Raw genomic sequence first — 108,974 nt, forward strand, 5'->3', positions numbered from 1 at the left:
AGGTCTCCGGAGATTGCAGCAAACCATTGGCACAATGGAAGGCAGTTTGAAGCAAGCAAGCGCATAAATGAGCTCCATCCCTCCACAGCCAGTTCTTTCCGCGCGGCGTCAGAAACGACTGAGGAAGCTCGACGTGCATGTTGGCTGCACTGCGACCTTTCATCGCTCGGGCGACTGTGCGTCAGCTGAACCAACTACGCGATTGAATTGTCGAAAGAGGAAATATGTCTTATGGGGAGAGAGCAGAGGATGTTAAATAACGAGTGTCGGGAACGGAAGGGTGACGACAGCACGTCGCTGACTACCGTATTATCTGGTGTATATGACCATGGTCTTATAGCCCGTTCCACATCTGAATAATTCGTCAGGGAATGGTCTTAAGCCTGAGAGGGTCTAGTAATACGTCGATCCCACTAAAAACCGCTTAGTGTATGGTGTTGTGCTTACCCCCCTAATTCCTCATCCCTTTATTCTTCTCTCATTCTCCCTCCTAAACTCCCACCCGCACCACCAATTGCTCTTGATATTACGTGCCACAAATTATATACATTGAGAATTAGCTGAGAAATCTGCTAGGAGATTACTTGAATTACCTCAAACTAGCCAATTAAGCAATAGTTTAGTAATATAAGACCATGGTCTTCTATTACTAAGCTATTGCTTGAGGAATTGCTCTGGAAATGGTCTTCTATTAGGGGTTGGTCCTGAACGAAGGGGGGGGCATATACGCCAGATAATACGGTATCCGTTTCATCCGGATCACCGCTCTGCCTTTCTGCAGCAGCTCGGGAAGCAAGGGACTGCACTAGGAAGGCGGCTAGGGAAGACGGTTCACCGAGCCTTGGTGGGAAGAGGAAACGGCGCGAGCACCGCGCCGCTCTCTTCTATGACAGTGCGCTTGTTCCTATTCGTAGTTCCTGCTGAGACCATGCTGATCGAGAGGCTTCATTGATATTGCCGAAGACTCGAGGTTGAGGGCAGTGGAAGGATGGAGGGGAGGGAGGCACTTGCCTCAGTGTGGCTGTTCCAGATGATGCGGGATTCCGATGTTGATGTGTTCTTGGAGAAGGTACGAATGGGCACATGCTAAGTCCATCGAAGCGCACAAACAAAGCTGAATTGAGGAAGGGAAAGCGGTGGAGAAGAGGCTTGGTATCATTGATCTATCTCCTCCCCACCCCCTCCATCTCTCCACTCACAGCTTCACATCTACATACAACACAACAAATGGAATGGAATGGGAAAAAAGGAGGTATGATTTATTACAAGGTAATCCTTCCACACACACAATATGCTGTCTCCCACTCTCACCCCCCTCCTCCATTCATCTCCCCTCAATCTTCAGCCCCCTTCACTAGCACTACAATGAATAAACACGTACAACGCGGATACTCCCTCCAGTCAGTAAAACTCCGCCAACTCCATTCTCTCTCAATTCTTCAATGAAAATTCTACGCCTCTTCTCTCTCACTCCATCCTCTCGGCAAATCCAACATACTGCAACCTCGGGTCCAGCATCAAAGCAACAGCTCAATGCTCAATGCAAGCTCAATCAAGGAAATCCAACACCCGTACTGCGGTCTGCTCTTTCTCTTCGGATAATATTTCGGCTCCACAATATGCTGCTTCTTTGACCCACTCAAATCGGAAAGTCGTTTTCTCGCCCCCGCTCGATTTACTGTCCGCGATCTCTCCCTCTTCTGCGGAAGAAGTCCATCACCTTCCTCGCAGCGCCACTACTCCCCGCATGATCTGAGTGTGTAGGTCCATATCCGTTATTAGCCTCCTGCTCGTACGCCTCCGTGAACTTGCGGTTGTTCTTGACAAGCACGCCTCGTCCGCCTGGTTGTTCGCGTCGCGAGGACTGCCCGTGAGTTTGTCTGCGTGAATCGTCGTACTCGCTAAACCCTGAAGAATATGGTTGTCTTCTGTTCTGGAGATCAACGAGAGAGGATTCGGACTCGGTGGTTAACGCAGACTGGTCTTGGCGGAAGTTCATGGGTGGGAGAAATTGCGGTGGTGCGCCGGAGCGAGGATCAGAGACTGGCTGGGAGGCGTAGCGTTGGTGAATTGGGGTGGAGATATTTGGCCCTCTAGAGCGGCTCTGTTTCGGGCTGTCGCGGTTGCGGTCGTAAGAGCCGTCGGCTGTGTAAGGCATAGTTGCCGTGACGCCGCTGATGTTCCTGCTTTGGTTTTGCGGTGCACTTTGTGGGGGATCGAGATAATTGCCTCGCTCGTCTGCATAGTGCTCATCCGCGGAAGGTTCGCCTGGGGCACCATATTCTTTGCCAATGCCGATTGCTTTCAGTGAGAAGGACGCAGGGAGGAGGGAAAATCTTCGGGGCTTTTCTTGGAGAGTTGTGGTTTGGGAGCCTGTGATGCTGCCGCTTCTCTTCTTGCCAAAGCCGAAGGATATCGAGCGTCGAGAATCCATGGACTGCCTTGGCGTGTCCTGTTGTCCGACACCGCTGGTCATGCTAACCGGAGGATACTTCCTCGGTTTCTCTTCGGACTTTTCAGCATTTCGCTTTCCTCCGAATATCGAGTTTGTCCTGCTGAAGATTCCACCGATTGTGTTCGATCTCTTGTGGCCTTGTCCCTTCGACTCGTATGCATTTGCACCTTCCAACCCAGTAACTCTTGCAAACTTCGGTGGGACTTGATTCGCACTCGGTCTTCCGAAGTCAGATTGCTCATCTTGCGAGATCGGCCCGGAGATATTGTAGGTCTTCGCATTTTTTGGTTGTGACATTCTTCCTTGGGCATTCGTCCCAGCAACAGTTGGCGCGGCAGGTTGGCTGTATGATCCACGGTTTGCAAGAGCCAAAGATCCTGATCTGCTCCCAGTCGAAGTCATCGAGCCACCAGTATTCGGTCGAGCAATGGAGACGGGAGGAGGTGCGTGTGCTGGGATGTAGTTAGCGTCGGAAGCAGACCGAGGTGGTTCTCGTCCGGGTCGGGATGGAGGGGCCATGCCTTGTTGTTGGCGTGAGCTCGATGGCCGTCTGGCTTGATATTGAGCATCTCTGGGAGGATCTTGAGGCAATGGCTTCTCTGTTGAGAGGACTCTCCGCGCTGGCTGGGTTGTAGGAACCTCCACCGGGCCTTGACTTCCTGCACGTGCTCTTGTCCTCGAAGTACCCGAAGGTGCTGCGGTAGCAGGCGCTGATGCTTCTCCACGTTGTGTCTGTGATCGAGGAGCCACATATTCCACCTGCACAGTTCTCCGCTTGTTGTCTTTGTTTGGCTTCGGGTATGACTCTGCCGCATCTTGATCGACATTGCCATGCTTCCTGCTGAGATCCCCCACTGCTGCTGTTGGCTTCTGCGGCTTTGAAGGTTCTCGGACAGATGCAGATCTGGCAAGCAATGGTCCGTCTTGTGAGTCGTCTGCAGTGACGGTTGCAGCAGCGACGTCCGTAGCCGTGGTTGTGCTGCTCGTGATAAAACCGACAACATGCGAGTATTCGCTTAACCAGCTATGTCGGGCCACCTCGAACAGGTCGGCACGTTTTCGGGGGTCGGGAACAAGGATTCGGCGAAGCAGATCCCGGGCATGAGGCGTGACATATTCGGGGAAAGTTAAGGGGGTCGAGACTATGTACTTGTAGAGTAAATTAATGTTATCACCTTCAGGATTTGCTGGATCATCATCAAAGGGTAGGTAGCCTGCGAGCATAGCATACTAAATGTTGTTAGTTAAGTTCCGCACAAACCAAAGGATGTACTCACCAAGATCACACCACAGCTCCAGACATCGACCTTGCGGCCAGTGTACAAAGAGTCACTGACCACAAGCTCTGGAGCTGCGTAACAGGGGCTTCCACAGCTTGTCTGCATCAAGTCACCTCTTCGATGTCCACCTGGTAATGTTTTGTCAAGTTCCATCCTCTTCACGAAATCCCTACTCGACAAGTTGTACTCGATCTCATCTCCCAATTCATCGTCGGGATTGAAGGTGTTGGCAAAGCCAAAGTCGGTGATGATGATGTTCCGGTTTTTATCCAGCAGCAGATTTTCCAGCTTCAGATCTCGGTGAACAATGCCTTTCTTGTGCAAATACCCAACACCAGAAACCAGTTGTGCAAATAGCCGTCGAGCAGCGGGGTCCTTCAAGTATCGGTGGTTGAGAATATAGTCGAACAGCTCCCCTCCTGAGGCGTATTCCAGGATGATACCAATCTGCTTCTCCGTTTCCACCATCTCGTGCAAACGAACAATATTCGGATGAGAAATCTCTCGGAGGATGGCAATCTCGCGGTAGATCTTTGCCAGTCTGGTGGGGTTCGTGCCAACGCTGTCGCGGCGGATGAGCTTGATAGCAACCTGGATATGTTAGCCAGAATTTTCTCGCCATTCCTCGGATATCATACCTGTACACCACCTTCTTGCTTCCATCCCATCTTAACTTTGCCAAACTCACCCTCTCCCAGCGTGTTGCCCAGATAATAGTCACCGAACTTGAGGTTTTTTGAGGCCTTCGAGCTAGTATGATCCTGTCGACTTCGGCCGCCTCGTCCACCATCTTCAACACCTTCACTGCCGGCAACACTCAACCCCCCAGGCGTGGATTGTGCATTCGGCGATGAAGGAATCGCCTCCCTCATTCTCTCTTGCTCCCTCTCTATATCGACTTCCGGCTTGCTGATAATCACCCTATTTAAAACCTCGCTGGCTTCTCGTGATAATTCCGCTGGAGATTGTGCACCTGCCGCAGCAGCCATCGCCTGTCTCTGAACCGCAGAAGCTGATGCCGTTGCTCTCGACTCTCTGGGCTCTCTGCTACCGCTCGGTCTGTGTGGTAGAGTTTCAGGCTGTTGTTGTTGTTGTTGTTGAGCTCTCCGTCTGGCTCGTGCAGCCGTTGCTGCTGGGTCTTCTCTATCTCTATCAGCCCCGTTTGTTTGTGTGTTACCATTGCTGCGCTGTCTCTCCGCCCTATCCTGCTGCCCATCGCCCGTGTTCGCTAGCCGTGGAGAACTCGATTGTTCAGCAGTGTATGCACTTCTCCTCGAGGATCGATCAGCTGCAGATGCTGCCGCGTGGGAGGCATTTCGGTTCGAGGACGTTCGGGGTGAGACAACAGGCGGGACACCACGCTGGTGATCACCTGGAGCCATGACTGGGTACCCGGAGGGCGCGGCGGTCGTAACAGCGGGAGAGTTGGTGCTGCGGGCATTCATCGGCGTCGGGGACGAGGTGCTGCCAGACGGTGAATAATACTGTGGTTGTTGGGGATTATTACTCGGGGTTGCGCCATTGCCGCTGGGTCTCCTGGATGGCCGACGTGTTGATGGAGGCGACGCGTTTGTCGGAGCTTGATTGTAGTAGGCGTCGGCTCGCGATTGTGAAGAGCTGCCGGTGTAGGGTCTGGATGAGGACGTTGCCGCGACAGGAGAATGCGATCCCACCGAGGTTGACTGATGCAGCGCTGTTTGCAGTGCAGCCGAAGACATCTCTCGGTCGATGCCGTACACGGGGGGAGGTGCAGTAAAATCTTTGATGGCTTGCACCGTTTTTCGCTCACCCGAGATCCTGATTCTGCAACGGAGAGTCTGGCACGCCCAATGCAAGCCAGGCCCACTGCTTGTGATAGCGATTTGGTCGCCTCGGTCACCAATGGGGCCCTCCAGCTAGCATGGTGCGATGCTGCTGGCGATGCGATCTGGATGGCGGGCGCAGGTTTGGCGTGTTCGTGGGCAGATGCGATTCTGGAGAATTTCCAAGTCGCGGTGTTGGAAGACGCTCTGCGCAGGAGGTTGAGGCCGGGCACGATACACGGATCCACGGGAGGCCTTGATCCCTCCTCTGGATAATCTCAATTGAAGGTTTCGCAGCTGCAGCGGCGATGGCGAGCAGCGGCGGTCGCGCGTCGAAGGAGAGCTGGGAGCTGGAAGCTGGGAGTGGTGTTGATATGTGGTGTTGATATGTGCCGTGGCCGTCGAAATCTTGCAGGTCGACTCGAGTGTGCGGGAAGGATGGAGGTTCTGGAAGCAGGACTGGACTGGACTGCTGGACTGGGCTGGAACTGGAGCAGGACTGGGAGGGCCGGCCAGTCAGAAGGGACCTCGACAATTCACCCAGGGCAGCGAGGAGGCTGATGCAGAGCAAAGGAGAAGCAGAGTTGAGAAGCGTGCTGGCGGAGGGCTGTCTCTGGGCTGGTTGTTTGGTGCTGGTGCTGGTGGTCGTGCTGGTAATTTCCTTTGGGTTAGCGAGGTTTGAGAATAGGGGAACGCGGTGCCAGCCCGTGGAGGCCGAGGACCAGCGAATACCGCGTCGCTGTTCAGTTGGCAGACAGACACTGGTGAGAACTGACTGGAACGCCAATTGTCGTGATATCACGATGCTGGAGTCTTAATTGAGGAGCGTGCCGTAGAGCTGGATGAGCATGCTGAAGGCGAAGGTGAAGGTGAAGGTGAATGCTTCCCGTTCCTGATTCAGGGGCAAGACGGTCAAGCCCAGTATTGATTTTGGTGCTATCAGGTCAGATCACTTCTCACTTTCTCCGGAAATCGATTTTTCAATCGATTGACCAGACAATCAAGAATCGAGTCCTTCCGCAACAGGGCTGTCTCGCACAGAAAGGATTGGAGGAACTTTCTCATTCAAAAGTCCGGAAAGGTCCCCCTTCTGGGGCGCCGAAATCTAATATACTCCCTCACCTCCGCTCTCACGCTCCGCACTCCCTCCCAACGTCCCATCGGTGACCTTGCCGTCTGGCATCTGCTCATCCCATCAGCCCATCATCCCATCGAACGCGACGTCGCCTCGAACCAGCAGCGTGCGCCGAATCAACAAAGGCATAAACATTGTTTACTCGCATTGACGTGGCACTGGCCCCAGATCCCAGGCCCGGCCCAACGTCTGTGGGCGATTGGCTCAGGTGCCAGGAAGGACCTTGAAACATCCATCAGCAGTCAGCACCGGCAAACTCACCTCCCACAACGACGTCGACCGAGGACGGATGAGTCGCCACACCATCTTCCCTTTCGAATTCGAAGATCCAAGCATCCCCGGCAAATTCCTGTCTTTGTCCAATTTTTTGTAGACTGGTGTGCACGGTGAAGACCGAAGTGGAAAAAGAAAAAGCTGCCATCAGGAGGTTCAATCCGGCATTGACACCGGAAATGAGGCGTTCGCCTCCATATGCAAGTCACTGCGCCGTTCAACTGGCCAATGAGCGCGCCTACCGATGACCCAAATCGGCAAAAAAGTAATGATCAACCTGATCTCCCGAGAGGATCTGAATGTCACGTCTGGGAGAGCTGCTATTTTGGGAGAACATCGCATGGCAGCGCATGGTTTGATGTTGGGATGTGGATGTGGATGTGCATGTGGATGTGCATGTGAGGATGGATTTTGATTTCCTTTCTTTCCTCGAGCTCTCTCCACACCTCACAATTGGGCCACTTCTCTGGAAGATAGAGTACATCTCTTCTCTCTTCACACACACGAGCATCACATTCTCAATGCTCACGAGCTCCCGAGGTCGTTTTCCTCCGCAGACCAGAGCGCATCCAGAGCGCATCCAGAGCGCATCCCCTTCAACCGCTCTCGACGGTCCGATACCGATGTTTCGACATCGCGAATCCCTCAGCCTTCTCTCTCACTCTCTCTCGCGAGTCGCCATGAGCACGATTTCACATGTTTTCGCCTCGTTTGCAGCCCGCCTCCTCTGATTCGCCCATCAGCCATCGCCCATCTGCACCCTCCCGCCCCTAACCCCGATCCGGCTCCCGCCCTTCGCCTCACGCCGTCCGTCCGTACCTGAACCATTCCCTCTTCGTCCTAATAAACGCGTGCCCGGTTTCCTTCCTCGCCGCCCCCCCCCCTCCCCCCTCCTTCCTGCTTCGCCTGCACTCGACATGCGTGACAAGGAATCCACCTGCGGGCAAAGCTGCGAACGCCTGCCGTGTCACCTCCCACAACCCCGGACGCGCATGGAGGTGCAGTGCCTTCCGCCGCAAGGACGCCAGCCTTTGAATAAATCAAGAAAAACCTCGTACGTAAGTAAGTAAGTGACGGCTATGTAGAACGAACCCAAGTTAAATTTCTCATCAAGTCGAAACAAAAACTTCTTTTCTTCCCATTTCTTCCTTCCACGCTGTTTTTTTATATTTTTTAGTTCCTTTCACACCACCTCCTCCTTTCTGCCTGCCTGCCCGCTTCTTCCGAGATGAGGGCCAAGCTTCTGCCCTTTCTTGCCGTTGCTGACTGGCGATATCTGCGCGCATATCAAATTTCCGCGCGTGTAAAAAAAACATATTTGCTGTCTTCAGGAGAGCGCGAGTGGAAGCACTCCTCGGGTCAATCATCAATTCCGTCGGCTCGGAAAAAGGGGGGAAGGAAGGCAATGGAGAAGTTCTCGTCGCGAGGGTAATGCTTCTAGATGGAAAACGGGGGTGGAGGAGGCCGAGAGAAAAAGCTGCTGGTAGAGAGAGGTGATGGGATGGGCATAGAGCCAGAAAAGGTAAACGCGTCAAGTGAAGCAAGATTACCCCGTCTTGTTCCTCTCCTCGAAGCCGGGATACCGATGCCTGCCAAACGCTCTCGCAGCGCGGCTGCCTGAATGACCTGTCGTCACTTTTGTTCCACGCTGAGCCCTTCCTTTTCGAACTGCTTGTGATTCTTGGGTATCTATCATCTAGCTATTTTTACATGAAATACAGATGTGCTCAGAGTTTGATGGAGATGTCGTAGATATCCAACCCCACCGCCAGCCCTGTAACCACAACCGCATGCCCAATCAGGATCCCCATGGCCACCAGATCACTGACATGCAGCGTCGGGACAGTCAAGTTCACCGCTCCAGTCAACAGATTTGCAGCCAAGAAAACGAAAAGCCCGTTCCTGTTAAATGCTTCGAGAACCCGACTGGTTGACGCTTTATAGACCTCTTCTTCCTCTTTCGGCGATGATGGCGTACTCTTGTTATGCAAGGCGGGAAAGAAAAGCGTTTCGACGAGGCAAAATGCGAGGATTTGTGTTGAGTTGAAAGCTGCGATCCAGAGGAAGTAGGGGAGATTTGCTAGTCGTCTTGAGACGCTCAAGGACAGCCCGTATTTATAGCTTGTTGAGAACGCGAACAGCAGGATCCAGACTCCTGACCAGGCGGCGAGGGTGAGGAGGAGGTTTTTACGTTGTGTGCGTGGAATGACGACCATGCCTGTTGATTGCCCGGCCAGAAAGACGGCTAGATAACCGAAGAAGCTGAAGATTCCTTCGCGGTTTTGGGAGAGGAGGTTTGTTCGAGGAGCGGTAAGGATGAATGCTTTTAGAGAGGTGAACTCGAGTGCTGCTTGGTATGCTATGCCTAGTAGGATGGCGAGTCCGGCGTATGAGGGGACGTACTCGAACGCCGATTGAAAGAGTGCCAGAAACGGGGGCAAGAATCCGAGAGTAAAGAAGAAGTTCCAGTGGACGCCATATTCTGTGACGTGTTCTGCGTAATCCAATCCCTTCACGCTGTATAGTCTGATCAACCCGAGTACCAGTAATGGTAAGGAGTGCCGTATGGAGCGGTATAGCCGTGTGCTAAGAGATGTCGATTTGCCTGCCAGCTTCTCCTTCAATATTGGTCTTGCTGCGACCACTCCCGCTGAGAATACAAATGATCCAACCCCAACGTCCATTAACGATGTACCCCAGTTTTCGACCTTTGCGAACCTGCGAGGGAATATTTTGAAATCGACGGCGAGGATTGCTATGGATGTAATGACCATCATTGACCCTCTGTACGTCGTCAAGAACTGCTTCTTGGGCAGCGGGTTTGGCTCCGCATCTTTCGTCTGTTTCGAGGGGGGCAATTTGGCTTTCTTCGGCGGGGTCTGCTTGGGGAGGACGTATACAAGTGCCCCGAGTGCGAGGAGGGAGGTATTCAGGAGGATCGGAGACTTCGCGTAGAGAGTCGTGGCGAGGAGAATGGCTGCGACGTTAAGGAGGAAGTCCACAGCAAATGCAAGAGGTGTATATGGTTTAAAAAAGGACTGTCGCGACTGCAGTACCGACCAAAGAACAACTGCTGCCTTTCCAGAAGTTAGCACGTTCTGCAATGGAAAGGGGAGAGCTTACAGGAGCCACGGCCGTCACATAGTTGATCTCCCCGATTTCTCCTCCAGTCAAGTTCGAGACGAAGTCTTCCTTGAGGGCTTTGTAGCTTGCGGCCATCGCTGCTTCAGCTGCCCTTGACATGATGCAAATTGATGTTGGGGGACGCCGTCCCTGCACCCCTCGAAGTTCGAGCTCGTGTTGCTTGAAGATGCCAGAAATCGCGAAGTTCGAAGCGGACTGGATGCCGCCTCACCCTGGTCGACTCGTGACTTCTCCAACTTCCTAGTTTTTGTCTTCTCTTCGCTCACAACTCACATCGCAAAGCTGCTTCATTAGGCCAGATCTCGGAATGTCCGAATTCCTTCACGGCTTGTTTCGGGAGGATATCCTTGCTCCCGTCATTCGCCTCGGGGCATCCTGCACAGTGTGCTGCTCTCGATCTGCTCAAAATCAAGAAAATGCAAGAACTTTGTCCAGGCGCCAGTCCACCTGCGAGCTGAGGAATGTCATTTTCAAAGAGCAGCGTGGTTTCCACGTTTCAACGTTCTCCCACGCTGCGGGAGGCCTTGGATCTACTGCCACAGTTGCCAGCAATTGCTGTCGATCGAGAATCTGAGGTCGACCACTCCCGCTCGTTGACACTCGAATTTCGTCTCAAGAGCATTTTGATCGTCGTATTCCCATTAAATCAGCTGCAGTTGCTCTGCGAAGAAGCCAGCTGTTCATCTATTATACGTTGTTGACCCCAAGATGCAATTCTGCCCCCTCAATTCCATCTCATGACTCAGATGATATGACCGTTGTAGTCTCAGTGGCCAAGAAGCAATAAGTGCGACCTTCTCATGTTGCCGCAAGCAGTCTTTGTCCTCTGCGGATTTCTAAGTCGTATGTAAGGGATGTCTCAAACCTTCCGACACATCTTTTCTTTGTTTGCTTTCTGAAAATACGCCAAGTCAGTTGCTGCCAACCACCGCGAAGAATGTGTGTCTCAACCCTTTCAAGTATATCAAAGCCTCTCGCCTCGGCCGATGTCCATCACCAAAGCACTCGTCTTTCTGATCAGAGTTGCTCGAATTTTCTTTCGTGTCTTTAAGCTGCCTCGGGGTCAAGGACAGGAAGTCCTCATCGAGAGCAGAAGCAGAGACCGAGTTGCCTGAAAATTCTCAATTGGTCTATAACGAATGTACTCTGAGGGCGGAGTTGACAACATATCTCAGATCTCCCTATACATGAGATTCTCGAAGTCACAGGCGTACCCAGAATCCACTTTCCACATCACGCGACCTCCGATCAAGCTTTCCTCGTATCTGCAACCATGATTGCGGCCTCACCTCCTCCCCGACGACATCATACAGATATTCCGCCACTAGAAACTCGTCCCGATACTCCGGTGGACCGGACACGAAGAAAGTCGACCCCGGGTCAAGGGTCACTACCCACAAAACCGACTGCTCCATTGCCTAGCCCGAGTATTATAACAGCACGTGCCTATTACCTCGAATTGGCGTCACCAATCGGGCCGGGGGAAAGTGCAACCAGGAGCCGCAGAAGCTTAATTCAAGGGCACCCATTGCCAAGGAGACATTCAATTCTGCCTACGACTGGAAATCTAGTGTCTCAGTTAGAGAATTTCAAATTTACGCCTGCTGGAAACGATCTTCAAGCAGTGTCAGAGGGAGAGGAAGCCCAAAGGAAGATCAAGACCGAAGATGATAATGTGTGTATGAACGAGATCACAGAAAGCAAGCCTGTTCGACAAATACGAAAATCAAGTCTCATATGCGGAACACACCAAGAAGTGCTCCGTCAAGTCCCGTTTCAGTATACTCACGATCACTTGCGAGATTGGGGACATGCATATCTAGGGAATTCGGAGACGGCAGATGCATTCGTCCACGCAGTGAGCTTACGGCGACCCAGTCTGGAGATCAAGGATGAATTTCAAGTCAGGTCAACAGATGTAGTCACCATCCGAGCCAGAATTGTGCCAAAAGCAAAAGAGCGAAAGCCCTTCTTAATTCAAAGACAATTCAATATCGATGAACTACGGTCAAGAATAGCCAAACCACAAGCCATTCGAGATTTGGAGGTAGACAACATGCCTTCTCAACCAAGGCGGTCAAGCCGAATACGGAGATCCTCAGCCTGGCAAGCTGTAGCGCATCAAAAGAAAGCATCAGGGAACTGCAGGACCCTTATAACAGAGCGGCATGCTCCACTAGGAATCGGGACTCTTCCTATTCGTAAGTTGCTATGACTTCCCGGCCAATGTACTCGACTAACAAATACAGACATCGAATACGCACTGCACTACGTCCCCGTCCTCGCGGCGCTGATGCTCTCGGGCCACGTCCGAAAGGGGGACACCATTGACCTCCCCATCCCGCACCCTGAATCCTGGAAGGAAACTGTGACCTACATCTACACAGGTTGCGAAACTCCTTCCGCCGCAGTCAGGAAAAACATTTCGTACCTTGCTGGGCACGGTGACTAAACGCCACGCAAGTTGGGAAAACAGAAATTTGGTTGCGGCTGCATGAGCACATTACGGGAAAACGGGGGACGACGGATTTGATTTCGTGCATCTGCATGCGGCTTTGAGGTCATGGTTCAAGGGTCGAGAAGGCCCCTCTGGTTCATGGTTTGTGGCTCGGGGAGCGAGATTCGGAAAGTCCGCTTCGGTATTTGTGCATGCATGCGTCACAGACCAGCACGGTATTGGGGTTCAAGAAGTGGCGGCGGGGAACGCGGGATGAGTTTTCTATTTGGAGCGCTTTGCAGACTTAAGAGCCTTTGACTATGTACCGGCACTGCTTGAAAAAGAGTTTTATGCAGGAAGCTGGACTGATCTTCACCCAATCTAGAGCCTGAGACCTAAACACACTTGATTTTGAATGTCACTCTGCCATTCCATTTGCTAGAGAAGTCTGAAACCCTGATTTCAACTGGAAAACGAATATCGAGGGTCGGTGACGAGCATCTTCCCTGCGCGAGTCGCATCCAATCGGCCCCCAAAAGTGGTACAGAGGGGAAAGAAGCTTGACTTAACTTAACTTGCAGCATGCACACTGTCGCTCCGCCATACAAAACTCGGCACCGTGGCTTTTTTTCCTTCTTCTAAAAACAAATATTTCCAGAAGGCACAAAAGGTTGACCGCCAATGTGTGCGCAACCCGCCGTTTTTCCCTGCATGGCGAACGGACGGATGACGGTCTCCAGATCCTCGAGGAAACGGGGGGGACGGGGCGGCATGTCATGCATACGCTTTGCACGGCCCTTCCCAACGGTCAATGGGTGCGTTTCTACAGCGCCTGCTGTGTAACGGGCACGGCGGCTGTGTGAAACCGGGTCTCGTTTGTGGCCTCGAAAGCACCGCGCAAGCTAGTGAGCACCTTAATAAGGATGGGAGAGGGACGAGGGGGAGAAGTGAACAGAGAGTGTGGCCGAGCTGTGCCGGAGGCGTGGCTGTTCTGGAGAACGATGTGACTGCCGATTCGACACCAGAAGACGGAGGGCTTCCCGTGCGATGTTGCTGGCCACACGAACGGACCGATGGAGTCGAAAAAAAACTCCCCCATTGGGGGCTGATTCGAGGAGAGGGTTTTTGCACAGAGGTGGGAATGGATATCGCAGGGTGAGTGCATGCAGGTCTTGTGCGTTTCAACCGCATGTAAAAGTGAAACCCTGTTATGATCATGATTTTCTCATTATTCATAGAAATGAGGAACATTTGTGACTGACCAAGTGGATGGTTTTAGCGCCTGGTGAGCGTGATGAGACATTGAGTGTCGACGGGTTTTAATGGTGGGATGTGTTTCAGCTGTGGTTGGGGGCTTAAGCCGCTGATGAAGTCCGAGGAGATTACCCCGCAATGGCCAAAGCACTGGAGCGGATATCTCGCTATCTTGAAAATACAAGCGGATGTACCCCTCTTTGTCTCTTAGTACAGAGTACGTTGTTACCTCCATTCAAGTTGGATTGTCAAGAGAAGTGAAGGGAATTTGATGAAGTTTAGATGGAGAATAAATTAAGGTGCCAGCCTTCAATTGACGAACTATGACGTGCGGAGCCCGGCTCCGACGCCCTCTTGGATTAACTCTGCAGCTGTTGAGAGAAGTAGCAGCTTCATCACCGTGCTCCTTAAGTTTCGAAATCTCGATCTTAGTCCGGCACCTAGTAACTTCAGCAAGCCTTGGCTGGAAGCTAGGGCGCAAGTAAATTAAAATAAACGAACCCAAATGCACGGCCAGCCGTCCCCAGCGTCTGCAGCTGGCCAAGTTTATACTTTCTTCAGTGCAGTCACAAGAATCCAAGAATCCAAGAATCTCGCTGCTCGCAGATTTCTCTGAATGGGGGGAGGGGCAGTGTGGACCCCACCTTTTCAAACCTCACGTCTTGATCCTCGTTCCTCACACACACCTCTAAAATAGAGGAACATGCGATGCATGCACGACCGACTCATGTACAGCGCTCGATCGGAGGGACCTGCATAGGTGGGATCAAGTTTCGACTCCTTTCACGATTCGATTCGTCTCCCGCCATCATCATCCCACCTTCCCCCCCCCAAAACGCCAGGATCAGATGCATCAGCGGTGTCTAGCACGTGTTGAGGACACCCTCTTCGCTCCCAAACCCCTCACACAGCAAGCGAAAGCACACCCTCACCTCACTCTAAGCGCGAGTGAGAAGGGGGCGAGTAGACCAAGAAAAGATCTATCGCCTCTATTCTCCCGGTCAGACTCCAACTCACATGCACCTAATCCGAGCCGGGTCTAGACTTGCAACCCATCTTGAGCATTTCTATCACTTGTCAACTTCCTATCTCGTGTCAGGAAAGAAAAAAGATCCGACACACACAACACACACACACACACACACACACACGCCAGGTAGGTCATTGAGACTTAGTTATTTGGAAAAACATGTGAAAACTTTCAGTAGAATGAGCGAATCCTGCAATCAACTGCCCACCGATCTTCAACACGAGATTAAACGCTTTGCTCTAGATTTATCCAGAGCACACACGTAACTTACACAATTATCATTTTGATTTGAATTTGAAATTTAGAGTTTCGGCAGTCCGAAGACGACAGCATGTATCCGATAGGGAGCCGAGAGCGTGTGATGTTCCCCCCAGATACCGACTGTTCATCATGAAGAGACACGTATTCATCCGTGCCGATACGGCTCGCTCCTCCCCTTCCTCTGCTCTCCTTGCCGGAGCAGACATGAGTACATTATCCAAAATTTAACTTTTTCTTATGCTTGCTGCAAGGGAGAAGGCAGGACGTCCGTCCGTACCGGGTACCTCTCCTCGACACCCTCCCGCCTGAATGCTTAACCGAAGACACTTGTCGGGCCAACCAACCCGGCCATTCTCGCCTTTCGAAACCACACCAGACTCAAACTGCATCGGGAAAACGGTCTTCTCTTTCTCTCCGAACGAACCTCACCTCATCCCTCCCCATCTCATCTCATCTCATCCCTCATCCCCTCCTTAAACTTCGAGAATCTGACACTTTTGCCCATGCCTGAAACGGGAAAGGCCGGGAAATGACAAGAGCAGAACGTAACTCCCCTCCTCCGATCGGAACCCCCCCGGCCGCCCCTAACTGGCCCCGTATTCCCGGCCCGCTGATGAAGAGGGTGGCTTGGGCCAATGCTCGCAGACAGAAGCCCTGACGTGCATGCTGTACGTGCAGCCAGCGCAGATGCAGCGTACATGCAGCATGCACACGCACCAGCGGCCTGCATTACGTTTGCGTTAGCGGGTGTGGAGGCGCAGGGATGGATGCCTGGGCTTCTGAGAGAGCAGTGACGTTGCTTGAGCTTACAATTTTAAATATTTTTGCTCTGGATTCCGAATCGCCAATTGCCTGTTGGGGAAGAATGAGGCTGGTGTAATTCTAGAGTTGTCGAGGTGAGTAAAGAAGAGGGTTTGGATGTCACGGTAGCAGAAGGAGGGGAGAGGTGCTTGAGACCGAAAATTTAAATTTCTCTCTCCAAAGGGATCTCATTTATCGGTGATTTCTCTATCCGGATGCAATCTCTCATCTATCAACGATTTCGCATGACCTCAGCCCTGTCAAACCTCGATCCACCAATTTTGTGTAGAGAATTTGAAAATTTAGAAAAATAGGAAAAAAGAACTTTTGCTCCATCTCAACCTCAACTTTTGCTCGGCGCCCAGTGACCAGTCCAGGGCTCATAGAAAGAGAAACAAGGAAATTTTCGCCCCAACACAGAACGCAGAATTTTGTGCCGGTGCTGTGGCCCCCTACTTATGTTTCCCTTCTTTCAAGGGAAACGTGTTCGATTTGCCGCAATACTCAGGCTCCGGCCAGGTCGCAAAGCGCGAGAGAAAAAATCAAAGACGCCAGAAAATGTAGCTGCCAGACACAATTTCAAAACCCGTTTCAGTTCGCCGTTAGCCGTTCTCAAAGGAACAGGCACAAGCGCTTGCCAAATCTGGCAAAATCTGGCAAGCAAAAGCCTAAAAGCTCAATAAAAACAGAAAAGGTTTCGTCTCGTCCGTGAATCATAAAAGTCGTCACCAGAAAGCAAGGCGTAATATGCTGAGGAAAGGTCCCTTGGAGTTATGCTGCACTAGCGTCCAAAGGGTCCTTTTATTAATCCGAAGCCGAACTAGAATCTGAATCGTCGTTGGAATCGTTAAGGTCGTAAGACAAGCTGATGGATACTGCGTCTAGGTCGCTCTCAGACCGGTAGTCTGGGGCGGCTGAGGGAGCCGTGGTTGGCTTCTCTGTGGAAGGGATGTAGCTCTTGTCGTCCTTGTAGCGGACGAGGACGGGGTGATTGCCCGGTGGGAGGGTAATGCTTTCGCTGCGACGTGCTCGGGGTGTCATACGCTGGCTGTCGTTAGTGTCACCGTCTGCGCGGCTGCCCCAGGATGTCTGTGATACGTTAGAGAGGGGCATTCAGGGATGAGCACGTGACATACCATGCGAAGGGTCGCTAATGCCCATAGTTTGATAAAACCGTGGAAATATCCGAAAAGGATGGAAAGCGGCAGAAACACGATATCAGTGGGTTCGCGGATGAAGAGGCCCACTAGCTTGATGACTTTGGTCCAGAACATGAAGGCGAGTTGAGCGTAGAGGCAGTAGAGTTGGCCGTTGCCGGGTAGGTCTCTGAAAGCTCGGAAGGTCAAGATAAGGATGACAGGATCAAAGAGAACCGAGAGGGAGGTGAAGGTGGCGATGTGGAGGGCGTATGTGCACCAAGGTTGTTGTCTAAGAAACTTATTAGCAAAATCCAACATCGTGGCTGGATCACTGACCGAATAACATATCCTTCTGTGACAAGACTTGTGTAATTGCTCCGCCAGTTGCTGCGCGCCCAACGAGAGCATTGATACAAGAATTTCATGTTGTTCTCAAGGGTTGTCTCTATTTCGCATTCCCGGTTGTACTGGATCCATGTCTTCCACTGCTTCGAGACCAACCAGCGTGTAACAAAATTGTCATCATCGGCATTGAGCGTATACGGACCCCAGCGCTCAGTCTTGAAGCCCTCCAAGAACAATGAGCTTTGCAGAATCTCCGAGCGGAAGGCGCAGGTGCGGCCAGACATGCAGGACGTTCCACCGTCGATGCCGTGCGTAGCCGAGATCTCAAAGTTGCGTCGCTCAATGTACGCTGCGCCCAACCAGTTGTAGTTTCTGGCCATAAGTGGTCCTGACCGGACTCTCTTGACTCGTTGGTTTGGTCCTACACCACCAATTCTCTCATTTTCGAAGGGAGCCAGAAGCCAAGGTAGAATTGTGTTGGGCCACGTGACATCGTCATCCGCCATAATGATGATGGACGTCTTGACCTCGGGAATAGCCTCGCAGACCTGTATCCGCTTATTCGCAATCCGTGTTTGGAAAACTCGAATGTTCGAAGCCTCGAGAGTTTTTGTGAACTTGACAAGTTTATCATATTTGTCGGACGTGGTTACCAGGAGCAGCTCACAGGGGTGGCACGCGAGGATGCTTTGTAATGAATCCCTCAACTCCTCGAAGTTGTTATGAATCGTAGGGATGATTACCGTCACATCTTTGGCTGTGTAGTTGGGATTCGCAGGAATTGGGACAGATTTGTAGACCCAATGGCTCCAGAAGTGAACGATTGTACGGACGTATCGATGGAGCCTGCATATTCTGTCAGTGTGGTATTTTGATATCATGGATGCCTCGTGGAAATTTAGGAGCACAGATTCCTCGAATCTAGACTCCAGGATCGTAAAGAATTTGCACTTACCAAAAGAATACCCAAATGGCCTGGTAGATCCACGTACTTTCAGGGAGAAACCACCAGAACGACATGGTGGTGTGGGAAACCGGGCAAGACGACCAGGCGGCGCGGAGATGATCAGGGGTCCAACTGCAGGATTCCGTACCGCAATGTCTGATTCCTTGAGGTGATTGCGGTGTGCAGGATGAATTGCCACTATGGGATGATTTCGAGAGGCGAGAAGTAGGTGGTCATGTGTCAGCTTCTCCACCAGTGAATTTGATGGGTCCAAAAGTGACTTTTATATCCTGGCCGGCAAAACCATGTGGTAGGTCGGAAATAGAAATGGAGTCGAAGGAGGCTGAATGGCAACGATTTCAAGAAGATCTGTCGGGAGGCGTAGATCCCCGTCTGTAAGACACGGCGCGGAGAGCGTGTGGCCAGCTGTGTGGAAGGAAGAGGAGGGTGGCGGTAGTTGTTCGGGGTGAGATGATGCTTCCTTTTGGGGATTTTTGTAGTCTTGGGATTTTCCTGCACCAGTCGATTTTTGGTTTTTCGGGTTGGAAGGAAAGAGCAAATTAGAATATTCACTGGAGCCAGCCGTGAAAACCCAAGCCCGATTCTCTAATGCAATGCAACGCCGTACCAGGCCAAAAAAGTCGAAGTTGGTGTGCTGATTTGAGTATGCTGGTTTCGAGGTGCAGACCAACGTGCAAGTGAGTAAGTAAGTGATGATACTGACTGACGATGCCCGAGGGAAGTCGTATTATCAAGAACAACGAAGGACTGAGATAAAAGATCAATCACAAAAGGACCGTCATTCGCAAGTGCTGAGGTCAGTTGATAAATACACAGTACCAGGTGCCCTTCATATACACCATGCACGAGTGTCGCCGATATGTCATGTTGCTACGCTCTCTGCCGGGTCTATGGAGGGACTATATAGCTTAGCCATGAGATGGGGCGGCAAGGCCATGAGCCAGCAGCAGCGTCTAAGTAGCTGCGGACGCGAACCCGATCAGTCAGTTTTTTTTTTTTTTTAGGAACCGCGTCGTCAGACGTTAGCAGCGTACGGGAGAATGTGGACTGGGAGGTGCGAGGTGTTGTCAGGGATCGAGATGAGCGAGTGGATCACCTTGGAGACAACAGGCGCTGTCTGGGCTGGGGAAGCCGTGGAGCGCGCGAGAGGACTAGGTACGACCGTCGAGGGAGATGAAGTCGAAGAAATACGCTTGCCGGCGCGCCACATTCCCTCAAATTGTGGCCTCTTCCATGCTGCTCCCGGGTTTTGAGGGCGGGCGGGCATTGCAGCCAGTTGACGCAGGAGAAGTACTGCAACCGCGCAGCAGGCCAGGTAGCTTCTCTCGACGAGGACCCTGACAGCACGAGTCGAGCCCGTTCTCACCACTCAGTGAGGCCACTGATGACAGCGATCCGGCGCTGGCTGCTGAGACAGCCTGAATAGCCTCGATGACAAGCCCTCATGAACCATGCAAACGCCCATGTCACTGGCCTTGGGGAGGTGCTGGACAGTGGACGGTGCTTGGGAAGGGGGCAGGCCGCTTCGACGCGTTCGAATAGAGGCCGCTGCACTGCGCCGGATTTGTACATGTGAAAGAAACGCCCGGTACGCCTTTTTCAACATCGGCCGGAGCTCCACGCCTCCTCCATCGACCACTGAGCAGCTAGCACACTCTGGGTTCGAGGCGCCTCGCTTGTCGATGCAGGCTCGATGCCATGCAGCTGCCAGAGAACGGAGTCTGCTGGTGATGGTGCTGACCAGGGTTCAGCGGGCCAGGGCCTCGATGGGGGGAGGGGGGGAGCGAAGTGAGGGGCACGATGGAGCTTGATGGTGGTGGTGGTGGTGGTGGTCGTGGTGGACATCCGTTCAAGTTGTCCGGATTCAGCGCGAGCAGCCAGCGCGCTTAATTTCACGGCTCACTCTCCAGCATGGCCATCACGGATCACAGCATCACACGAGCACGCGGCCGTCATCCACGGCTCCAGACGGCAGCATCTGGCAGTGCCGCACCGTACCCGTTACCGGGGAGGGGTGCTGGGCTGTAGCCCCCTCCTCGTGGGTTTGAAACAATACTGGTTCGTTCTTTTTACGGCACCAGACTCGCTCGTCCAGCCGGCGTATGTATGGCGTTTCTCGCCGTTCGTCAGCCGGCAGCAGGGTGATGCGAGCAGCATGTAACTGCAAATCTGCGAGTTGCAAGGTACTGGAGAATGGCAGACATGGTTCAGTTGTCAGTTGTCATTACGGATCAGAATTGTTCCTGGAATGCTAATCCCGTCACGGCCATTACCTCCAGAAAGGCTATCCTGTCCTGAGCTTCGCGCTGACAATTCGAGAAGCGATGTTCACGCTGCAGCCGCCTGGAAATGAAATCTCATTCCCGTTGAGAGTCAGATTGGTCTAAGATCTGGTCCAGGGTTGGGTGGAGGAGGAACCGCAATGAGACACAGACAATCGACTGGGCGGGGTTCACAGCGGACTAGAGACCTCTGAGTAAGAGGGCGGGCGAAGCCCGGTCACTAACCTTCTTGCTGTGGAGAACATCGAAACTTTGTTCGATATGGAACTTTCTGTGGCTCGAAGCACGCGCCGAAGATCAACAGGCAAATCTTTATTCCTTGCGAGAGTCAAGGTCCAGCATCTTTGTCTGGCTGGATGCAGCTGCAGCGGCAACGGCCGCCGGCCGTTTCGCCCTGGGTGCCAGTACCCCCGATCTTGGTACGGAAGCACGACGTTGCTCCCCATATTGCCTTCGACGGGGAGGGAACGTGGATCATGTATTGGGTACATGAGCTGCCCTCGAAATGAAGATGAGGTACATGCAATCTCGAGCTCGACCCCTGGGAGGCGAGGCGTTTGGCCTTCAAGCCTGGAATCGCCATGGCTCGGCGGGACGGTGGCAGTGGACACCCCGTGGCGTGTGCTTATCTAGAACGGGGCCAAGATGCCTCTGTAGCTCCTTGTGGATTTGTGGGCCCTGTCCTGCCCTCATCCTGCTGAAGCTCCACGGATTCGCCATTATCAGCACAGGAACAGCGAGGACAAGCACGCATGTTGTACGTCTAGTCGACGTCGGTTCAAAGGAATCGAAAGGTATACGCAATGCTGGTCGCAATAGCTACAGCTGTTCGAGTCTTTTCCCAATCTAACAGCCTTTCAAAGCGGGGACCCCTCACGGGAAACGCATTACAAGAATTTGGCACGACGAGTAATGTACACTTTGGATATCTGAAGTGGAGCAGCAAAGCTTCAATCACATGTCTGCATTCCCAACCCTTTCAACTGACCTCGCATGTCTCTTTTATCCTCGAATAGATAAATTATAAGGGACTTTCCTCGGCGGCAGTGGCTCCTGTGCCCTCTCACTAATTCTATTTCGTCAACCTGTCCCTAACATTCGTCAAATTATGGGCTCATTTCGTCTCGAAATTTCGACAATAGCCTCAAAGTGGAGTGCAGATCTGCACTATTCAGCGAGTGGGGGGGACGCCTCTTCGGCAGCATCGATAATGGAACGGATGCACGGCTGTATGCAAGTGATCGATTCAGGTGGGCGAGCGATCTAAATTCTGACTGCACTCAAAAAAAAAAGTACCTCCACCACCAAACCAAGCCAGACGAGACATGACCCTTTGAGGGGATGCAATTGAGTGCAAGTGCAAGTATTTCTAGTTCACTGAGTGGGTATTTAGACAGCGGGTCTCGACTGATTTTTTAGTTGGTTATTATAAGGTACAGCAAATACTCGTCGAATGGTGACGAACTCTTATCTGGCGCTGCTGGCAGTGCCATATGAGGAAGGTAAGAAGACTTCAACACTTGAACATCAATGAAACGATCCCGTCCACCGTGGTCTGGTGCAAAGTAGAAGCTAAATGGTCCCGAGAACTCGAGACGTGGCGGAGCTCGACGTATAGGAAAGACGTGCCCTGGTTCCCCGAGCAAGACCCTGAAGAATAACGTTCCAGATGCAGTCGTACTTCATCTGCAGCAAAAAGATTTCTAAGTTTCTCCATTCGCTGCACGGAACGACACACCGTAATTTTGCTGCTGTACCAAGACAAAATGGGACGACGAGGGTTTGGACGATTGGGCTGCAACAGGCTGAAGAAAGGCTGAAGAGATATGCGGCTCTACAGATTCATCTTTATGTGTGCTGCGTTGGCAGTTGACGTTGTGCTGTTCAGGCAAAGCGGAAGGGAGGATCCATGACGATGTAGGATCGAGGTGATGTTCCAACAACAACGTTCATCGCTTAAGCCAGTATTTGAAGTAAGGTACTTGGGTACATATTATCTGGCATCGCAGATTCAAGTGATGTATTCTATTTCTTGCACTTGCTACCAAAATAACGCAACTGCATCCGTCATGTATGATGAAAATCTCGCTGCTTCATACATATAAGGATGCGCTCACGCGAGCGGGGATAGTTTTTACGCCACAGAGGGGCCGTCAATTGCGTGCATGTGATGTGTTGCTCCTCGCCCGCGAAGAGTACAGTACCCGAAAGATGGGAGACATTTCCCCGTGGTTGCTAAGACAAAGAAAGGCATGGCCGACGTTCCTCGGAGTGACATTGGCACCCAACCCAAGCAAAGACAGGCAGATCCAGATCTCTGTTGTGCCCCCACGATAGATGCCCCGCCGGGTTGCTGATCATGAACCCTTTCTGCTCAGTGCACAAGGCCAGCCAGGACAGCCAGGACAGCCTCCCAGCAACACCATGCCGGCCGTTACAATGGAGCAGGCCAACCACAGGGAGCGGTTCTGAGGGACGCCCTCCTCGCGACCTATAATAATAAGGGAGGGCTGTAACGAATCGTTGCGACCTCTGGCCACCTATTCTTCCTGTGCTTTTGCCCCTCCGCCGTTCTCTTCTGCTCCTCTCCCTCCCTCCCTCACTCCATCCTTCCCTCCGTCCCTCACATCTGCGCATCTTCTCTCTTGCAAACAGCGCACACTCTGCGGTCCACGCATTTGAAACGATTTGGTGATGATGCCCATGAATACACTCCCGGACTTCCCGATTCCTCCAATGAGAGGGCAGGATGGGGATGAGGGGTCGGCTCGCTCGGCCAATCTTCCCTCCAGACCTGTGGACAGGTGGGGCCGTGGACGATTGGAGCCCCAGGCGTTCTGAGGCTGATGCTTGTTGATTGAGTCGGCTGTCCCGACCTCACAACGACCAACTTCACCACGACCACGCCTCACTCACCCTTTCCTCCCTCTCCAACCACCTCGCCGTCGAGGCAACGACGACGTGCTTCTGAACACCATCAATTCCATCGCGACCTCTGCATAGCACGCACCGGCTGCACGAAGGCATGCGAAGTATATGAGTCGCAGCGACTGGACCTGTGACGGGGCTGCGTGGAGGCTCCAGCTATTGTTGTTGTTGCTGCTGCCGCGTTGCTCGTGCAATCATGGCCAGCTACCAAGGTCCGACGACAAGCAAGTCGCGGACGAAGGTCAAGCCCATCCTGAGGAAGTTGACGCAGAGCGAGAAGAACTCCCTCGACCTGGACCGGCCAGCGGCGGAGCAGGATGGCCTGGGCATCTACGACTATGGGACCGGCTCCCGGTCTTCGCACGACATCAATTTCATCACCGGCATGGGAATAGGGCGGAGAGGATACCACAATCGCAGCACCAGCGGGACGTCGCAATTCTCGACCGCAACGACTGGCAGCGGGCATCGAACTGGGAGTTTCGTACACCCGTTCCAGCAAACACCGCGGCCGTACACGCCTCCGCTCGCAGCCTCGTCATACCAGAATTCACTGCGCGAAAGCGAGCACTCGCACTCGAACTCGCCTGTCCTGACTGAGGACGACGACCCCACCAACGCCCTCCAAAACTTCCGCTCTACCTCGAACCTCTCGAACCACCGCAACCCTTCATTGACCGGCGGATCATCTACACCTGTGGTCGCGCAGCCGCTGCGTATCCCAACCAAGCAACCCTCATCCTCCCGCCTTGCTCTCGCGACGTCACACACAAGTCTTCACAACCAGGACCTCACCTCTCCTACCGACACGCCCGCCATGTCCCCCTCGTCCGCAATCCGCACCAGCATGGACAAGGGCTTCCGGATCCGTTCGCGCAGCGAAGTCGACTCGCGCTCGCGCTCAGAGACCATCCAAGAGGCGCGCCGCAAGTTCCAGGAGAAGGAGCTTGCGAAGGAGGAGAAGGCCGCGCGGGAGGAGATCAAGGCGTTGGAGAAGCGGAACCAGAAGGAAGCAAGACAGATCGAGAGAGGACATAGGCGCAGCAGCGCAAGTGATGCTACCCGGAGCAAGAGAAGCAAGAGTGATCTCACTATGACAGAGAAGGGGGAGAGTTTGGTGGGCAGGGAGTATGATAGTGTGACGGTGCAGACGCCACCAGTGTTCACCAATGGGTTTGCGGGTGAGGAGGGCGTGCAGAGACGCGAGGGTGCCCTGAAGGAGACAAAAAAGAAGACGCATAGTGCTTGGACTAAGTTGATGATGTGGTTGAGGACGAGATTCATTCGTATGGGCAGGAAGAGAGATCGGTCTTGAGCTGGGAGCTGCACGCATACGAACTTGCGAGCACCTGAGCATCAAGCATGAACATATGCGTTTCTGAGCTTTCGATCTGTCACCCGTAAGCATGGAGCACAGTACAGCATCTAGACCTGGCGGTGGCGGACTTCTCAGCATTTCGTCACTTTTTTTCGAATAACGACAGATTTCCTTTCTTTGTCAATACCCCTCTTTTACGAACGCGCACACGACATTCACGAACTCTATACGCCCCGGTACATTCACGAACAACATTGAAGCATGCTACCCCGCGGAATGAATCTCACATTGGCGTTCTCGGGCTTGCTTTCTTTCTATGCAGAATGGAGATCTTTAGGCTGGTGGCTTTGATTCACTGCATTACGGCACAATGGGTTATACATCAGCGTGGCGTTATGGATCTTTGCTTTAACTTTGACATTCCACTTTCTGTGTGGCTTTGGCTGGTATACAGCACACATCACACACATGGGTGGCTGAAGCCCCACGACGAATGCACGTGGAGGAAGGGGATTTGATATGGGGCGGTGCCACAGTGGAGAGAGGAGTGCTTTTTATGCAGAGACAGATAGGGGCCGTATATCGTGTTTCTTTCCTCTTTCAGGGGGCTCAGGATCCTGACATCGGGCGTTAACTGGAACTGGACTTATACAGGCTGGATGGTAGAAAAATGGAGAGAATCACTCGGATGCATAATTTCTGGGCTTCTTGTGATATTCGGTGCTTTCCCGATTCTATCTGGTACATACTCAAGCCAGAATTGCACTCTTTTCAAGAAGCTGATTCCCGTCTAAATATCTGTGAATGACGTGTCCGGCCATTCATTGCTTTCTGGATCTCATTCGTCTTTCTCAACATCTCAGCTGTCTATGTGATTCGAATTTTGGATGTGGTATTCACGTATCCATCCAAGTGTTCACATATCAAACCCCCTCTCTTTGATTATGAAGCTCTTACTCCTTTTCTCCCTCTATCTGCAGATCATTAGCAGTATCAAACAAACAAAGCAGAGTTTCTACCAAGGCAGTACCATAGCAGCAGCAACCTTTCTTTCCAGCAGGAAAAGATTACAACAAGCACATCAAAGCATGTTCCCCGGAACCAACCTCCCCTCTCTTCCTTGCTTCACTCCACTGCCCTCTTTCTCTACAAACTTCCTCGCAAAACCCCCAGGTTCCAACAAGAGAGAAGTGTGTCACCTTGATAACTCGAATACGGTGCTCGTCTACAACATCGCTGCAGATCGGTTGTTTTTCTATACACAAACAGAACTAGTAAGTCTTTCTTTCTTCTTCCCGAACACTATTCCCTGCCCCTTCTCCCAGGCCGAAAACGTCTTTGCAAGACTAACGCGAGTACAGGACCTAATCCGCCTCTCCAAAAGCGTCTATCCTATCCTCGTCCCCAAATTCAGCAAGAAGGTTGACATTTGGCTTCCTGCAGAGCTTGAGGATTTGCGGGATGCAGGTGGAGATGGTGGTAGAGAATCGATGGAGAGCGGGGACTGGGTGTACGTCCATGGGCATCCTGGCGACGAATGGATTGGAAGGGATGCCGGGGAGGCGCGGTGCAGGACAAGCCAAGGCGGCATCAGGGAATGGTGGCGAGGACGTATCTTGCTGCCGAGTCAGATTAGATTCGAGCGGTTGATGGGGAGGTGGGCGGAGGTGCTTGTTGTTGAGGAATGAGTCTTTCCGATGGGTAGTTTTGCATTCGTTCTTTCTTGTTGAACGCATTCAACGATATCAGCTTTGCGGGAGTCAGAGTCGATGATCTGGATGGGAATAACCTATGCGTTTTTTATTTAAAAGTTGCTTCGAACGGGGTATCATCTATCCTATCCTTCTCTCCTTCCTCAGTCACAATTTCTCCATTACTCCAAAGCCAAGCTCTCCCCATTCCCCACCTCTACGAACCTAACCTCCTCCCTCCCCTCCCCACCCTCAGCTTCCCCCTTTAAAGTATCTTCAACACTAGCCCCCACCCTCCGCAAAAACCACCCCACGACCCCGCCTCCCCTCTTAACCTCATTATGCGTGCCCACCCAATACTTCAATCCCAGCATTCTCTCAACCCTGAGTCCATTATGCGCACCCATATTCAGCTGCGGCTTTTTCCAGAACCCTTCGAGACTGGTACCGTGTAATCCATGCAGTAACGTCAATATTTCAACTCCCGGTTTCGCGGTAGTAAGAGGCTCGAGGTTGGAAGGTGAGATGCTGTGCGGTGTGTAGAGTATTGCTTCTGCTTCTGCGTCATCTTTTTCATCCCGGGAAAAGTAGATCAAGATAGCTGAGTGGAAATAAAGTAAATCGTTCCCCGTATACGCAATCCTATGCACGCCCATCCAATCTGGCACTCTCCTCTCCCCTGTCCCGCCATCCTTCCAATCCCCTGAGAGCCCACCGATTTGTCGCACGGTGCGAAAGTGTTTCCAGGAGGAGGTGGCTGAGAAGGCTTTCGAGGTTGCGAAGATGGGGGTAGAGGGCGAGAGAGTGAGGAGTGTGGGTTGATGCATGTGGTCTGTGAATTCGTGGAAGATGAGGACTGCGTCGATCCACCACTCCTCTTCAAGTCAGGGCGAGAAGCAGCAGGAGTACGAGCAGGGGAGAAGGAGAGCGAGCAGCAATCTCTTCAATCCCCCGTACAGCATCTTCTACCTCCGCTATACTCTGACAGCAGGAGTTGATTGCGTGCTATTGGGTGCTGAAGAAGGCTGCTACGTCGCTTTGGGGACCCGCCAGCCATGGATCTATCAATATGTAGAAGTATAATCGTTTCTTTCCCGGGGGATGGGATAGAGGTATCGGGAGCAAGAGGAGCCAGGTCGTGTCTGCGTTCAAATGTGTGAGAGTTGGGCGGCGGGAGGAGAAGGCGTGGGTCATTGAGATGCGGAGGTCGGTGAGGAGTTGTGTTGAGGGGGGAGTCGAGGTCTTCGAGGTCTTCGAGTGCAGAGGACATCGTGGAGATTGGAGCTTGGCTTCTGGGATATTATTCGAATGGAGCCCGCGGAGCTCAAGTGATGAGGGATTATAGGATGAGGGATGTTATGGTATTAAGCGGTGGAACCGGAGGCAGAGCATCGTGGTTGTAGTGAAAAGGTGTTGGTGTTTGAAGGAGAGAAGATGTGGCGGGCTTGATTCAGGGGGTAGCAGCTCAGATCTTGATTGTTACTACATCCAGTCCACAATCTGGGTATCGGCTGAAAAGCTTCCATTTCACCGCTATTGTCACCTGGGGATTATGTGAAGAGCATTGAAAGTTCAATAACCAACTCCAATCCAATATTTACCTGCAAGCTCAAATGAAATTCCACAATAATTCTACCTTGCTTGTTAATCATCCCTGCTACCCATGATACGATTCGAGAAGTCTCCTAACTGCATGGTGCCCATTCTCTGATGCTCTTCTCACAGCATTTTCGTACTGTTCCTGTCCATCTTCAAATATATTCGCTCTGGAATTGAGGAGCAATTGCACCATGTCAATCCTTCCATGCTCAGCCGCTCCTTCCAAAGCTGTCCTTCCACCAATTTCAGCAGCGGGAGCATTCACATCGGCGCCGTACTGCAGCAGCAGATAGGCAATCCCGAGGAGACCTTTAATGGCAGCGAACTGTAGTGCGGTTGCGCCGAATTCTTTGGTTGGCGGCGCGTTCACGTCGGCTCCGTGCTCAAGGAGAAGTTCCACAATCTCTTTGCCTCCATCTCTGCTAGCCATCTGCAGAGGTGTGTGAAGCATGTTGCCATGGATGGCATTTGCGGTTGCCTTGTATTCTAGAAGAAGCCTGATTGCTGCCGTATCTTGATTACTCACTGCAATCTGAAGTGGTGTTCCGTTCTCGCGTTGCGGTTCATCGTTGCAGCTTCTTTCATTGCTCTGAGGGAGGGCAACTGTATTTGCATTCGATCCATTCTCGAGAAGTATGCGCACTGTATTAAGGCTTTTCCTAGACACAGCAAACTGCATCGGGGAATCATACATACCACTCGTCAGATTTTTATCTGCATCGGCACCTGCTGCCAACAGTACTCTAACTTTGTCCGGATTCTTGTATATTGCCACACACAGGGCGGCCCTGAGGTAACGGAAGTATCCCGGATATTTTTCCAAATCTTTATCCATTTCGAAGACCGTGTTCGGGTCAGCACCATGGCCAAGAACCATGCTGACAATCGGGTAGTTGGCGGCAGTATCGTGTTTGAGAGCTCCTAGTAACGCCGTTGACAATATCCGATCGGTCCGTTTATTGTACTTTAGAAGGGCATCAAGGAGAGACACGATAGTTATCTGGTCTTGCCTTCGCATCGCTATATCCAGCGCCTCGTGTCCCACATCCTTGCTGTCATCAGTCATGTCCCAGCTATCCAGCGCTGTAAGAAGGATTTGAAGCAGTCCGAACTCGGCCGTGGCCTCTCCTAAGGCTTTGGAATCATAAGGGTTTGCTCCGCTCTGAATAAGACGGCCTACCAAATCAATGTGCCCCTCCTTGACAGCAGCTGCAAGGGGCGTCACAGAACTGGATGCAGAATCAGAAGGGTTGTTGACAGCAGCGCCCATAAAAATGAGCTTGTCAACCAAAGGCAAGTTTCCTTTCATGATGGCAGCAGTGAGGGCCGTTGTGCAAATGCATACAGACTCCCCCCCTTTGCCATCGGCTCTGCCTAGAGCGTCAAGGCTTGCTCCTGCGTTAAGAAGTTTCTCAACCACCAAGTCGTCGCCCCATTTAATAGCCATAATCAGTGCATGGCCACAGACCTCGTGGTGCGACACGCAATTTTCAGTGGACTCTTTACTATACCCCGTGAGTATCGTTTTCCTGCTGAGGACAGTGAGGATTGAGTTGTGATTGATGAGCTTCAAAACCGTGTTCCGGTCTTTCCTTTGAATTCCAGCCATCAGTGCGGTTTGTCCAGAATCGGAAACGGCATTGATATCCGCACCAGCAGATAGAAGGGTGTCTAGCATACGACCATAGCCACTGTCGACTGCCCGTAATACAGCGCCTCCGAGGTACGGAGAAATTGACACATCACACATTGAAAATTTGTCAATGATGAGGCGCAAGGTGTCAATGGGTCCAAATTGGAGAGCCGACTCCAGTCCGTGGAGCTCTTGAAGAAGTTTTCGGCCTTTGGTAACTCCACATTCAAAGACTTGGTTTATAATAGCATTTTCCCCCAGGACTATAGCTTCAACCAAAACCATCCTTTGTGTCCTAATATCCGGTCGCGCCTTGAGTAGAGCCCCAAAGATCTTCTCCTGGCCTCTGCCCATGGCCAACTGGATAGCGTATGGCGATAAAGGAGCACCAATATCTAAGAGCAATGCCACAAGTTCGAAGTCGCCTATCTTGATGGCATAGTCCAATGAATACCTGGCCGTCCTGTTACCCCCGGCGCGCAGCATCATCTTAACAAGCACAACACTTTCTGTCAGCACACTCAGCTCGAAAGTTGTCGTACAAAATCCTGTGTGACCGTGACGGTTATCTGACCTGTCACGCCAATAAACCTCTCCGTGTACATCGTCTCCTGCATCTAGGAGACTTTGAGCCACGCCGATGACCCTCGATAGACTTTTTGCACCGGGAAATAGTGGTTTCCGTTTGGATAGTGGTTTTGGTGTGATGACTGGAGAGTTGAAACAATCTATCGCTCGTTCCTCCGTGCTATAGAGACATTCCTGAAGAGCGGAAGTGCCTTTTTTTGTCCGAAAGTTTACGTCTGCCCCTTTCTGAAGAAAAAAGTCAACGAGCTCCAGATTCCGATATTTAGAGGCGACTGTCAGTGGCGAGTGCGATTCCACCATGACTGAACACAGTGCTATGCCAAAGGAGTTCTGGTAAAGAGGCTGATATGCTCCCTTCTTCCCATTCAAGCTCTCCAAGTTCGACTTATCAACCTTTGGGTTAATAGCCGCTCCAGCGTCCATTAAGGATCTAATGAGGATGAGAAAGAGAGCTGCCCTTTCCTGAGTGTCCAAGTGGTCGTCAGGAACCTCCCAATATTTCTCTAGATGAGGAAAATTTCGTAATCCCCAGAAATCTTTTCTTCCTCGGAAGTTCTCCCCAATGATAGCAAGGACCAATCCACTGCTTTTCCAGCCACTGCCAGGCTGGTCAATGACCGATCCGGCGTCGATCAATACATGGACCAGTTCCGTATTCCCTCTAATGCAGGCAAACTGAAATGGATTCATATTGTCCGGAATTCGTAAATGTCTGCAAACGTGCCCGTTAGGATCCACCCCTGATTTGATCATGAGCTTGACAGTTGGGACGTCTTCAGCCTCTATTGCAAACCGAAACAGCTTTTCACGGAGTGCCTCCGCAGTTGTTCCCTCCATAGAGGTCAGGGTTTTGACAACGGCGGTGCCACCCTGAGTAAACCATTTGTATAATTTCTCGTCGCTGGTTTCTCCAGGAAAGTTGTTTGAGATCAAGAAAGTTGCAAGGTTCAAGAACTGGAGAGAACTAGGTTTCTCGACTTCTCTTAGTGCAATTTCTGTCGCACAAGGCTCTTGATTGAATGCTGAGTTAGGGATAAGAGAGTCTATCATAGACAAGCTAGCCTTGCTCAGATTCCCTTGATTGAATCGTTCCCCAAAGAGTGGCACAAGTGCTGATAAGCTAGAGTCGAAAGACTTGACGGCTTCTGCATCGTCGCAATGGTTAACAATAGCGTACAATTTGATTTCGTTCATGACTCACCAGCTAAGGGATGTACTACTTCTTGAAATTGAAGTATAGGCAGATCTTCAAAGACGAGTCTAAAAACTGATCTTGCCGTCGGGGTGCGTATGTCAAATCCGGGAGGTGTTCGGGGAGGTGTCACTAAACACTGTTAAACTGGCGTCCTCCCTTTGGCGCATAAAATACTCACGATGGGCTTGGTTGAACTGCTCCGTGAATGACATATACCCCTGGCGAGATATCTCCTTCTGAAGTTTTTTCCGCGGCATCAATTCATGGTCGAGATAGACGTTGCTTTCTTTTGCTGCCCGTTTCCTTTGTTCAACCTTGGAACCAACAATTCTCCAGTCTTCCTTTGTGTGGTTCTTCTTAAAGCCCCATTCCTTGAATTTCTTCTCATATTGTGCTTTCCTAGAAATCATGCGTCAAGCTACAAGGAATTTTCGAAGGGAGTCCTCAACCCAATTGTACTTACGTAGCCTTGAATCCATGTCTCTCTTCCATTTTCTTAATGACACCATCGGGTCCTTCAAGTTTATGCCCATTTGCGATGTAGAGACCGCGAATGGCGTTCCTGAATCGGTCCCAGCCTTGCGGATCAACTCGCTCAGACATTTTGCAGACGTTGCCTGCGCCGAACTCCGTACCAGGCTGTTTGATCAAGTAGATGGAAAGAATACAGAGCTGGATGGCAGATCGACAAATGCTGAAGGAGAGGTTTGCCAATGTCTTCGAGCGACAAGGCATCAACGTGGTGAAATTCAAGGATGGCGCAGCCACGACAGCCGGGCTACGTGCAACGCCGGGGCTGAGACACTGCTTTTTCATTCGCAGATCCCAAAATCTGAGCTGCAGCCACTTCAACGCCTGACCACAGATTGAACAGGGCTTCGAATGTCTTGCATAGATCTTTCTTTTGCGTGGTTGCGATTTGTCGATTCCAAAGTCTGCCTGCGTCGAACTTACCATGTGGAGTGGTCGGGTCCACGACCAAGTCTTCCCTTATTGGTGTATTCCAAAATCTTTTGCGAACTATGTGGGCCCATGGCCCTTGAAACGGACAGTATCGGTACCGTGGGTGCTACCGGTGAGTTGCCGAGTGATTCTTGACTGCACCGAGAAGACAGAATACATAATCACTGGTTGCTCCCAAAATCTGTTTCCGGTCGGTATTCCTTGAGCCCCTGTCTGGGATCCCATAAGGTGGAGAGACACGGGCATGGCTTGGTTCTAACAATACGGGCGCCCGGGTCGTGGGTGGCCTATCCAAGTGCTATTCATTGGTAATTTCCAAACTCTTCTCCCGTCCCTGGCAAAAGACAGTACCGCCAATGCGAACCCATTGAAGATTTCCAAAGTATGCCCCACGTCCTTTTTGCCTTAAGCAATCTGTCAAACGAGACGGAGGAAAAGGCGTGATGTCCATTCAGGTACTGGTATGTGCTGGAAGGTTTGACTTCGCCACAGTTCTCTAACAGAATATTTAGATCTCAGACTTCGTAGAACCTCGGTTCCCAGGCCTGGCACTGCAATATACATTCAGCGCAATGCATATCCTGAGACGAGACCTCGATTTAGTACTCCCCTTATCTTGAACCACGGTTTGTGATAATTTTTGCCCGATCTTGCTAGAATTTGACAAGAATATTACTGATACATTTCGATTTCTCTAGAAACGGTTTCATTCTCCTTTCAATCGCGGTCATATGTTCAATCATTGTGCTAAGGGACTGCCTTCGAAAAGGTCAAGGAACCAGAGGGGTGTCTCATTAGATACAAATCTTGTTATTATCAAATCACTGGAAAGGTTCAACTCTAACTGCATGTAAGAACGCTAACACGAAGGCACTTAATTGAATGTCTCTCGTTCTCCATACTTCCATATGTTGACTGCATTAATTGTCGTGTGAATATCATATGTCAAACGAATCGCCATATTTAAAATTCTAAGGATAAAGTCTACGCGATAGCGTCTCTTCTATAAAGCGTTAGATCTTATGCCATTTTAATTCTGACAACAGTACGAAATTTAACGATGTGTTCTGGGAGTAGTGGTGGTGTGAAGTGCTTGATTCAGGGCTGGCGGGGGGAGACTAAGCCGAAAGCGCCGAAATCCGTGCTGACTTCCCAGCAACACACCTCTACAACATTTCCTTATTAGCAATCATGATCTTCTGAGTGTAAATGCGTCAGACTACCTTGGATACTTAACTTGAAGATATACTATATACAATTGAGGGTACACTGGCCTGCTGCGGTTTGAGAGCCTGGCTCGCAGCTCGGTGTCCTTTCTAAGGGTACAATTATTCTGGCAGTCATCACTCCCCCAAAAACCCGCTCCTTCAATTCTTCAAACAAGAAATATCATCAAAACCATACTTTTTAGGCCCCTACCTAAGTTATTCTATTCCGAGGTATCTAATTTCCCCAGCAACTCTTGTAATTTCACATATAGGGTCTGATCCCAAATCCGGTATCCTTCTTCATTGAGGTGAACGTGATCGACTAAATGCTCTTTCGTGATACCCAAGGGCGCTTCCATCCAGTGGATTCTCTGTCCAATTCCCAAATTCTTGTCGAAGTCGTTGAGCATGCCTCGGAGCAACTCGTTTGACTCTTCCACATACTGATCCCCAACATCTTTCCGCTTGAAGAGTTCGCACGCAATGATCTGACTCCTCGGTGAGATAGAAAGAAGTGATTGAAGCAGTAACCGGTAGCTTTGGACTTCAACTGGAAGCAGATGGTGTGTCTTTTTGAGATTGTTGGTGCCAACCATCACTACCCAGACCTTGACGTTCCATTCCTCCAACAGGTCCATCATGCCGAGATCAAGTCTATACAGGACGTTCTCGATTTTGTCTCCGCCGACGCCGGCGTTGAATGATGAGGGGAGGTGAGCGATTTGTGTGTGCGCACTCGTGGTCTTTAGACGCTCCAGCATGGAGTCACCGATCAAGACTGTATCTATCGCGGCTGGGACGTTGGTGGGGCTAGGTGTTTGAATCTTCTCGACGGAAGAGGAACCAATCGAGGCTATATTCGGCGCACTGTCTTTTAGTAACTGTGCTTGTCGATTTTTGAGCTCGGGAGCATGGGTGTTGTGATAGGTGTTGTGAGATCGTGTTTTGAATTTCATCTCGGCCTGGAGCAGCTTCTTGAATTCCGTCTTCGATAACCCCTGATTCTCAGGGATCCGCCCTTCACTTAATTTCATTTGGTACGTCATGTGGATGTGGTGAAGAGCTTCAAGGTTATCTTCTGTGATGGGCTTTGTGTTCGGAGGTTGATGGTCGACGTCTTCAAAACCTACAGTTCATATATTTGGGAAGACAAGCCATTTAGATGGCTCGCTTCATATTGTTGAACTAGCTAAAGCAATATAGCTAGGGTCACGTGCTTGCAATGTAAACCAAGTAAACGATACTGAATTGACTGCTGTTCTACAGTGGTAAGTAGCCCGTATATATAGCCCTGAACCCCCTAAGTCACATGTACTAAATCCCTATGCCAGCTGAACCGATTACAGCTATACAGGGTATTCCAGCCGTACATGGTATTCCAGCTATACAGGGTATTCCAGCCGTACAGGGTATTCCAGCTATACAGGGTATTCCAGCCGTACAGGGTATTCCAGCTATACAGGGTATTCCAGCTGGACAGGGTATTAAGCTAGTGCACAGCCCCATGGCGTTCGGTTCCAGGGCTTACTAAGCCTATTAGGGGCCTCAGGCCCCTAATTTCAACACATATCCGTGGTGACTCACTCGGTGTGACTTGACTTACTCGGTGTGACTTCGACACTTAAACAATAAAATTTCTTGCAAAACCAGCTTCACCTTTATGTATGCAGCTGCTGGAAGTCCTAGCTAGCTTTTGCGATGTATGAACAGCTTATACATTCTCCGATTCGTGTCGTTGCTTAGTAAGGTTAATGCTTAAGAATCATTGATGATTGGAGAGACTACAGTCGTGTGCGAAACTATCAATCCTGCACCAACCGTCTTGTCGAAAGGCTGATATATATCGGTCTTCAAAGATAATATATCTATGTCCATTTCCCCTCTTGGCAAATCTTGTGTGCCTAAAAGCTCTCGTTCTTGAGCTTCTTGGCGATGTGTTTGCTGATCGGCTAGTATCGTTTCAGATTGGAAAGATTTTAGAGCCGGCTTAGCGAGGAGAGGGAGGCTCTTGGTAACAGGGAATTTATAACTATCACGCAAGAACCTTTGACTTAATTTTTCAATTTTAGACGGCGGCAGGATTAGCAGAGAAGCCCAAACGGGTCGCCTTCGGCTTAGGCTGTGCTCGCCCACAGCTCTGGTCCAAAGACGGAGATGAAAAATGTTCATATCAAGATTCCGACTCCGAATTCGCACAAGGCTTGCAAATAGGCATAAATGCATGCGATCTCATAATATTTCAGACAGATTCTACACAGGCTATAATCCTAATACAGAGAGAAGTAATCAATAGGCTTGAGATTAATTGACATGATAGAGACGTATGGAATAGCTTCATTTTGAACCGGTGAAAATGAAATGCGCGCACTTTGAAGTACGAAGGCGACGGGCGAAAAAAACCGTCCAAATCCCTTAAGCGAGAATTTGCGCAATCTTAGCCTTGCGATAAAAAATTTGTCGTAATTGTAACTTGAATTTAATTCCAGCAAAATTGTTATAAAAGATAGATCTGCTTCTTCTCTATTATACAAATTAAAAAGTAAAGAGTTTAGACGTTGTGTTGAACCTTAGTGTGATTTTCCACAGGTAGCGATTTTGGTGTTCCTCGCGATTTGGCAGATGGCCGGTTTTTTTTCGCCCGTCGCCTTCGTAAGGATACTTAGATCATGATAAAGAATAGGAAAGGCGACACGAAGGCGGAAGATACAGTGATATCCATTATGTCACTGCGAGCCCAGCCTTTTTTTTCTAGCGAAACATATACTTTCTTTCTTCAAATACATCGCGATTTCCAACCGATTTAAATCCCTTCTCAACTTACTATACTATATCTAAAATACCTTAAATATATATGCAATTAATCCTCTAACTTATAGCTATAAAATATCTATTTTTCTTCTTATTTAGTGGCTTTTAAGTCGTGATATTTAAGATTAGAGTGTATTGCAAAATGCGTTGAATTTTGGGCGAAAAAGGCTCAAGAACACGAAAATTACGAGTTAATTTCTATAAATCAAATTACTCCCCAAGTAAGGGTATAAAGAGTTTTAGTAAAGAACATTCTATATTGAAAATCTTAGAAAGAAAGATATATACTTTTTATAAGTAATTCACGTTTTCGTATGGGAAAAGTCCCCCCCTAAAAAAAAGTCCACGTTTCGCTAAAAAAAGAAAAAAAAAAGGCCGGGCTCGCAAGGACATAATGGATATCACTGTAGTTCATCCGATTAGCGCAAGACGAAACCCCTCAGATGACAGAGGTAAACCCAGACGACAATTTTGCATTTCCTGCTCCAACGCGGTTAGTCAGCATCGCCGCTCTACCCAGGCGCTACTCAGGCGCTACTCAGGCTCGCTTCAGGCATTAGAAAATTGAATATCTATCGCTTTACTTCACGATTTCAAGATAGCAACTAGGCATTAGAAGTTGAAATTAAGGCATGTTAATGAAAAGAGGATTAACTTTAATCTAGCATCTTTAGTTTAACTTTTGCATTTTAATTAGAAATATTAAGTTTTGCTTCAGGGGATAAAATGCCCTGAACGCACAGACTAGTGCGGTTGGGCTCGTAAAGTACTTAACTATAACAGGCATATCATGACGGTAATCTAACACGAGCATTTTCTGTTTCTGTCTTTGAACCTGAGCTGATGCTGCTTTAAAGTAAGCCGAGACTGAGCAACCTGAGCTGGCCGAGTGCAGCCGAGGGGTCGAAATTGCCCCCTTGCTCAAGTTGGAGCATAGGGTAAGGATTGTTCAAGGATCCATTTTTTGGGTTCCAACGTAGCCTTATACATTTGCATTGCGACCACATGCTGCTTGAATGGTAATGCCTGAGGAGCGCAGGGGCTTGACACCCTTAGGAATTCGTCAAGAGAAAGCCTCTGCGCAATCAGAAAAGAGATACGTCGACAGTCACGTTCTCATGCAAGCTCTTTCCTTCTCAATAATTCTTAAAATCTGGCGAAGCACTTCCCACATTACAGTGCCCATCGACTAATAGAGATTCAGATCCTCGGCGGTACAATGCAGACCAGAATCTCAGCTGCATCCTGTGTTGTATAACATAGTCAATCAACCAACTGACCAACCAGCCAATCAATACATTGCTTCCTGGAAAAGAGCGCTGACATAGTATATTGGATTCCTCGCGTGTTTCATTTTCTCATAATTCCTTCTGACCCGTAGTTTCTGGGATCAGGACTGTCTTGTGGCCTGGCGGTACTGCGAATCCCCTCCTAGTCTCGGAAGCCTTCTGTCAGGAGCATCTAATAAACGCCGTTATTTGATTGCGATATAGTGTTCGCCCTGTTCGAGATATATGGTAATAAGAATGATGCGTCTACAATCATTGTCAGGTATTTATAGAGCAGGCTATTCTAGTTTCCTGTGGGGCGGTAGCTTGTAAGATTTACAATTGGCAAATTGATATAAAAGGAATGACTAATCTAAATACATTCCGACTATGCGCACTTCCAATGCCCTATAGTCGTATTCATCCTGCGCCGTTACAACTGGAGCGCTAATATTGTATCGGGGCCAGTATTTAGCTGTTGCTCCGGCCCATTTTGAGATGGAAATGCTACATAGCTTCTACATCTGTTTACTTATCAAATCATATTAATAATACATATATATGGAGTGAGAAGTAAGTTACGGCATAGTAGTAGATACCGCACGAGTCCACGCCGATTTGATAGTAGACTCGCAATATGATCTCACTCTAAACTCCCAAGCTGTTCCCTTCGTTGTCCAAAGAGTATCCAAGTGTCGCTCTTGAGTAAAGTTTGCAGAATCAATTACCCATTCGACGCCTTCTTGCTGAACTTGAACCTCATAGCCATACGCGCCATACACAAAGTCCCATGTGAATCTAATACGCTCTTGGCTGGGGTAAATCGCAACAGTCGCTGGGGTGAGACAAGTTCGACTGGGGAATTTAGCTGGAAGGGCAAGCGGCTGCTGTCCTATGCCGAAATTGTGATATAAAGTTTTACTAAATGCATGCGCAATCTCGAACTCTCCTCGACTATTGGGGTGAATTCCGTCCAAAGCGGCGGGGCAGTTGGTTTGACCACCTATATAATAAGTCATTAGACGATCGCTTGGGAATGATATGGGATAGACAGTTACTTACATGAGTATGCTTCCATAAATTCAACCAACTCCACGGGCGAGCTAGGCAGCGACCACTTGGGGATTGCTTCCCGAAGTTTCTCGTTATATTGCCCTGTTCGAATGTCTAAATCTCCAACTTTGCTCCGTTGTGGCACGTTGGCGACGGCAAAACGAAGTTCCGGGCTAGTTGCTCGCGCCTTATCTATAAACTGCTCCATGAGGAGTAATGCTTCATCGGGCTCGCGTGACGCCCACGCTAAATCGTTAAATCCGAGCTCGACAAGTAAATAGTCGGGACGATAATCGTGGATTTGCTGATTGATTATGTCGACATCCTGTGCGATTTCTCTGCCCCAAATGGAAAAGTGGGCGCTTCCAGTACGAAGGAACTCTGGCTCTATATCGAAAGCATAGCCATTGTCCATCGCAGTAGGGCCGTCGAGTTCATCGCCATGGCGAGCGGCTGGCAAGGGAACCCCGGTGGACAGGTCCTGTGGCTGGAGCCGCGTTTGATGGAACGGACCTACAAAAGTGACTGGAACATTGTTCGCCTGGAACCACTCCCACAGTCTATAGCGCCACGTATGCATCGACTCACAACCTTGTGATATGGAGTCGCCGGCGACCAAGATACGGAGAGGAGCGATATCTGGCCGCAGCGCTCTCCCAGGACTCCTCTTTGCCCAGAACCCTAGTGTATATCCCAAGGCGCCGCAAATGATACCGACAAGAACGGCGACGGCTACCAGGTCTCGCCAATACGAGTCTCGCCAGTTCCGTTTTAGCCATCCGATCCGCAGTGTTCCTTTGCCGTTAGATAAGGGGTTATGGTCCAAATTTTGTTCGATGTCGGCGAAATCGAGTCTGTCGTGGCCATTCAGTAGCCTTGTCCCTTGCTCACCAAGCTCCATTATGTCGTGGTCATTCGAGTCCAGCAGCCTCGTCCTCTGCTCGCCGAGCTCCATTATGTCGTGGTCATTCGAGTCCAGCAGCCGCGTCCTCTGCTCGCCGAGCTCCATTATGTCATGGTCATTCGAGTCGAGTAGCCCGGTCCTCTGCTCACCAAACTCCATGATAGATCGTCAAAAGCAACGGTTTTCGAATCGCGTCGAGGCGCATGCCTAAGCCAGCTTGTATTCAGTGCGCAGAGAAAGGGTGGATGGCAAAATTTGGGCGGTTTTATGGATGACAATGCCCCTTTAACGAGCAAAATCTCTTGACCGATGACAGAGCAGGATGTCTTTTGTCTGCAGGAGATTTATGCGGTTGGTTGCAGGCCTCTCGCGTTAATTGATTGGCCATGCTGATAAGCGGCGGCGGCGCGTGAGGTGTGGCGCAAGGGATGTACAGTACTCTCTATGCTGGCGTTTCTAAGAATAGAGTAGCGCGTGAAACAAACGTTTGAAGGGAAATAACGTCGCGAGCCAGTAATTTGATTGCCAACAAGCTGAGCAGGGTGGTTTGAAATCTCTAACAAAGCTTTTGGTAGGGCTAAACAAGACCCAAATCGAGAGCCAATGTAGGTACTTGGGGCTCATTTTTTGCTGTCCTTGGAGTTATTGTTTTGAGCGCTCGCTATATTATTCTCTCTCGATACATTGTATCATCAGCTGGCAAAAGGCTACTCATGGCAACTTACACTGCTGAGTATAAAAGGTGGTAGATTTTCTCTCATGTTGCGTGTTTCATCACCTGAGCCAAATTCCGTCCCGACCCAACAATTGTCCAACAGACCGCAGGGGAGGGGCGCAGCTGTGCTTCGGCGGTTAAAGTCTTATATAAGTCAATCAGCTACTGCCGCTGGCAGTTTATGATCTCTTTGGACGGGTCCGGGATCTAAAGCTATTATCAAAATCTCCTTTCCTCGAACATCTATCACTCCCATATGCATTTCTCATTTCTCCCGCTGGCATTTCTCGCCATCATATCCCCGGCTTCCTCCTTATCTGACCATCCGACGCCCGCAGACTATGTTCAGCGTGGAGGACATTCAGGTAATTGAGCAAGAAAAGTTGATGTAGTAATCAGAACTAACCATTTACACGCCGTAGTCGCTCGATTAGGGGATTTCATCTACATAGATGGCGGTTGGATCGAACAGTATCAAGGTAGACATGGCGACGAAACACCCTTTCTTACAGGTAATTTGATGCGCATGCCTTGCACGGCTGGCCTTATCGGTGTGGGAAATGAGTTGAGTAGAGTAGAGTAGTGGGCCCTACTCATATTCTACTCAAGTTTTTTTCTCACTACTCATACTCTACTCAATACTCTACTCAACTACTCTAGAATATTCTTGAGTAGTTGAGTAGTGTGCACGTGATACCACACGTGACAGGCTAACCTAATTGGGTAAGGCTCCGGGGTGGCCCGAGCCTAGCGCCACCGCACTGCCCAATCAAGTGGTGGCGAGGCTTGGTAAGCGAGGTAGAACCTTTACGATACTTCTAGAACTACTATGGCTTATATATTATATTATATTATATTACTAATATAAGAGCTATATATTAGAAATTAAAGAACTAGAACTTTCGAAATATAGTATTTCTTTCTAATTAGAAGAATAATTAAGAAGCCTTTAGAATATTAGAATTTTCTATAAGAACAGGTTATTTTCCTCGAGTTCTCGCTTTTTTTATTTTTATAATTACTTATATATCTTTAACTATTACTCTTATAATAATACTTTATATTATAAATACCTTTATATATACTTTATATATTCGAAAATGTCTCAATAATCCTCGATTAAGCTTAATATAAGCCAAAATCACCCTGATTTTATATTAAAATCCCTTAATAAAAAACCTCTTCTCTTTAAAAAAGGATATTTAAAAAAGACTTTAAATCCAATTCAAGAGAACCCGGAAGACGCTCGTACTTGTACTATTAGGTACTTAGTATAAGGCTATTCGTAAGTTAATAATCTTAATTTTAATAGTTTTAATATTAATTAACTTTTTAGAAAAATATAGCTAAATTAATAAATATATAGTCAAATAAGTAATTATTTAGCTTACTTTCGGAACTTATATAAATTCATTAATCTTAATACTCTTTCCGATAGTAGAAATAATAGTAAGTTAATTAATATTATTTAAAGAATTATTTACTAGTTATTTATTAGGTAAAAGCAAAGCTTCTTCTTCTCAAATCTCTCAACTAACTATAAATAGTCTTTTTAATAGACAATCGGGCTAAAGAAAAGATAGCTTTACTATTAATTACTTTAAGAGATTATTATTAAGCTTTATTATTAGTAATAATATCTCTTTTCGAGCAGTTATTACTCCGAGCTTTAAAGTACTTTTAAAATATTTAAATTAGTAAGTACTTATATTATTATTATTATTATTATTATTATTATTATTATTATTATTATTATTATTATTATTATTATTATTATTATTATTATTATTATTATTATTATTATTATTATTATTATTATTATTATTATTATTATTATTATTATTATTATTATTATTATTATTATTTTATTATTATTATTATTATTATATTATTATTATTATTATTATTATTATTATTATTATTATTATTATTATTATTATTATTATTATTATTATTATTATTATTATTATTATTATTATTATTATATAAGCTAATATTTTATAGTCAAGTACTGCCTTTATATAAGAAAATACTTAAGGACGAGCTTAATTTGAGCTATATAGAAAAGAGTTTAAATATTAAAGAAGAATTATAAGAGAATATTAATTCTTAAGGAACCTTTTCTATTACTTTAGATACTTGAATAGGTATAAATTAAAAGCCTTTTCTTGGAATTACTATATAAGTTAATTAATTATTAATTATTAATTTTTTATAAAATATATACCAATTTTATTTTAGATATTTTATAAATAAGGATTTTATATTAAAATCTTATTTATTAGTAATAAAAGACTTAAATAATATATACTCTGGTATTTATATACTTTTTGTTTTATTAGAAGCTTTAAAACAATATAATATTAAATATAATATTACTAGGTAAGTAATATAATTACTAATATATTTTATTTAGTATTACTCGAGATAATACTAGTTTAAATAATACCTTATTAAAGGCTTTTATAAAGTATTATAATAAGCAAGGAATTAAATTTCAAAGAAATATTCCTTATATAGCTCATGTATTAAATTTAGTAGTTCAAGATATTTTAAAACCTCTTATTAAGAATAATTACGATACTTCTTATTCTACTAATTTATATAAGCAAGAAATAGAAGAACTTAAAGATAAAAAATAAAAAAGAGAGCAAGTAATAAGTAAGTTTCCTATATAATTTATAAGAGATTTATTAATAAATTTTAGATTTATTAATTTAGAGAAAGATTAGAAAGACTATTATAGGTCTTAAATATAACTAAGAAAACCAACGATTATTAGAAGCTCAAATTAAAGCTTTTAATATAGAAAACACTCGATTCCCTTAACTTAGTAAGTAATTAATAATCTAATTATTTATAGACCAAAAAACACGGTTGTTTTCGACTTATAATATATTAAAGAACTTTTTATATATATATAAAGCTATTGAAGTTATTATTAATAGCTCTAATTCGAAGGCTTTTAAAAATAAAAGTCTAGTTTTAACTAATATTAAAATTACTTATTTAAATAATATTTTAAATATAATTTCAATATTTATTAAAGCTACTATAAAGTTACAAGCCGAAAACTACTCTATTATATATTATATTATATCTAAGGTATATAAAATATATAATAAACTAGAGAATTTTAAGAAGAAATTTAAAGTAAGTCTTTTTTTAAACTCTTCTTATATTATTATTAATATTATACTAATATTTAATATGATAAAGCATTTACAGATACTATTAATAAGGGTATAGCTAAGCTTTGAAAATATTATCCTAAAATAAGTATTTTAAATAATAAAAGTAAAGCTTTATATTTAGCCCTTATTCTTGATTCTCGAATTAAATAAGAAGAATTAACTAGTATTAGCTTATCTAGCGGTATATTTTCGGATATATATAATAGATTAAAGACTAATTATAATATATAAGTAATTCCTTTAATTACTTTTTAATAAATAAATTAATTTATAATTTTGTTTAGATATAAATATGATTATAATTTATCTCAAGCTAGATCCGATTCCTCGGATATTAATATGGCCGATTCCGATTCCGATTCCGACGATATATATATTACTAATAAGTTTTCTAATATAGAAGACGAATTAGTAACTTATTTAGAAGAAAAAAGAGAAGATAGAAAAGTAAGTAAATTTTACTTAAACTTTATTAAATAACTATCCGGTATTCTCTTAATTTTTTTTTATATATTAGTACTAATATATATATAGACTAAGCCCTTAGACTACTAGAAGCCTAATACCGCTAGATTTCCTGTTTTAGCTCTAATAGCTAGGAAATATCTAGGAATCCCGGCTTCCTCGGCCGTTAGCAAGAGATTCTTCTCTCAAGGTACTCTTATTATGTCTAAATTGCGTAATAGACTTAATAAGAGTACTTTTGAGATTATATCTTGTCTAAAAAGCTGGGGGTTATTTAAAGATGAATTAGAAGAAGTAAAAAGAGAGAAAAAAAGAAGGAAAAGAAAGATTCTGAAGAGGGAAATTTGTTTTTTATAGAAGAAAAGTAGTATTTAAGTAGCCTTATATAAGCTCTAGCTTAAATTATATAGTGCTGCTTAATAGGTACCTTATTTATTTATTAATAATTAAATGAACATTGATTTTCTACATTCACGTGACTTGCACGTGACTACTCTTGAGTAGTACTCTACTCTACTCTACTCAAGTACCATATTACGCTACTCAAACTCTACTCTACTCTACTCAAGACTACTCTAGAGTAGCTTGAGTAGCTTGAGTATTTTTTGCCCACACTGGGCCTTATGCTCTCACTCTCGTGCTAATATATATTTATTGGCCATAGTAAACTCGACCTTGTCGATCCCTCTCGGCACGTCGTGGACCAACGCGACCTTGAATATGACCGACATAGAAAAAGCCGGGGCGCCAGTACTGATTCGGGAAGCGATGTGGACTGACGAAGCAAGGCAGTTGATATATATGTGGGGAGATGTGGAAGGAGCCCTGTCTACGCATGTTAATGATACCCTTACTTGGGAATTAACAGGAGATGGAACTGGCGGAGGTTCTTGGAAGTTTGAAAACTTGGAAAGTCCATCGCAAATGGCTGGACTGCAGCGAGCGTCAGCAGGAGCGGCGGCAACATGCTATAACACCGGATTTAACCTGGGTGGCCAGACAACTACCCAGAATGGAACGGCCATATTTGTCCCAGGTCTCTTGACGTACAACATGTCGAGTCACACATGGTCTAATGAATCTGCCGCTCCGTTTACCACTCATGGAACATCTGTGGGAGCTGAGGCTGTATGCTTGCCAGATTTTGGCCCACGCGGTCTTCTATTTTTGGGCGGTATAACCTCTGTGGACAACAACTGGCTCGACCCCGTCAGCGCCCTATCTAAAAGTCCTGGCGTTGCCTTTGACAATCTTACCGTGTACGATCCATTCACGAGAGAATGGTACTGGCAGACTACGACGGGGAACCGACCAACGCCAAGACACGAGTTCTGTGCGGTTGGGGTTCAAGGGCCACAGAATACATATGAGATGTACAAAATTCTCTGTCAAAGTTTTTCCACGAACACGGGAGGCTAATAGAAGCTCTAGTTATGTTTACTCCGGGTTTGCAACGCAAAGCACTTCCATGCTGGGGGACTTCTACGTCCTTAGCCTGCCCGGCTTTGTTTGGTTTAGAGCCAATTAAACATCCGCGGTAGCTCGTGCCTGGACTCGGTGTGTAGCTTTAGGAGACTCACAGATGACTGTGGTGGGTGGGTATACGGACCCAAGCCCGGATCCGTGGTCCCAAGGCATTGGAGTGTTTGACATGTCTTCTATGTCTCCGAGGACCTCGTACGATCCCAAGGCTGGTTCGTACAACACTCCAGGGATTGTCACGGACTGGTACAATAATGGGTATGGGTTCTGCCATTCCTCAATAGCTTATGCTGACTATGCTTTCAGAGGTGTAGATTCGGTCCGTTGGTCGTCTGAAACTGTCCAGCAACTTTTTCTGGGTCAGCGTAAGCAAAATACCACCAGTATGCAACTAGTTTTCCATTCTTTGTCTGATACAAGACGGGTAGCTAATTTGTACTTTGGACTCAACAGATTTAAATATCCCCCAAAACTCAGTCCCGAAGAAACCCAATACAAGGGTTATTGTAGGCAGTACATTCGGCGGTGTCGTCTTTCTTTCTATTCTGGTCGTCGGCATCTGGTGGTTCTGCTATAGGAAACGGAGCAAGATGGCCAAGAATAAGCTTTATAAGTCTGAAGTGAACGAAGCAGAGCTGTCTTCTTACTCCCCGGCTTTAGCCTACGAGTTAGAGCATAAGGAAAGCACTCTAGAACTCCAAGGTTACCAAGAACCGGTTGAGATGTAGGTATAATAAACCTAAGATGGAGAATCAAATACTGTTTACTTTTTGCTTGTGTTTTGCTACCTAGCCTGTTTTTTCACCAAAACCTCATCTACTGCAGATCTGAGCTTGGATAAAGCAGGCTTTGAAAACCCGCCTCAGAGCATGTTGTTATAGATGAGCAACTCAAAATAGCTGTCCCAGCTGTAAATGCTGCAGGTGATTGTGCCGGCATCTCGTATTTCATCCATATGAGATGGGTCAACTTTTGGATTATTCTTGGCAGTATCAGATTCACCTCGTTCAGAGGCTACCTGGGAGCGATAGGTACCGAGTGTGTTATTCATCTCACTAGAGTTGGCGCAGTTGGGATAAGGGAAAAAGAAGGCAATGCCAAAGGCATCGAGTATCTACTGGTAAGGGCGTCGATGGGTTCAATATTCTTCTATACTTACACGCTAGATCCAGTGGCAACTGAGCGTAGCGCCTTAGCGAAACGCTCCAACTTTCAGCGACTACAAATAATACTCCCACAAGATGCAAAACCGTTCTCGAGGAGACAGTCGAACCGTGCCTAAATGCCGCATACGGCCATTGTCCCGTGATCCGAGCACAGTTTGGATGAATTGCTTGATACCCCTTATCTGTTACTTCCTCATTGGTGGTATGTTAATGTCAAGAGATATAGCACTTGTAAGATATGCATACTTTGCATTAGGATTATTCAATATGATTTTGCCTATCTCAAATCAGAATAGAATGCAGAGAATTTACTTGTATTAGCAGTGTAATAATATGATAAAGCGAAATTGGCTTTGTTCTTAATTATCTAGACTATTCTTCTTTTGATCATTTCGGAATATGGCTTCCAAGTTGAATATCGAAACGAACCTCGCTGCTAGGAGGATGGAGCGCTTGTCCGGGCCTTAATCTTCAAGACACAGGTACCAGAATGCCTTATGACTCAAGTAATATACCAGTTCCACCCACAGCTAAGTTATATATCCGCCAAACATGGCCCAGGACCTACCCAATACGAATTGTATAAGCAATCTACGTGAACCTATCTGTATACTGCGCCGGCGATTGCTATTAAATGATGAGACAAAGACAGTATGATTGTACCAATCAGCTTTAGGAATGTAGTGAAGAATATGACTAGCGTCGATTTTCAGGGTTATTTATTTACTACAGGCCAACTGAACGCAAACGCCAACTTGATTATTACAGCTGGTACCGATATAACGGCAAATACAATGACGCAAGTATTCTGGAAGCTATGCCAAGATCCCAAAATTTTCAAGAGGCTACAGGAAGAGGTTGACACTGTCTTGGAGGAAGATGGTCGGCTTGATGTCGAAACCACCAGAGGATTGGTATATTTGAACGCAGTTGTCAACGAGGCTTTGAGGTTATTGAATCCAGCTCCGTCAGGTTATTACTTATTAGATAAGAGCCTTGTGCTTAACTCAAATAGTATTTCTCATACTTAGGAACGCAGTCTATACTTCAGATCGTTACTATCCTTACTCTATTCGTATACCCCGTATCTCAAACCTAACCTGACAGTAGGTCTGTAAAGACCTACTATTGCAAATATGTACAGTTTGCGTTTTTCTAGAGATGTCTGCTTGTACTTCTAAGATGGCGAATAACGGTCCTTTATAGGAAAGCCCTAGAATATAAATACTCTAACATAATTACCTAACTAAATACCTGACAAAACACCCCTAATTCTGAGAACATAAATGACAGAATAACAGAAAAGTTAAGAAAAGACACCAGAAACTTTTCGCCCGGTAACTGTGTACGCGATATTACATTAATATATACTAGTATATTATATTATTTAAGGCTGGTACTCTATTACAGTATTAAGTCTTAAGTTTAGCTTGTAATTACCTTTTTATATAGAGGTTATCAAGTTGATTTTCTTTGTAGTAGTCGGTCGAGAGTGCACGGGCCACGAACCCGCAGTTGGCGTACGCGAAATCTCGTACCGCAGGCCTTATTGCTCCAAATTGCAATACTGTAAGCTGGAGAACTCTTAATTGCAGTAATCTCAGTTGCAGTACTCTCGATTGCAATACTCTAAGTTGCAGTACTATAAGTAGCAGTACTCTCGCTTCGAGGACCATTACACATTCGCCCTCAGCTGATCTTATGCTCTGTCATTACTGTTTTAGTGTCAAACACCGATATAATTCTGCCTTGCTGGGCCTTGGCCATGCTATCGTCACTGTATACCTCCCCCCTACCCAACCGATCCTTCTCGCGTTACCCTTTTGAGTATTAGCCGCCGATACAGCTCTGCTATACTTAGCAGCATATACATGAATCTCCTCAGAGCATACTGCGCCTTGGATGTCACTGTATGACTCTACCCTACTCAGCTGATCCTTTGCGTGTTTTGGCAACTACTTTGGGGATCAATCGCCGATACAGCTCCTGCTATGCTTGGATTTGTATAAACATCCCCAAGTTCTACTTGGATATAGTATTGCTATTGATGTAATTCCCCTACTGAGCTGATTATTCTTGACTTTTAGCTGCCACTTTAGGTGTTGACCGCCGATGTATAAATCTCCTCTGAGCCGTCGCTGTTGCATGATATCACGACGGCTAATAGGCATAGTAACTAGCTGGTTATCTTTGATTAACATATTATCTTTTATAGAAAGTATTTGTAGTATCTAAGTTATAGTATCTAAGTTAAAGAAAAGTGAAGATATATTCTAAATTGGACTGATCTGAGGGGGATTTAATGGGCATTTTAAGCGAGGCCTCGCTTTCGACTGGTTTACTCTTGGCTAAATAAGTTAACCTGACTAGGTCATGTAGGATTGTGTTAAGGGAGCCTAAATCGGTTCCTCGAGACCATTGATAAATCTGGCAGGGGGGCGAGAACGGACACCGTTATAATATTTTAATAGGTTCAGAGAGGTGGCTATGTTATTTGGAACCCGGGTCTACATAATTCCAGATATAAATAACATGGAAACTGTAGCCGATTTAAGGGGACCGGAAGAGGTCCCGCCTGAGCGAAATCCAGCTGACTCATTAGCCGGCTCAGGACTCAGGGCTCGGCTCAGGTTAGAGCAGCGACTGCTCAGGTTCAAGGACGGAAGCGGATTCTGGTGGGCAAAGGTGTCGTCTGTGATTATATCGGTAATTCTGACGAAATTAGTGAATTTGTAGTCAAATTAGGAAATCTGCAGAATGGTCGATATGCTATAGCACATCCCACCTCGCAATCTTGTACACATCATTATCCGACTCTTGCTCTACGAATACAAGGATCCATGGGGGATTTGCAGATATCATTTGGATCGCATTCTGCAGCCACAATCTCGCAATCCAATGCAATTCCTAACGCTCAAAGCTGCACAGCCACCAACCCTTTGCGAATGCAAGAAGGAAGTCTCAGTCGCAGACGCATGGGAAAGAGGCAAGAGACATTCAGAGCCGGGCAGCGAATCTGAGCTGGAACTAGGCTTATCTGAAGACAGGATAGGATCGATGGCTTACCTTCGAAGTGTGCTTTCCTACCACCGCCAGTGGCAAAAGCCTGATGCATTGTTGTCACCCACCCTTAGCAGCATTTCCTTGAAGATTCTTTTGTGTATCACGGACTACCTTCCTCCAAAGTCAGCCGTGGCCTTCTCTCTTTCCTGCTCGTACCTCAAACGTTTACTTAGCCCCCGGCAATTCTAGAAGTTAGCCTCTTCGGCCGAACACAAACTCGTGCTGCTAAACCTTTAGCTATCAATCTACCTAATTGCACTGTGTGCGTTCCTTGCAGATGACTACATAAAATGGAGAACTCGCAAAGATATAACAGCGCTACTTACAGTGTTGGCAGCACGATCCGTCAGTACAACTCTTTACGCCTTCCAGCATGTGTGACTAAGGACCGAAATGACGACACTAGCCGTATAACTGACTTATTCGGTGCAACCGCTTTCAAAATGGCCATCAAAAGACATCATCAACAACCCGGTTATACAAGGCTATTATCGATAATATCTAACCAAGTAGCGCAGACCGTGGAACATGGAGCCTATGTGCGGCAATCCAGAGGAGAATGCCGTGTTATTCGTGGGCATTTGATGCATCGCCTATGGAATGTATGCATCTCGTGCAAATGCTTGAATAGCATATCTTTGGTGGACGATCTGTATCCTGAGATAATATGTCCAGACATCAAGTTCAGAAGAAGCATGCTTGAAAACAGATCTGGGATAAGGAGTTGTCGAGAATGCCCCAAAGAATACAGTATTGACTTCAATAACTACAACAGCCTTTGGGGGGGTAATGTTCTTCACGGGATGGAAGGACTTAGAGCCTGACCAGAGAATGAGGTGCGGAAACAGCATCTCCCATCGAGAATCTTAGACTTCGTTCTATCTTCTATTCTGAGTGAGTTTTCAGCTCAGACTTCAATGGGTGCCCAGACTCAAGTTGAGCTCAAAACCGGTAAACGGCAACGACTTCAAGTTCGATTCATGGCTAACCCCGAAGAACAAATCTGAGCTGCTCTAATTTTAGAAGCAATTCGTTGCTTGGCAACGATGAATTGTTCTTTGAAGGTCTTCAAGCCCACAGGCCATGTAACATACATCGTGGAATAGATTGAAACCGAAAATGTTTTAGATTATGGGGTTCCTGCAGTTATTAGGCTTGGAAGGCCATCATTTTCAATGAGGGACTGAAGATAAGACTGTTGGGAGTTATGTTGTCTTGCGGCCTTGAGACACTGCTAAGGTCAACCGCAATTCAATTATTCAATCTTTTATCGAACTAGATTGCTGTTGTCTTTGTCCTTGGTTTTGGCGTGACATTTCGCCCCTTTCTCGTACCCTTTCTTGTTTGCTCCACAGTGTCTCACAATGTCCTGGAACTTAGCTTCGTCCTCACCACACCTATGAGATGGAATAGCGTACCTCTGGATCCTGTCGTCCGGGAAGTTCTCTGTCTCAAAATATCCCACCTCAGACTTGAGTTTGGGCCGTCACATGCCCCGAATGCTCTACTGCAGGGCTTGGAGGCGGGTAGCAAGACGACAGAAGCTTCGGTACGTCTTGCTAGTTGAGAAACTTCGTAATTGGGGTAGGAAACAAGGTCTACTAAAGAAAAAAATTAAATTCGGAGTCAGAGTTGGTCCGTCGGCTCGATCACAGGGAACATTTTTGGATACAGTGTCGGTGGTCTAAACTGGACGAAACGAAATCAATGCATTCGGAATTCTAGGAATTAAGAGATCTAAGCCCCAACGGAGGAAGAGCTTTCTGTCTTATAAAAGCTTTGGAAAAGAAACTGGGACAGATCAAGTGTAGACATCGTTCTGCTTTCAACTCGCCCCCCCCCCCCCCCCCAACGCCATTGGATTTTCAGCATGAATCTGGCGGTCACTAAGCCGCAGCCTTGATATCTAAGCCTCTTAAACCGCCGTCACTCCTCCATTTGTCTAACACCTCCACGTAATGATTGATGCCTCTTCCCCAAACCTGGCCCCTCATCATCTTCGCTTGTACCTCTGGACCTTTACTAAGCAACTTATCAAGCTCGCCTTCTAAGTTCAAGTAATTGGGCGTGCAGCCCCCCATACCGCTCATACCCAGTGCTACCGAAGCAACTTGGTCACCCCAGTCATCCTGCGCCGCCTGCGTCGATTCGATGATGGCACCGGCAGTGCCTGCCTTGCGCTGCCCTTCCATGATCACATACCCAATGTGCTTGGCGAAAGTATCCATACTCATGATTTGATTGGCGGTGAGACTGGCTTGTGAGGCGCCTGCGAAGAACAAGTTCGGGAAGCCAGCGCGACAAAGACCATGTAGCGTGCTGATTTCCTCCTGATATGCGGCGTCCATATCAAGGCTGTCCTTGCCGGTGATGGTGATACCAAAGCGGAAGGCAGGACTCATGTTGGTGGACCCTCCAAGTACCTTATACCCGGTGCCAAGAATCAGTAGGTCAAGCTCGTATTCGACGCCATTGACTACCACGCCCTTTTCTGTGAATCGGTCGACGCCATGTCCATTAGTGTCGACGAGGGTGACGTTGGGTTTATTGAAAGCAGGGAGGAAATCATCATGGAAACATGGGCGCTTGCACCACGTGGGATACCAGTGCTTGAGATTTTGCGCCGTCTCCTTGTCCTTGACAATCTCATCAACGCGTTTGCGAACACGTTCGGCTCGTGGTATGTCGTCTACATGAAGCCTCTCAACATATTCGGAAACCTGATCCGGAGTGACAATACTGTCGTATCCCCATGCTGTACAGTACGATGGGTTCCCCATAACCCAGCTATCAGAGACCATATTCACGGCAGGCTGCGGTTGCGTCCGATGCAGGATCTCGGCAAAGTTGACATTGCGATTCCACCACCAGCCTTTCTTGCCCGTGATCTTCTTCCATTCTTCGGGGTCCGTTTCGCGTTGGTTGCGCACGTCAATGGATGATGGTGTTCGTTGAACGACAAAGAGCTGCTTCACATATTTTGCAAGCTCTGGAATCGCCTGTACAGCCGTTGCTCCAGTGCCAATGATGCCGACAGTCTTGTCCTTGAGCTTGGTCAATTCTGGCTTCACTTCACCGTCGGATCCACCCGTGTATCCGTAGTCCCACCGCGAAGTGTGGAAAATGTGACCCTTGAAAGTATCAAAGCCTTCCACGACAGGGATTTTAGGGCGCGTGGCCTGCCCGCCAGCTAGGAGGACGTATTTGACGTGTAATTCAAGATCAAGATCTTGCTTGCCTCCTGCAAACTGGGTCTTGACAACCCATTCGTTTTTTCCGGCGTCCCAGTTCATTTGCTTGGCCTGCTGCCTGAATATCGTTCGGCCTCTCAGGTTCCATTGGTCTGCGATCCTGTTTGCCTGTCCTCGTAGCTCGGGGCCGTAGGAGTATTTATGTTTAGGCATATATCCGGTCTCCTCCAACAACGGCATATAGATGTAGCTCTCTACATCGCACATAAGACCTGGGTAGCGGTTCCAGTACCACACTCCCCCATAGCCTCCGGCGGAATCAATAATGACTAACTCTTCCAGTTTCGCGCCCGCATCAAGGAGACGCACAGCGAAGAGGAGCCCGCTGTACCCGGCACCGATAACCAGGTACTTGATTGGGTTGGAAATGTTGATGGTCACAGGCACAGAGGTGTGCTCGCCAGGGCTAACCCACGGGTCATCTTGGAGATGCTTGAACTTTTCCGACGTCGTCAGGTCGATGAATTGGGCTTCGCCTTGAGGGCGCTCTTTCAAGCGCTTATCACGTTCAGTGTTGTACCTGGCTTCGATGTCTGCAACTGCAGAGGCAGATATCCCGTCAACATCGAGCTTCGCCATGGTGGTCCGAGGGATAATTCAGTGCGAATATTGAAGCGGGGAAATGGGAAGTGGGAGGAGAACAAGAACTGTATTGCTGGCAGTGAGCTAGTTAATAGTCGGACTTAACGTCACGACTAAAGGGGCCCCACCCTTTAGGTCGGGTGGGTGGGGGGGGGGGGGGGGGGGAAGCGAGATGGCCCGCGCCAAAACGCGTAGATTTTTAATTTATATAAAACACTCGTAATAAAAATTAATTAATTTATATATTACTAGCCCCAAAAATTTGTTCAATTTAACTGCAATGGCTTGCCTAAGCAACTTACCCAAATACACACTTTTGCGCGATATACTAGAGAAGAATAAGCTTTATAAGGCCATCTAGTTCTTAAAAAAGAACTCAGGAGAGTAATTTTGGTTTGGCGCGGGCCAACTCGCTTTCCCCGACTAAAGGATGGGCCCCTTTAGTCGTGACGTTAAGTCCGACCATTACAAATCCACCACAGAAACCTGGACCCCAATAGGTCCACGCTGGTTGCCCCGTGGGGAGATCTACCCCGCGTCTAGGCCGCTTGTGGGTTAACGAGCCTGCGAACATAAGTCCGTGTTTTAGGCAATGTTCTCGGGCTACAAAACCAAAGTTGCCCACTTCACTTCACAGTTTCTTGACAGCTACAGATTAAAACCTTGTATAAATCAAGCACACACGATGAAAAGGGGTAGATTGAATTTAGAATGCCTTTAAACCTAATTCTAAAGATAAAATAAAAGCGTCCAAAACAGTTATCCCTTCGTCTGGCGAGACATAGTCCACGCTAGCAAGGGGGTATTCCGGGACTAAACCAGGGGGTCCCGCACGGCTCACCTAGCATAATATTATGTACCTTTGCATACAAATTTATTAGTAAGGTACATCGCGTGGATGAAATCACCACCAGCACGTTCAATAATGCCCCTCCAGTATGCGCTCATGCAGACAGCTAGTAGCAATGAACTATTCTTCCAGCCCACCCCCAGAGCCAGAAAAGCTAAAAAAGGGCTAATTCCTTGAGAATATACTCCTCCAACTTGAACCAATTACGAACGTTTCCTATAAGCCCTTCTAACCCGAATCTAAATAGCTAGTAAAAGCGATTTTACTTCCTGATTTTATACGAAAATTATGTCTGTTTAATTACTTTAGCCTATTCTTTACTCCTGAGCTTTTTTAGGCAATTACTATAAATACTAGTTAATATACAAGCTTATAGAGATTATATAATATAAAGAAATAAGTATAAGAATAATTAGATTTGCTTATTAAGAAGCTATATATAAAAGAGTTTATATTAAGCCTTAAAGCAATATATATTAAAATATAAACTTTAATAAAAGTCTTATATATTAAATATTATTATTATATTTCTTGCTTTAAAAGTAATAAATAAAAGAGATATTATTATTTAAATAATAAGCTTAAATATTTTATTTTATTTATATAAGCCTTTTTAATAATATTGCTTTTTTTCTAATATAAGTATTAATAAACTTATAATATAATATTTTAGTAAATATTTTTCTTTTTCTTTTTCTCTTATTTTATTATTTTACTAATTAATTTAGATTTATATATATAAAATACTTAAGAAATTTATTAAATAAAAATATAAAATCTATAAACTTATTAATTATAAATATATATATAATTAAATATAAAGCTTATAAAAAAACTTTAAAAAAATAATTATTTATTTGATTCTTATAAATACTAGTACTTTCTTTTTTATATTATTATTTTATAATATATTTTAATAATTAATTAATTTCTATATTCTTATTTTTAGAATTAAAAGTTTATAAATTTAATATAATAAATATTATTTTTACTAAAATTATTAGTAATTAAAAATCGGTTTATTATAAAGCTAAAATAAAATACTTTACTTATAATAATAATTTAAAATATGTTTTATTTAGCTTAATAAAATAATAGTATTATTTTAGCTTTAAATAATATTTATAAATAAGTAAATTATATAAGATGTTTTTAGTAATTTACTAATAAAAAAGCTTCAAATTTCTAGTTTTATTAATAATTATAATTAATATATAAAAGAATTATATAAGAATTATAAAATTTTCACTTCTACTGGCCCAACTGGACTGGAGACCCACGCTCACGTTCAAAGATTGAATTTTCCATCGGTAATTAAAGGAACCGTGATGCCCCTTTCGACTAACGTGGAAGAGAGCGAGCTTTCGGAGGATGCTGGTCCGGTCGAATATTCAATGTACGCAAGTCCACAATCTACTCCTGTTCCCTCCTCCGGTGGCTCTAACAAATTTTTGATCTTCTACAAGCTCTTACTCAGTCCTTGTGGCAACTTTTTGCTTGTTGTCCAGCCAGGTATAGATCCTATAGACAAACATTGGAGCTTTGACGTCTTCCAAGACCTCGCATACTATAGTCGTCCTGCCCGGCCTTGCTTCCAGTGGATTGCTGGCCAAGAGGCTCCTGCTCTTCCGCGCAAACACTACACTCATCACAGCCATTCTCAGCATACAGACTTTACTGTAAAGAATATGGAGGAGAATGGTGGAATCAGTACCCAAGACAAAGATCCAATGGTAAGCTCTAAGTCAAATAATCCTAGTAAATAGTGAATAACCTATCCCGATAGCCTGACACTTGTGAAAGCCTTGAAAAGGACCGTTTCTTCGAGTTGCCTACAGACGGGCCCTTGGAGAACCCCCCGGGTGGCCGGAATAATGTTGAGATTGCATTTCATCCATATTTGCCACAGGTTGCATATGCGACAGACGCAACATACTTATGGAACTTTAGTGCCATGAATGCCAGCGGGGATAGAGTGAAGAAACAACCTCCTCTCTGCATCCATATCAAACCATTATCACAAATGAGGTACTCCTATTGCGGACAACGAATCCATAGATTCGAGAATTTCGAGCGTGCCGGAGCTAAGGAGGGCATTATCGTTGACCTGAGCCAGCTTCAGAGCAGTTCCACTCCAGTTATCCCGGAGCCTGAAGGACACGGAATGACCCAGATGCTAGTACTGAACGATACGAGGAGAGGTCTATCCAAATTCGTCATGCCAGAGCAACGAACACCGTCAATACAAACCTCAAACACCTCGTTCATCACCAGGGACGCAAACGGTATGCCTACGTTATCTACGCTGCAACAATCTTCCGAAGATAACTCTCTGACCTTGCACACTTTTAACACTCGCGGTCAATCGAAACAAGAGACATTACATGAAGTGGCGCAGCAGATGCTTCTAGAAGACCAAAAACCCCGATCAGAGAGCGAAGAAGAGAAAGAGAGATGAGAAGGAGTAGATGTCCTACCATTGAGGGGTCGTCTTTTTTGATGATGAAACAGTTATTAAGTGTTTATATCACTTTCGACGTACTATCTGAAAGACCGATGTGGCATAAAGTATAGTTGTAGTGCAGTATCTCGCCTTTAGTTTCAGATTCTCCTCGTTAATTCATTCTCGTCCTTTCCGATCCCAAGACCTTAGAACGAATCCCCCTTCTCGTGCCATGTATTATTACACTTAGATCTAGAGACATTTCGTGTGTTCTATCTACGTTATCTTTGATGTGTTAGTGCATAGCAATATGGAATAGCGTATGCCATATGGTATAGATTGATATGTGTTACATTGGAGGAATCGCGTCATCGCAAGTGCATGAAAGCCTAGAATCCTGCAATGTAAGCCTGAACCTTCTAGGAAGATCAGAGTGAAGATATTCATACAAGATCTCAGACCAACCTCTAAGCTTGAGCGGAAGTCGTCCATTCCACCCAAAATGATCAACCTCCAGTAACCCCTCGCTAAGCGAGTCAACAAAAACAAACCGCAAAAACCTTCAACACGAATCGCATTTATTTTAAAAGAACGAAATTGATTCCAGTAAATGGATTAAAAAAACAAAAGGCGTTTGCCAGCTTGCACTGACTACATCATCGGCCATTGACATGGGCGACATCCCGCCTCTACCGCAGGTTGTTATCCCCAGGTAGAAATGTGCCCGCGTAATCCGTAATCGAGTTCACGATCTACCACGCCACATCGAATGGTTGAGGAAAAGTCATTTATTGTGGTAAGATAAAGTCCACTCAGAACAGTGTGTCAAATGAATAGAATAGAATAGAGTAGTGGCCACTACTCTATTCTATTTACCGAAATTTACCCACTACTCATATTCTATTCATATTCTAATCAAGGTATTCATGAATATTCGTAAATACTTTGAGTAGTACGCACGTGATTTTGCACGTAAGCAGCTAGTTATATTAGGTAAAGCTCCCACCCGCTCCCGCTCTAGCGCCACCTCACTACCCAATTAGGCGACGGCGAGGCTTGGTAAGTGAACTAAAGCACAAGATTCCGAGGAGAATAATTAGATTATTATTATATAAAATTAGTACTTAGCTAGTAATATATAAGTCTTGGCTTAGTTTGGCCAGAGCTACTAATAGGCGCCTTAGTTACGAGATCAGGGCCGCTTCGCTAAAATTAAAGCCTGGCGGCCCTACGCAAGCTTCGGGGCCAGTCTTTAATTTTGCCCTAATCTCGATTCGAGATTAATTAGATGCCTCAGGCACTTATTTAAGGGATATTAGCTTTACTAACTTTAAATTCACTTTGAAAATTCACTTTTTAAAGGCTAAAAATTCTCTAGGTAAGCTAAATAAAGTAGGTTTTAATTTCGAATTCCAAAGCTTCTTTCTTTTAATAAACATATATATATATACGCATACATAAGTCAACTCCCATATCCGCTACGGGCCTGCCCCTGGCCTGTAACGCTCCTTACGGTCCGTAGAATATCTTCTCTACTATCTACTACCGCCGCCGCTACTACTGCTATTACTGCTACTATGGCAGTAAGCTTTGCTACTGGCCTGCCGCCGCCGCCCGCCCGCCCTGCCTGCCCTCCCGCCCCGCCCTACCCGTACCATGGCCTCCCTCTCCCTCCTTACCGCCCGCCGTATACCTGTCTTGCGGCCCGGCCGTACTACTAACCCCGCCCGGCCTACTAATCTGGAGGCTAAGCTTGGCCAATTCATTAGTCAAGTTTATACTACCGGATATATATATTATACTGGCGGGTCGGGTATATAGATAGTATATATGGTTATAGCTAGTTTTTTTAGTAAAAGCTATACTAACTATTATTATAGTAGTAAGGGTGCCTGCTACTTCTTCCGTAAATACTTTTATATAATATTTTACGGACCGTAACTAATTTAATAAATATTTCCAGGTACTACTACTACTACTATTACCGCTGCCGCTACTACTACCGCTACTACTACCGCCGCTACTACTACTACTACTTCTGCCGGCCCCGCCCCCGCTAATCCTTCCTCGCTTTTCCGGGTTATTACCGGTAGTCATATAGGTAACCAGGTCACTCCTAGTAACCTATCTTCATATATATATACCTGTTACGGATTATTATAGACCGTAACTAATATATAAATAGCCCGTTACATTACTACCGCCTGCTACTACCGCTTACTTACTTTCTCTTAGAGGGTATACCGTTTTACTAAGCTCTATAGGAAGCTAGTAGCTCTTTATAAAGAGAAGGCAGAGGTACTAGAGAAGGAGGAGGGAACGGATTATTCGGTACCGGTATTAGAGGATAGGAAGAAGTAAGGGAAAGAGAAGGGAGAGAAGAAAAGAGGGAAAGAGAGAGAGAGAGGAAAAGAGTTATAAATCTTATAAAGAGTTATCTAGAAGAGATATATACTTTTAATACCTAATAATATAGTATTCTCGGTCTATTTGAGCCCTAAAATATTTGAAGTAATAATTATAAGTTACTTATAAATAGATACGGATACTTATAGGTAGTTACGGATAGTTATAGACCCCCAAATCCCTTAACCCGACCCATAAGGCTATCTAGTACCTATAAGATACCCGTAAGAGATAAAGTACTAAAGTAAATTAGCTAAGACCTTAGGATAAGTTATATTAAGTATTCTAGATAGGTTCTTATATAATAGAAGAATACTTAAGCCTTCTATAAATAATATATAGGAAACCCCTATATAAAACTACCTATAAGCAAATACGGGCATTTATAGGTCTAAACTAATAGTATAAAAGAACTAACCTTATAACTTATTAATAATTATTATAAAGTATAAATAAACCGGGAACTATTTCCGGAAAAGGGTAATTCCCAGGCTAGTATCCGTAGCAAATAGCTTAATCTATAGAATTACCTGTAACTAGCTATTAAAATCCCCTCTAAATAAGCGGGCCTTAATATAATATACCTATAAGCTTATAACTACTATCCGGGTCCTATTATATAAACCTTCTTATAAATATAGGTTCTATAGAAGTAGTACTAGAGTCCCGATCTTGAAAGTAAGCTAAGATAGTAATAAGGAAAAAAGATTAATACTTTATAATTACTCTATAAGTAGCTTATATAAGTTATTATCCGAAGACTCGTTTATATCTAGGGAATCTACTAATTAGTATATCCGTAATTAGCCTAGTAAATATCTAAGAATATAGGTATTAAGCTCCGAAACTATAGTATTTAATATAGTTAAGAGATACTATCTATAGAAGGTTAACGGATTCGTAGTAGCCCGAAAGAGAAGATCTGGGGGGTAAATATAGCTAATTAGATCTGTAATTAATACTAGCTAGTTTATATAGTCCGGAATTATTACTATTATATTAGGATCTAGGTTATTAGGTAATTTACTAATTTAGTAAATAAACTCCTAGTTATTCTCGCCCTTATAGACCTGTATATTAGTCTATAAATAGAGCTACTTAAGCTATAGCTAAATAAATAATTATTAAAGATATATAGTAATAATATTAGCCTATAAACCATATAATATAACTAGAAGAATCTGGGTAAAGTTCCTATTAAGAATTATAGGTATTTCTCTAAAGAGAATATTATCTACTATAGACCGTAAATTTACTAAGAGCTAGTAAATAACCTTAAAGTAGTACTTATACTATATTAGTACCTTATTTCAGATAATAAGATCTATAGACCGGAGGACCTATTTAAGGGTACTTTGCTTTATAATAGAACTTATAAATAATTTATAGAGCTTAATTAGAATCTTAAACTAGGAATAAAATATATATTTATTTAGTAATAAAAGAGCTATAATACCCGTAAATACTATATAAAGAACTATTTGCCCCTGCCTATAAAAGTAATAGTAAAGCGCCTTATATAAGAATATCTTACCTATATCTCCTGGCCCTTATAAGTAGAAGTAGGCTATTTATAGATCTGATTTAATAGCTATAATAATCTCTATAAAGTATAATTACTAATTAGGATTAAGCTAGGCTTATATTATAATTATAAGTAATACCTAGTTCTTAAAAGTATATAATATAAATAAGAAATAGTACTTACTAGTCTAATCCCAGATAAAAGACGAAAGCCCGTAGTCTGTAAATAACTACTACTAGTTTATAAGCCTATATATAAGTAAGAAGAGGCCATAATTATAGTATGGGTTAAGAAGTGGAAATAGGAAACTATTATTATAGGTAAGCTAGTACTAGAGATTATTATAGAAGTAGTACTTATACCGGTTCCAGATTACTAACGAGTCCGTAATTAGCTACTAGTAGAGGCTAGTTAAGAATAATATTCGTAAATTACCTATAGGTATAAATAGGATAGCCTTATTAAAATACTAGTATTACTTCTAGTTATTCTTTATTAAGCTATAGGTAATATAGATAGTTTAGTATATTAGGTAATAAATACCCTTAACCAAATATAGATCTGCAAAAAACTATAGGCTGCAAATAACTATAAGTAAGAGCTATAAGTAGTATTACTTACTTGAAATAGGGCTATAGTAATATATATAGCTAATCCGCTTGCCCTTGCCCTACTAGTAACATTTCTATTCCCGGGTTTTTAGAACCTATATAAACTCGGCCGGAAACTCGGAATATAAGTATCTCTAGCTATTCTTATATATAGTATTATACTTAAAAAAGGCTATTAATATTAAACGGATATTTGCAGTTTTTATAGCCAGAGCTATAGGAGAAATATTATCCGAAAAGTAAATCATTTATTTTTTTTTAAGATAAACTATAAAATACTAAATAGAAGGAAACTCCTAATATATAGAAAATTCGAATAGCCGCCAAATAGCCTTATATAGACTTACATAATAGGTATATATATATCGGGTAATCTCATTATCTATAGCCGTAACTATAACTATAGTATAGTCTGTTTCTTTATATATATATTTATAAATATACTTAATTACTTATATAGATATATAAATCTTAATATTAATATATAAATAGAACTTTTAAAGAAGATACGGGTTATATAAAATAATCTAGTAATTATTACAAATAATTTCCTGGCCTAGAAAGCCTAATTTACGGATTATAAATATTTGCCCGTTATTCCGGTAGTAGTACTCAGGATAGCTATTCTTATTAATTATAGTACGATTTATAAAAGCCTTTGGGAACCTCTTAAAGTATACTAATAGGCTATAGGCTTCTTTATAGACTATATACGGGGCCCGTATATAGTTCTTCCTATATAAACTATAGGTTATATTACCTATAACCAAGGCCAGAAGCTTATCTATAGGATCTTATAACGGATCCGGTAGCTTAGTATATATAACCTTATTTATATACTTAGGTATATTAAACTTTTTAGATACCTATAGGAATAAAAGTAAATATAAATACGAAAGCCCTTGTTTCTAGTACTTAATTATATAAATATAACTTATATATTATTTGAAAATATGGTTTTTTAGATCTATAAGAAGCTTATAAACCTTGAGTCAAAATACGTAAGTAATTAGATCTGGCTAGTCTATAGGTTATAAGCCACCTAGCTCCTAAATAATCTCTAGCTATTACGGGTTTATTATAAAAGTAATAAAAAAGATAGGCTTTCTAAAATAATAAATAATAGTTATTAAGTCCTAGAAAAGCTATTATATAAACTAATTCCTATTTATAAAAGAGAAAGAAAGAATAAATTAATGGCCTAGATTAGCTAGTAAGATATCTTTACGGATTAAGGTATTTACTAAACTATTATAAATATTCGTACGGATCCTATCTTAATATAAATAAAGCTAATTAAGGAATATAGTCTTATAAGTAATAAAAGCATTTATAATATATTACTAAAAGAGCTAGTAAGCCCAAAAGAAAAAAGATTCCTTATAATTACGGGTATATAAATGGAACTAGTAAAAGGGCTACTACTTTAAATAGAACCATTAATAGATATAATAGGTATCTTATAAGATTATTTTATAATACTACCCGTATTTATTATATAGAAAGAGAAATATATAATAAAGTAATATATATACTATATAGGTAATAGCTATTTAGTAAAGTTATAGACCTTAATAGCTAGGCTTATAGACTATAAGAAGAATATTATATTAACTCTTATCTATAAATTTATCTAGAAGAATTCCTGCTAGCTCTATAGCTATAAGAAGGTTCTTATAGTAATAATCTGCCCTAGACTAGAGAATTAAATATATTTATAGGCTAAAAAGAATTCGAAAATAACCCGTTTAGCTAGCTAATTACTCCCGGGCTATCTTATAGATCTATATAAAAGAATTACTATAATCTGTAAGTATTTTATAAAGGCTATAGAGAATAGTTTAATTAAGTTACGGGCAATACTATAACCGGAGATTAGTTATATAGTCTGGATTATAAAAAAATAACTAGGCAAAGGCCGGAACCTGCTATAAGCCTGGCTCTAAGGGTTCCTAGTAGTAAAATAGCTTCCTATAGATCTGAAAGTAATAAAGATTATAAGAAAGATTAGTACGGGTATTTTTAGTATAGCTTACGGATATAAAAGCAAATACCAAGTTATATATCCTTATATTCTAATAAAAGCTACGGGCTTACGGATTATCTCCCTCGAAAAGCGCCTGTAAAAAGGGTAGCGGCGCCCGTAACTCGTCTAATGCCACGTTTCTCCTCTTGTAATAGAGCTTAAATCTCTAATATATACCCGTAATTGCCTCTGATTCCTAGTACCTTGTCCTATAATCCTTATACTAAATATTTATTAGGCCAAGATTATGGGCTGGCGAAAACCGAAAGAGTAAACGGAAGCCGGATAGTAAAGGAGAAGGGCTAGGAGGAGCAGGAGGAGCAGGAGGATTCACTATGGCCAGAATACGGTCTTATTCGATTTGTATATTAGTTCGCCGAATATACTTATAGGGCCGTAGATTCTTATCTCTGTCCGTAACTAGCTATTATAGACCGCTACGGGTCTGCCGGAGCATATTAGGATCGAGCTTAGTAAGAGCAGGCTAGTATATCCTCTGGCTGGCCTAAAAAGAGGTTAGCTATAGGAGAAGAAGAGAGAAGAGAGAGAAACCCTGTAATATAGATACGTCTTATATACTATATTATTAGGATTACGAGGAAATTAAGAGAAGGAACGATATTATATATAACTCGTATAAAAATTACAGGGAGAGGAATTCATTATAAAAGAAAGCTTACTGGCCGGAGAAAAGGAGAAAAGGAGGCTAGAGTAAAGCGTGGGCTGGAAGTTTCGGTATTCCTGCTTAGGTAAGAACGCATAACCAGGAATTTTAATAGGTAGTCCGACCGTACGACAATGTTATATAGATTTAATAATTATTAAGCAAACTGTTGAAATTAGGGGCCTGAGGCCCCTAATAGGCTTAGTAAGCCCTGGAACCGAACGCTATGGGGCTGTGTACTAGCTTAATACCCTGTCTAGCTGAAATACCCTATATAGCTGGAATACCCTATACGGCTGGAATACCCTATACGGCTGGAATACCCTATATAGCTGGAATACCATGTATGGCTGGAATACCCTGTATAGCTGTAATCGGTTCAGCTGGTATAGGGATTTAGTACATGTGACTTAGGGGGTTCAGGGCTATATATACGGGCTACTTACCACTGTAGAACAGCAGTCAATTCAGTACGTTTTACTTGGTTTATATTGCAAGCACGTGACCCTAGCTATATTGCTTTAGCTAGTTCAATACAAACCTTGATTTTCTATGGTCACGTGACCAGAGATCACAAGTATTCATGAATATTCATGAATATATATTCTACTCTACTCTAATTTTTTGAGAATTACGCTACTCATATTCTATTCAAGATACTCATGAATATTCATGAATACCTTGAATACCTTGAATACCTTGAATACCTTGAATACCTTGAATACTTTTTTGACACACTGACTCAGAATTTGGCTTGGCGGACCCGAGGCTCATACATGAAAGTCAGCATTTGTTGAGAGATTTTCTACGAGCACGTTTGAGTCAGTACTGGTTTATTTATCTTTGAGGTATCATGCTTGTCAATGCTGGTATTCTGTACATCTAACTCATCACATCGTCCTTGTAGATGGGGCTGCGCTCCTCAAGCCTTCAGACTTGGACTGCTATGAAAATTGATTGTGAGCCGGAATCGACGCTCAAGTTCACCTTTCGAATTTTGACAAAATTCACTCCCTCTGGTCAGCCCACTGAGCCAGGGAAGAAAGATTTAAGGCTATCATCCCCGTCTCTCAACACCACGACCATTCAAACCCAACACCGTCAAAGCCAAGCAACACTCGTCGTCCGAGCAAGCATGGCGTCCTCTGCGGTATGTATCCCAATCCAAAATCTTTGAAGAAGACTTACTGAGTTCAAACTTCGTAGTCTTTGGCAATGGCGGCTCGGCGGCTGTCGGAGAAACGCGACCTACTGCAAGGTTTCAAACTGCTCCTCCAAACGATCGACAGAGCTTATGCAGACTCTATCCACAGCGCTGAGGCCAATATTGAAGCAAAGAAGCTTGTGCAAGACTATTTTCCCATCTTCAAGAAGGCGAATAGGAGATTATATGACAAAGTCTCATGGGACGAGATCATTGATGCTGTAATAAAAGCTTAACTAAATAATAAATAATTATACAATAAATACTAGTTAAATACATTTTCTTATTTAATTTCAATAGAGTCTAATAAGGAGCAAAACTCCTTAGTCGCATATATTTATTTACTTAGTTATGGACTGGAGACCCGTAATTTGTTATTCTGATCACGTGATACACTTAGCACATGACTTTGCCCCGCTTCACCTACCTAGCCTGGCTTTTAACAACTGATTCAGTCACTGTTAAAGAATTCTTCTCCCCTTCAATGTACCTTATAGGCGAAGCCGTAGGGCTCCGCACTATGAAGTACCTATAAGCCCACCATGGAATTCCTCTTAAACGTGGAGCTGTGAGACGTATTGATCACTAATGGGAACCTTCCCATGATTAAAATTTTCCATGATTAAAAAGTTTTTAACGGTTCGCCTTAGCGCCTCGCTACCCCCTGCTAGCCTAGAATACCCCTGTACACCTGCACACCCTAACAACCTCAGAAGCGAGCAGCCTGAAGCTATACCCTAGAGCCTATAGGGGATAGGCCACGGGTAATAGAGGAGGGGGCAAAGGGTACTTAGGAGTAACTTTGCTCAAATCAATTGATTCTTCAATTATCTCTTTAAGAGCGTTGTTTTTTAAGCTCCTGGGAGGCTTCCGAGTCCTTACACACTAGCTTAGCTTAGCTTACTAAGCGGGGACTTATAAAGTAAGCGTATATGTTAGCCTTTAGGAGATATATCACGTGATAAATACTCTTCTAACGGTTAAAATTTTCCCATGCTTAGTATTTAGCCATGATTACGCAAATACCACGATTTTACTACTTTTAATAATTAAACATTAATTAAAACTTGAATTTACTATTAAATAATACTCTTTTAGGAGATTATAGTTATTTCACAAACATTTCATAATGCGGAGCCCTAGCGCCTCGCCCATAAGGTAATTCAATAAATAAGCCATCATGCCATAATCAAACCATGCGAGATCTGGGTAATCTACAGTAAGATCTTACCAATGGTCACGCCACGTTCGGAGGCTCTCGGTTGCTCTTGCCTCTTGCCACTGATAAGCGAAACCACCCCACCACTAGCGTCCAATTTTCACTCAACACCTTAATCAGCTATTTGCATCACATCGCCTGCTGTTTCAGAACTTTTCAACCTCATCCTTCAAAGATCAACTTCTCAATTGAACATATTGGTCTTCAGAGCCTCAAGTCCAACCCTCAGATCGGGTTCCCAACACAAACATAATTCACAATGGCCACCGCAACCGCCGATTTCGGCATCGACGTCTTTGCCAAGTACAAGCCCATTGCTCTTGACCCGTCAAATCCGAAGCTCTCGGAGCAGCAGAAGAGTGACCTTCTGTCTAACATCTCACTCCTCAGAGACACAATCGTTTATTTCACATCATCTGGAGCGGCTCGAGGAGTCAGCGGGCACACCGGAGGCCCCTACGACACCATCCCGGAAGTATGCATCCTCGAAGCCTTCTTCCACCACTCTTCCGACAAATATCTCCCAGTAGTCTACGATGAGTCTGGACACAGAGTTGCTACCCAGTACCTCCTGAGTGCTCTCCACAAGCATATCCCATTTGAGCAGCTCCTCCACTACCGCGAAGCCAATTCGAAGCTACCTGGTCACCCCGAGCTTGGACTCACCCCTGGTATCCAATTCAGCTCAGGACGTCTCGGCCACCTTTGGTCTTTCATCAACGGAGTTGCCATGGCTCATCCCGAAAAGATTCTCTTCATGTTGGGCTCAGATGGTTCCCAGCAAGAAGGCGACGACGCCGAGGCTGCACGCATGGCCGTTGCCCAAAACTTGAACGTCAAACTCCTGATCGACGACAACGATGTCACCATTGCCGGTCATCCATCCGAGTATCTCAAGGGATATTCACTCACTTCTACCCTGAAAGGCCACGGCTTGACCGTCTTTGAAGCTCCTGGAGAGGACATCGAGAAGCTCTACGCTTCCATTTGTGAGGCGGTCACCCACACTGGACCAGCTGCTGTAATCGTCAAGAGAAAGATGGCTCCCGGAATCAAGGACCTTGAAGGCACCACCCATGCTCACGATGTCGTTCCAGCCAAGATTGCCATTGAATACCTCGAGGAACGTGGTTACAACGACGCTGCGGCGAAGATCAAGGCCATTACACCCAACTCCCTTGCCTATCTCTACAGCGGTTCTGGCAAGGAGGTCTTCGCCAACCGTGTCATATTCGGCGAAGCCGTTGTCTCCGTCCTAGAGAAGTTGTCCAAGGAAGAGGCCAAGGAGAAAGTTCTAGTTGTCGACTCCGATCTCGAGGGTTCGACTGGCCTCAGCGTGATCCACAAGAAGCGCCCCGAAGTCTTCATGTCCTCCGGCATCATGGAGCGCGGCAACTTCTCCGCAGCAGCAGGCTTCGGCTCCGTCAAAGGCAAAGTCGGTATCTTCTCCACCTTCTCCGCCTTCTGCGAAATGATCATCTCCGAGATCACCATGGCTCGCCTCAACTTCGCCAATGTCATCTGCCATTTCTCCCACTCTGGCGTTGACGACATGGCCGACAACACGTGCCACTTCGGTCTCAACACTTTCTTCGCCGACAATGGCCTAACCGACGGCGACACTACTCGCCTCTACTTCCCCGCCGATGCCAACCAGATGAGAGCTACAGTGGCCAAAGTCTTCTGGGACCAAGGCATCCGCCTCATCATCTCGACTCGCTCCAAGACCCCTTTGATCCTCAAGGAGGGCACCACGGAACCGTTCCATGGCGAAGGCTACGAGTTCGTACCTGGCAAGGACGAGTTCATCCGCGAGGGCAATGCAGGCTACATCGTTGCATATGGTGAGATGGTGTACCGGGCGCTGGATGCAGTTGATCGTCTCCGTAGCGAGGGCGTCGATGTCGGTTTGGTCAACAAGCCCACCCTCAACGTGGTTGATGAGGACGCCATGCGCAAGTTTGGTTCTTCTCCGTTCGTGCTGGTTGTTGAGAGTTTGAACCAGAAAACTGGTCTGGGAAGCAAGATGGGCTCGTGGCTTCTGGAGCGGGGCTTGGCGCCTAAGTATAAGTATATTGGCACCAGCAAGGAGGGATGCGGTGGCTTGAGCGAGCAGATCTTCCATCAAGGTCTTGATCCCCAGAGTGTGATTAAGGCGGTTCGCGCTTTGCAATAGGTGCTCGCTCCTTTTGCCTTCGCACAGCTGATGACGAAAATGAAATTGATGGGTTGCTGGAGTTTCTTTGCTCTAATAATCAACAATTATACTTATGGAAACGACCATAGATGCTTTACAAATTTACCTTCCGTCATGCGATATCATTGATATAGAGATTCATGCTTTGGGGCGAAGCTGCAAGTCCCAAAGGGAGCATGGCACGTGGTCAACGCGCAGAATCGCTTGGTCGAAAAGGGGAGGGCGGCTTGTGGCGAAACGGGAGCAACTAATCGAACTGCCGCATAGCCCCTTGAGTGCTCAGCGATATGGCTATCTGCAAAATCCATATTCTGGACAACCACTTCTTTCCTTCCTTCCTTCCCGACTGAACAAGAGCAACATGTGGATCTCCTGACAACCACTTTTCGCAATGGATTCGCTATTTTCCCTTCTCTTCCGAGCCAGTGTCGTAATGAGTAGTATCTCGACCCCGGTACCACTGTCTCCTATCCAAAGTACTTGTATAGCTCCCATTTCCGCAAATTATCCTCTGCTATCACCCCCAATCTTGATAGTTCAGTCATTCTTCATTCATTCAACATCGTCCTCGGGACTACTCTCCTCTTTTATGCAATATAATTCACATCTCAAATGTTAATTGTCATATTGTCTTTAAGTTTGCGAAGGGCCACGATGTAGCGCTGCGTGCCACACTATATGAGTGCTCCCAAGGTTTGATCACCACATTCGCTTCGAATTCCGCTCTGGTTCTCCAGCAGTCGTCAAGTACCGCCCTCGATTATATGGATGATTGATGAATGTCTCCGAGCGAATTTCAAGTGAGTGATCTCAAAGCAATAAACTCAACGTCGGAGAATTCGTTGCGATGTAAATGCAGAGATTGAAACGAGAGGTTTGACTAAGCTCAATTAAAGAGTTCGCTGAGAAATAATGTAATCATGAGCTTTGCCAGCATACGAAACAAAAAACTCTATTGAACCTTTCCTCCCCCATAACATAAGCCTGGAGGTTTATAGGACAAACAAACTTTGCAAAGTTTTAAATGTACTGTACTTTCCAGCCTCCTAGGATCAGGAAAAGTGATTAGTGCATTGAGTGAGGCCCATGACCAAGAGGGGGCGAGGCATTCCAATCGCCTCCTCTATGGCTTAGAACGAGTTGACACAATCCAGCACAATTTTCGCTCCAGATCTTTTCTCTATAACCCTGTGATATAGTCATCTCACGTTTGCTCGGAAGTAAGATTTGTAAGGCCCGATATAGTAACTAGCTTGTCTCGACTTAGCGTCAGATTACACCTGCGATATTTGGTCAGGGCGTGTGGCCAGTCGTGGGTGGTAAGTGGCCATTTCCTGGCAAAACCCAGGGAAAGAACTCAAGGCGCCGTTTCCTTTTACTACTTTTCATAGTCAACTGACACCTCAAGCTCTTCCCTCGTAAGAAGATACAGCCTTGAGAGCTATCACTTGCCTCAGAAGCTGCTAAATTAATTGCAGAACCTCCGTAAACGGTTGTCATCAAGGCGGATTGAACCCTCCAGTCTTCTGAATCGTCTTAGATAATTCATAACGAGTCGATCCATATATATCGAAGATCGAGGTACTGATTAATGAAAATTGCATCTTTGAAAGTCTTTCGTAAGTGCTTCCGCTGAGACCGTTTCCATAAAGGAGTCGTCATTGCCCTTTTCGAGCTTTATGCTCCAAGTCCCTGGAGCGCCCCAGCAGTGACTCAAAGTAACGTAATCTAGATGGGTTTTGGAGGTGTCCGTAACAACCAGTCTTGGGCTCGCCCCCGTTAAGTCTAGTAATCGTGATGGTTTCTGGAGGCTGCCTTCACTTCGTGGAGTTTGCAACAATTACAACTCGTATAACAGGTCTTCCGGTCTTCAGCCACTGCTTCAACAAAGGTAGCGAGTCTGTCGTGCTCGCAGTAGCATTAGAGGAATTCTCATGGATTACTGCTCTTTAGAGGTAAGTCTAGAAACTCTATTTGAGGGAGCATAAAAGAAAGACGTACCTTTGTTCACTAGCCACGGTTATATCACCAACGAGAGATTGGGAAAACTCTCGAGTATGACCAATCTCTCCCTTAGATGCGGTCTCAACCGGAATGCAAGCGTGCGTTTCCCAAGTATTCAACGTACGGCTGATCATGGTGGCAACTCCTTCAGGTTCAGGTACACCTTGGATAGAAAGTGCCCACCGGCTTCTTGTATGCATGCCGGCACAAATTGAGCGTAGAGTTGACAGCATTTTCGCGCGGAGCGTAGATCGGTTTGGATGCTATATTGAGGGAACATTATACCTTTTGATATATTTTCTTTAAGATGACTCGGCTAATTAGTGATAGCATTCCGACAGTACGTGCATAACTGAGGAGGATCCAGGATGCTAAATCGGTTCTCCAGCTCAATGCTCGCCTCCGACACAATATCTTTTCCTGCGAGGTCAGAAGATAGCTCGCCGTTTGGTACAACCTTTCCAGCAAGGTGCAGAGCCGAAGCACTGCTGTGGTTGGAGAGCTCATCACTCGACAAATTGATTGCATGAAAAGTGAAATATAAAAGCCAGAAATCTGAGTTGAAAAGTTGGAATGAAACAAGATACTCGGAAGAGAAGGTAATAGGTAATACCTTATCGGAAACCGATAGAAGGCGATACAGCATTGAGGGAAGCACATCGAACGGTTGCATGTGAGTGCCGTACAAATATAATCTCGGAACAGCCATGCACTGCCTTCGGATACCTAAGAGCTCCACAGCACCTTGAGCTGAGAAGCAAACCTCGTTGTCACACACAAAGTCATGGCGAGAGCCAGTCAAGAGGATTCAAGTGGCGTGAGTGTTGCGTATGGCCTTTCGTAGTAGGGTGGGCGGCGTATGTTTGGCCCCATTGTTAATTGTGAGTTGGGGCAATGGTGAACTTCTGAACTCCAGATGGCCTTCTGATATAATAAATTGGAAAGGCTGTCAGTATCAGACAGATTTGACACGGTAAAGCCCCCGGGGTAGGTCAGCCAACACTCGATCTTACAGGGATAATTCGTAAGAAATCGTGCAGAAATTGCAATCAAATTGTTAGTCGGGATCTTGGACTTCTATTCGAAGACACCCTCCTCATGTCTTTGGATGGTTAAGAACTCCACCTGGGGGCGTCTGTTAGTTGCCATCCACGTGATCCTCTCCTTCAAGTTAGCTCAGCTGCAGAGGTATAAACCCTCTGCTGGCCCGCACTTCTTGTACTTCAGACATCTCAATCTACATTAACTTTACCCTTATATTTGAAGCCTAAGTACATGCAAAACACTGCTTTGTTCATGCAATCAACATTTTATACTTCCATTAGCAGCAAAACTGCAAGAATATGGAGAGTATCACAATGTATAAAACAGTCGCCTCCAGAGCTAATGTTCTCTAATCGGCTGGAGCTAACTGAATAAAAAAAGCCAAACACAAAGCATTTCTGTTATAATTACTCGGATCCACCGAAAGTGCTCACACATGGGGAAGCCTGCCCACGGTGGGCCCTCAGAACAAGCTCTATATTCTCTTCCATCCTTGACTTGAACAGGTTGACATTAAGATCAACAGGATTATGACCGTTGAGGTATTGATGCTTCCTTGTCCACTTGGACTCTCAGCTACTGTCAAGGAATATATGCTGCCAACCTGCATCTTTACCTGGAGAATACTTCCGATGACCATTTGCAGGGAGCGAGAACTTATAGAGTAGCAAACTCATACCAGATGCCGGAACTGCTCGAATTTCTCGAGACAGAAGGTCTCCCAGGAAATCGTTTCTTGAAGCAGTACGACTCAGCCTCAGCGGCGTGCTCCATATTTGCTCCCCATTGTCGCTTCTTCCACGCCATTGCCAATTTCGGTGCAGAGCGGAGGAGAATATATTGAAGTCGCAATTCCTCAACACCACTGGTATTTAGAACAGAGCAAGCACTACACCCGTTGTACAAGCCAGCTTCCACAGACATTGCATTGTGATCCTGGCATATCTGTAGAACTTCACATAGGCTTCGAAGTTAGCAGAGAAATACTTCAGCGCTCGCCGAACTTCAGAAAATCAGCATCCATTTGTTACCTGACTCGTACATTATAATATTCTATCATCGCTCCATCCATATCAACAATCCTCATCTCATCTCGGGGTAGTATGCCAAGGAAACGCTCGGTCGCTCCCGTGTCGATCTATCTTCGTCCCAAACGCCAGTTATAAAGTCGCTCCGCTCAATTTCAATTCGACAAACGAAAATCCAAGCTCCTTTGGCTGAAAATCATTAATACTTAGCAGCATCCTCCATTCCGCCTCCGACTCCCACTCAACGTAAATACCTCTTCCCACTCCCTCATGCCACCTAGAGTTCCACCACCTAATCCCCACCCCTTCTTGGCCTTCCGTCGTTTCCTCATCCCGTTCGAATCAGCCGTCATCCCACTCTTCACGCTCGCCCCATCGCCGTCCCCAATCCACCCACCATCACCATACTGAATCCCACTCATCGGATCATCAGGATCAATCTCCCCCAGCTCAATCTTCGTCAAGATCATCCTCGCCAAACGATTAAACACCTCTTCCACATTCTCCCCACTGAACGCACTAACTTCCACCGAAACGGGAACATTATTGCTGCTCGCCCACTTGCTCGCCTCTTCTGCGCCGACTTCCCTCCCATCTGGCGCAACCGTCGCTCGCAGCTGTGCTCCCAATCCCAGACTTGTAGAAGTTGTAGAATTCACGGATCCGCCGGCTGCGAGTGGAAAGGACGAGTTCTTGCTGCTGACACTGCTGGGGGTAGCGGGTGGTAAGGAGGAGGAGGCCACGTCGATCAGTGTACCACTGTCTGCGAGATCAACCTTGTTTCCCGCGAGGAGGAGTGTGAGGTTCGGGGAGGCGAGGGCGCGGGCATCATTGAGGAATGAGGAGAGGGAGGCGAAGGTTTGGTGGGATGTGATGTCATAGACTAGTATTGCACCAGCAGCGCCTCGATAGTAGGACCGGGAGACTGAGCGGAAACGTTCTGTGCCTGCTGTGTCCCAGAGCTGATGGTGTTAACCATGTCCTCAAAGAGAGAAGAGAAGAAGGGAGGGGGAAAGTACTTGAAGCTTTATCCGCTTTCTCCTAGCGCCAGTGCCGACTCTGATGATCTTGCTGGCGAATTCTACCCCTATTGTCTGCGATGACAGTACCCTCCACTCGTCCTTCACAAATCGATGCAAGAGACATGATCTGCTGCTTGTCAGCGCATGCTTCAAATAAAGAGAAAGAAGGCAGCGTACTTCCCACTCCCGCTTGGACCCAGCAAGATGATCTTGGCAAGGTAATCGTACATGCTCCCCAGTTCCTGTCCCACATCAGCGCCAGTCCCTCTTTTACTCACTCCCCATCCAAGAAAACAAACCTGGTTGCCAGCCGTTCCACCGGACTCATCGCTCGCCGCAGACAACCGCCTTGGTCGCACCATTTTGAACCTTCTTCTCTATCTCTCCGCGAGGGCGAGCTAGTTGCGTGGCTTCAGATCGTTCTCTCGTCGTTGGTTTTGGCTTCTCCGTATCCCTGTTGTTGAACCTGACGCGCGATGTCGTTGCACACTTTGATAAGACATCGGTGTTTGAGCTGGAATCGCCGACGCGATCCCTCTTTGGGAAGGCTTCATCAGGGGTTTGAACCTCGGTTTACCAGATCTGACAGTGATTCAACAACTTCTCATTCACGAACATCAACATGAAGATTGAAGGCCGAACATTTGTTGTTTCTGGAGGGTAAGTAATAAGTGTGTTGTCAAAGGTTTGTAGGAGAGCTGATCAGGATAGTGCTTCGGGACTGGGCCGAGCGTGTGTGGTGGATATTTGCCGGAATGGAGGGTATGCGGCTATTCTGGATATGAACGAGGAACTGGCTTCGGAGCTCGTGAAAGAGATTGGTGGTGACAGGACAAAGTTCTTTGAGACGAATGTACTGGAGACAGAGAGTATTGCTGCTGCTGTGACGAGAGCTTTGGAGTGGGTAAAGGAGACCGGAAAGGAAGTTGGCGGGGTCATTGCAGCTGCAGGCGTCTCGACGCCAGCAAAGGTTTGTCTTTTCTCTTTCGAGTATATGCACTTGATATTTGATTTGGGTCAGATGGGTATTGTATTTCGATTCAAGCAAGCGCTTCTCTCTTCTCAAAGCTATTATCAACTATCTAGCACATGATACTCTTCAAAACACAAACCTCTTCCTCAATTACGTTCCATATTATCGTATTAGACTCTTCTTAAGTTTTACTTAAGCCTCCTAACTTCCCAATGATGGAAGACCTAACATCATATAGATACTCGACCGCAACCTCAACCCCTTCTCCCTCTCCGACTTCGACTTCGTAATGAATGTCAACGTACGAGGAACAATCGATCTAATCCGCCAAGTCCTCCCTCACATGGCCCGCAGCTCACCCCAAGGACCGGACGGCGAACGAGGTGTAATAATAATGGTTGCTAGCTCTGCTGCTTTTGATGGGCAGCCTGGGCAGGGTACATTCCCTTCCCTCCGATCCATCCTGAATTACCGTATCTCTGACAACCCCAAAGTAGCCTACGCCGCCTCCAAAGGCGCAATCCGCTCGCTCACCCTCCCTCTCACCCGCGATCTTGCTCGACACGGTATCCGCGTCATAACAATCGCTCCATCCCTGTTCGACTCGAGAATGACAGCCATGATGTCCGATAAAGTGCGTGCTTCGCTGACAAGAGTTATGGAATTTCCTGGTGTGTTCCCTCCTCTTTTCTTTCCTATTTCTATTCCGAATTTCCATCCTGCGAGTTCCCTCTTCCCTCTGTTGCTTATATCAAGTGCGTAAACGAGTGTGTGTTGAAGTGAGTTGGTCAGGAGGGCGCCAAAATTCAAAGAAGCTTCGTGCCATCTGGCCTCGGCGTCGGCAGTGGTCTAGTAGGACCCGGCACAGGATGGGTTTGCTGAACCGCCATTGCTTTGTTCTTGCGTTCCTTATCTATTTTCTTCTCTCCCCTTCAATGCTGGTAGCGCTGTGGAGAAAGTCTTTCTCTTCGTCTCCGAACTCTAGGAACCAAATCGCTGATAATTGAAAGCACGACCCGGCCAACCTGAAGAATTCGCTTCCCTCGTGCAGCACGGAATAGAGAACGTGATGTTGAACGGCGTAGTGTTGAGGCTGGATGGCGGGATGAGGATGCCGAGTAAGATGTGATGCTATCCTATCTCTCCTTTGCTATTCTGCTGTGCTGAGTTAGTAGGGTGGGCGGAAATTTTCGAGGTGTTCTTGTGCTTACTTGGATTAGAAGTTGAAGGTACTTGTATCCTGTTTGTGCCGAGACGGGAGGATAGTTGGTGTCTTGGTAAGAAACCAAAGAAAAAAGTGACGATTCTTCTTTTCCACCGTTCAGACTTGCAGAAGCGCACGCACTCTACTTGTACCCCGCCTTGACCCCCTCCTCATTTCCATCCCCTTTTCGCTTTCCAAAAATAACAAAAAGGTCACCTAATCAGCTCACGCAATCGCGAGATCAGAAGATCCTTCATCAAACATGCTCATCCCCTCCCCCCCCTGAACAAACTCACGCTCGTGCCCTCCTCCATCCCTTAGCTCAGGCAAAAAGCAGTTGCATAATGCCCCCCGACAGAAATATGCACGAGGACACGCATTCTTTTGCATTACTGCTATACCGCCGGTATGGTATACGCACCGGTCTCTCTCTTATACCCTCCCTCCTCTCATGGCGCCATCCCCCGCCTCCCCCCTGCACAACTCTTCTCCCGGTGTAGCCTCCGCCTCCTGGTGCCTCCTTATCACCCTTACTTATCCAACTATACCTCTCCCCACTTCTTATCCCCCATTCCATTCCCCCACCCCCACACTCTCCCTAAATCTTTCAAACATATCTTGGAGATGACAAAACCTGAAAGGAATAAAAATAGCCCTCAATTCCAAATACGAACTCAGGAAGAAAAAGTCCGCGTGACGCCACACCCCATATCTGATGCAGCTCCCTCCAAATTTTCATAGCGGACTCCCCCATCACCAAGCTCGTTCGTATGTCAAAGCTTGACGTCACACTCCCCTCTCTCATTCCCCATATCACCGAAACTGAAAACGAGAGTAAGGAAGGATCCTAGGCCATACCACCACATCTGGACCTCTCGCGCGGGGTAGTAGCCATGCATCCGCTAACCGCGCTGCTGCAAGATAATCCCCGGGTGCTGACGCATCTCCCGAGGCGCGTCGAGGTGAGCAGAGCTGAGTGGACGGCGTGGAAGGTTGAGATCCAAGGCTATCTGGCAGCGTGGAAGGGAAGAGCGCGGGGGATTGAAGTGGGGGCATCCGGAGGATTCCACGTGGTACGGGTTGGAGATTAATTGTGGGCTAGATGCAAGTTGCTCGGATGTAGGTACGCTGCGCATATTAATATGTGTGGCGTTACAAGTATGGGGCTCTCGGTTAGCTGAGGGGCCGAGGGACGAAAGATCGCGGTATTTGTTTGGATTGGAGCTTTGGAGGAAAGGATTGACAGTCGGTATTAAGGCAGGGTTGTACAAAGTGGAATTGAGGAGGTGTTGAAGACGTGGCGCCAGTAGTGTGAGTAAGCTTCACTTGAAAGAAGCGGGGTTGATAGTTGCGGTGATATTGAAGATACGAAAGACGCGACCCCGAGTACGAGTTTGAGGTGTCAATTTCGGAGTGCTTGCTTGAGTCATGAGAGGAGAGTGTGGTGGCATCGGAGTGCCAAGGAAAATTCGTAGGTGCATCTGACCCCTTCGTTCAGGGGCTGGTGTTGAAGAGGGGGCCTTGACAGAGGATGCGGCCGTCGCACAAGATTCCATTCTGGGAAAAGCGAGGTGCCCATAGACGCCACATCGTATTTGGAAAACATATCATCAACATGAAGCTGACGAATTGCGGGCGTGATAAGAAGGATGCCACTGGGAAAGATATGGGAAGCATAATGTTGAGGGAGTTAAGAGTGGACGGAGGAATGTCACCTGGTTCTCCTCAATCGTTGTTCTTGAAGGGCCAGCACTCCTTGATTTATGAAATGTTTATTATATTCCTTCTATGTTGATGATCTGAGCGTTCAGACAGTGGTACAGTACACCATCCGAGTGGTGGGAAAATAAATCAAGGTCGCAGTGTGAAGAGGGGAAAGTGTTTACGCGTGATGCTACAAACACCACGCATGTCCTTTCATGCCATTTGTTCATTGTATGAGTCTCGATATACTTATCTCGAGCATGGTGATACGACTCTGACGTGAGGGGCTCGCAGAAAGGATTAAAGGGCTGGTTCACGTGGCCCCCACACACTTCCCCCTACGTTATATGATGCCTACACATTTGCAGCTCTTATGGTATGTCCAGCTATGAGATAAATATAACACAACTCCTGTTATTCTGATAAGACTTCAGATATGATGACTCAGAGTACAAAGCAAAAGAGGACCAGTCAATGCGGATCAGAACACACTGAGAGATGAGTACCTCGTCGACTATATAGTTCAACTATTTGGGAAGGCTTGATTCCGTATGGGATATGCTTTCGTAAACATTACCATGCGTTGTAACGCCCCACAAACAAGGGGTATACTGTTTTCACGTGCCTGCATGAGGCTTCAGCTTTACGATTAACCCGCGAATGAGAACACTCTTAAAGACTGGAAACCTCCAGTGCTTCTCGGATCACGCAAAAGTTGGAATAATTTGGTGAAAGACTGCTGAATGAATTGAGTTTGTAGAAATGTTTCAAGTACTGTACAAAGTTCGAAGTTTGTTCCATTCAGCCTGGAAACTTCCGGCATCAGATGACACGAAATATGGAAGTACCGCGTGTGACGAAAATAACACTCTGACTTCAGAGCCAACCGGGCGATTCTCCTTCTCACATGTGGGGTGCATCGTGGACTTTCGGTAAGTGCACAACGAGGAAAAGTAAGAAACAAAGAAAGGGTTTCAGGCTTGAAAGGTTCCAGGTCCAAATCAACATGTCAGCAATCCCAAGAACCCGGTAAGCTAGTCAGGCCACTCAATGTACCCTGGTGATCCATCGTAGATACGGCGGATCGCTCGTGCATACATATACCTATATATCTATATGAATTCGGTGAAAGGATCCGTAAGGGCGGCCAGGCTTCTTGCCTATGCCAAGTACCTCTACTTCCTCGCCCCACATTACAACTTAGAACCATAAAACTTGGACTTGGCAGGAGATAAAATACGGATTACTTGTGCGTAACTAGGTGAATCAGATCATAGCATAGAAACCCGGAGAACGGAAAATATTGATTGCCAACAGACGTTGTGGAGTTGGGTTAATCCCGGCTGGTTGAGCCGGAAAGGGCGATGGCTGCACATGACTTCGCGAGCCTTAGCCGTACTGTAGTTATGGATGTAAGAATTATGTAATTTGGACGGTCGTTATAATAATGTAATATAACGGGGAAAAAAGCGTTATTACATTATTATCATACGCTAACCTATTATGGAAAGGCTAGCTTGTAAGGGAGAAAGAGTACGCGGGTACCCTGCGTTAAACAAACGGAGACGCCCAAATTTGCGTAATTTATGCCTAACTTATGCGTAAATTATAGAATCCTACTTGGTTTCATAAATCACAATAATGGCGACACCGCTATTATATTACGATTTTATACATCCTAACTGTAGTATCCAAGTCCCGCAAAAGGAGGTACGGATCCCCTGTCCAAGTCTGTGTTCGTCGTTTGAACTCATACCCGTCTCCCGCCTTGGAGGTGAGCGGAGGGTCTGGCTCCGTTGTCGTGTATTGCCGTTTTGGGCGGGGCCACATCCTCCGTGCGTTCTTCGAGCGGTTCGCAGGGCACTTGATATCCAGACGATGACAGGAGCGGGCAGCAGTCGCAGGAAGCAGGCGGTCTTTGTCGTCGTTTTTGGGTTAGAGAAGACCCAGAATGGTAAGCTGAAGGCGTACTTGCAGGGCGAAGCAGGGCCGGAGAACCCGAAAACTGGGACGGATCGTCTGGGCTCGCTCTGCCACGGCTCGGCCGAGGCTGCCCACGATTCCGAGAGAGGAGGCTGGCTGCAGGTACGTACTGTACTTCGCACAAGAGATGGAGATGCTCGGTGGGTGTGACGTTCTGGCGGTGGCACGGCGGCAGGCCCCCCAGCGAGCCAGCGAGCCCCACCATCAGAAGCCGGTACGACGGTATCGTTAGAAGTGGTCACCGCCTAACTTTATCCCTGCGATCGGCAGATCTGATGCGGTGATGTGTGAATAGGTTCGCGAGGTTGAATGCCGAGGAACAGTTGATTACGGAGTACTGTAATTGCGGAAGCAGGTGATGCTGCTTTGGGAGAGGGAGGTGTGGCGGGACAGGGGAGAACTTCCAGAGCTTCCTCGCTAAGGCACAATCAAAATCCTTGGCCGGAGCTGGAGGAGCTGTGGAGGAGCTGTGGAGGAGGTGTGCCTTCGCGAACGTCAACCTCAACCAAAGCCTATTCGAGCCAAACATCGTACAAAGAAATTCTTCCACCGCAGCCCGCGATCAGCAGATACGCTCAATGCCATCCCGCGCACACCAGGGCCGAACTCCCTATCCCTGCGCGCGAGCCACCATGGCATGGCCCCGCCACCAGTCCCTCCTCCGATCCTCATCAAGCTCTTCGAAGCATTCCACACCCTAGACTGCGGTCGCCCGGGGCTTGAGATATCCTGGACCTGGCATTTGTTAAGAACGGGACCAACACCCCGCAGCTAGAAGCATCCCCCATTCTCGAGTTCCCGTGTCACGAATAGCTCAAATACATATTCCAACCTCGACCCGCAGCTCGGATCCATGACTATAAGAGAGCCAGGGAATCACCATGATGCTCCCCCCGCGGCCGTGACCACCTCACACAGATAAGCTGCTGCTCTTCGACTCCTGGCGACCCAATTAAACATATACCACGCAGTCTACAAATACCGCCAAGATGCGGACCGAACACCCCTTCTCTTCGAATCCGCAAGCTCCATGCCCAAGCTCCTCATCCGACATGCTTCAACACACAACCATCCCGATCAACAAGGGGTGGACCTTCAAACAGGCAGACAAGGAGGACTCGAAGTTCCTACCCGTTGCTCAATTCCCCACAAACATCCACTTGGACCTGATCGCCAACAAGATCATCGAGGATCCATTCATTGGCAAGAACGAAAACGATGTCCAGTGGATTGGAGAGGTTCCTTGGGTATACAAGACTTTGTTCAAGTCCCCCACTCTGTCCGCAGAAGAACGGGGGAACGTGAAGGCAGTTCTGGCTTTCGATGGCCTGGACACGTATGCAACTATCGTTCTCAATGGCAAGGAAATTCTGAAAACGGAGAACATGTTCACTCCGGAGCGGGTGGATGTAACAACATATTTGAAGAAGCAGGGAGATAATGAGTTGGAAATCACTTTTGATAGCGCATATCTGAAGGGATGTACCCTTGTCGAGAAGTATCCAGACCATCACTGGGGATGTTGGAATGGGGATACTTCTAGACTGGCGGTCAGGAAAGCTCAATATCACTGGGTATGAGACTCCTTCCATTGCTTGGTCAGGACTAACGAGGTTTCAGGGATGGGATTGGGGACCAGCACTCATGACCTGCGGTCCTTGGCGACCAATCAATCTGGAAATGTTCTCTTCGCGGATATCAGATCTCTACTTTATCACAGATGTCGATGAATCGTTGGATTCGGCAGAATTTATTGCCAAAGCAGATGTTGAAGGGACGGCATCCGAAGTGAATTTTGTATTGTCTCTGGCTGGGGAAAAGATTGCTTCCGAGACCGTGAAGGTTATCAAGGGTCACGCAACCCACACATTTGAGATTAATACCCCTGAGCTATGGTACCCAGTCCGGTATGGCAAACAACCTCTCTATACAATCACAGCAACGCTCCGCCATATCAACTCGGAGATCGACACCAAGAGTAAGAAATTTGGTCTGAGGAGAGCAGAACTCGTCCAACGGCCTATTTCTGATCAACCCGGAACATCATTCTTCTTCCGGATCAACAATATTCCTGTCTTCTGTGGAGGCAGTAATTGGATTCCAGCCGACAATTTCATTCCTCGAATCAGCAAGGAAAAATATTATGACTGGGTAAAGTTGGTAGCAGACGGCAACCAGTTCATGCTTCGAGTCTGGGGTGGTGGAATCTTTGAAGAACAAGCATTCTATGATGCTTGCGACGAACTCGGCATTCTTGTCTGGCAAGATTTCTTGTTTGGCTGTGGAAATTATCCCGCTTTCCCGGAGTTTTTGGCCTCGGTGAAGAGGGAAGCAGAGGAGAACGTGAAACTTCTTCGGCATCACCCTTCAATCGTTATCTGGGCTGGAAATAACGAAGATTATGCATATCGAGAGGAACAGAAGCTCACCTATGACCCCGATAACAAGGATGAGGAGAGCTGGCTCCAGACCGACTTTCCAGCACGGTACATCTACGAGAAGATTCTTGCAGATGCTTGTAAGGAGCTAACTCCAGACACATACTATCACTTTGGTAGCCCATGGAGTGGAAAGAACACAACGGATCCAACAATTGGTGATTTGCACCAGTGGAACGTCTGGCACGGCTCGCAAGAAAAATATCAAAACTTTGACAAGCTCGTCGGCCGTTTCGTATCCGAGTTTGGAATGGAAGCCTTCCCCAACATCAAGACAATTGAATCTTTCCTACCCCTTGGCAAGGATGATCCAGATCGTTTTGCGCAGTCTTCGACTGTAGACTTCCACAATAAAGCCGATGGCCACGAGCGTCGAATAGCCCTCTATCTCGTCGAAAACTTCCGCTACGCCCCCGATCCCCTCGAACAATTCATTTACTCGACCCAGCTAATGCAGGCTGAGTGTCTGGCCAGCGCCTACCGCCTCTGGAAGCGGCAATGGAAAGGCCCCAAGCGCGAGTACTGCGGCGGCGCCCTCGTCTGGCAAATTAACGACTGCTGGCCGGTTACGTCCTGGGCAATTGTCGATTACTACCTCCGCCCCAAGCACGCATATTACACCGTCAAGCGCGAAATGGCACCCATCTCTCTCGGCGTCACACGAAAGCAGCACTTAATTCCAAAAGACAAGCACACCCGCGCCTACATTGAGAAGAAAACCGAGATCGAAATCTGGGGTTCCAACCTGACGCTGAACGATATGAAAGTTGACGTGGTGGTGAAAGCCTTCGACGTGATAACCGGTAAGGAAACATTCTCCAAAACAGTGAAATCCGCCTTCACGCTTCCCGAGAACCGGAGCACGGAAATCGCGTCCTTCGCCGTCCCGGTCCGCCATCCCAATTCGGACGAGGAGGGGCGAACGGTCGTTGCTGCGTATCTCTACGAAGAAGGAATACAAGTGGCGAGGTATATTAATTGGCCGGAGCCGCTCAAGTACGTGCATTTGCAGAAACCGAAGAACTTGGAGGTGCTTTTGAGTAGGGATGGCAAGGAGGTGGAAGTTAGTGCTGAGGTCCCGGTTAAGGGCGTGGCGCTTGAGTGTGTGGATGATGGGGTCGTATTCGAGGATAATTTGGTGGATGTCGTGCCCGGGGAGGTCGTCGTTATTGGAGTCAGGGGCGCGACCAAGGCGACCGAGATTGCGGTTCGTTATTTGGGGATGGCTTAGAGGTAGAGGATTGCTGGTATATTACGGCCTGGTGGTTTCCTGCTTATTGGGCTTCGTTCGGGCATGGGAAATAATATATGATGGCCGATGTGGATGAGAAGTTTTGCAGATATATACAACGAATTTCCTTACACAGGGATGCAATATTAGCCTGTCAAATTTATAGTCATGATTACAGTCCAGTTCCCCTGCCTTGTTTTGTCTTTATATGACCCCCAAGCGAGGTAAATAGAGTCCCTTAAGCTGCACAATGTAGAATCCCTAGCATCTACCCGCCATTTTACACGGATTTATCGACCCTCTGTTGCTCTACACTTCCATGTCCCAATGATGCTTGTAGCGTTGAAGTTGCCATGAAAGCCAAGAGTGGATAATTATTCACAATGTATTGTTGCATATCACTTCAATCCGGGATTGAAACTGTCTCGTTGATTTGTTGTACGTTGTATATTTCAAGTTGTATCGCGCCAATCCTCACCTCACATTGCGGGTGCGCCAAGCCAACGCCCACGTGCTCTATCTACTCACTCTCGCTTCACCTCAACCTCACCCATCCTCACCGGCCTCTATTGTGCGCTCTCCACCACCTCACCTCTGCACACCATTCCTACCTAGATGTGCTAACCTCCGGTCGCGCGGCTGTCGAGAGCGTTAACTCCTGGCGAGAATGATTCAGGGGAGTCAGAGCGGGCTCTAAGGGGCCGTAATAGGCCCCTGCTATTGATCCAGAGCATTCCTCTCTGCCCTCAACGCTCTGCTTTTCATTATTGGAATTTCGATCTACTAAGCTAGTCGTACAGTACAAGGACTTTTTATATTCTATCTACGGTACGCGGGGTCGTGAAGGGACGTTGCCCATACGCAATCGAGGAAATGCGCTAGAGCGGACCACCGACTTTACAGGTGAGACATGCAACGGTTCTGGACTTCCACGTATTAGAGCTTGGGCCGGACCTCGGTGATAATAGGATGGAGATCCTATAGGGCCCGGAAGGTTTTCTTTTCCAGCCTGATCGCATATATGAGCCAGATCCGTGCCGTCAATGTATTCTTGTGGATGCTTTTCATCACATTAACGTGCTCGGTCCGCTCCTGGATCGGCCTAGTTGATGAAGATTGCATCGATCCATCCGAGAGGAGAGTGCAAGTCGTCCACCCTCCAACAGATCGTCGGGCGCGCCGTGACCCATGACAAAAACTGACTAAGAAGCACTGCCTGATCTGGTGGGTGCTTGTCACTCGGTCCCATTTTCGGTCATTGCCTAGTTTGCTGAAGTTCAAGAACGTGGGGCCTGTTTTCGCACGCCCTTTCCTGATTTTTTGGCTTTTTGGCGATTGCTGTTAAGTGTGTTATACTGAAGGTACTGCCGAGATTGACAGAAGAACCTCATGGTTTAAAAGCAATAACGCCAGCAGAATGTCAGGTTGGGGGCCTGAGAGATGAAAGGGTGACTTATTGTATGTATAATGAGGACTGGAGCAGAAGATTGGTTAGGCAGCAGGCATAATCATATCGTAATAGTGACTGAACTGCCAAAAATATCAACATGAGCAAAAAAATAGAAAATATATGTATATAGCTAGAGATTATAAAAGGCCAAATCTTGCTCATCTGTGCCCTGTTCGACTCAAGCACTCACATACTTCCGTAGTCAAATATTCAGCCGTTACAATAGCCGTAACAAATGTTGAAAAGTAACTAAAAATGAAAGCAGCGCCTTGAACACTCTTCACCAGAATAGACAACTGCCCAACGAGTTTGTGCCTCGTGGAGGAGCAGTAGGCGTCGAGTAGGTACTTTCCTCTTTACCCGTAACATTTAGTATACGAGCGAGTGCTACTTGCGATTTCGATTATAGCAGTTCGGCCATTGACATAGCTCCCACCCTTCTTTGGACGTCTAGATTGTACACGAGGAAAATATGTGTTGGAGCCTCTAAAACGTCCCCTACCCCTGCCCAATGAAGCGTCTGACATCGGAGGCGAATCCTCGCCGTCTTTGTCATCTTCACTGGCTGTATCGGAGTTATAATCAACGTCATCGGCGTCAATTTTCAAATACGGCGGTTCTCCCACGGCCGGTCCATCCAGACGGTTTGCCTGAAGAGACATTTCGTTCAATATAGAGCGTTGCTTGGTAGCAAATCGAGATAAGAGGGAGGAAAGGAGGGGTGAACTGTGATCCACGAATAGAGAAGGGACCTGAGTTGGGATTTAAAGCCAGCGATCAGTATCAACTGACTAATAGCTATAGCCACATTGTTAGTGAGAGGACAATATGGAGTAAGTGCAAGAGGTCATACTCTGAAAAGTCTAAGGCCTATTCACTTGGTTTTGACCGGCTTGAAAACGCAATTGCGGGAAGAGAGGTTGGGGGATATATGTAGCAAAGGATGCGGGACGAAGTACTTAGCGACACCCTATCTTGCATGGACGCTAAAAAATGCCTGATCTGATGGATATGCAGTCAAAACCCTTCCAGGGAAACATTCATGCAACTGAGAACAAATGGGGTGGAGAGACGATAACCATCTCCAGAGCTATCAACTACCCCACGCATCTGAAAATTGACGTGGCCCACTAGAAACCAGAAGGAATCTGAAGGCGCATAGGCCACGTAAGTTTGTGCGGATAGCGCTGAGGAATTTGAGAGCTGATTTGGTAGATTCACCATCCAGCAAGATATGCTATCTATGCTACGACTGCGAAGGAATGAATTCTCAGCCACCAACGATGGGCGATAGCACACAGTCTGCTGTCGCTTCTGCACGTGGTTGCGTTTGGGTTGTAAAAGGAGTCAATCAACGAACTGAAAGCACGATGTAATGCATAGACTCTTGAAAAGGTCCATCTCACATTCGTCTGTTTGATGCTAATCATGCACTTGACCAAATTCACACGACCGCCCCCACATTTATCAGCTCGCCAATGTGGCTTCAGCAGCACATCCTCGAGCTTCCATGACTGTTTCACGCAGAACCTAACACGATCCTATTATTCTCTGGTATCGAGCGCTGTTTCTCAACGTACGACTGTCCGTTGGATTTCCATATATAATATTCCGTACCAGCTGCCCGTCACGCGATGCTTTCAACGGACCAACCCGAAGTCGCGAGCACATTGCAAGCATTACTCCGGTCCCGCCCTCTGTCTATTCAACTTTGGTGGCAGACGTCCTTCAAGTGCTCCTTCTTTTCGCCCTAGACACCGGGTTATAATATTTGATTGGCCATATATACGAGGCACTCGTCTATAAACATCATTCCCACTTTCAAAATAGATGCGGCTTGGCTTGCGGGACCAACACCTTTCCAATTATTTGTGTACTTTTATAGGACAATTATTCATCACGTGCAACCCGAGAAGCAATGATATATTTTGTTGTACATCGCAAAGGACGATTTGCAGACACCAAATTTCGGCCCTGGAAGTAAGGGGATCTATGTTAATCTAACCTATATTATAGGTAAAGCATAAGTATTTTTTTTTTAGAAAGTGTTCACTTTAGGCTCCTTAAGCGTCGTCGTCAAACTTGATAAAAGTGATGTGAGAGAGTAGAGGTTAGTTCAAGTGTAATTAGTTAAAAAGCGAGAAGTCAAAACACATGACGAGGTGGTCAATCTTGTTCAGGATGCTCAAGCCTGCTCAGTTGCGGGTACTTACGTTACTCAGGTAAGTCGACTAAGCCGAGGGTGATTAGCGCCTGAGTAAGAGCAGCAAGCTTCCTAACTCTATCCGGAACCCAAGAAAGAGAAAATTGATCCCTGATACCTGCTGGTTCTGCCTTGCCAGGATTTTGGCACACTCAAGCGAGGACTCGCTAATTTTCGAGGTACTTCCATAACTTCACCTAGTCATGTGCGACAAGATTGAAAGGGAACCAAATCGGCCCACCCTTACTCGCCATGACTCACCAAAAATTGCCGGTAAAGCAGCTCTGCTCACCTTTCCGAATAGAAACGGATTTTCTTCATGTTAGGATTGGGCCGTGATAATGAGCCATTGAGGCAACTAGTTGAAAGCTGACGAGAGCTCATCAACATCTATTTGAGAACTTGTCAACATCATACATTGAGCTCTTCAAGAACTCTTCTAGCACTCCTCGAGAACTCATGTTGAACTTATAGATAACTCCCAGAGAGCTCCTTGAGGACTCAATGATCCGGTCTCGAACTCAGGCATCTTTGTTGAAACTTCGTGTCAATATTCCAGAACTTCTGGCGCAATGAGAATGAGAATCTCCCGAGGCGATCTCCCGAGGCGGAGAGTGAATATCGTCTCCCTAATTTTGCCGTGCATCTATCTTATAAATTTTGAGCTGCTTCGACGATTAGGATTCTCCTTAACAGACTTCAGAAGGGGAGTTCAGAACACTATCATAAGCCCGACGTTCATTGCACAACGCATATTCTATTCTGCTCGATCTACCCAAGACCTATTCTATGTCTCGAATCTAGATCCCCTCTGTCAATATATCAAATTTCACACTTTGAACCCCCCGGGCTGCAACCTTGCTCCAAAGACCCCTTCTGGATCCCATTTCTGCTGTATCGCTCTAAGTCGTTGGCGGTTCTTTTTCCCATACCCCGCGAACACATCCTGACTCACATCCGCATAATTCAGATACACATACGGATGCCACAGCCCCATTTCTTTGGCGACGGCAATAGAGCGATCGACGATGCGCTTCCCTGCCGCCTCCACAAGCTCGTCCTCTTTTCCCTCCGGCCTCAAGTTATACCGTATCGTAAACGAATACACCAGGATCGGAGCGTCTTCGGCCTTGAGACCGAGACAGTTCCCGCCGTTGCGAGACATGTGTGAGATCTCGTCGGTGATCGCTTGGAAGACGGTGCTGGGCATGAAGTCCTTGACGTGCTTAATGGATTCCGATTCCTCGATGAAGATATCAACCAACTTTTGCATAAGTTCAAAGTTTGGCTTGATAGAGAGCGCGCTCCAGACTTGTCTATTAAACATCAGCCGAAGCAAGGTATGGGAGATGGGAAGTGGGGAGGAAGGGGAGGTACCGGTAGCCACCTTCATTCCAATCATTTAGCTCCTTGTGGTACGAGGAAAAATTCGCAACTCTGTTCGAGGAGTAGACATGTGGTAGTTTCTTCAAGGCGGAGAAGACTGGCGGGTTTGGGACCGGCTTAGCATAGATATTATTGGCAAACGCAGTCCAGAGGTCCAACCCCGGCACATACGCTAACGCAACGATTAATTGTGCGTCTATATCGTACTGTTCTTTTTGGAGGATGGAGAGGTAGGCGTTCAGCCAGTCGGAAATAGTGATGCAGTAGCCTAGTTTACATGCCCCGGCGTTGATCAAGCTGCCGAGCGTGGAGAGGGCTTTGGTCGTGAGGGTGAAAGGAGGGGCGGGTGGCAAGGAAAGCGAAGCCATGCGGGATGAAATATCGGAAAGGAGGTAGAAATTGTACCCTCCCCAGGCTTGAGTCAATGGGTAAGTGGCGAGATCGAAGTGTGTGACGATGCCGAAGTTATTCCCTCCGCCTCGTAGAGCCCAATAGAGGTCTGGGGCAGTGGGTTGCGAGATCTGGGCTATGGTGCCATTTGCGAGGATTACTTCGTAGTTGAGAACGTTGTCGATTGCCCAGCCGTTTCGCCTCGAGATGAAAGATATTCCGCCTTTACATCAACAAAAGACGTCAGTCATCACACTCGATTTGCTCGATAATTGAATGAAGGGGACGGGGGGACTCACCACCTAACATCAAACCACCAACACCGACCCTCCGGTCCCGCCCCCCAACAACAGTCTTCCCATACGGCTCAAGCTTTTTATACACCTCTCCCCACCTCCCGCCTGTCCCAATCCTCGTAACTTCTCCCTCTCCATCACCAGCCTCCCCTAGAAGTTCAACAGAATCAAATAGTCGCATATCAATCGTCACCCCACCTTCCGCACTGCTCATCCGTGCATTTGTTGCATGACCACCACTCTTAACTGCAAAATGGCACCCATGCTCACGGATAATGTTGATGGCAACTGACACGTCCAGGGCAGAGGTTGGCGTAAACCAACATGCTGGGATTATTTCTTGTTGCTGGATTGAGAAGAAGGAACTAACGAGGTCCGGGGCGGGGACCGAGTCGGGGGCGAGTGAGTGGTAGGTTTGTTGAGTGAGGGTGGATTTCAGGGCTTTGCACTATTGAGCGTGAGATCGTGGTGATTGTATGGGGAGGGGGAAGGTGAGAGGAGGAAAGGGGACAAACAGCGTTGTGGCACGCGGAGTCAGATGACTCGCCGTACAGGATAGCTTGGTTCCCAGACCGAGCGGTACATCTTGAAATAATAGCTGGGAAAAACGCCAAATTAGTTAATGAAAGAAGCCGCATCCTTGCAGCCTATCTGAAAGGGCAATGCTCAGGCAAGCTTGAAACGAAGAATAATATGTAGGTGGATGAGTAAGCACGAAGCAAAACAATGTTGGCGGGAAGATGCAGAAAGCAAACAAGAGCAAGACTAAATGCAGAAGGCCGGGTGGCCACGCATCTTAAAGGAATCTGGTGGATTTCCAAGGGAAATGAAGGCGAGAGGAAGGTGATGAAGAGAAGAGAAGAGAAGAGATCTGAAGCTGGCTTCGGGTTCTGACAAGGCTACGGGCTTAGCGCAGTGGTCTGCAACGGGACATGTTTACGATAGGCGAGCTCCACAGGAATCGAAATGGCCAATGAGAAGCAATTTGATATGCAAGGCTAGAGAAAAAAGTCCAATCATGAGCCTGAACTCGTACTCGCTTCAATCCAAAGAACCAACAAAAGGTTAGGGAGGTGTCACGACTGAACGAATGAGGCCAGAATTTCCCTTCAATTGAACTTCCTCACACTAACCACATATCGGAAATCACTTCCACGCCTCTGAAACAATAAATTCTCATCCCAGGCTGCAGCAAAGTCAGTATCGGCGATGCTCTCGCCCAAGAGTTCTTCTCCCGTGGCTTCAGAGTCTTCGCAACTGCTCGAAATTTAGCGAAGATCCAACATTTGAAAGATCTCGGATGTGAGATCGTAGTTCTCGATGTCACAGACGAAGGGTCAGTCAGTAAACCTGTGGGGCGTGTGAGCGAAATGACGGGAAGAACCGCATTGTTTAGTCAACAACGCCGGGATGAGTAAGCCCCCTTTCTAGCCCTCTCCACCGTCTCACAATCCCTATTTCTGAGTGGATAAGACTCCCAATACTGCAATGCAATGGGGTGTATTAATCTTAAAACAAAACGAGTAGCTGTAAGCTTTAATTTTACTAATTTCAAAGCAAAAGTAAACACAAAATATACCTGATTTAATTGGTAAATATATAATTAGTTAATAAACCCGCCGCTTTAATCTATAGCTCAACTAGCCTTCTTTGCTTTCTCTTTACTTACTTTCACCTCCTAGCTAATTAAGTGCTCCTATTCCAATATACCCTGCGTTCCACCTTGGGAGATAGCTCTACCGGCTATACCACTACCCCTATTCGGTTAGCCTCTCCTTCCTTAAGAGAGTAGTAACGCAATGCCTTAATATTATACCCCGTATACTCTATGGCCATTGTCCAATTAACGGCGTCTATTCTGGTTCCAATTCGGCGCTGGAGTATGCAAGCCATCAGGCGAGGATGGAGCTCGAGCCGTTTTGTGTTTGTGACGTACATGCAAGCCCTCATATTTTCCTCAAAACTCCACTTGAGATACAGTATGAAGCGAGAGATATACATTCCCGACAAAAATGCAGGTCATTGGCGGCGCCATCCAGAGCAACCTAAGTTCTAACCACTAACCCCCTCAGTCACCAAATTGTCACCAACATCCTTGTAATACCCCATCCGCACCCCTCTATCGAGAAAGCCGCCAACCCGAATTGGAACATGATGCTTTCCTCCCAATTCGCGGAGAAATTAGTATCAAAGATAACACAGAAGAGGAAGCCGGCGATGGTTTATCTGGGCTCGAAGTTGTGGTTTGCGTACCTTGCGCCCTTCGTAGCGTGGTGTGCGAGCTGGTTTGTTGGGGTCTGTTTTGGGATATGGTGATGAGGAGACCGTTTGGGATGGTGGAGTTGAAGAGGATTGTGGGGAGAGGGAAAGGAGTGGGAAAAGGGGGGTCTGTGAAGTTATTGTGTATGTGGATTGAGTGTGGTTACAGAGAGTTAGTGGTATTAAGAACTTCCGGTGTGGCGGTGTCCCACTATACTCATGGCACTTATCAACCTCTCCCCTCCTTGCCACATATTTCCCACCGGTCAGGTGGAGGATATCGCCTGTTTCATCATCGTCTGCTTGAAGGCCTGCAATGCCGCCGCGGGCTGATAATAAGGCACCTGCATCAAGTCATTAGCACTGTCTCAGCGAACCCCTTACCGTCTTTCACTCAGGCTGCACAACCTACCTCATGACCCGCCCCAAAAACCCTCAACCAGCTCAAATTGCCCACACTCTTAAACGTCCCGGCACTTGTTCCACTAACCGTATAACTACTCACCGCCTTACTCTGGAACGCGGTCTGCCCACTGTACACAATCGCGTTCGCAGCCGCAAGGCCGCCGAACCAGTTGCAGATCCAGTCTGCGTCGCCTGCCCAGATGAGGGTTGTGATCCCTGACTGGACGACGGTGGATAGCGTTGCGAAGAAGGAGCGTGCGTCTGGGTTGGTAGTTAGTAAATGTGGAAGAGATGGGAATGGAAGTGCGAACCGTCTCCACTTGCAGCAAACTTCTCGTACGGTGCATCTGGGCACTCGGCATATGTGCTCTTGGCGCCAATGGCGCTCATGACTGCTGAGCTCTGTAGATAGCTGACGTATGTCTCTGGTGGGTATGGATCTGCACTCGGCTCACGGATGTCATAGACGTCGAAATCAGCCACTTGAGAAAGCGGGCCTTCGATATCGTTGTAGCAAGTATTATCCGCTGTTTCGCAAGCCGAGTTGCTTCCTGTTACTGTGCTACATTTTTTCAGTGCGGGGAGACAGGATTGGGTGTATGTGTTTAGGTATGAAGTGTGTTGCGAGGCGGAGATGAGGGGCGTGTAGGTGTTGTTGTAGCTGAAGTCTACGTAGGCTTTGTATTGAATTATTGGGTCATACCAGCCGTTGTTAATTCCGAGGGCGACGAGGGAGACGTTCTGGCCGGTTAGGGTTCCCTTTGCTATTGCTGCGTTTTGAGCTTCGAAGTAGGATGCAAATTCTTGTTCCATTATCAAAAATTGTTCATTTAATATGATGGGGGAAGCTCACCAGGTCCATAGTGTCCACCATATGATTCGGTGAAGATACCAAAGTCGCGATTCTCGTATTGTGGGAATTGTGCGAAGAAGGCTTGAAGCAGATTCCAGACATAAGGAGCAGCTGTAACAGTGGAAGTCACGGGATCTGTGCCGTAGGAAAAGCCTGTCCCAATAGGCTGATCGATGTAGAGCATATTCGCATACTCGTTGAAGCTGTATGGATTGAGTGAAGGGGTTGATGCTCCGTTCACGAAGTGGCATGGGCCATTTTCCTAATAAGGTATGAGCATTCCTGATTGCGGAAGAAAAGGGTTGGCATTACCTGGAACAGCCCAATCATAGACGAGCAGCCTGGTCCTCCATTAAACCAAGTTGCAAGCGGCGCCGTTGTCGGATTATTTCGTGCCTCAAAGAACCAAAACCACATATTCTCATTGCCTGAATCTATGTTAGACAAACATTGCTAGGATATGACGCGGCTTGGCTTACTGCCAACGGAGAGGTATCCAGAGTATTGGTTCACACCTGGAGTTGTCTCGCAAATACCCGAGTTTGTGACAAAATCTATTGTGGCACCTGTTGCTTCATGCTCAAAAATGGTATGGTCTACACCATCACGTTTGACGAAAGAGCGTTTTCCTCTCAGCTCTGGGGCTGCATCCCGTCCAAGTTCTTGGGCAGGCAAGGCTGAGGAGAGTGTAAGGCAGGCAAGAACACACAGAAATTGAGAACGCATGTTTGGCAATAACACTTTGGCGTGACGACACTGGAGGAGGACAGAGAACACAGCATGACTGTAAACTATTTATCTTCATATTTTTTGCACTCCTCCAAGATCAATGGATCGAATTCACGAGCTAGGGACGCCGATCGCAAGAGTTACGGTAGTAGATCCCCGGCATAGCGGATTAAATGCTTGAAGTAGAAGCTCACTGGAACAACTTTAAACCCCACGCAATCAAACAGGAAGTCCCTAAGCCTCACATCTGCCCTAAGATTGCAGAGAGACGCAAGATAAGAGGTCACAGGTGCCGTCGAGCACCGGTTGTGGAGGGGACCTGAACACTAGGTGAGGAACGTGAGCGGCTAGCTGCAGCTCAATTAAGCTTAGATGATGCAATTACCGGCACTGATTCCCTGTGAGGAAGCTTGAAAGGAAATGAGGGGACAGCTGACAAATGAGTGGCTGAGTAGTTGCGCTTCGAGGACCTTCCTCTTTGGGAAGCAGCTTGCCGAGGCACTAGCTCGTGATAAGAGGGGTGGGGTTAGTCCGCGCTTCCTACTTTTCAGAGGCCCGTCTTGATGACCTCATTGGATGTTACAAACAACTAGGCGAATTCTCCATTCTTTCGTAATAGCTTTTACTGGCTGCCAATAGGAAGAGATTTTCAGGGGAGAAATTGAAGCACGCCTGTGAATCCAGTTCTGGCCATTCGAATTTCGCAATGTGTGGAAAGAATGGAGAGGGGTATATTCGGCTGGAAACTCTTTTCTGGGGCACTTGACCTATTAAGTTCTCCCAATAATTCCAAAAGACTTTGCCGTCAGGTCTTCTTCACTTGAAGAACTGGAGAGTTGTCACCGAAAGACCTTGACTCCTTGAGCTTGGGTGATGTTCTAGAAAGCTGTATTGAACACTCTTTTGCACATGCTTTGACTCTCCAACGTCCTATTTTAAGCTGGGACACTAGTTTGCCACTCGCCACCTGTCTCTCAAAACACCTCGTAGCCTCCTCTGACCAATTCAAACCACGAGCCAGCCCCAGGAGCTCAGCCGCATCAAATACCGCTTTTGCGCACAATTGGAAAGTCCTTTGGATGGCCTTCAATTCTATCTAGCCCTTAACTCGGCGGGGTCCGCCCTTCTTCCCTCAGTGGAACCTTCTGCTCTCTGTCCAGATATTGCAGGGAAGTGGATTTGATCACGGGCGTGACATTCAGCGCAAGATGTTGCCTGCTCCCACCTTCATGGATCATGTCTGGGTCACCTTAATCAGGCACAGGAGCTTGAAAGGTTCTCTAGGGAGAGTGGTTTCGTAAACGTGAATTCCTCCGCAAGACCCAAGGCGGAAATTCGAATATCGTGATATGCTGCCTCGAAGAAGATTTCCACGCGCTCAGTGGTGATTATTTCTCATTGACGGCATGGGCGGGAAATGGTGAACGTGAGAAGCCCTATCCACATGAGGAGGACAAATGCGGGGAGGCCTAACAAGAAACCCGGATCGTGTATTGCGCCCAAATTGCCGGCAGAAGCAGCGGAGGTTGAGGTGCTGCTTGCCTTCGAGGCCGAGCTCGGACCGAGCGGTAAGCTTTGATGTGATACGGAGGCTGAAGCAATTCCAGTGGGAGAAATCGCACCACTTGTCCCAGAGGAGGTGGTTGTCAATCTTCCAGTGGTCGAAATGGTTGAAGTGTTCAACGTGGTTGTGCTGCTCGGGGTCGTTGGCAGCGCTATCGTGCCTGTAGATTGCCGAGGCGGCTGGACGGATACTTCCAAGTGGCTTGTTGTAGTTTGAGACATGTTGAGATGTTGTTGAAGAAAAATAAAGATGAGATGGTGAAGAGAAGACGAATGATATGACGGGGTAGATGTGCATCCGAAACAGGTTAGAGCGAAAAGGGGTCCGATCGCCAAGCCAATCGCGGGACGGACCGGCAGAACAAAATTCCGGCCCGAATTTTTTTCGACGAAGATAATTCTTTGAACATAGCTGGGACATTGAACACAACCTACGACAATGGACATCTTGAAGATCCTTTCAAGGTCTACTAAGCATGTCAACAAGTCTGCGGGAGGAAAGGATGTAAGCTCAGTAAAGCTTCCATCTGCAGGAACCTCCTCGAATCCACAACTCTACCACGATGCGATTCCCGGGTTAAGAGGGAAGAAGAGGAAGCGCGGGGCGGAACAGAATGAAGAGAGCGCTCCAGGACAAGAGGAGGAAGCAATTGATTTCTTTGCGGCGAAGGCCCAAGCTCCGAAGTTGAAGAAAGTACCTGGCTCTGCCGATCAGAAGCCACAAACGTCGGAGAATGTTTCTCTAACTACAGCAAAATTGTTGGATGAAGAAGAATGCCGACAGATACTGCGATCGCACAGACTAAAGGTCACTCTTTTACCTGCAGGCAATGCGCCAGCAAAGAAAGTGAAGAAATCGAAGAAAAGCAAGGCTGCCACGAAGTCGAAAACGAAGGACGAATACACGCAGGTTTATCCACAGCCATTGACGGCATTCGAGGATCTGAAGCATACATATGGGATTTCGGGGCGCATGGCAACGAACTTGGCAGAGCAGGGATACAAGATACCCACAGAGGTACAAATGGGCAGCTTACCTCTGCTTCTCAAGCCGGAATTTGCCCTCGGAGCCTCTCCAACGGAAGCAGAAGGTGCTGAGGACGGAACGGCCTTTGATCTGCTTGCAGTCGCTCCCACTGGCAGTGGGAAGACTTTGGCGTTTTTGATACCAGTGGTGAACCAGATTATGCAACAGCGGAGGACTGAGAAGGATAAGGAGGAGCACAGTTTGCAAGCTGTGGTAATTGCCCCAACGAAAGAACTTGCAAGCCAGATTGTCAACGAGGCGAAGAAACTGAGTCTTGGAACTGGGGTGAAGGTGGTTGGAATGCGAAAGGGCTTGAAAATTCTTGGCACGCAAGATGTTGGAGCTGGAGGTGAGAGCTCCAGCGAGGATGAAGATGATGAGGCAAAAGAGCTATCGAAGAAACCAATCCAAGGTGTTGCCAAGGCCGATATTCTCGTCACAGCTCCTGGGTTACTGCTCAGTGCTCTTTCGACCAATGTTCCAGAAGAACACAACCCCTTGCCAACTGTTCGGGCACTGATATTGGATGAGGCAGACGTCCTTCTTGACCCCCTATTCAGAGATCAAACACTTGGGATATGGAATGCATGCGCAAATCCACAACTCCGCGTTACTTTATGGTCAGCAACCATGGGCTCAAACATCGAAGCTCTTGCATTATCTACAATCTATTCAAGAAGAACGAAACTTGAAATTGACGATGACTCTCGAATCGTCAGATTAGTCGTTGGACTGAAAGACTCTGCCATTCCCAACATCACCCACCGACTCACCTACGCCGCCACCGAACCTGGGAAACTCATCGCTCTCAGACAGCTCCTTCACCCCACCGCAAAATCCACCGACGCCACGCAATCCCTCCGCCCTCCCTTCCTCGTCTTCACGCAAACCATCCCTCGAGCCGTCGCCTTACACGCCGAACTCCTTTACGACATCCCCGCCGAAGCCGGTGGCTCCTCCCGCATCGCAGTCCTACATTCCGACCTCTCAGACTCTGCCCGCTCCCACGTAATGACCCGCTTCCGCAATGGCGAGATCTGGGTTCTCATCACAACCGACATCCTTTCCCGTGGCGTTGACTTCCGCGGAATCAATGGCGTAGTAAACTACGATGTCCCGAACTCTGGAGCAGCGTACATCCATCGTGTTGGGAGAACGGGACGAGCTGGGAGGGACGGTGGTGTGGCAGTTACGTTTTATACGAAGGAGGATATTCCCTATGTGAAGAACATTGCTAATATTATTGCGGCGAGCGAGAAGCAGGCTGGCAAGCCGGCTAGCGAGGCGAGTATGCAGAAGTGGCTGTTGGATGCGCTGCCGAAGCCGACAAAGGACGAGAAGAAGAGGTTGAAGATGTACGGTGTCGAGGCGAGACGAGGGGGCTTGGGCCCTGGAAAGGAGGGGAAGGAAGCAAAAGGCAAGAAGGGAAGGATGCAGATTAGTACCAAGAGTGGGTATGAGCGGAAGCTGGAGAATAATAGGAAAGGGGCGATTTTGGGGAGCAGGAGACGTGCTCGCGAGACCCAAAAAGAGGAGACTGATGATCGACCTACTGCTGAGGACATCGAGTGGGGTGGCATTGATGAATAGGGTTATAGTCACTTCAGTGGCTGTGGAAATAACTTTGGAATTTTGCTTGATACCATGAAATCCTACAAAATGAAAGATTGCATTATTTCAAAAGTTGGAGGGCAATGGATTGATGCTCGAAGGTGCAGCAGAGGAAATCAAATATTGTAGGTTGGCAAGTGCCACTAATGCAGCTCTTTCTCTCATTCTTATTCGGATTTTCTGCTCTTGAGTACATTTAAAATTACCCTCTCTACCCTCTTGTTGAATCACACGCGCATCGGCATCCAGAATCCCGACAGCGCATCTCTGGGGTCAGAAACGCCTGCGATATGGTGGCTGGGATGGACCAAGTCGTTGGAAAAGAGCCAACCTTCCCGCCCGAGACATGTGCTCGTGGCTCCAGCCCTCAGACTACAACACATGAGACTTAAGGTTCCGCATCCCCCTGTTATTACTGATGCTCAACGCATCATTCATAAGGAGCGGACGTTCAACTTTCCCATCCTCCATCCGAATTCTCCATTCAAAAAACAACTGCAGACTTGACAGCAAGCTCTTATTTGACATTCCTGAAAGTTCAGACCGTCTTTTAATACAGCCACTGCCCCAAATCACGATGTGATATCTCACTTGTTTCCTCGCCCCCCAGTGATTGTTGGTCTTCGGAGTCAGAATGGCATGTTCGTAGACGACGCCGCACGGTTGCTTTCCCACATTCGATTTACCACCTGAGAAATAATATCCCGATGAAGAGGCTGTGAGGTTTGAAGGTGGTTAATATGCTGACAGGAGAGAGGAAGCAAAAGTGAGCGCACATTGAGCTCCACATCTTCTTTGAACACTTACGTCCGCTCCTTTGCAAAACCCAGCAAGGCATCGACCAGACCCCAATGTTGATTATCAACCCTCAGGCTTCTCTGACTCGATCTCCATAAATTTCAGCCAGTCAAGAGTGGGCTCCATTCAGTCGGGATCAAACAAGACGTGCATCGTTTGGTGAGAGAGCGAAGGTTAACTATGCGAAATTCGAGCACACGAGCTCCGCTGAACTCAAAGCCTTCCTTCGGGAGGATATAAACCACTATACAGCATATTCGTTGAACGCTTGACGATAGCGTCTGCGCTAGCGATTCCCGAGGGACTTTGCGAGAAGGAAATCCTCGGAGACGATGTATACCTCGATTGAAGTATTCGAAGATGTGAATGTCACGGAGACTTCTGTTCGTGGCTCAGAACAACACGCAAGGTGATGGGATCACCTTCCTTTTTATGTCTTGGGTTCTCCGTCCCAACTCTCCATCCGAAAAGTGTTTCCAAACTTGACAGCACCTTCCTTCCCGACAGTCTCTGAAAGTTCGAACTACTATCCACAGGCAAGCCATGTCCTGACTGCAACTCATCAACTCATTACGTTTGACACGTTCAAGGCTCTAAATGGACTTGAACACTAGTCTCGAATGCAGGGTGACCTAACAGGGCGCCAAACCAATTTACTTCCCCCTGTTTGAATCACCCCTAGGGAATAATATCAGTGGTGAGGAGTGTGCCGGTGGTGACCCAGGCGATTTATAGTCCATGTGGCTGCTGGGAGGGAGCTAGCGATGAGCTTTTTACACGTCATGCTCACTTACGTCATTGCTTCTTATTTGTTCCTTTCTCGGAAATGCGCCTCGCCCAGTATTCTGCCTTGTGCTATTCGAGGGGAGTGGGCAGATTACAGTACAAACATTTTCCTATATGTATTCAGAATATGCACTCAAGTTGTGTCCTCAACCCAAAAGCCTATTCCTCGGGTAATCTCATCGAATCTAAACCTCCCTTCGAGCCAAAATATGCCTATAAGTAAAGAGTTTTTGTTTCTTGTTTCTTGCATATTATTAAAAGATCTCATTCACCTAGCTAGAAAGTCCTGTATTTAAAATGTTTAGGGGTTCAGATTCGGTTCCTCTGCCAGATTCTAATTTGGCGCTGTTGGGCTACATGTACCTCCTTGAGAGGTTCAAGGCGCAGCCTCGCCGTATCAATCTGTGAACCGGCTAATAGACCGACCTTATTATGACTGGCTACGAAAGCGCTAAGGCAACGAATTGTTTCTGAAAAGGTGGGGCTTGAGGCGGCAATGCGACCCAATGGCGATTTACCACGTACGCAGCCTTCTCTATCTTGGTGGAAATGCCCGTGGAAGCAGTTTCCTCTTCTTACCTCTTTTTCTCATCCTTTCTAGAACCTCTATCAAACTATTGTTGATCAACAGCCAATATCACGGTCTTGGTGTACAACACTCTAGTATTTGAACACAACAAAACTCCGACCGGCAAGAGTCCCTGTCGCGGCTAATGGACTTTGTCTATGATTCCAGCCTGGCCTCGTATGAGCTCCGGTTGCTCCAGCCACTGGCAGTCGATCACCGTGTCCTTCGATTCAAAACTCGGCGTGTCCCACGCGCATCAAAGCCCCCTTACACAGCTATTTCGTATACGTGGGGTAACGAAGATGCGTCAGAAGTTATCTACTTAGATAACCAACGTTTCCGCGTTAGGCTCAATTTGTGGTCATGTCTGTATTACATGGCTCATGCTGCTAGAAATAATGGAGCGTGGGATTGCCTTTGGGTAGACGCGATCTGTATCGACCAAACCAACGACGCCGAACGTAACTCTCAAGTCCGGTTAATGGACCAGACATACAGAGATGCTGTCTGCGTGTCCGTCTGGCTGGGGCTCGTGACATCGCCTGAGCACATCGGGCCGCCTACACAAATACCTATCAGGACAGTAGAAAGCGATGGATTCGACTGGGCAGAGTCGATAGTCGATCTCTCGAATCGCCCATACTGGTCTCGCGTCTGGGTTATCCAGGAGTTCCTACTTGGGCAAAATGTCGAGCTGCATTGTAGTGACAATCGGATAAATTGGCTAGACTTTCAGGAATTCCTATGCCGCGAGGCTGGCATAGAACAATTCTACGATGTGAATGGCGACGTTCCCCAAGGAGACGGAACGACAGCACTCGCCGCTTTGCCGCTTGTCATGGGGCGGCATGTGGATAAGCATCCCGAGATCTTACAACCACTCTGCGACCTGCTCATTGACAACCGCAAGTCCAAATGCAAGGATCCACGAGACAGGGTTTTTGCGCTACTAGGACTTATTCCCCTCGACGAAAGAGAGATTCTCAGCATTTATTTCCCGGACTACTCCCTTACGGAGGACAATGTGCTTATCATAACGCTGGCGCACTTGACACAGTTTCCTGCGCTGTCAAGAATGCAGCGTGGTGGAGAAAATATTACTCCTGATTCGGAGGAACTTTTCATGGGTCTTGGTGTCGAACTGAAGCCACAAAGGAGAAGACTTCTGCGTCGAGCTAAGAGACTTGACTACTTAGCTCGTATGTCTTCTCAGGAAATGTTGAACTCTTTGGCTTGGCATGATGAGCTGGAGGAATACGGAGGGGAAGATACGGACGAACAGCAAGAGATGAGTGAAACTGAACGACCGAGGCGTTCTAATAGAAGGTGGCTTACGGTCTCGGTTATATCTGTACTATTTGTGATTTTGTTGATGGGAAGTAGTAGACATAAATTTGGTAGTCGGTAAAATCATTTATGGAGATGAACGGTCAATATCTGGGACTCAGCAAGTATGTAAAGAACTATACAAGCTAGCAATAGAGGTAATTATTAAAGCACTAGTTAGCAGAAATGCAAGCCATATATAGAGCTATTTGGTGATTTCAATACGGGACTAAATATTAAAGAGAGCTCACCTGAGCAAGATTAACCACATTATCACGTGTTTTGACTTCTCGCTTTCTAGCTAATCGCACTTGAACTGACCTCCGTTCTCTCATATCATTTTCGTCAAGTTCCTAAGGAACCCAAAGTGGACACTTTCCTCAAATTTCGAATAACTCTAGAAGGGCGTTAGCTTATCTAGGCAAAAGCAAAAGGAACTTGAATTCTTCTCATTAGTTGCGAGAAGAATGAATCAATTCGATCCAGCCCATGTTGGTATTAATGCATTGAAAGAATACCTACAGGATTTGCTTGATAGACATATTACGCGAATGCTTCCTGGAGTCTGCGATGAAATTAGGACTCTTCTTATCTCTATAGCAGCGGAGCTTGCTAATCTCGGGAATGAACATTCAATAATAGCATACATGCGCATCGTCCTTACCTCGTTACTCACTACAATGTAGAACATTACAACGTAACTTAAGTGGCTCCTGAAGAAAACTACCATGAACGCGGTATCGACTTTTTGGGTGACCCTGAAGAGTTCTCTATGCACTTACGAGCAGAGGTTCGTGTATTGTTCCAGTGGAATTAATGGCTTTTTTGGGGGGGGAGGGGGCTAAGCAGGGGGCTCGGCCAAGCGCTTTACGTTTTTCCTGCGCCGTCATGCGCCCTCCTCACGACAGCAGCACAAGAACTCAGCGGAGGCTTTTGTCCGGGCAGCTCTACCGGAGTTCGAGTAATAAGAATCAAATCGAAGATGCTGCAGAGGTGGTCTGTATGCGCTTGGAAATTATTTGGCGTACACAAGCCATTCGAACCGCTTTTGTAGTCATGTCCAAACCTCACTGCCGCGGTCGGATGCCTTCATTAGTGTTCCAGTCCCAGCTTCTCCCGACAATATACAGCCATGTCCGAAGCCCTGGTGTGTAATTGCATTTTTTGATTTTGCTAGGGGGCATGGCTTCTGGGTATCTGCTGCTCGCAAGTGAATACGGTAGGCTACCACTGCGTCGGAATAAGGGTCTGGCGCCTGCGAAGCTAGTCTAGTCATGCCTGCGAGGAGCTTCGGGGGTGGGAGGCTGTTTGAGGCCAAATCCCCTTTCACAACGTAGCTTTACCCCTTCTGGAGGACATCCGTCTGGGGGTCATGCGCGACGCGGGGGTATCACCTCGCCTGGTGAAACATTGCCACGCTAGCCGCCGCACGCGAAGATCCCCTGTTCGGTCACGGATTACAACAGTCTCCTCCAACCAGGCCATCCGCATTTAGTTCTATGCGGCCGCTAGCGCTGGCAATCCTCACAGAGCGAGGGGATAAAACGTGCGGAGTAGAACCGACCGAGCGCACACTCAGCGGGCTAGATGACACCGAGTCAAGTCTGCTGAAATTTGATTAACAGGAGGAAACACATGGCCCGCCGTCTTCTGGCCTGGTGGAAGGGAAACTGGTCTAAGCTCCCTCGGACTTGACTTCAAAAATTTCCAAGTGCAGAAAGACAGGATTCTACCAGTCTATGAGGCTACAGCGCAGGACGACGGGGCTTTGGAGCATCAGAATCAAAGAAAAGAGCGTAGGTGTGAGCTTCGGGAGACGGGAAATTTCATGCCACAGTAGACCCAGGACGCTCGGGAGCGAAACGATGGTACTAAGCAGTAGATCGGGGACAAGGTGGCAGAGATCGAGATTCGATATTTAATCCGGAGCGGGTGAGTAAATATCGAATCTCGGAGTCCAAAAATAGCTGGACCAGGTACGAGCAAATGTAAGGTATTCGCATTGCTACATTTAGAGTGCTTTAACTGAATTCATGTGCTTCATTCCTCACCCACCGACGCGTCACTCCTGGTCACGTCCTGCCACTGCCTCCCTAGCCACATCTCCACCTACTCATCGTCCTCCACATCGAGAACCGTTTGCTTCCACTTGCGAGCCGGGATACGACGCTTGAACATGATGTCAATCTCGCGGTAGGATAGACCCTTCATCTCAGGCAAGTAGAAATATGCCGTGATCAAGCAAAGCAAACCGGTCGCACCCCAGACGTAGCCGCACTTGCCGCCAAGGTTTCCACCCTGCAATATGTCAGTAACTGTCACCGCAAGTCTCGGAGGGAGAAAAGTCCTACCGTCGGGTTGAGCATATAACTTCCGAGGAAGATGCAAGGAATCTCAACGATGTAGTACGAAGCGCGTCCAATTCCAGTCGTAAGAGGCCTAAGGCGGATGGCCGACGTTTCTCCAATAATGACCCAGGAGGCGGGCGCAGGTCCCAAGGTAAACAGGACGGAGATGATAAGGCCCAAGGACGCCTGCGCCAGCGAAGCTGCAGTCGCAGCTGCAGTCCCCTTGGTAACAGGGACAGAGGCTGCAACACCGAGGGCGACCAGTAGGATGGTGTTGAAACCCGAGCCCCAGAGGTAGATAGTACGCCGGCCAAAGTACGTGGTGAGGAACCAAGAAAGCATAACAAAGATCATCTGTAGGGCCGAGGTGATAAGACCTAGGGCGAAGGCAGTATTCGTCGACACGCCAGCCTCTGCGCTTCGATTAGCACAAACATTTACTTGAAAACAGCGATGATGACAACTCACGCTCGAAGAAGTAGACGGCCTGATTAGCGATAAGGTTGCCCGTGAGGTTTTGTGCTAAGTACACACCGCACACAATGAGGGTGCGGTAGAGGTCAGTGCCTTTGAACAGTTCCAAGTGGTTAGGCTCCTTGTCTGACTTCTCGAGCTCAACGACACGGCGCATCATGGCGACAGTCTCACTAGAATTCAGCCTCGACCTGCGTCCAAGGCGCTCGACCGAATGTGCTGCTTCTTGGAGACGTCCCTTTCGAACCAGCCACCAGGGCGACTCGGGTGCCAAAAAAATAAGGATAGCGAGCGGGGTGGGGAACATCCATTGAAGCGCAATGGGAATCCTGGTTTTTTTTCGTTAGCAAAGGACCTGCTTGTAAATCGGATGAGCACGTACTTGTAGGCGCTTGGGTGATTTATACCGTTGTAACGGTAGGTGACGGCACCAACGATGATACTGCCAATCGCCCAGAACATCTGCAACATCTGGGTAGCAGGGGCTCGCAGCTTTATCGGTACGATCTCGCTGCAGTATGCCGGCGCATTGGCAATGAAAATGCCCCATGGCAAGCCCTCGAGAAGCTGGGCCACGAAAATGACTGGAAGCGACTCGGCAAAGTAAAATGCGAAGATGAAGACATTCAAGAGCATGAGGCCGGTCAAGGTCGCCCAACGATATCCGATATAGCTGGTGAGGGGGCCAGCGAGGAAGACGCCGATAAGAGCACCGAGCTGCCCAGACACTTGAAGCGCAGACTGCCACTTGGTCACGATGACAAATGAGTTGGTTGCGGCATCAAATACACCGTATTTTTCCCTGAACGCAGGTAGGGCGACGAAATTGCCGATGAGGAAGACATCGTAGGACTCCATAATCTGAAGATGGTGTTAGCTGCGATTCCTCGTTGGAGGAAAGGAAAAGGTTAAGTGGAAAGGGGAAGGAGGGGAAGGCAGCTTACAATCGTGAAGGACATGACAAAGGCCCAAAACGAAGCCATAGGGTACTCTCGAACGGCCTCCAGCACCCCCATTTTGTGCTCCGCGTTCTCTGCCTCGACTGCATCCGCCTTGTAATCGGAGATTTTCGCCTTCTCGTCAAGGTCGTAGGCATGTTCCAATGGGGAGATGCCCCCGGTGGCCTCGACCTCTGGGGCGTCGCCAGATGATTTAGAATCGACGGGGCTATCCATGTTGGCTGGTGTTTACTTGGATGAATAACGTGTATTCTGGGAGAAGAGGACAATCAGTGAGAAACAGAGACAATCGTGACGGGGAAGGCTACTACCTTTTATGCTTTTCATACTGTCCCACTTTCGTAGAGCCGCCGGGACCCTGTTCGCCATGCCTGTAAAGGATACGATTGAAAGGTTAAAGAGACACGAGGCTGACTACGCCGCAAAGAGCTCGCGGCAGCTCGCGGCAGCTCGAGGCTCTACTACCCCGCATGCTTGAATCCCAGCATTAGTATGGATGAGTACAAGGTTGGTACGGCCATGGACTTGTTTTGTTTCGATGGCGTTTTTTTTTACCCGAGCCCTGCTGGTGATGAGTAGTGGTCATTGGCATTGATTGGGGCGCATGCGGAGATCCTGGGCGTGGCCAACGCCCCCCGCCTGCCCCCAGGAGCCTCCAGATACCCCCATACTGTTCGTTTGGCAGTCATTGACTCGAATCGGCCCTGGAGAAATTAATCCACGTATCACCCGCTCACCATTAGAAAGGAAGTCTCCGTCGCAAAATATAGTAGTATGCATTAGCCTGAGATGCGCGCTAGCAGACGTTTCTTTGGCCTAATAGCAAAAGAGATCGGCCCGTTTTCAAGAAACGCGATTACACGAGGGACGTCATTTCCGCAGCCGGTTCGGACCAGCGCATGCAGTGCGCTGGTGCCACCAACTCCGATATCCTAGCAACTCCGATATAGGGTTTTGGGCCTATTTTGTTAAATAAAAACGCAGCCACGCATTAGATAGTTATAAAAAATTTACATTTAAAAATTATTAAGTCTATTATATAAGTGTACTATATATTTATTTTTTAATTTAGGAGAGTAATATAATAGAAATAATCTGTTTTATAAAGACTCGATATATTTATTACCTAATTAATTAATTATAAAATATTAGAAAGTAATAGCTAATTTAGCTTTTATTAATTAAAACTATTTAATTTTTACTAATATAATTTATTATTATTATTAGTACTTTACTTAAGCTTTAATATTTATATTATATTATAATAATTAATTTTAATTATATTTTAATTATTTATATATATTATAAAGATTAATAAAATTCTTATAAGTATTCTTATATATATAATAAAAATAAATGGCCTAAAATACTATTATTTTATATAATAATATTATATTTATTAAATTCAGTTTATTATAATAAGTTAGCTTTAATAAAAAGCGAAATTATTAGTAAGTAATAAATATAATAAAATAAATAATACTTGTTATAGTTTTAATTATATATATATTATTACGAGTATAAGATCTAGGGCCTGGAAGGTATAGTTAGACTATTTCTATTTTAATAATTTAAAGCTAAAGAGAGAAGAGGATCTTAAAGAAGCCTCGGATCTAAATAATTACGAGCTATATACGGGCTCATATACTAGCTTAAGCTCGGAGTCACGTATAATAATTAGGTAACTATAGATGCCTTGCTAGCTCTAGTTTAATTCCTACTAGTATTATATATTATAATAACCGTAATATTACTTCCTTTCTTAAAATAAGCTTGTTTCCGAGCTTTAAAAGTCCTTATCTAATTCTTAAGTTATAGTTATATATAAAAGGCTAGGGCCTTTTATATATAACTTGCAAGAATTTCTATTTATATTATATAGTTCCGGTAATATATTATTCTTAGTATAGTCTAATTAATAGGAGAGGTTCTGGGGTAGTCCTAGCTATTTAGGGTTCTTATTATAAAAGCTTTAAAAAGCTAGGGCACTATTACTTAATAAGAATATAAGATATTACTCTGGATCTGGATCCTATTCTTTTTACTAGACTTAATACTTGAGCTTCTTATAGAGTAGTTTTATTACTAGTATCTCTTGAACTTTATATTCCGTTTCTCTATTTTATAGTTCTAATAGTAGAGGCTCCGGATTTGCTTATCTAGGAAAGAAGTTACCTGGGTTCTTATATAATTTCTTTATATAAAATACTAGATATATTCTTATTAATTCCGGAAGCTTAAGCTTAAAGAAATATCTTACTTATTTCAGGATTTTATATAGTTCTTCTATTTAGTAAGCTAGCTTATAGCTTGAATAGTTATTTTTCTAGTATTTAGTAGTAATTTATATCTTATTTCTTATTCTAAAGTTTACTAGTTAGTAGTACTTATTAGCTTGGGCAATATAATACTCTTATACTTATATTATGTTTTCCTATATTCTTTACTATAATTTATAAAGCTATATTACTAGGGCCTTTACTTCTTACTTATTTAGCTCTTTCTTTAGGATATCTAATTATATTTGGGTTTCCTAGTTAAATAATATCTGCGGTTTATAGCCTTTTTCTATAAAAAACGGGAATTAGTTTATAGTTTCATAAACTAGAGCTACTTACTAGTAGTTAATTATTATTACCTATTTATTCTAATTATTCTAGTAGTAATTTATATAGGGATATAGCTATTAGTTAAAGTACTAGTTAATAATCTCTATCTAGCTATTAGTTTAGGAATAATTAGTAGTTAATAACTTAAGCTTTATATTAATATACTTATAAAACTTGTTTTAGAAATCTAATATAAACTAGGGGCCTTAATTAGATACTATAGTTTCCGGAATACTAACTTAGTAAACTATATAAATAAGAAATAGGAATACTAACTTTTTAGCTATTATTATATCTCGGACGGGAATTATAATAAAGTACTTGCCTAGATAATTAATAAAGATTATTATTATATTATACTTATTTCTATTCTCTAGATATTTCTTAAAATATACTAATATATATTACTAGAGATAATTAGAGACTAGTAATAGATATAAGAGCTCTAGCTTCTTATTTCTAGAAATATGGGATTATTAGTAAGTATAATAGTTATTTCTATACTAATTAATATCTATACCTTAGCCTAGCTAGTAATAGCAGGCCTAAAGAAGCTATTAAAGCTTGGCTTATTCTAGGTATCTTATTAGAAGCTATATATATACTTTCTAAATAAGGGTAATATATAGAAATATCTCGGGTATTATTATATTATTAAATATAAATAGTTTACTATATTATAAGAAGAGGCCGTTTTATAGTATCTAAATGCTTTCCTTCTCGTTTCTTGCCTTATTCTATAGCTTCTCTAGCTCTAGTAATTCTCGATTCTCGCTTAATAGCTTATTTACTAGCTAGATACTATTATACTAGATTTCTTTCTGAGCCGGGCTTATAAAGGCCTTAATTAGGGCTAACTAGAGATCTTATATAATATTATTATTAATTTTTTATTATAAGAGGAGAATTTGGATCTAGTAAGCTATTATTATCTTATTCTAGATAGTTATATTCTTATATTTCCTATTTAAGGTATTTGCTTATTTATTTAACTTGCCTATCTAATATATAAGCTTAAAATAATAATAGGAAAAATACTTTATCTAGTAAGCTTATTTTACTAAGAGCTTCTTTATAGTTATAAAATATTTAAGAGCTCGGTAATCTAAGTAAATTATAAAGGGTACCTTTTATAGGCCTTCTAGTTCTGCTTATTATTTAATTAAGGAAAGAATAATAGCAAGTATTTCTTTATTATAGATATTATAGTTTAGCTTTACTAATTATATAATCTTAGAAAAGAATACTACCGGATACTAGAGTTTTATCTAGGGGTTTTATTATAAGAGAATACTAGCTATAACTTTATTTAATATATTTATTTTAATTATAATAGGAAAGTTTAGGTTATAGTAATATAGAATTAGTACTAAGAATATAGTTTGCTTTAGTTTTATGAAATTTTCTTAATACTAATTTATTTACTTAAACGGAACTTCCTTATATATTAGAGCTATTAGGGGCTTTACTATATAGCTA

General features: G+C 46.3%; 24 protein-coding genes across 24 annotated transcripts; 11 read left to right on the plus strand and 13 right to left on the minus strand.

Moving 5' to 3' along the window:
• Window positions 1-1,675: 1,675 nt before the first annotated feature.
• On the minus strand, window positions 1,676-5,453 carry K444DRAFT_526070 (uncharacterized protein; the record flags this gene model as incomplete). Its single annotated transcript, XM_024874513.1, has 3 exons — window positions 1,676-3,685; window positions 3,733-4,326; window positions 4,374-5,453. 3 exons carry the CDS (start codon window positions 5,451-5,453, stop codon window positions 1,676-1,678), a joined length of 3,684 nt encoding a protein of 1,227 aa, XP_024738014.1.
• A 2,151-nt stretch (window positions 5,454-7,604) lies between these two features.
• On the minus strand, window positions 7,605-7,959 carry K444DRAFT_363837 (uncharacterized protein). The gene has a single exon (XM_024872211.1). The coding sequence runs from the start codon at window positions 7,862-7,864 to the stop codon at window positions 7,685-7,687; it is 180 nt and encodes a 59-aa protein (XP_024738015.1). The 5' UTR covers window positions 7,865-7,959; the 3' UTR covers window positions 7,605-7,684.
• Window positions 7,960-8,672: 713 nt separating this feature from the next.
• On the minus strand, window positions 8,673-10,188 carry K444DRAFT_527104 (GPI-anchored wall transfer protein 1; the record flags this gene model as incomplete). Its single annotated transcript, XM_024874609.1, has 2 exons — window positions 8,673-10,022; window positions 10,069-10,188. The coding sequence occupies 2 exons, from the start codon at window positions 10,186-10,188 to the stop codon at window positions 8,673-8,675; spliced, it is 1,470 nt and encodes a 489-aa protein (XP_024738016.1).
• Window positions 10,189-11,362: 1,174 nt separating this feature from the next.
• Window positions 11,363-12,541, plus strand: K444DRAFT_642319 (uncharacterized protein; the record flags this gene model as incomplete). Its single annotated transcript, XM_024884724.1, has 2 exons — window positions 11,363-12,290; window positions 12,339-12,541. 2 exons carry the CDS (start codon window positions 11,363-11,365, stop codon window positions 12,539-12,541), a joined length of 1,131 nt encoding a protein of 376 aa, XP_024738017.1.
• A 4,135-nt stretch (window positions 12,542-16,676) lies between these two features.
• On the minus strand, window positions 16,677-18,376 carry K444DRAFT_628200 (glycosyltransferase family 2 protein; the record flags this gene model as incomplete). Its single annotated transcript, XM_024882890.1, has 4 exons — window positions 16,677-16,961; window positions 17,009-17,300; window positions 17,348-18,202; window positions 18,312-18,376. 4 exons carry the CDS (start codon window positions 18,374-18,376, stop codon window positions 16,677-16,679), a joined length of 1,497 nt encoding a protein of 498 aa, XP_024738018.1.
• Window positions 18,377-23,729: 5,353 nt separating this feature from the next.
• Window positions 23,730-24,848, plus strand: K444DRAFT_527226 (uncharacterized protein; the record flags this gene model as incomplete). The annotated part of the gene is made up of 1 exon (XM_024874619.1): window positions 23,730-24,848. One exon carries the CDS (start codon window positions 23,730-23,732, stop codon window positions 24,846-24,848), a length of 1,119 nt encoding a protein of 372 aa, XP_024738019.1.
• A 1,054-nt stretch (window positions 24,849-25,902) lies between these two features.
• On the plus strand, window positions 25,903-26,550 carry K444DRAFT_662290 (uncharacterized protein). The gene is made up of 2 exons (XM_024886689.1): window positions 25,903-26,125; window positions 26,213-26,550. The coding sequence occupies exons 1-2, from the start codon at window positions 25,940-25,942 to the stop codon at window positions 26,537-26,539; spliced, it is 513 nt and encodes a 170-aa protein (XP_024738020.1). The 5' UTR covers window positions 25,903-25,939; the 3' UTR covers window positions 26,540-26,550.
• Window positions 26,551-26,724: 174 nt separating this feature from the next.
• Window positions 26,725-27,736, minus strand: K444DRAFT_652029 (uncharacterized protein; the record flags this gene model as incomplete). Its single annotated transcript, XM_024885759.1, has 3 exons — window positions 26,725-27,417; window positions 27,452-27,516; window positions 27,589-27,736. The coding sequence occupies 3 exons, from the start codon at window positions 27,734-27,736 to the stop codon at window positions 26,725-26,727; spliced, it is 906 nt and encodes a 301-aa protein (XP_024738021.1).
• A 231-nt stretch (window positions 27,737-27,967) lies between these two features.
• On the minus strand, window positions 27,968-32,343 carry K444DRAFT_363960 (ankyrin). Its single transcript, XM_024872212.1, has 4 exons — window positions 32,021-32,343; window positions 31,736-31,956; window positions 31,564-31,686; window positions 27,968-31,507 (listed from the first exon to the last, which is right to left on the minus strand). The coding sequence occupies exons 1-4, from the start codon at window positions 32,290-32,292 to the stop codon at window positions 28,200-28,202; spliced, it is 3,924 nt and encodes a 1,307-aa protein (XP_024738022.1). The 5' UTR covers window positions 32,293-32,343; the 3' UTR covers window positions 27,968-28,199.
• A 1,387-nt stretch (window positions 32,344-33,730) lies between these two features.
• On the minus strand, window positions 33,731-34,963 carry K444DRAFT_611388 (SGNH hydrolase). Its single transcript, XM_024879930.1, has one exon. The coding sequence runs from the start codon at window positions 34,772-34,774 to the stop codon at window positions 33,950-33,952; it is 825 nt and encodes a 274-aa protein (XP_024738023.1). The 5' UTR covers window positions 34,775-34,963; the 3' UTR covers window positions 33,731-33,949.
• Window positions 34,964-38,382: 3,419 nt separating this feature from the next.
• On the minus strand, window positions 38,383-39,897 carry K444DRAFT_558991 (SGNH hydrolase; the record flags this gene model as incomplete). The annotated part of the gene is made up of 2 exons (XM_024876853.1): window positions 38,867-39,897; window positions 38,383-38,807 (listed from the first exon to the last, which is right to left on the minus strand). Exons 1-2 carry the CDS (start codon window positions 39,864-39,866, stop codon window positions 38,383-38,385), a joined length of 1,425 nt encoding a protein of 474 aa, XP_024738024.1. The 5' UTR covers window positions 39,867-39,897.
• An 835-nt stretch (window positions 39,898-40,732) lies between these two features.
• K444DRAFT_642325 (uncharacterized protein) lies at window positions 40,733-46,345 on the plus strand (the record flags this gene model as incomplete). The annotated part of the gene is made up of 7 exons (XM_024884725.1): window positions 40,733-40,841; window positions 40,899-40,988; window positions 44,800-45,508; window positions 45,567-45,642; window positions 45,718-45,875; window positions 45,924-46,000; window positions 46,071-46,345. 7 exons carry the CDS (start codon window positions 40,733-40,735, stop codon window positions 46,343-46,345), a joined length of 1,494 nt encoding a protein of 497 aa, XP_024738025.1.
• Window positions 46,346-51,683: 5,338 nt separating this feature from the next.
• On the minus strand, window positions 51,684-53,717 carry K444DRAFT_611390 (FAD/NAD(P)-binding domain-containing protein). Its single transcript, XM_024879931.1, has one exon. It carries the CDS (start codon window positions 53,674-53,676, stop codon window positions 51,733-51,735), a length of 1,944 nt encoding a protein of 647 aa, XP_024738026.1. The 5' UTR covers window positions 53,677-53,717; the 3' UTR covers window positions 51,684-51,732.
• A 2,140-nt stretch (window positions 53,718-55,857) lies between these two features.
• Window positions 55,858-56,987, plus strand: K444DRAFT_628210 (uncharacterized protein; the record flags this gene model as incomplete). Its single annotated transcript, XM_024882891.1, has 2 exons — window positions 55,858-56,262; window positions 56,316-56,987. The coding sequence occupies 2 exons, from the start codon at window positions 55,858-55,860 to the stop codon at window positions 56,985-56,987; spliced, it is 1,077 nt and encodes a 358-aa protein (XP_024738027.1).
• A 9,762-nt stretch (window positions 56,988-66,749) lies between these two features.
• On the plus strand, window positions 66,750-69,141 carry K444DRAFT_611391 (putative transketolase). Its single transcript, XM_024879932.1, has one exon. The coding sequence runs from the start codon at window positions 66,887-66,889 to the stop codon at window positions 68,801-68,803; it is 1,917 nt and encodes a 638-aa protein (XP_024738028.1). The 5' UTR covers window positions 66,750-66,886; the 3' UTR covers window positions 68,804-69,141.
• A 3,722-nt stretch (window positions 69,142-72,863) lies between these two features.
• On the minus strand, window positions 72,864-74,389 carry K444DRAFT_587072 (ras family protein). Its single transcript, XM_024878008.1, has 4 exons — window positions 74,222-74,389; window positions 74,100-74,164; window positions 73,920-74,049; window positions 72,864-73,862 (listed from the first exon to the last, which is right to left on the minus strand). The coding sequence occupies exons 1-4, from the start codon at window positions 74,282-74,284 to the stop codon at window positions 73,107-73,109; spliced, it is 1,014 nt and encodes a 337-aa protein (XP_024738029.1). The 5' UTR covers window positions 74,285-74,389; the 3' UTR covers window positions 72,864-73,106.
• A 138-nt stretch (window positions 74,390-74,527) lies between these two features.
• On the plus strand, window positions 74,528-76,238 carry K444DRAFT_611393 (putative 3-hydroxyacyl-CoA dehydrogenase-like protein). Its single transcript, XM_024879933.1, has 5 exons — window positions 74,528-74,582; window positions 74,634-74,892; window positions 75,134-75,332; window positions 75,390-75,566; window positions 75,906-76,238. Exons 1-5 carry the CDS (start codon window positions 74,545-74,547, stop codon window positions 76,022-76,024), a joined length of 792 nt encoding a protein of 263 aa, XP_024738030.1. The 5' UTR covers window positions 74,528-74,544; the 3' UTR covers window positions 76,025-76,238.
• Window positions 76,239-80,838: 4,600 nt separating this feature from the next.
• K444DRAFT_526489 (glycoside hydrolase family 2 protein) lies at window positions 80,839-83,455 on the plus strand (the record flags this gene model as incomplete). The annotated part of the gene is made up of 2 exons (XM_024874543.1): window positions 80,839-81,360; window positions 81,407-83,455. 2 exons carry the CDS (start codon window positions 80,839-80,841, stop codon window positions 83,453-83,455), a joined length of 2,571 nt encoding a protein of 856 aa, XP_024738031.1.
• Window positions 83,456-87,937: 4,482 nt separating this feature from the next.
• K444DRAFT_526355 (FAD-binding domain-containing protein) lies at window positions 87,938-89,562 on the minus strand (the record flags this gene model as incomplete). Its single annotated transcript, XM_024874534.1, has 3 exons — window positions 87,938-88,424; window positions 88,486-89,107; window positions 89,172-89,562. Coding segments are annotated over 3 exons (1,500 nt in total), but the record flags the coding sequence as incomplete, so codon positions are not given.
• A 790-nt stretch (window positions 89,563-90,352) lies between these two features.
• On the plus strand, window positions 90,353-90,598 carry K444DRAFT_525815 (uncharacterized protein; the record flags this gene model as incomplete). Its single annotated transcript, XM_024874483.1, has 1 exon — window positions 90,353-90,598. A coding segment is annotated over one exon (246 nt), but the record flags the coding sequence as incomplete, so codon positions are not given.
• Window positions 90,599-91,572: 974 nt separating this feature from the next.
• On the minus strand, window positions 91,573-93,631 carry K444DRAFT_559012 (alpha/beta-hydrolase). Its single transcript, XM_024876854.1, has 6 exons — window positions 93,177-93,631; window positions 93,010-93,125; window positions 92,698-92,959; window positions 92,156-92,647; window positions 91,852-92,105; window positions 91,573-91,783 (listed from the first exon to the last, which is right to left on the minus strand). The coding sequence occupies exons 1-6, from the start codon at window positions 93,421-93,423 to the stop codon at window positions 91,706-91,708; spliced, it is 1,449 nt and encodes a 482-aa protein (XP_024738034.1). The 5' UTR covers window positions 93,424-93,631; the 3' UTR covers window positions 91,573-91,705.
• A 1,779-nt stretch (window positions 93,632-95,410) lies between these two features.
• On the plus strand, window positions 95,411-97,687 carry K444DRAFT_611403 (P-loop containing nucleoside triphosphate hydrolase protein). Its single transcript, XM_024879934.1, has one exon. The coding sequence runs from the start codon at window positions 95,429-95,431 to the stop codon at window positions 97,604-97,606; it is 2,178 nt and encodes a 725-aa protein (XP_024738035.1). The 5' UTR covers window positions 95,411-95,428; the 3' UTR covers window positions 97,607-97,687.
• A 2,235-nt stretch (window positions 97,688-99,922) lies between these two features.
• Window positions 99,923-101,296, plus strand: K444DRAFT_611404 (HET-domain-containing protein; the record flags this gene model as incomplete). The annotated part of the gene is made up of 1 exon (XM_024879935.1): window positions 99,923-101,296. A coding segment is annotated over one exon (1,265 nt), but the record flags the coding sequence as incomplete, so codon positions are not given.
• A 1,790-nt stretch (window positions 101,297-103,086) lies between these two features.
• On the minus strand, window positions 103,087-105,462 carry K444DRAFT_662306 (general substrate transporter). Its single transcript, XM_024886690.1, has 6 exons — window positions 105,198-105,462; window positions 104,872-105,138; window positions 104,310-104,788; window positions 103,922-104,256; window positions 103,457-103,866; window positions 103,087-103,403 (listed from the first exon to the last, which is right to left on the minus strand). The coding sequence occupies exons 2-6, from the start codon at window positions 105,100-105,102 to the stop codon at window positions 103,215-103,217; spliced, it is 1,644 nt and encodes a 547-aa protein (XP_024738037.1). The 5' UTR covers window positions 105,103-105,138; window positions 105,198-105,462; the 3' UTR covers window positions 103,087-103,214.
• Window positions 105,463-108,974: the final 3,512 nt, after the last annotated feature.

The sequence above is a fragment of the Hyaloscypha bicolor genome, assembly GCF_002865645.1.
Source record: "Hyaloscypha bicolor E unplaced genomic scaffold K444scaffold_56, whole genome shotgun sequence".
In the NCBI taxonomy this organism is placed as follows: domain Eukaryota; kingdom Fungi; phylum Ascomycota; class Leotiomycetes; order Helotiales; family Hyaloscyphaceae; genus Hyaloscypha; species Hyaloscypha bicolor.

Bases quoted from the DNA above. Each gene is read 5' to 3' on its own strand.
- K444DRAFT_363837 (XM_024872211.1), bottom strand. From the start codon at position 7,864: ATGTCGAGTGCAGGCGAAGCAGGAAGGAGGGGGGAGGGGGGGGGGCGG.
- K444DRAFT_662290 (XM_024886689.1), top strand. From the start codon at position 25,940: ATGTTCCCCGGAACCAACCTCCCCTCTCTTCCTTGCTTCACTCCACTG. The intron at 26,126-26,212 runs GTAAGTCTTTCT...ACGCGAGTACAG, and splicing joins TCTATACACAAACAGAACTA to GACCTAATCCGCCTCTCCAA.
- K444DRAFT_363960 (XM_024872212.1), bottom strand. From the start codon at position 32,292: ATGCCTTGTCGCTCGAAGACATTGGCAAACCTCTCCTTCAGCATTTGT. The intron at 31,957-32,020 runs GTAAGTACAATT...CATGATTTCTAG, and splicing joins AGACATGGATTCAAGGCTAC to GAAAGCACAATATGAGAAGA. The intron at 31,508-31,563 runs GTGAGTCATGAA...GCGACGATGCAG, and splicing joins AGTAGTACATCCCTTAGCTG to AAGCCGTCAAGTCTTTCGAC.
- K444DRAFT_611388 (XM_024879930.1), bottom strand. From the start codon at position 34,774: ATGACGTACCAAATGAAATTAAGTGAAGGGCGGATCCCTGAGAATCAG.
- K444DRAFT_611390 (XM_024879931.1), bottom strand. From the start codon at position 53,676: ATGGCGAAGCTCGATGTTGACGGGATATCTGCCTCTGCAGTTGCAGAC.
- K444DRAFT_611391 (XM_024879932.1), top strand. From the start codon at position 66,887: ATGGCCACCGCAACCGCCGATTTCGGCATCGACGTCTTTGCCAAGTAC.
- K444DRAFT_587072 (XM_024878008.1), bottom strand. From the start codon at position 74,284: ATGGTGCGACCAAGGCGGTTGTCTGCGGCGAGCGATGAGTCCGGTGGA. The intron at 74,165-74,221 runs GTTTGTTTTCTT...GATGTGGGACAG, and splicing joins GTGGAACGGCTGGCAACCAG to GAACTGGGGAGCATGTACGA. The intron at 73,863-73,919 runs GTACTTTCCCCC...TAACACCATCAG, and splicing joins GAAAGCGGATAAAGCTTCAA to CTCTGGGACACAGCAGGCAC.
- K444DRAFT_611393 (XM_024879933.1), top strand. From the start codon at position 74,545: ATGAAGATTGAAGGCCGAACATTTGTTGTTTCTGGAGG. The intron at 75,333-75,389 runs GTACATTCCCTT...ACAACCCCAAAG, and splicing joins TGATGGGCAGCCTGGGCAGG to TAGCCTACGCCGCCTCCAAA. The intron at 75,567-75,905 runs GTGTGTTCCCTC...GATAATTGAAAG, and splicing joins AAGAGTTATGGAATTTCCTG to CACGACCCGGCCAACCTGAA.
- K444DRAFT_559012 (XM_024876854.1), bottom strand. From the start codon at position 93,423: ATGCGTTCTCAATTTCTGTGTGTTCTTGCCTGCCTTACACTCTCCTCA. The intron at 93,126-93,176 runs GTAAGCCAAGCC...ACATAGATTCAG, and splicing joins TGGATACCTCTCCGTTGGCA to GCAATGAGAATATGTGGTTT. The intron at 92,648-92,697 runs GTGAGCTTCCCC...TAATGGAACAAG, and splicing joins TGGTGGACACTATGGACCTG to AATTTGCATCCTACTTCGAA.
- K444DRAFT_611403 (XM_024879934.1), top strand. From the start codon at position 95,429: ATGGACATCTTGAAGATCCTTTCAAGGTCTACTAAGCATGTCAACAAG.
- K444DRAFT_662306 (XM_024886690.1), bottom strand. From the start codon at position 105,102: ATGGATAGCCCCGTCGATTCTAAATCATCTGGCGACGCCCCAGAGGTC. The intron at 104,257-104,309 runs GTACGTGCTCAT...AAAAAAAACCAG, and splicing joins AATCACCCAAGCGCCTACAA to GATTCCCATTGCGCTTCAAT. The intron at 103,404-103,456 runs GTAGGACTTTTC...GACATATTGCAG, and splicing joins GTTATATGCTCAACCCGACG to GGTGGAAACCTTGGCGGCAA.